Genomic DNA, 112,600 nt, shown 5'->3' with positions numbered 1-112,600 from the left:
CATGTTAATTCAGCATAAAACTGCACTAGAAAGAAAAGCAATAGTTTTCAGCAGTTCATTTTGAATGAGCTTATTTTGTGATTAGAGCTGGCACTAAGGAGGGGGTGGAGAGAGGATGAGATGAGAAGACTGTCATTTGTTAGTACGGGGCAATTGTATTTGATGCAGCTGTATTCTCAAACTATACCCTTAGACTTCAGAGCAAGAGAAACTGATTTGAGGGTGGCAGTCTAATGTTTATTGTTGGAAGTCATTTAGAAAGAGCAAGTCATTCATTTGTTTTTGTTAAGAAACACATCTGTTTTCAGGAATAACAGCCAAACTATGCATAAAAGTACACAATAAACTAACCAAAACCAAACCACATGAAAGAGTCATTAAGCTCATCTCATATAAATGCATGTTCACCAAAATTTTTCCATCTGATGAAGTTGAAGCGCCCTTCTAACTTATGTGGTCAACTAGGTATACAGATCTTCAGCTGCTTGAGTTACTGATAGCAGTCCTTGGGTTTATAGTTCATCTTCCCAAAGAATTTTGGATATTTTTTGTTTGGTTTGAATTGAGCTTGAATGGAGAAAAATAAACAGGTCCCTCAACTCTATTCTTCTTATATAAATGCCATAAGAAATAAACCACAGAATTATACTGTCTCTTTCTTCTTTTAGCCCTGAATCCTTTGCATTCTTGCCTCTATGACAGCCCAGGTTCAGCAAGGAGAGGTGAGGATCTGCAGTATTTCCACAAGCCTAGCCAGCGTGGTATATGGTGGTTAGAATGGTTACTTTGTAGATCCACTTTGAAGTAGTGAGAAGGCTGAGGAGGCGGTAGAGCCCAGATCTGACTTTTCACACTACAGGTGGAGATCACATCGTCAAGCTGCTTAGTAAGAAATCTTAATAAAGAAGTACTGATCAGTGTTTTGGGAAGGAAAAAAAAAAAAGGACACAAGAGCCCACGTTATGGAGGCAATTCCAAGCTCTGCAGTTTGATGACCTGTTTTCTTTATTTCTTTCCTTGCCCTGCTGCCATCTTTTAAAAGTCAGTGCTTTCAAGAGGGCCTGATTTCCCACTTTGCTAAAATTATCTCCAACTTCATTTTGAGGTCTAGCTGGTAGACACCACTGCCCTGTAAGAGGCAGTAACTCAAAAGCAGCTTTTGATTGAGGAGAGAGACAGTATTCCTGAGACTCCCATCAATCGCACTGCTGTCTTGGAAAGGGCCAGACTGTTTCCTGAAGTAGCTACAGTCTTCTCAGAAGGGGTTGCCTCTCACTGACTTAAACTGTGTTCCTGTAGACAAAATTTCTGAAATGGTGCTTTGTCAGTTCCTTCTATGGGGTCAAGGCAGCAAATACCATATAAGTGTAATAGTAGGCATGAGACGGAAGTTTTGGGCACAACCTGCTCAGGGATCCGCATTTTAAGAACACAGAGAAGAAGGAAGTCTCCTCTGAGAAGTCTATAAGCAGTGGTTTGTTAACATGCCAGTTCACTCTTGTATCCCATGATTATTCTTTGACGCTTGCGGCAAGTCACTGAAATGTCTCTGCAGAAAAAGAGACATTACATTTTTCCTTTGTGGGTGTGTATAGTATGAAGAAACAACACTCAATGGCCTGTTATGGCACAAGGACAAGAAAAATTGTCATCTTCTAACATCAGCTCTTACTCTTCTCTGTTTGTAGCATCTCCACTGAGAAATCTACAGGTTTCTAATCTTGTCTCCTTAAAGTGAGAATTTCCTTTGCAAGGTTCGATTTTTTTAAAAAGACTGGTTGATTTTAATTCAGTTGTCCTTTACTGAATGAAAGTACTCACTGATGGTAAGACTCTCAGAAAGTTTGAAAGTCAACTCTAGTTTTGGTCATCAGAGAAAATGGCTTTATATTCAAAAGAGCTTCCTTCCCACTGGTGAACTTGTGAGGACCCAGATATTGAAAAGATCCTAACCTCGGGAGACACAATGCCTTGTTTGGTGCGGTGAAGTTCAAGTGCTTGATTTGATTCAGTTTATTATTGTCATATTAAAATGCCTCATACTAGTATTGCCTGTCTTATGCCAATAACGCAATGTCCTTATATCTGCTCTTTTTTGTGACTTCAGTTTCTTTAAGGTAGTATTTAACTTTGAAGTTATAGAACTAATGACTAAAAATGTAGTCTCATTACTTCTGAGGTAATTTAATTAATCTGTTATAAAGTGTTTTAATCTGTCTGCTTGTCACAGAAAACACAACCACAGCTCCCTGTTGGATAAAGATTATATTTCAGTTTCAGCTTCAGCCAAATACATTTTTCATTTGGCAACGGTGGCAGTGCTGAAGTCTTTGGTAACCTTGTAGTTGATGACTTTGATGTCCTGGTGACTGCAGTTCCAAATCTGTGAATAGTTCGTATGTTTTGGTAAATAATGGCAATTGATTTGAATACCTAAGTGGGATATATACAGGGTAGTGTTGCCCAATGCTTGCTATTTATCTTTTGTTTTGTTTTGTTTAATGAACCCTCTGAACTCTTTAACGCAGGTAAAGGCAGACAGTGTCTCACACCTTTAATATGGCTCAGTTTACACCCCTGGAAATTATGAGATGCACATACAGTATACCCATGTGGTGCAACCTTAGTTCTGTTCTCTGAAGCTGGGAATTGCCATGGGTGTGATTCCACCAGGGTGATGCAGTGGCTGTGAGGCAACCAACAGGTTCTCCAACAGTTCAGACTCTCCAGGACATCTCCAGGATTTTGTCCCATATGACCTTTGTTCTGGTCACCCACAATCTGGCTGCAGGCTTCTGGTGCATCACCTCCTTCACACTCACCAGCTCTGATCTCCTTCTTCATAGCCTTTGTGGCCCATAGGATGGATGGAGAAGGCACAGAGGGTAGAGTTCAGCAGTATTTCTGATCAGTCATGTATCTGCTGAAGGCAGGAAGAGGAAAGAACTGAGAAAAACAGAGTCTTGAGCTGGATGGGGGCATGAGAGAAAGGCTGTCCAGCCAAGGAGATACATCTGTAACAAGTGACCTTCAGAGTGTACTAGTCACCAGGAGACAGTGTTGGGGAGGAGGTGAAGGGGAGACAGTTTCCTTAGCTGGTCTCTTGTCACTTTTTTTTCTCCATTAAATACATTCCTGGAAGAATTTTCCTCTCTCAAAAGGAGCTGATCACAATGGGGAGAGGAGTGAAAAGGCAGAATGGGAGTTTCTGATTCTTACGAGGCATGATTTAGGGCACACTTGAAATCTGTCCTCTGGAGAGATGGGCTTTTACCTTCTTCAAAATGGCTTCTGTCTGCCATTAAGGAAGGCCTGGCATGAGTAACCCTGAACAGGCTAAAATCATGTCATCTTTTCCTCCTTAAATCTTTCACTCTGCTCAGGTCTTACTCTGTGGCTCAATGTCCTCTTCTGATGAACGCTGAGCATCAGCCAAATTTAGGGTGTTGAGGAATATTCAGAGCCAATTAAAGTGCAGAGGCTGAAACAGCTGTCAACTACCAGCCGTCTCCTCTTCCCACTCCATCTTCCCCCACTCTTCTGAGGGTTGCCAGCCCCATGTCAGAGAAGCTGAACAGATGATAAATCAACAGCTGAACAGCTGCAGCTTCCAGCCAGGCATGTTCATACACATGAAAATCTTTTTCTAGCTGCCTACGTAAAATAGCTGGGTGGTAAATGGAGGAAGCATGGGAGGTGGTTCACAAGCCATTCAGTTACATTTGCAGTCAGGGTGGCAGCTTGGGGAAAGAGAGGTTGCATGGACAGCCAGGTGTCATTCTTGCTTCACGCTGCTGGATGTGTGTCAACGCGTCTTGCAGGAACTGTGTGTTGGAGACCTTTTGTCACCGTGTACGTTGTATAGATATGCAGTACTACAGCAGGAGGAAGATAAACATGTCACCTTGATATACCCAGGTTCTGTTTCCATTGATATATTTGGGGCTCTGATCATAGGGATTACTTTCAGAATGCTGCTTTATTATGAATATTTATATCGGCTTATTGCACAACAATTAAATACTTAACACAGCATTTTTAATAGTTTTCTGTGGCATAAAACATCATTATTTAATTGTTCTGTTTCAAGGATGGTATATGCAAATTTTTAAATTGTTCTTGTGTTCTATTTTGTTTCTCTTCCTCAACTAGAGAAAGTTTGGAAGGATACAGATTTTGGAAGGTTTATTTTTTAACTCAGATTAAGAGTTCCTGCCTTTAAGACTTTCTGAAGAGAAAATATGCTGCCAGCTCTAACACCTAATTGAGGAGAATTAAATCTTACGGACTTTCTTTCTTCAAAGGCTTATTTAGACATGGAAATTAAATTGTGATAACAGGCACAGAGAGGGTTTTAAGAACAATTTTAGGTGTAGAAAATAATCTGTGAGAGAGATCATAAACAAGTGAAGTTTATGTTAAATATCTATAAAGCTCTTGAAAATATTTTTCTAAGTGGGATCTGAAGAGTTGTATGAAATCAGGTGCTCTGTCTTCCTGTTCTGGTTAATGCAGAACCCTGCAGAGAGTTGCTTTTGTCAGAAGGATCCCTTGCCTTTGAACGACAGGTTGAAAGAACACATTAAGGAGACTCTCATGAAAGTTCATGGGAATGAACTGGTTAGGATTTCTCCCTTGCTCCTGTTTGCAGTCTAGGAGGTCCCAGGCTCATCTCTAAGTTGCCATTCTCCAGGCTATTGTGTAGAGGATAGCTGAGGGCATACAGGACTTGCTGTGTGAATGCTGGCAAGGGGAAGGGATCCCAGCTCATGGTGTGGTTACACATGCTCTAAAATGGAAGTACATCTGGCTAGACCTTCTGCTAGGAAAAGAATCTGTAAGTAATGCATTGTTCCTCCTAGGAACAGTATTACAATAAAGATACTTTCCTTCAGATCTGTTGAATGTAAGCTTTCTGCTGAGTAGAGCAAGACACTGTTAAAAAAACAGGATAAAAGAAGTGCTAAGACGTATGGGACAAGCTGTGAGAGAGCTGATGTAAAATTTGCTTAGTGAGGATGTGCCCTGGAGCCCTCATCTGCCATGTTAACATGGCACCAGATAGTGTACCAGCTGCTTCTATACTAAACCTGGAAGAATCATTTTTGCATAGCAGAATGACTGTGGGTAGAATTAAAGAAAAGTTAAATCGGGTGTCAGCAAAGACTATCATGGTGAAAGATGTAGCTCACTTTTATTAGCTTCCAAGCTAGATCAAAGCCATATTTGATCTTGTACAGATTTCTAGAAGCTGAATTATCTTGCATGGTCAGCTGCCTAAGTATTTTTCATTGGTTCATCCTGCCCACTGGTCCTCATCTATAGGCAGCATATGCACATACCTATATGCATTTGCTCTTTAAATAGAAACTGCACTCTGTTGCAGTTCCCCTCCCTCTCCTTAAGTATGTCTGTGTCCTGTATCTCCACCTTCAAAGCTATTATTTTAACTGTTCTTGGACCACAACTAAATCACTCGGACATCTCAGGAAGGAGGTTTCCAGAAGAGAAACAGCTTGATGCCAGTATAAAAGTGCTGACCTGAGCCATATTCACATTGGCCCATGGATAAGCGAGCAGCGGAGTACAGAAGATCAAAGGAGAGCAAGATTTTTTGGCAAGGTTTTTAGGTAACATTAATGTACAGCAGCTGTAGGATAGATTAGATAGGGACTGATAGGGAAGAATAATACGGTTTAGCAGGTCCTTTAGAATGAGAATAGAAACAAGGATGGGAAAAGTGTGAGTCCATAAGAGAGCATTTAATCTGGCTGAACATTTCATCTGATGCAGAGAAAGACCTGGACTAGGAATAAGGTGAACAAAGGAGGTAGAGTGGACAGATGCAGGTGTTGGCCAGGGTGGGCAGGAAAACTGGCAGAGCACTGACTCATCTGTCAGCACACACATTTGCCTTTTGCTCTTTGAAGGAGCTAAAGTCAAGGCCAGGGACCAGCAGAATAGTATTCAGACACCTCTCTCCCAGACATTCTATTAGCACTCCAACTTTCTTGCACCAAATCCTCCTGAGCTCGATACTGGAACCACTTTACAACTTCCTCTGCCTCCCTTGAGACATAACAGCCTCACCATCAGTTCTTTCCAGTGCATGGACAGACTGTGGACAGAGATCAGCTAGGACTTCTCCAGGACTTCCTCAGTTTGTCAGTACCATTTCATCTTGGGACCTTACGCATATGCAGTGGAACAAACATGCCTTTGGGATCCTGAAAACTGTAGATGAACAGGGCATACCTGAATGTCCCAAAGCCCCCTTGTGATGGCAGTGCCTGTATCTCCTGTCTGTGGGTATTGGCAGTGAGCATGATAGTTACGTGCAATGGCGGTCTCCACTCCGCAGCCATGTGAACTGAGTTAAGGACTCTGTTCGTGATATTAGTGTCCAGCCTCAGCAAGCATCAACTCCGCAGTACGTCTGTGCCCCTGAGCTCCTGGACCAATGAGCACTCTATGGACATGTAGGTAACATTGAAGAAACAGCATTCATGTACTGTGGTGAGAGCAGAAAAGGCATGAGGAAGGAGGAGTGAAATGTCAGTGTTGAGATAGATCAGGATTTCTGGTTGTCTATGGTGACTGTGCTTAGGTTGAACTAGGAGAACAGCTGTTGCCCCTCCAGGCAGGTCATGGGCTGGAGCAAGGAGAGGCTGCCATTTCTGCTGCCACGTGCCAAGGTGAAGTACCCATCTAACTTCGTAAAGGGGCAGATTCATTTTTTTCCCATGCCTTAAAAACGCCATTGGCTCAAAGCATCCAGATGGCTGGAAACAGCTCCAGGTTCCTCCAGCAAGGCCACAGGGAGGCCTCACAGGCCAGTGATCCTCTCTGCCGAGTCCTGGTGTCCAGACAGTTCACTGATGATTCTTGTGCTTCCCAGCTGAGTGATAGGTCTGCACTGCAGCCAGGAGCCCGCCTTTGAACAGCCCGTCCTCCAGTACTACAACTCTAACTAGAAGCTGGGTTTTTGTTTGTCATAGTTGCTGTCGGATGAAGCTTGCAATGGGATACTCTTTTCTTGCATAGTCTCTGGCAGAGCTCATGGTGTGGCTTTCCCTGATGCCATGGAGCAAGTAGATGCAGCACTCGTTCTGCTCACAGAAACACAAAACTTGCTCAGCCATGTTTTTCTTTTGGTGTGGTGGCAAGAATGCATGGACCTCTTTCTCCTTGGAAACAAGTTAATTTGGACAAGACAGATGTGCTTGTGGCTCTAAGATTGCCTTGTGGGACCTGGAGAACCTCTTTTCATCACCAGGCCGTAGCTGTTTTCTCATTCAGAGTTGCCTGGTGATATCTATGAAGTTTATCCCAGTTGGTTTCTCATGAGGTGGTGACAGACATGGTTCATGAGACCTAATTTTGTTGGATGGAAATAATCTCTTGAGCATGTATTGAGAAGGTGACAGACATTAACATGATGTAAACCTCAGGCTTTTTAGGACTGTGCAAAATTCTCAGAACCTGGCTAAGCCACGTGGCTACCAGTGCGGAGAGTTAAGATCCGTGCTGCCAGTGAGTCTGGCATGGTGGGAGAAAACTGTAGAACAAAATTGAATGAATAACTCTTGTACAGTCTCTGCCTCTTACTTGCTCAGTTCTTCTACCATGAGTTAGGAGGAATTCAATCGGACTGGCCATGAAGACAACTCCACAGAAGTGATTCTGAGCATAAAGTCATGCTACTGCCTTTTCCAACTGCACACATATATCACTTATTGGTTGAAAAGTGCTTCTCTGACAACTTTGTTGCCATTTTTTTAAATGCTTCTGTTGATTCCTTCCCTTCTTGACGGTCTAGGTCATGCTAGAGGAGATCCTTTCTGACAGTAGTGTTCTCATGGGATGCTGTGTCAGGGACTCAGCCAGTTCCTACATGATACAGTCATCTGCCTCTAGCTCATTTTTTATGTAGATTGACCAGTCCCTCTGCACCTCTAGTGAGGACTTTCTCTTGATCGTTCTCATCCTTAACTGACCTATGAGAACAATACATAGTACTAGTCTATACCCCATCTATCCACTGAGATGCTTCAAGAGTGCCATTGCATAAATCTATGGCTGACTCTTGGCTGTGAAGTGCAGACCACTTCAGTCTTCCCTTGGACTGTATCTGTTAGGAGTGGAGAGCATCCTATGCTCTGTGAGGATCTGTCTACAACCGCTGCCCTGAGGGTGTGGAAGCTGCCTCTTTCACCTTTTGCCCTGTATTTATTCCTGCTGTTTTCTACTTTTCTGCATCCTTGTGACAGGGAAAATCCCACCCTTGCCCTGAGTGTAATATGTTTCTTGTTGAGGACAGGTTACGGTGCATAATGTCCTACTTAGCCTGGCTGTAAGGATCCTATTGCCTGGTGCTGGCCTGGAAACAATCTGTCGTTACTAGCAATGGCTCTGGCACAGGGCTAGGAGACAGGGTGGAAGTGGTTTGACCTTGATTGTGCCATTTATGGGATAGACAGCTCTGCCTCAGCTTTATGCACAGCTGCTAAGAACAATTTCTTGACATTTGTATTGCATGGTGTAATTCTTTGCTGGGCCTGATTCAAACTCTCTTTCATTTTGAACTCTCTTATGTGGAACCCAGAATTATGAACAAAATGTTTTGGTCTCACAGAAATTACATCTGCAGTTACCCACAAGGAAGAAGAAATGGTCTGTGATGTCTCAGGGCAGATCTCATCAATCACCCAGGAAAGTTTCAAATCAGATCTGCTAGAACAAAATATTTGCAGTATACATTAGGAAAGAGAAAACCTTTTCTAGATCAAGTAGAGCTCTGGATGAGTGCCCAGCCTTGCTGCCAAACAGCTGGCCTTGCTGTTGGAGCAGAAAGTAGAAAAAGGAAGTACATTTCTTTGGAGGGACCTATACAGAGGTTAATAGAGGTAAGAGACCTTGTTCTCGCAGACCAAAATTACCTGGAAACTTCACTAATACCCATTCCAAATGCTTGTTGGAGAGCCTTTAAGAAAACTGATTTACTTAAAATGAAAGCCCATTCAAAGGCTGCCATTCAAAATACCCATGGAGGCGTACTTCATTAGGCTGAAAAATATGGTGTTACGGAAAACAACCTCTATAAACAATAGAACTGTGGTTTGTATTTTCCCCCCTACGTCTTATACTACACTCATGTACTTTAGAACATATTTAAGTTGCAAATCACTAATAAATGTAGGACCAAATTCTACTTCTGATCAGTACCAGAATTTCCCTTTCTGCTCCTCCTGTAAACAGTGCTTTGCCTAAAATTCACCACCACAAACACAAACTATTCTATGTTAGAGTCTTCATATATTTTTTTTAAAAATCCAACAAAGTTGTAAAACTTTGCTTTAGTAAGCAATCTTTTCATATATATGTATATATGTGTTGTAGATGGGAATTTGTATGTGTGCCTACTGGGAATACATGCTCAGCCTCGCTACTGGTTGGACCTGGGGCATGGAGCTGCGGGACCCTTGCTTCTCTCAGGCTGCTGGATTTGGCAGCCCCTAACACCTAGAAGTTACAAGTCTGTTATGCTTACACTACATCATACATCTGTGGACATTTAGGAAGAAACTGAATCCCTTATATTTGTAACATTTATGTCACAACAGCTACAGCAGCATGTCTGAAGCTTAACACTCAGGGTAGTTTCTAGAATTACCAGCTACTGGGGGAAATAAGTTTGCACATGCTTTATTCTTGTTAGTTTCTTGTTCTTTGCTCCATCTGATACACTGTTGTTATTTTCATCTGCTGCAGAAGACAAAAGTCTCTCTCCTTCCAAATTCTGACCAGGAAAACTCAATCTTCCTCTACTCTGCTAAGTCTTCAACACTGAAAAGCAATCCCTGATCAGCAAGCCACATCAAACCCTATTGTCTCAAAACTTAGCGCTTTTAGAGCTCCAACTGTGTGTATACCATACAATGTTTGGACAGATTCCTGGTTTCCTACCTATCTCATGGGCCTTCATGCCTGTTCGCCTGGATGCCTTTCTAACACCAAACACAAGTTCTGCTCCCAGCACCTCTGTCCCCTGCACAGTACAGCAAAAAATGAAGTCCTCTCTGGGTAGGACGGCTCACTCCCCCTGCCCTTCCCCTGCCCCTCCAAAAACAAAAACCTGACCAAAACAACCACCAAAAATCTTCCAAACACAAACAAAAATCATAAGCCTCTGAAAGGCTGAATTTAAAAATTCTCTATATGGGTTTCCATCTTTCTTGACCTGCCTGGCTGAGTACCATGATACCAGGTGAGGGTCTATGCCCTAGGTGCTGGCAAGGAACTGGTCTAGTTACCCGTAAGTTCATAGAGACTGGTGCTCCTTACTAAGGGCTACCATACTGGGGGCTGGAGGAGAAGGAGGATCATGAGCAGGAAGGTTAACATCCCTTGTTGTGCAACATAGACACAGATGACTGGTGAAGGCCTATGCTGATGACATTTGGGTGCTTGTTTGGGGGTGTATTCTTGTCTGCTTCCATGGTCCTCATCTGGGAGAAGCATAACCCTGAACTAGAGGAGGGGACTGTCCTTGAAATTGCTACTGTGACTAGTGATTTCTGCTCTAGGCAGTGCTTACTAGGGACTGGAAGCTATGATGCAACAGGTACCAAGTAAGCCCACATCTGTGCAGTGCCACAAGAAGACAATTGAGAACAGTGTTTGACTGGATTTTATATGTAACACAATAAGTTAGATAATCAGTTAATGTTTCTAGTTAGCCTAGTGTTAATGCAGACACCAAGTGCTAGAAGACGATATTATTTCTTGATAAAAAATAAGGCATGGTTTGTTATCTGCAGTGTTACTTGTAATTTAACTTTTCTGATCTGCATCAGAAATGGGAATATTCAAGAAAAATCTCTGATATTTAGCCACAGTAGCAGATGGGGTTATATTAGCAAAAGAAGTTGCCTGTTTTGTCTACTTTGAATTGAAATTAAAGGCTGTTGTGATGGCAATTTATCTAATATGAAGAATTAGGAAACAAAGTACAATTACTTCACTTTTAAGGACTTTTGCTAGTAACCCTTTTAAAAGTAGTAATTATAGAGTATTATCCATTGAGGTTTGAAATATCTACCTTCCAAAACATTGCATGACAGTTTCAGTATAAGAAGACTATTTAATGCAATTGACAAAAGACATGTGCTATGTGATTGTTTTATTTTGCAATTTTAGAAAATAAAACTGTATTGGGTTTGCATGGCAAGGTTTTGGTAGCAGGGGGATTACAGGGGTGACTTCTGTGAGAAGCTTCCCCCATGTCCAACAGAGCCAATGCCACCCGGCTCCAAGACGGACCCGCTGCTGGCCAAGGCTGAGCCCATCAGCGATGGTGGTAGCGCCTCTAGGGTAACAGAGTTAAGAAGGGGGGGAGGCAGGGGAAATGCAGTGAAATAACAGCAGCAGCCAGAGAGAGGAATGAGAATATGTGAGAGGAACAACTCTGCAGACACCAAGGTCAGTGAAGAAGGAGGGGGAGAAGGAGCTCCGGGTGCCAGAGCAGAGATTCCCCTGCAACAGCCCATGGAGAAGACCATGGTGAGGCAGGCTGTCCTCCTGCAGCCCATGAAGGTCCACGGTGGAGCAAATATCCACCTGTAGCCCATGGAGGACCCCACACCAGACCAGGTGGCTGCCCAAAGGAGGCTGTGACCCCATGGGAAGCCCACGCTGGAGCAGGCTTCTGGCAGGACCTGTGGCCCCATGCAGAGAGAAGACCACACAGGAGCAGGTTTGCTGGCAGGACTTGTGACCCTGTGGGGGACCCATGCTGAAGCAGTCTGTTCCTGAAGGTCTGCACCCCATGGAAGGGACCCACGCTGGAGCAGGTGAAGTGCATGAGGAGTCCTCCCCCTGAGGAGGAAGGAGCTGCAGAGACGACATGTGATGAACTGACCACAACCCCCATTCCCCGTCCCCCTGTGTTGCTGGGGGGGGGGAGGTAGAGAAACCAGGAGTAAAGTTGAGCCCAGGAAGAAGGGAGGGGTGCGGAGAAGGTGTTTTAAGATTTGTTCTTATTTCTCATTACCCTATGCTGACTTTTGATTGACAATAAATTAAATTAATTTCCCCAAGTCAAGTCTGTTTTGCCCATGACAGTAATTGGTGAGTGATCTCTCCCTGTCCTTATCTGGACCCATGAGCGCTTCATCATTTTTTTTTCCCTGCCCAGTTAAGAAGAAAAGCAATAGAGCAGCTTGGTGGGCATCTGGCATCCAGGCAAGGTCAATCCACCACAAACTTGCATAAACATTTGCCTAATCAGGAGCAAATGATGATCCGTGAGAAAATTTTATAGCAACAGGAATGATGTGTTTTATAGAAATTTTATATATTAGAGGAAGTTACAGCATAATAGAGACTGTACAGGGTAAAGGGAAAAATAGATACTTATAGCCAAGATTTTAAAGGACAGCAAGTCAACAAAGCAGGGAGTTGCAGGGACTAATTTACAGAGGAGAGAAATCAGAGGAAGAAACTCCAGTAACAGCCCCATGGTGTCTAATGAGGACACCAGACCTCAGTGAGCAAAGGAAGTAACAAGTTGAGATCTGAAAGAATCACATACCACGGGTACAGCAATTTTGAATGAAACTTGACTTTTTTACACCTAGTTTTATTAAAAAGTGATCATTTAAAAAACAAAACAAAAAAAGGTTAACTTATAAAATGAATGAGTTAAAACCAAAATAATATACACACAAATCTACCTCAGTGGACTTGCCTAGTTAAAGAGATAAATTCCAGTTTCACAAGCATGCTATTATTTTTGTCTGGTGAGATTTGGGGGGTGAGAAGGTGTGCTGTGTCCCAGGTGCTTGCATCCTGATCACTCCAGCAGTACAAATGGACCCCTTCAGAGCTGTGTTAGAGGTCTTCCACCTCAGCAGGCCAAATGGCATCCCTTCTCAGAAACAGCTCCAGGAGATTTAAGTGTATCTTCTTGGAGACATTGCTGGGAACACGATAGAAAGCAATGAGAAAGCTGTGCTCAATTCAACAAGCATGCCTCGGATAAGAAGGGCTGCTGTCACATGCTCCATGGCACCCTCCTTCTTACCACTCTAAGCCATGGATCTAAAAATGATGTCCAGGAACAATGCTACAGGAATACTTCTTAGGGAACACTTGGTGGGAATTAAACTATTAAGGCAGGAAAACCTTACCTAATTTATCTGCACCTAGAGACCATGTTTCAAGGAGGGTTTTGAGTGCCTTCAGCTGGGAACCTCTGGGTGAACACAGGTTCAATGCATAGCAACAGATTTTTCCTTTACTATTTTAATGACTAATATGAAATTATCACAGTCTAAGTAATCAAATACATTATCTTATCTCAATTTAAAATTAATGAAAATTATATCATGTTCATCAACAAACTAGCTCTCTTTTTGCTCATGACAATATACCAGCTCAATTTTGTCTCGGAGCTGGTATTTCTTGGTCATTTAGCTTTCAGTTCATAAGACTAAGCTGCTGTCTGCTGTCTGCATAGATATTCATATTTTCTAAACTACTTTTCCTAGTATTACTTTATTCCATCAGTAATGATCATACACTGTATTGTTTTATGCTTAATATTACACTTAATCTACAAGCCTTCAGTGTGAGGCCTAGTGAAATTTGCGAGGATTATTTGAAGAATCCTAAAGAATATTTTTATCTTTGGTTACTGATATATTAATATATATTATATATTAATGACTCTGCTCTAATGTTTGAACACTTTCAAAATACTATTGGGGACTTTCAAGTCAGTTCTCTTGTTTCAATACAGCCACCATTTTTCAAAGAGGCAGGCAGATAATGAAAGAGGAAACATTTGCCTTTGCAAAACATTAAAATACTGCAAATCTGTATTAGTGTTTTGGGCTTCCTTCTCACGGGGTTTCCTCCCAGAGCCACTTGCATATTAGCAAAATCCTGGCTCTGCACAGCATCTGGTTCTTGGTCTCCCACAGCCAACACAACACTTGGGGCGGGGGGGCGTAGCTGGAAGCCTCTCGGAGTGTTCACCGATGCGCTGTTATGGATCAAAAAAGTTGGATCCCAAGACAATACAGCAGCTAGTACGACACAGTAGTAGCAGGTACCTGGGGTAGTTTTCTCTAGCTCACATTGGACAGGCCTTTATTTAGTCTTGACAGTGTTGCTCAACATATGAACCCCATTTCATGGGTATGATCACACAGCTCCCTCTTTCCTGGTTGAAGTTTATATCTAAGTTTGCACTGTTTTTCCCTTTCAATAGCCCAAAAATGAAATGGAGCGCTCCCTCCCAGAGCAGCTGGAACACATGGCTTTGCTAAGTTCTTGCTCTTCAGATCCAGCTACCTGTGTCCCCTCAGAAACTGGGGGGTAGACAGGCATTTCCAAAAAAAAAAAAAAAAAAAAAAAGAGGCTGCAACTCCTAGGGAGCAGGGACAAACATCATCACTGCAAGGGTCCTGTGAGCACCACTGGTAATGCATCATCTCTGGAGAGGCATTACACCAAATGTTGTACCAGTCATTATATATTCTTTCATCTTTGAACAAATAACCTATTGCTTCCACCATCCACTTGTACACAACAAAACGTAATGTATTTGTTTTGCTTTCAAAGCAAACATGGTAAATCAAGCAAAGGATCTACAAGACTATTTTTTTTATTAAAAAAAAAAAGCTCAACAGCAAGTTGCAGTTGTGCAACTCTCATACGCAAACCTTATTTTAGGCTTATCCCTTCAGTTGTCTTGCAACGGGAATTTCCACAATTGCTTGTTCACATGCATGTTTGCGTGGGCACATAGGTGCCAACAGATACATTGCACCACTACAGAAATTAGTGCAATTTTACCTAGAGACCTGTTTTCCTTAAAAAACTGACTGATGTAGGTGTGAAAGGCTGCCCAGAGAAGTGCAACTATTACTGGTAAAACTTAGTAGCATAGAACAGGCTGGGACATTCTCCTACTGAAGTTATTCATTTATTTAAATTTATTTATTTAAATGTGTGTTACAGGTGTTTTTCCCAAACAGGCTGTAAAAACTCTGTGGTACTCTCTCAGGATTTCTTGCCTGCTGAAAGAATACAAGTTTATATGACAACTCATTTGTACACTATCTTCATTCCTCAAAAAGACAATATGCTGCTGAACCACAATTAAAATAGTTGAAATGGCAGGTGCTACAGTTGTTCCAAATGAAAAGTTCACCATGACCTAGCAGCAGAAGAGGAACCCAAATGAGTAGTCTCTGCTTCTGTTAATCTTTGCTCTAACTGCAAGTGTAGAACATCTCAGCTACATACTTTGTTTTACATAGTTAAGATTGTATCACAAGACAAATTCTTGTGACTTTGAATAATTTCTTTTTTTGAGTGTATCATGAAGTTCACATATGCATTTAGGTTATTCTAATGCAACCTTACTATTACAGTCCTGAAGACCTCATTTAGGATAATGAAATCACTGGTACAAAAGCCTTGGTCAACCTCCACGAGTTATAGCAAGGATTACTAACAGAAAAAAAGGATTCAAGCAAGACACTGCAAACAATGTTTTATTAGTAGGGGATTTTTGGGAAAAAATGTAGGCAGTCTGAATACAAGTGTCTCTTAAAAATTGCTACAGATATTATACCCAATTGCAAGTACACGTTTTCTCCTTCTGGAATGGACAGAGTTCATTTTCACACAACATATTTTCAAGAAAAAACTCAGTATCAGATATTTTCTAACAGAAAAATTTTGTCAAAGCTGCTGAAAGGGGAAGGGAACATGAGTGAAGTATGACAAATAAATGGCATATTATTTAAACAAAAGACAGTTCTAGCATTTGTCCAAGTTGTCATATACTTTTCACCAATGCACCTAGGTCTTGAAATGCAAGAATCCTAGAATGATGTAGGTTGGAAAAGACCATTGAGTCCAATTGTTAACCTAACACTGCCAAGTCCACCACTAAACCATGTCCCCAAGCACCACATCTACACTCCTTTCAAATACCTCCAGGGATGGTGACTCAACCACTTCCCTGGGCAGCCTGTTCCAATGCTTGACAACCCTCCTGGTGAAGAAATTTTTCCTAATACCCAATCTAAACCTGACCTGGTGCAACTTGAGGCCATTTCCTCCTGTCCTATTGCTTGTTACTTGGGAGAAGAGACCAACACCCACCTGCCTACAGCCTCCTTTCAGGTAGTTACAGAGAGCGATAAGGTCTCCCCTCAGCCTCCTTTTCTTCAGGCTAAACAACCCCAGTTCCCTCAGCTGCTCCTCATAAGACTTGTGCTCTGATGAACTGCCTCAAATTCTGTACTTAAGGAAGGTTCCAACAGTACAATGAGAATATAAAAATATAAACACACAAAGAACAAAACCTTCTTCCATTTTTTTTCCTTTTCTTATAATCCAATTAACTAGAATTTCTACATGCACTGACATTCATATCCCACAGACCTTATCTTTTCCTCTTCTGTAACAATAGAACACACACAGATAAGCTGTCAGAGCATTGCGTCTCAGATCCCCATCCTGCTACAGGTAAACCATAAATTAACATTATGTGAGCAAACCAGCTGAACTTTTAGTCAAGATAAATATTTAGCAACATAGCACCAGAGCAACACTGAGACATCAGTACAAATTTTCTGTAAACTATGATACAGATTGCTGACTAGAGAGCTACAGCTCTTGAATATAAGGAGATCTACTGAACACTGAACAGTTTCTCCCACTATTTACTATTAAAAGAATCTTTGCCTTTTCATAAAAGACCAAAAAAAAAAAAAAAGAGATGGTAGATTAGAGACTAAAGTGCTGCAGCCAGATCTTTTTTACTGGTTGGTTGTCCCAATTAGTGATTTTTTTTTAATCAAATATCCCTAAAGATACAAGATTAATTCACCATAAACTATGCAAGTATTTTAACACCTAGAGTAGATAGTGCTCTTTGAATCCTGTATTTTTTCCCTCTAAACCACGTTTTGATAGCTGGATGATTTTGATACCAAGATTTTAAAAACTGCCACAGGGATATGTTAGGGTTTAAAAATATTTCTATATATAAAGACTAGGTTTCTAAAATTCTCTTCAGAATATGCTTTAAGTGATCCTATTGAAATTTTATTGTCCACTAATTCCACTTTAGCATTGAGGAGTAAATCATCCTCCCCACCATCCTTTCCCCAGGGAACTTCATGACTGTCGATCAAAGAGCTAGGATCAAATGCAAAATTATAGTGTGATAACAAAAACAAGAGGAGAAGCCTCAAACTTCCTGTAAAACAGTAAGGAAAAATGTAAACACTGAAGAAATGATTAAATAATTTCAGAATCAAGTAATGACACTGGCAAAAGAATGAGTATTCCTATGTTCTCCCAAAGCTGGACTTTTTGGTTATTGGCAGACAGCAGGATTGGTCATCCCAGTCTACATTATGAGGAGCAACTGGCAGCCCAAGGGCTTAGCTGCAGGTCAGTCATCATCACCACAGGACTGCCAGTTTCCCTCCCCTCCTTCCTTTGACTATTGCAGTCAATAACGATAGAATTTTTTGTTACACTTATTTACACCACTGAATAAATCCTTAATAATAGCCAAGACTGCAGTGCAGTAAGTACTGTATAAACATGGCAGGAAGGAGAGGAAGAAGAAACAATTGTTAAGCAGAAGCTTGGGTCCAAGTCCTGTTTTCACTGCCTATTTACGAAATGTACTTTTTTAAACTAGTATCTAAAATTTTAAAGGTAAAGTTCATCAGATATGTTACTTTGATTACTACAGCAGTGTAACTCAACAGCAAAGACAGAATTTTGAGCTTTAGATAAAGCTTACCACAATACCATACTGGAAAACTCAGCATCTAGTAAAATTATGTTACCAATTTGTTTTGAAGAACATAACATATATAGTGTAAACAGATCAGAAGACACTTGGCAAAAGTTTGATTTCCATTGATTTCCAAAGTATGTTAGCAGAAGAGTGAGTTTTGTGGGGGATTTGTTTGGGGTTTTTTTTGGGGGGAGGGTGTTTATTATTATTTGAATGTTGGTTTGGGGGTTTTTGTTTGTGTTTGTTGGTTGCTTTTTTTTTTTACATTTTCTGTAGAATTTCTTAATTTTTTTCAGCAATTCTAAAAAGTTCTTTAATATCACAAGCATGCAAAGGACACAGATGTGCCTGAAACTTGAAAATCAGTATGCGTGGGATCCCATCATGTTTTTGAAACCCTTCTGGAGTCCTTTGGGAGAAAAACATGGGGGTATGAGAACTGACATTAATAAAAGAAGCAGCACTAAAAAAATTCCAGATTTTTGGAATATAAAATCATCTAAACTTATCAACAGGAGAAGGAAGACACTTGATTTTTTTTAAACATCACAGAAAATTTTGTAAAATCTTAAGGGGTTTTTTTTATAAAGTTAGAAAACATTATACAATTGTTAACAGGGCTAGACTGGCCTAAGTATCCCAAATAAAGAATGCCTTCTAAAAATAGCGTTGAGTAAGAAAATACATATTGAATAGAGATAGTTATCAAATTTGAGAAAAGGTAGCACTAGAGCTGTTTATGCAAATGGCATTAAGTATTATCTATACAGTGCCCATACCTGTGTACAAATGCAAAGAGGAGGAAGAACACTGTCTCTCACCTAACAGCAACTATATTCATCTAATGTCCTTGGTCTGCATCATCAGTTCTCCTGGAAATGCAGGTGGGGGAAGAAAGGATTAGGAAGGCAAGAAAGAAAAAAATCAACCCCATTTGTGTATGCAGGCAAATAACAGGCAGAACACACCATCCAGATTGCAGCGACAGTGACTGGGCTCACGGCACAGTCCTCAGGACAGCATGGCTAGATCAAGTGGAAACGGCAGAAGCTTGGATAGGCAGAAAAGGAAACACCAGAACTCCTGTAACAGTACTTTCCATGATGCCTAATCAGATGCGTTGCCTTATTGTATTTATGATGGTGCTCCACTGTTGGAAAAGCATTTCTGTTCCAATTCACCATGTCCATCGCTTTCTGGGTTTTCATTAAGAGGAAAAGCAGTAACTAATAGCAGCACTGATGCAAAGGCTTTGTCACAGTGATGATCAGAGTATGTTGTTAACCTGCTAACACCTGTAAGGCATTAGCTGTTACAAAAAGCATCCATTTCAGAAAGCATTAAAAGCACAGCTCAGTAGAGAAATGGGATCACAATTTTTCTGCACTTTGGATAGTCTTCAAATTTCTCAAGGTACCATCTGAAAAACAAAGACACAAATCTGATGAATATTGAGTCTTCAAAATGCTGTCGAGGAAATTAATTGTACAATGTGTCCAATTTAATCCATATATTTTCTGGCCATAGACCAGAAAAATGCCTTTAGAACCCACTCTGGATAGAAAACTGCCATTTACCACGCTCATCCTGATGACATCACCGACTACAATGAAACAAAGTTACTGCTGCCAGCAATGGGAAATCAAACCAAAGATGTGGTGAGAGCAGCCAGGGAAGGAACAGCCTGTTGTTGCAAGGTGTATGTTGTTACACATCCTGGGCATTTGCATTTTAGAATTAGGGGAGAAAAAAAACCGAACCAAAAACATTCAAGGAGATAACATATCAAATTGTATAATGACTTCATGTGGAAGCAAGGGATACTTCACATACTGGAACAATAGTCTGGATAGACTGGATAGCTCTAGATAGAAACATCTTCAGTTCCAGTCAGGATTTGGATAATCAATCTGAATGTGACAAACACTACACTACCCTTACTGCCAATTCCCCTCAAAGACCATCACTATTTTCAAATCCAGACAATTTTAAAAGAACGCATAGCACTACCAAATATTATTTGTCTGGTTACCTTATATAACAGACACATTTACTTTCATTTTCAAATATTTATTTTTCTGCTTCTCAATTAGCTTCCTCTGGGCTCCTCAAAGGTGCAGGTGTTCACATTATCACTAGCTAACTGCAAGATCAAAGCTGGAATAAGCAGAGAACAAAACATGCAATGCATGATAACCTGCAGCTGTGGAATACCAGCATTACACTATTTACCCTTTTCAGTCATTTTCTTTAAGTTTTTCAAACTTAACAGACTACACCAAAATATTTCTTTGCTTACATGGATTTGCAATTTTTAGTTGTTCTTATTTTCTGTTCCACTCTTCCATTTTTATGCACTTTTCCTTTAGTGCAAATTAGTTCCTCTAATAACATTTAGCTTTTCATAGTGCTCTAAATCAAGAGATCTGAAAGAGTTGTATCAAGGCTCAAGATAGACAGAAACCAACCATGGAATTTGAGCCTGAAGAACATAATATACAAGGAGAGGCTGAGGAACCTGGCACTGCTTAGTCTGGCAAGGAAGAGACTAAGGGGTCCTGTCATTGCTGCTTACAGGTACTGGGAATTATTTAAGACAACGGAGCAAAACTATGAATGAAATGCAAACACTTGCAGGTGGAATGCAATGGCCCCATGCAAAAGTGCAGGCCAGAGACTGGCTGGGTAGCAGCCCTGCACAAAAGGACATGGACATCCTGATGGACAAGTTGAACATGAATCAGTAATGGATCCCTGCAATGATGAAAGCTAACTGCATACTGGTCTGCTTCAACAAGTATAGAGCCACCAAGTCAAGGGAAGTGCTTATTCTCCACTATTCAGCAGTTAAGAGCCTGCATCTGCATTACTGCCTCCAGTTTTCAGCTTCCTGTGCAACAGAGATGTCCACAAACTGGAGAAGAATCCAGCAGATGGTCATTAAGACGACTGCATAGCTGGAACATATAAGAGGAGATGTTGAGGGAACTAGGCTTGTTCAACCTGGAAACGAAGTTAAGAGGCAAATCTAATTTCAGTCGTCCACTACCTACAGCAATATTAGAGAGAAGGCACAGCCATATCGGTCCTGGCAGCGCACAGCCAGTGGACAAGTGGCAGGGGATAAAGGTTACAAAATGGAAAATTCCAACTGGACTTAAGGAAAAAAAACCCTCTTCCCCACGAGAACGAGAAAAATCCTGTTCCAGTGCTTTGCCAGAGATGTGCTGAAGCCTCCACCCTTGGAGACACTCAGAACTCGAACTTCATGAGGCCTTGGGCAACCAGGTGCAGCCTAGCAGTTAGCCCTGCTTGGAGCAGGTCACAACAGATGACTGGACAACCTTCAGATGCTCCTCCCAGCCTAAGATATTCTGCAACTCTGCTCAGTAATAGCAGGTGGTAAACCAGAGATGGTCACAGGTGAAAGGCTTGGAAGGTTCAGGTTGGATAGTAGGAAAAACTTGTTCACTTGGAGGGTAAAACAGACCTGGAATACACTACAAACAAGGTGCAGGACAACCTTCGTTTCTGGAGGTTTTCAAGACTTGCCCTGACAGACTTTGCAATGCCATTTTTTTTTTCAACCTATTGCCTACCTATATTAATTTTTATTTCCTCTTATGCCATTAAGTTTCAGCATGAGAACCAAAGCAGGAAGCTGAAAATAACCAAAATAAGATTAAGGTGTTCAAATTCTTTTAAACATGCTATTCCTTAAAGAGAATCCTTTCAAGAAACAAGTCTTCCCAAACTACAATCCTTCTGTTAGCAGGAAAGCCGCATTATGAGTACAGTACATTGTCAGACTGTGTAATTACAGAGCAGAGACTTTATTAAACATCATCTACCAGAACTGTTTTCACATTGACTATACACTTGATTATAGACAATGATACAGACTTGACTAAAAAGTGTGCCTGTTACAGAAGACTTTAGAGTGATTTTCAAAATTTTAATATTATAGAAACATTTGAGCCACAGGGGAAAGTATAGTATATGATCAATTAAAACAATTTTCTCAAACTTGTCTATAATCTTTGCAGATCCAGGATGAACTATGTTCATTTAAACGTTATTTTGACCACCTCATACATTGTGCGTGTTTATGCTCAGTACTATCCCATTGAAATTCGGCAGTGCTTAATACTACTCAGAGTATTCTCCACTGCAGTAACAGAGTCTTTCACAAGACTTGCTCTGCAACATCCCTATGGGATGAGGCATAATTTGTGAAATGGAAAGGAAGTGTGGCATAGAGACAACAGAAATTATAAGAGACAAACACTTACTGATGGTGTTGTTTTGCCCTTGAGCCCAAGATGAAAAGCGTACACAACGCAAATGCAAGGCTTTCAATGGTGCAGCAGGCAAGGGCAAACCCAAACCATTCCAGGATCTCTCCAAAAAAGTTGGCTCCACTGACATACTCAAACATTCCTCCTGAAAGCAGCACAGAGTTATTTTAAAAGCACCTAAATCAAGGATATCTCCAATGCTATCTTTTACTGTAAGTCAAGTAAGAGTTATATCACCAATGTATCTATATAATTTTTAAAGGCAGTGTTTTTCAGTTCAAGCTGTACTATGAAGAATCACTGCAGACCTCATTCTAAGACAGACCTTCTCCAGCTCCATTTTTTCTCTTTAAGTCATGAAAGAAAAGCAGATTTACCAGTATCTGAAGCAAGTTCATGACTCTGTAAATAATTACTTAACAGTGATATCGAACTGGCTCTCTGATCATAAACTAAACATTTTTTGAAATATGTAAAAATAGAAAATATTCTACCCTTTGAGTCACAGAAAACTCATGGGGCTAGTTAGCATACAATGCTTAATTTAAGTACTTCAGAAATTAAGTTAATTATGAACAATATTATTATTATGAATTAAAGTTCCAAATTTATCCTCTAGCTTAAAATATGTTGCCCTTTTGTTCCCGTCCCCCATCAGGTCTACGGCTTCAGCCCTTACACTCAGTGAAAGAAGTAATTGGCAGTCTGCATTTAGTGTGTTTTACGGCCAATTATGCATAAACAATCAGTACTCACCTGCTGGGAACTTTGTAAAATAAAAACTTTCACCCTAATTCCAAAGTTAGTGTACAAATTGATAACATCTCAGGATGTGCTTTACCAGTGGGACTAAACAAACAAGTATTTGCCAAGTGTAATAAAGGACACATTTTGACCTTGCTTTAATTACTTCACTTTTGTGACAAGAGAAGTGGAATTCTAGTACTTAAACTGGATAAGCAATATCGAAGACCAACTCCTACTGATCTTGCCACAAATAACATCTTATCTCCTTCACAACTTTTTTGTACACCTAACAAAGTACAGTATGTTCATATTAACTTTTCACATGGCACTTGGGATTTACATCTATTAAAATTATGAAGTTACCTTCGTGGAGAAAAATGACAGTCTACTGCTTAATATATATAGTTCTTCCAGTTTTACAAAAAATCTCACTAAAACCGAGAGAGAGTAATAACTAAAGGAAAAATTTAGAGAAACAGCAGAATTCAGAAGTAACTATTACTTTTCTGCTCTCATTGAATGTAATACACCTGGAAGAGTCTAATGTTTCCAAAAGTGTCAATAAACCTTAACACTTCAATAGGCTCCATAAGAACTCCTTTCATATTCTCCATTTTATTTTCCCCATGAAGGCCAGAATTTATAATGCCTATCTTCCTTTGGATTTCTGTCCTCTTTCCCCTGTATCTCCCGTACTGCAGTAGTTGATGCTCTCCGATTACCCAAGCTCCCTCCCTCTTCAGACGTGGGACAACGTAAGGTGGGCCAGCCACACACAGCGGCCAGGTACTTTCTGCCTTCCCCTCCTGTCCCCACACTAGAATAATAATTTAGGTCTTTCTCCACCCACCTGCTGATTCTCACAGAAGTTGTGAAATGCTATGTTACATTTTTACCACTTTTTAAAAATACAACCAAAGTTGGTTAAGAAATTTGAAGTCTCACATAAGCCACATGATATCATGAAACGGATCCCTTAGAATACTTGGCTTAAGAGGAAAAAAAATAAAAATGTTTCCCACACTGAAATAACTTCTTGAGGTAGACAAACTGCTATTTCCAGTTTCCTCTTATATCATAAGTGACTACCTCCCCTAAAATATACCAAGCTTTAGAAGGTCATCTTTACACAGAACCATTTTAGGTTGAAAGGGACCTCTTAGATGGAGACTCCATAACCTCTCTGAGCAACCTGTTCCAGTGTTTGACCACCCTTACAGCAACGAACGTGTTCAGATGTAATTTCATGTGTTTGAATTTTGTGCCCAGTGCCTCTGGTCCTGTCACTGGACACCACTAAATGCCTGACTTCCTCTTCTTCCTTCCCTCCCACTAAAAATTTATACACATCGATAAGATCCCTCTGAGCCTTCTCTTCTCTAGTCTGACCAGCCCCAGCTCTCTCTGCCTCTCCTCATATAAGATGTTTCTTTTGCTATATAAATTTCTGTAATGGTTTTACTTACCTCTTGGTATCTTGTAACCGGTTTCCCCTGGTTTTCTCAGATTTCTGAGAATATGATCGGAATGAATATTGATTGCCATGCCAATCAACCATCCTATAAAACCTGAAGAGAAATATTTAAAATACTATCTTTAATATACTGAGCCAAAGTGCTTGTTCAGAAAACAAACTACAGTCATATATCACATATTAGGCATATTATCTCAAGGCAGTAGTAATGTAAGTAGTATAAGCAATTCTGGTGACATCCTGCACAATCACAGTCCTACACTGAGCTCTTCAGTCAGAGCTCACAGTAATCAACAGGTCTCTAGATAGGAATAGTACTTTAAGTATAAAGTTTATTCTTATGTTGCTAGACTTATATAAGTGCATGCATGTGCATATATACAGATGTAACGTGTATTTCCCCAACTTCCACATAGAATAACAAACACTAAAATTGTAAACACTGAAAGAAACAGCCTTTCTTATTCCTGCCAGAGGGACACATCTCAGTCCCCCTCTTTTTTTTTTTTTTTTTTACTGACAATATACCAGAATTTCCACAACAGACTTCTGTGCAATAAAAAGAATAATGAAATTGTGAAGGAATTCATGTACCATTTACTTGTATCATTCAGCAAAATGGTTTAACCATTTATACCAGGCTTTCATAGAAACTGAGATTATTGTCACATTCTGAATCCGTATGTACTGTTGCCATAATTGCATAGGATAAATCACAAGGAATATAGGACTGAAATTCAGTATTTCCACCCTTCCATTTTGAGTCTTTGGCTACGTTACCCACGTTAACTTCCTATGAGGGCAGCATTCCTTGTTACTAGCAGCAGGCAAGATTTGGGTTGTGAGGGTAGATCCATTGTATTGTTTTGAATCCACCTCCAAAGTTATTGCTTTTTATTTACATTACCAAGAAAATGCCAGTGATGCGCTTCTAGAGCAAAGTCACCTCAGAGGCCAGATAAAGCTTTGCCTTTTTGGACCCATAACTCGAGTCTTTCAGACGGTTCTCTTTCAATACAGAGAAATCCAGTAGTACGACCATCTCAGCTGAGACACTACGTGGATATCCAGATGCATAAGGCCAGATGTTGCACGACTAGTATGTTGTCAGAGCATACTTTATCAAGACTTTAGCTACATTTCAAAGTGAAGCTACAGGTGTAAGTGGACCTTGCCTCTCAAACAAGTTGATAGGCAGCTTTCATCTCTCAATCCCTTGTGGGCTGCGTTTACCTAAAGGACCTAGCTGTCTGCTTCCACACGGATTAGGAGGAAATGACTTGCTCTGCAGAGAAACTGAGGTTTCTGCATGAAAGCTCTCTCCATATTTACCTATATAAATAAAAAATGTTGTTTGATTACCTTGCTACAATCTGCTTACATTACAAAACTAGTAGCAGAATTTAGTCCTGTGAACAAGCATGTTTCTTAACATTTTGTTCATACAGCACAATGCAGTAAGTTTCCATTAGCAATCAAGGTGCGCAGATGCCATATGTAAAGTGTCTTTTGTAGCAAAACTTTACGGTAATCCTTTCAACTATACATTCTATGTAATTATATCATCATGAGATAGATTAGATCAACGTAATGAGGAATTTACAGACCAATTCATATAATGACAACATTCAAGACTGCAAGGTGAATAATTCAAATGCTGTTGAATTCTACTTTTAGGTAAACAGATAATTTTAACTTTTTTCCTTCAAAACAGATCTCTATCCAGAGAATATAGAATCCTCACTGCATCCAGCAACAAAACCAGTTTGCTTATTTTAGCGTTAGTAATCATGCATCAATTTCCTAATTTCCAGAGAAGATTGAGACTACCTTGGAATACAAGGGATGGGGATGTTATTCATACAACTAAATAAGCAAGTCATTATCTCTACCCATGCAATAACTTGAAAGGAAATTTCTTAACAAGCACACAGATTAATTCTACTTAAATGTAAACAATATTTCTACTAGTTTACTTGAGTATTAGCATGAGGGAAAATCTATACTGAAAGTTAGTATCAGCTCTAGAAAGAATATGAAATTTTTAAGAGAGGAAATTAGAGACTCTGATTTCTCTGAAATGCCACTGTAATTTTGCTGTTTGCAAATTAGTATATGAACTACTAAGAACTTTTCAGATAATGCAAAGACTGGAACTTGCTTTAAGAGTGCCCAATTATTATAGAAGATCAGTTTGATTCAGTGCGTTTTTACCCTCCCTGCTTGACAACTATGACATGTCAGAAGGAAACAATCAAATCTCTCTTCATGGACAACAAGCCAATGAACATAGGCTATTTTCACAGCAGCCCTCTTCAATTTGAAGATTCGCCTTCCTCTGAAGTGCCGCATAACCACGTTCCCTGCGCCTATACTCTGTGGGCATTGTATTTCACTGTCCTCGTCCTCAGATTCTCACCACGCGGCCATGAGCCCTAGGACTGCACTCTACAAAGGCAAGAGCTGGTTACGCACCATGATCTGCATGACTTGGCTTCCACCCGTGGCAAACAGATATGTAAGCAGAAAGGGAGCTACGGCGTACTCCAGTAGATTCTCAGGACCACGGGAATGGCCATGCAACATAGATGACCTCACAAGACTATTAAACTCGAGAGGTTTTTTTCCTTCATCAGGATAAATCTGGAGATTAAGGCCTGGGTTCACACAGGGAGGACACTTGCATAAGGAAGACAGTAACTAGGTCTGTATTACCAAATGACCTAGTGCAACAGAAGAGTATGCGTGTGTTGTTGCACCAGTGCCCTCTTCACCCTCGCCCATGTAGAATCTCACGCAAAAGGACCTGCTCCTGCTCCGCCGGCTATTTCAGAGTGGCAGTACATTAACTGCTGCCTGGCTCAGCTCCCCAGTCCGGGTTTCAAGAACAGGCAGTGCAAGATGCTGCATAGAAACAGTAGGACGCCAGTTTCTACAGCTGCACTGAAAGTGCCTGGCACACACTTCAGGTGAACCAGTGCCTCATCGCAGATTGTGTGGTTAGTCTTCATAAGAAGGCACAAGATCATCCGGAGCATCCAGATGCCTACAGATATTAGGGGAGACACTGACTAATCCACATCCCTCGGTCACAAGACCCCACCCAGATACGGACAATGGCCACGCTCTCTTCGTGTCTGTTCTGTGTAGAGAGCTGAGGTGGCACGTGTGCTTGGTTGCCTGACCGCCAGATAAAGCGCCTCACACGACAGACTAGGGGCTGACGCTCTGTCACCTGCACCTTCTGAGTTATAGGTACTGCTGTGTTTCACAGAGCTGCTGCAAAGAAAAGTGTTTCGATGCACAGAAGGGTTAACCATCAACATTAGATGGAAGTAGTTGAATGGGGATTGAAAGGAGTAAGAAAAGACGTATGGCATACTGCAAAGGGTTTGATGAAGCTAAAGCAAGCAAAGGAAGGAAGGAGTTTCCAACTAGAAATGCAGACAGATTAGGAAAGAGCACAAGGCTGAAACATTCACCACTTCAGGGTACCATGGGTACTATTGGTAAGTTCACATGCTTTTTATTGGCACAACTGTGTAAGGTACAGACTGAAAGATTATCACCTTGTTCCCACATTGGCTTCCAAGCTCATGGTTTTATCAAGTGTTGTACTGCATTTGAAGTAGAACATTTCTATTTCCTCTGAGAGCAGATGAGTTCACCGCTCTGAACTAAACAACACAGTCCAGAGAAATCATGAGGGAACCACATCAAAACTGTGCTGCTGCTCCAAATCAACCACTGGTATAGATACAAGCTATTGCTTTCCCCAAATTAACTCCTAAACATCTGAAAACAATTAATCCATATACTAAGGCTCCACAGACAGAACACATCAGTTGCTTGAAACCTCCCACCATGATGGTTAATCAGCCTCACTTCTCCAAATTTCTGTCTTCATTGCAAGGTTATCTCATTTCAGCTTCCAACTACTGAACCTTGTTTGGCTGCTACTTGTAGACGCTCTCCCATTTCTCTTCCATATGTAACTTCATATAGACTGAATATCTTATTAGGACTCAGTAAATATGCTTTCTTCCTATTGTTATTTTCTAATCTTCTACTCTTTTTTTTAGTTATTTTAAACAGAGGCTTAAAGACACTGCCAGATGTTTTTTAAGAACTAGAACATAATAGTCCAGTTGTTCAGGGAGTATCCAGTGTACAATATAGCACTTCTGCATTTCAGTTAACTAAAGCTACGAGAATAAACTGCAGATATTTAGAGGTATCTAGCTGGGATGAATACCAAATAGCAATTATAAGTGTCCACTAAGTTCCAATTATGTTGCTGTGCACTACAAAAAAAAAAAGCACAAAAGATACTCTAGTTACAGGAATAAAAGAAACAAGTAGTCTTAGGTTTGGCTGTTTCATAGCCATATCAAGCTTCATCTAAAGATTTATTGTACTAACAGTCTCAAAAAAGCCAGCAAGTGACACTATTAAAATGGTTGCTATATATACCAGGATTCTTCACTTTCTTAGTTTTCAGGATAACTTTTTTAAGCAATATTTTGACTTAAAATAGTCATGAATCAACACTTTGCTTATGATTAGCAGTAATGGAAATAAATATATATAAGCATATATTCCAAACTGGTATTATTCAAAAAAAAATGCCAAACTAATTAATACAGAGAAGTATTCACAGCTGAAGGCAGATGAACCTAAATATTATCATTTATACATCTTTCAGAAATCCTTGAAATTAAAAAAAAAACCCACAAAAAACAACCCAAGGAAACCTGAGCAACAGTCTTGTTACCTTAGGGTTTTTTAACTTCTTTCAGTAAGGGGGAATTGATTTATGGCTCCTGACTCATGATTTGTTTACAGCACTGTATTGAGATATCTTTTAAGGTACTAAACTAGGACACCGGAAACAAAGTCTGTTGCATCAGAGTCTTCAACAGTTTTGATCAACACATCTTTTAATCATTTTTTTGTTGGATCCAAGTTTAAGGAGACTGGAATTTCAAAAGTACCAAGAGAATTTAAAGTATATCCAAGTGCCTAGCACCCACTGAAGTCATTCCCTTGTACCTCAGTTTCTCCATTTTTAGAGCACAAGCAGAACTGCCTCCTAATCTTGGCAAGATAAACTATTTCGATTTAAATTCTTCAATCTTATAGTCATGACAGCATTTAGCACAGTAATCCTCTATTGTTGTCCACAATAACACTGCAATAAAAATAAAACCTTTTTATTCTTGCTGTAAAATGCTTGAGAAATCTGAGAAACACTAACTAGCTCTGGCCCCAGAACAACAAGAACAGTAGTACTGGATCAGATCAAGGATCCACACAGCCCCAATATTCTGTCTTTGACTGACAAGGCAAAATACTCTGGTTTATTGTCAGATCAAAAAGATCTTTCTGTAAAGAAATGGAAAATGATATTATGTTTTTGACAGTAGGCAAAAGTAGATGCCTCCGAAACAAAAAATAGGACAAAGACAATACTTTGGCACTGAACATCTTAGCTGTTTAATCACGTGCAAGGCTTCAGGTATAAATGTAACCTCACTTCCTGATAGGAGTGAAGGACCAAAGCCCCCGCTCCTCCTTGTAGGCCACTTTTGTTCTTTGACAAAGCCCACGCCTATTACGAGGGTGGGTAGGTTGGTGCACACGTAAATATCCTAACACTAAGGACTTTTGGCATTAGAAGTAGTATCTTGGTATTTAGCAACTACCCTTACTGGATTTTTACTCCATGAATTCGTTCACTTCTGTTTAACCACATACAAACCTCTAGTACCTACAAGGTACTAAACAAGGGATTTCAGTTTAATCTACATGTTATGTGGGAAATCTGCTTTGTTCTAAACCTGTATGCTGCTGGTTCCATTTAAGGCCTCAAGTTCCTATATTGAAAAAATACACAACCCGTATTTACTTTAGTGTTAAAGAATAAAGATGACAGTCAGCTCATCTAGCATTGACATTGTGGGAAGAAGTGTTAATTCACAGCTGAAAACTAAAAAAGGTTAAAAGGCTTCCAGCTACAGCTAACAAGAGAATTAACTATGAGAAAATTTATGAAAGGGGATTGAAGATATTATAAAATTATAATAAACAATGAAAAGCTGTGAAGACAAAGGAAAACTACACCTAATGTTCTCATAACATGTTTTAACTCACCTGTAATGAAACACGGATCTTTTAACCAGCCTGAAGGGTATTTTGCATAGTTACTTAAGCTTCGGCCTTGCAAGTATCCATTGTAAACACAGAAGAGAAGCGCTAGCACAAAAGTGAAAAATGGTGTTGGTTTTCCTTCCCGGATCAGAAGAGGAAATATGAGTGCCCTACAGTGAACAAGGAAAGAAAAAATATTGCATTAACAAACAGAAAAAAGTATTTTTGATGTCCAAAACTGTAACCCATAGTCCATATTATCCTGCTTTTCAAATTCTCAGCAGAGCCTTTGATCCCAGTTCATAAGGATAGTTATGCTTGCTTTAATACCTAAATATTAATTTTGTTGCCCAATTGGAATTACAAGATTTAGTCCCCCCCTCCCCTTCTGACAGAAATTTTGAACTTTGTATCCAAGGCAATTACTTTGACCAGAGCAGTAAAGGCAACCATTACTACGCACAGCGTATTTTTGCACTCCTTTGTTCCTAAATCCTCAGTGGTATCACCAAATTTTCTGAAACAAGCCAGGTCTCACAATCCCTACACCAAATCCACCAGCACTTCTGGGGGAGGGGGAGTCAATCCCCTTGAAATTAACCTAATTAAGCTCAGTTTCCTCCTTGGAAAGTCACTTAAAAACATTAATTGCTTTGCCTTGACAGTCTTAGTCTGCCCTATGACACCTCTTAAAGACATGACAAATCCACAACTGCCATCCCATTTGGGAAAGGAATCTTGATTGCTTTTCCCAGTGGATTACCCGAGTAAACAAACAAGCTCCAAACAAGAAAATCAGGTGAATGTTTTTGTGCTCTACCTCCTGTAACTAGCCAACTCCCAATCGCTTATCAATTTAATTACAATCTATGATGATATATGAGCCTGAGCATTCTTCACATGTTTTCCAGCTACCCAAGGACTACTGCTTCAATGGGGCACTTCCAGAGAAAGCAAAGCCCATAATGGCTCTCAAGAAAGCATAACAAATTCATTAATATGGTTATTTAAAGCCTGCTACATTACAACATATAAATGGATAACAGAGGTCTCTTCCAGTCTACGTTCACCTACAGAACAGTCCCTCAGTCCAGCGATAGCAATAAGCAACTAGAAAAAAGACACCGCGGTACAGCTCAGCTTTCTGTACAAACCTTCGCCTTGCGTTTCTAGCTTTTCCCAGATACCGAGGATGAGTTAAGATCCCATGCCAAAGCTTCTCTCTTTACTCTTAAGAATGGAAAAAGAGGGAGGAAGGACACACTCCTGGGTTTGCAAAGCCAGTCAGCCACCAGGCCAATAGTACGTTGCATCCCTCTCAGCCATGAGGATGTGGAATACTTTCAGTCAAAAGCAACAGCCTCTCGTAATGAGCACTGGAAAACGTCTGCGTATCAGCCACATGCTCGGCTTAAAGTTAGCCTGACAAATTTATCTCGGCTGCATTAGTACACTGGCAAAATGACCTGTGGAGTGTTACCAGTATCTACTGTCAATGACTTGAAGGGAACAGCAGGATCTTATCTGAGCTCTAGCTAAGTTGCCTTCTCCCAGGCAGTTCAACAAAATGCCCAAATGCCATCGACTGCATTAGCAACAGGGGGCTCTCGGCCTCAGCTTTGCCAGTATTTTAATGAACCATTGAATATCCTGAGCTGGAAGGAATCCATAAGGATCATTGAGCCCAACTCCTGAAATAAGCGTTATGTTGAAAGACATAATCGGAACACAGGTACTGTTTCACAATATTAAAATTACATTATATCAGCATCCGGAGCTGAACTTCCCTTGTGGGAACACTGTGTCCTTAAGACTACCTGGTCAAGTCATTGCTTAAACAGGGGTCGTCACAAGTGCTACAGCATCCAGACGATATGGCACACTGACAGAGCACCACACGCTCCATTTTTATGCCATTTCTGAAAAGCGCCGCAGCATTCCACACCACACAGCAGCAAAACACCAAGCAAAGCAGCAAGCACTGCACCGCACCGCCACAACTACTTGCTGAGCTCATATAAAAACACAGAATATCTTAACGCAAAGAAGCAGAAAAACCCTTGATTAGTACATTAAATAATAAACACGAATCAGCAGCAGCACTGGAATCCCTGCAGTCGGAAAACAGTAGTCAGCCGTTTCTCTCAAGCCTGACCCTGAACCGCCACAGAACCGCGCTTCTCTCCTGCCACCGGCCACCCCCCTCCACCCCCCCGCCGCCTTCTGGCAACCCGGAGCGGGAGCACCCGCAGGCCGGCACCCCGCCGAGCGCTCCAGCGCCGCAGCCCCGCCGAGCGCCCGCTGACACCGCCCGCCCCCCTCCCCGACCGAAGGGCCGCACCTGTGCGCGTAGTGCACGACGAAGCAGCCCAGCAGCAGGCGGTTGGGCCAGGCGGCGGTGGCCGCCCCGCCGCAGGCGGCGAGCCCGAGCGGGACGAGGAGGGAGGGCAGCTCCTGCAGCGCCCAGGCGGGGCGGGCGGGCAGCAGCCAGCCGAAGCGCCGGGAGGAGTACCGGCCGTAGGGCATGGGGATGAAGCAGAGCAGCAGGGCGGAGGCGGCGCCCAGCGCCACCAGCCCGTAGGCGAGGAGCTCCAGCAGCCGCTGCTCCTCCGGGCCCGAGGCCCGCCGCCAGAACCCGCACGCGCCGCCGACCCCCATCCCGCGCCACAGCCACACGCGCGCGCGCCCCCGGCGCCTCCATTCATCGGCGAGCCGCCGGCACGCCCACCGCCGCAGCGGACCAATCGGTACCGGGGGCGTGGCGTGACCCGACCCGCCCCCTCCGTCCGCCGGTTGGTGGGGACGCTGCAGGCGGGACACGTGCTTGGGAACGGAAGTTCCGCCGGGGCGGCGGCGGCGCGGTGACGTGCCGCCGCCTGAAAAGAGCGCCGGGGGAGGGCTCGCGCATGCGCGTAGCGGCGCGAGCACGCGGCGCTGCAGCAGCAGCAGCAGCAGCAGCAGCAGCAGCAGCAGCAGCAGCAGCAGCAGCAGCAGCAGCAGCAGCAGCAGCAGCAGCAGCCGTTTGGCCTGGCGGTCCCTCTGGCCGGCAGGGACGGGAGCGGCCGCCCCGACGGCGGGACGCGCCGTGGGGCTCGGCCGGCGCCTGGCCGCCATGGGCCGCCGCGCGCGCGACCGCAGGCGGCAGCAGCAGCAGCAGCGGCAGGAGCGGGACAGCGGCGGGGACCAAGCGGTGAGAGCTGGGCCGGGCCGGGGCGGGGAAGCAACAGGGTCGCCGGACTGACGGTGGCGGCGTGTTTCAGGGCTGGGCCGGTGGCTACCCCGAGATCGTGAAGGAGAACGAGCTGTTCGAGCGGTACTACCGGGAGCTGGGCATCGTGCCCGCCGGCGAGTGGCCCGCCTTCATGGCCGCGCTGAGGGAGCCGCTGCCCGCCACGCTGCGCATCACCGGCTACCGGAGGTAAGGGTCGCGGGCAGGGCGGGGGGACCCGGCACGGCCCCCTCCCCCGGGCGCCCCGGGCCGGCACGTCCCCGCCGCTTTTAGCGCGGAGGGGGTCTGGCGTGCGGAGAAGGTGTGTCTCGATCCGGTCTTCTTCTGCGGGTGTCCCTCCCTTGCAGTCACGCCAAAGAGATTCTACACTGCTTGAAGGAAAAGTACTTCAAAGAGCTGCAGGACCTGGAGGTAGACGGCCAAAAAGTCGAAATGCCACAGTCGCTGAGCTGGTAAGTGAGCTGGAAGTGAAATGAAGTGCTCCGCGTAAATAATCCCGACTGACAGATTGGTTTATTTCCTTTCCCCCTGCCTTTTTTCTGTCTCTTTCCCCCTAGGTATCCAGACGAGTTAGCCTGGCACACTAACTTGAGTAGAAAAATCTTACGCAAGTCGCCACAACTGGAAAAGTTTCATCAGTTTCTGGTTAGCGAGACAGAATGTGTAAGTTTTGGAAAGATCTTGATTTTTTTTTTCTTTCGTATCCTGACCAGTGTTTTATTTAAAAGCATCGTGAGCAATTGAAACTGTACCTTTTCTTTCAGAAATTGAGGAGCGCAGAAGAATCTAGATTTTACGTTGCTGTTGGCAGTGATTGATCCCATGACTCTGACACATAACTACAGTTACAAATATTTCTCCTAAACTAATTGCAGGACAGAACGTGAAAATGAGTCCCCGTAAAATAGTTAGTTGCTGATAGAGAGCAGATGTTTGAGTCTGGTAAAAAGTGCACATGTGTGTACATATCAAGATTTACCTTTAGTGATGGATGTTTCTCACTTGGTTGAAGCCAGTTTCTCATCTCTTGAGCAGAAACTACATCAGTAGAATGAATAAAATTGGAGTAAACATGCAATTATCAGAAATTTCAGTTGGGTGAAATGCTGTGATTTTGTTTGTTAAATGCTAAGAAAACTTAATCCTAAGTTTATAATAGTGCGTTTTTAATTGCTTTATCATTTTACTACATAGAGATTTAAAAACCAATATTGTAAAAGAAACGCGTTCTTTTGGAATGGAATAAAAAGGAGTTTGTTTTGGTTTTGTTTTTTTCCTTTCAAGGGAAATATCAGTCGTCAGGAGGCTGTCAGTATGATCCCACCTCTGCTGCTTGATGTCAACCCTCATCATAAGGTAACTCTAGCATATACTGTGTACTAGAGTTTTTTCCTGAAAGATAGTTTGATTAAACTACAACAGCTGATACACAATTCTATTTTGTGTTGGTATGGTTTATGTTTTCTGTATGAAAACCACAGCAATCAAATAGTGTTCAGATCACAAATAGACTGTCAGGGGAACATCTGCATTTTCAACTTTATGTTTTTGTATTAACATTACTTAGCATACATAACTTTTCAGTTTATTTTCTCTTACTCTCACCCCAACCCAATGTATGACACGTGGCTGATGGCTATGTTACGTGAGGCAAGGTCTTCTGACCTCCCTTAAATGAATAATAAATTGAGTGATAGATTCAGTCCTCGTGTAACAGGTGCATTTTGAGTTTTGTCTGGAGTTGAACAGGTAGTGAATGTGTTTGAGTTAATGTAAAGCGCAAATTGTGACAATATTTTTACACACAACTTACATTGCATATACTAAGATAGCAGTATAAGTTTTTTGCATTGAATATTTAACTTCAGTGACTATATTTCAACGAGCGCTTTCCAGAAATGCCTGTAAGATTTCACAGATTTGCTCATAAATCAGGCTCAGAATAGGTTCTTTATTCTCTCTTGTGACAAGACAGCAAATAGCTGCTGTAATGGTGCCTTGGCTGTTGTCATTTAGGACCTTTATGGTTCTTAGTGCCTTATTTTCTGAGCTGCTTGTTATGGCCAGAATTGCAGGTTACTTTTCATGCTTAACCAATGTGTTCTGTACATCATGTCTTACATGCTGATTCCTGTCTTACACAGGGATCAGCTTGATGACTGTCAGACCTCTTTGTAGTTGTGTTAATTTTTAATCTGCTTTTCACAATTCGGTTTTCCCTCACCATTAATTTGCTGGATGATTTTAGAGCATGTTTAGGCTTGCTTATTCTTCATTAGCTTTTGCATTATCTACAAAAGTCAGTAGAAACCAGTAGCATCACGACTGTTACTTTAAGCAGCAGATATGATGCTCTCTTACTGAGTATGCCTCATGCTGCATTAACACTGGTGCATGGCAGTGCTTATGACATGCTCTCTGGAACTGTCCGTAAACGCTCTTTGCATTTCTTTGGGGTCTGTCTTTCAGTTTAGTCTTGTTCAGGTTTGCATAAGGATGTGAGCAGATCCATCCCCATCTTTTATCGTGTTGCACTATTTCGGCTAACACTTATTGGAGCTAAAGGTCCAGAAGATAGATAGTCATAATGTTTCCGAAAATCTGTAACTAGGCAAGAGGAAAGACTAAGCTTCCTTATTTAAGAAAACAGTGTTAGCTGTCAGATGGCTTGCTGTGAAAGTGACTCTATGAATGACTCTATGAAGATGAACCAGAAGAGAGGAATATGCTAGACATCAGGTGTTAGTGTCTGTGCTGTTCTGTTCTGCTGCCCTATGACGGTTTGAATACTTCCCAAGTACTTCTTCCAGGATAGAGAAACAGGCAGTTTATGCTACCCTGATTTTTTGCACTAAAATGCAAATGTCTGAGGAGGGATAGCCATTCATGTTTATAAAATCTATATGATCAACTGTGTTGGATAGTCTCTAATTAATTTACTGATATTTAAAAGTACAGCTTGCTCTTGAATGTAACTTTTCCCTTAATGTTTGTGTGTATATGTAAAGTTTCAGTTAACTTCAGTTGGAATTGCTTGTAAGCTGATAAAAGGACCGTATCCCCATATCTATATTCAGATTTCTCTTTCAGATTTTTTTCAGCTGATATATTTTTTCACTACAAACCAAAGTCCTTGTTATATTTTAGACCTTCAGAGATAAATCTGCATTCCATGATGCATACAAAGAACAGAACTTTACTTTGTGCTTTTTTGCAAATTGGTGTTCAGAACAATCATAATTCTGCAATTGTATGCAAAAATATTTAATTTGAACAAGAACACATAGTAAATTTTTCAAGTACTTAAAAAATACAAAGTAGGACTGTTTTAACTTTCTGGTGTTTGTAGATTCTAGATATGTGTGCTGCACCTGGATCTAAGACTGCACAACTCATCGAAATGTTACATGCAGACATGGATGTTCCTTTTCCCAGTAAGTCTGGAAAAATTACCAAAAACTTTTGTGACTTTGAATTTCCTCTTTTTGTTGTAGAAGATTACTTTTAGTATCACATATAAGTAACTGCATTTAACAACAGAATGAATTCCCAAAGCAATTGAGCTACATGAGATGGGAAGTATCCCACCTTTTCCTTAAAACTTTGTGGACTTCCTTGGCTTGAAGGAGAGAGATGGATTATAAGTCTTCACAGTTCAGAATACAGTAGATGTGATGAGAGTTTAATTTTAGATGGTGGCCCGTGAGCCCTTGTGTTTTAGTGGTATCCTGCAAACACTGGATTAAGCTGCTTTTGCCTTAAAATGGTCATGATATTTATCTTTTTTTAAGCTTCAGAATCTTTACTTTCAGTTAGATGCTCACAGAAAATATTGTCCATAAAACTCGTCAAGTTGGGGGGAGTGGATTCTTTCTGTGTTCTGCTGAAAATATGCTGATATGTAGAGATTGTCTTTGGTAGCAGTGGAGCTTTTATCTGTTACAAGAGTTTTACTTTGCGAGTGAAAAGTTGAAGGGCCCTTCGTTGTGTCTTATTTCCGCTGCATGCAAGCTAGAACTCTTGAGACTTTAACACAGCAGTTAAACTTCGACATACTTTGTTATTTTATGTTCAACAAGGGGTCTTCTATTCATAAGTAATCTTATAAGTAAAAATCTCTAGTGAAAGGTTTACACAACTCTGAAGATAAGGCAGTAAATTCTGTAGAACTGTTTAACTGTTGGACAGTAAAGCATCTTCCCACTATTTTATATTCCCAGAGGGTTTTGTAATTGCGAATGATGTCGACAACAAGCGCTGCTATTTGCTGGTTCATCAGGCTAAGAGATTAAACAGTCCATGCATCATGGTGGTAAATCACGATGCTTCTAGCATTCCTAATCTACAAATAGATGTTGATGGAAGAAAAGAGGTCCTCTTCTATGACAGGATTTTGTGTGACGTCCCCTGCAGGTATTTTGCATATAATCTTCAACACACAGATTTTATTGCAATAAATGCAGTGCTAGAATTTTTGTGTTAGTGAATTGCGCTTTTTGAGTTGCTTAGTGAGTTATGATTTATAGTAACTTCCAAAATGGGTGAATGCCTTAAACTGTCTTAGATGAGGGGATACCAACTCAAGGTGAACTTTTTTCATTCCAAGTGGTACTTAAATTTCGTCAGCTGAAGGGCTTCAAATTTTGAACTTAGACTCAAGATACTGAAATACAGAGATAGCGTAGAAACAAACAGTACAGCATAGGAGAGCTAGTTAAAATGGGAGAGGGACTGTTAATTTTTTGCTGCTATATGTGACTTGGATATGAAATGAGTTTTACCCACAAATAATACAAATCTGTTCAATCTCTGTTACAGTGGAGATGGAACCATGAGGAAAAACATTGATGTATGGAAGAAGTGGACAACACAAAACAGTTTGCAGCTCCATGGGTAAAAATGCTTATTACACATCTGCACTGCTTTCATTTCTCTCCCCTCCTTTTCCCATATCTTTAACATCTGCATGCATTCACATGTTAATATATGACAAAGCAGAGACCAAGAAGAGTCGCTTTTCTCTCAAATCAAGCGCTTATGTGCTATTCAGAGGAAGTGTACTATTTCAAATGTGAAGTCAACCTCCAGTGGAGTGTGTGAATATAAATTTCTTATATTCTTATGAGTATCTGACATACTGAATATTCATTTAATTGATTGAGACAAGGTAGCTAATAAAACAGGGAACAAATAATTTTGTTGTGATTCCTAGCATTTAGGCAGGTAAAATACTGTTGGAAAATACAGAAACTTATAAAATTTAATAGTAATGTTTTAACGTCTTTAGAATGTTAGAAACCATACATAAATGGTTTCAGTTACCTGAGAATGATTTATGTTAACTGATGGTGAGTACTTAGCCTAGTGCAGGTGCATGGTAAAAAGCAGTAATATAAACACAGATGAAAATGCTTAGAACCTTTTACTGTGCATTTGCAACAAGCTGGGAATGCAGTCAGGTACTGCGATTCAGCTGATCTATGGTGACTTGCTGCTTGGTAACTCATTCATAATTACAGGTTTTATTTTAGTTGTAAATATGCAGGTAGGGTATAAGCTGGTGATCCAGCTCGGTGATACTTCTCTCAGAAGACCAATGCTAGCTAAGCTGTGTTGGCCATAATATTTGTAATAGTCACATTGCTCCTCATTTTAACTCTGTATTTCAGAGAAGAAGAGTAAGGTTTTGGGGGGTTATTTTTCTAGTATTGAGTACTTTATTATAAACTGGATGGGGCACTAGAAAGAACAAAATACGGATTGTTATGTTAAAAGTTACCATGCAGTAGTGTTAATGTTTGACCTAATTGCTGTTTTAATAGGTGTAATTGTGAGTGTGTCTGCAGTGTAGACTGCACTAAACTGACTTAGTTTAAAACTGAATTTAATTTGTGTACTGGTGACAGCTGTGGAACTCAGTATGTGCTGACTTAGGCAATGGCGAGTTATGTGTCTGCAATACAGCTTCACCTGTAAGAAATTTGATGGCAAATCTTTCTGGTTCGTGAATGATACCTGGCTAGACCAAAAGTGTTCTGTTAGATTGCAGTTAAGAATTGCAACTCGTGGTGTTGAACAACTGGCAGAAGGCGGGAGAATGGTATATTCTACGTGTTCATTGAATCCTATTGAAAATGAGGCTGTGATTGCATCTCTGCTGGAAAAGAGTCAAGGTGAGAACGCAAGCTTGGACCGAGTGGGGGAATCTTTTTTTTTTTTTTTTCTCTGCCCAAAAAAGAATATATGTATGATAGTGCTGGTAATAAGCTTAGTGTAGGTAATGTGCTCCTAATATGCAAAACTGCATCAATTTTTTGGTAGGGTTTCGTTGGTATTGATATGAGCAGTCTTCTTAAATGGGCCTAAATCAGGTGCAAATATAAAACCTGAAGAAGTTCTGTTAATGATACCCAAAAGACTTCTACAGATCAATGTCTGTGTTATCTGGCTTCCGCTAACCAATTCCACTGGTTGGAGTCCCTGTCTGACATTCCTGTTTCCTTTGGAAAAGGAAAGCGTGGGACATTACTGCTGCACACCATAGGGGTAATAAAAAGCCCAGAGTGTACTTAAGCAGTTAGAGGAGTGTTATTATGCACCAGTGGATGGGAGTCACCCATACCTTTGGCATCCTTGGACTGACATTGATGACATGCTTGGAATTTTAATGTCTTTAAGCTGATGGGTTTTTTCACACTTTTGACTTGCATATGAAGGCTTGCATAAGTTGCTGTTAAGTCTCCATCATCTGAAGTAACAAGAGGTGGAAAAATTGAGAAAAGCTGGGAAACTCCACTGCATCAGTTTACGATAGTAGGGCTTAGTAGCCTGAATTTATAGTCTTGAGCTGATGGACACTGGTTTTTTTATGAGTCAGTAACCTGAAGTTTGGAGACATCTAATTGGATTTTGCATGAAAAGTTCCACAGAGTTTGTTAAGTTGAGCCTTGTACAGAGCAGAAGCAGCTGTATTACTCCTGGATCTGAGCTGGTTCTGGAAGTAGAATAGCCTGTTGTGTGTAATGTTTTCTTTGTGCCAGTCACTATTCTGGCCCCAAATTATGCATGAAATTTCATTGTCTCCCAAAGAGCAGTTTAGCTAAAATGCCTGCAGATAATTAGGAATTGACTATTTAATTTCCACTCAAAGGACATTTTTCTTTAGAGGTGGTTTTTTTTATGGCAGACTGAGTGAAAAAACAACGTAGACATGTTTCCAGTAAATTATAATATGCTTGGCTTATTGAAGGCTGTAGTGCACCAGAGTTAAGTTTAATGATGACAAGATTGGAAAGCAGTAAGGACTAGTTTGGATAAGAGGATGAAGCAGGACAGATGTTGACGGAGGCCAACAATTGCAGTATTTGGGTCAAAGTAAGTACTCAGAAGTAAGGATCTTGGCTGCAGTATTGGGCTGTGGCATTTGGATATTGTCTCTGCCCAGTGCAGGTATTTTGAGGCTTACTTGGAGGCTATGATGTGTCCCAGCAAGCAAACGTTATCCTTGGGGCTTGAACATAGGTGTAGCAAAAGAAGGGCGAGGTAGTGGAGTGGTCTGCAAGGGGCATTAGACCTCAAGGATTTGCTCAGGCCAGTCCAGAAGGTTTGTTGGTTCTTCGGTCTTAATTTAGTTCCTAGCATTGTGGTACACTGCTACTTGTGGAACAGATCAGAGATTACTTTTCCCTTGGGGTTGAAGGAGTAAGGAAAAGGCACTTCTATACCATATTTCTCTGCTGAGCATTGTTGTACTTCTGATGGACCATTTAATGGCTGATCGGTCTGATGTAGCCTTGAGGCATCAGTTGAAGTCATGCTGTAGGTAGGCAGGAATATTTGAAGGATGGACGCAAACATCAAGTTTAATCAGATTTGAAATGCCATTTTGGAATTTGTCTGTGAATTCATGTATCACTTTTTCATTTTTTTTAAAAGACTTGCTTAAACTGCCACTGCAAGAGTAAATGGTTAGTCATGCAGAACAGGTTGATAAATTGTGTACAACATGAGCAAAAGCCTACCTAATTGTCAAGTATTCAGAATCACAGAAAATAAATTTTTAAGGTTATTCTTCTCTAGAGAGATCACCTATTTAAACAGCAAGTTTTTATATAATTCTTTCTGGACTTGATGCAGTTTAAAGTTTTTATTCAGCAGATTAAATTATACTCTTCTGATGTTTCTTGTAGTAGTCTGACATATTTTAGGTACATAGCCTTTTGACCTGTTAGGTTGATAGTACATCCCGTCCTGTTAAACGGTTTGGAATTTTCCTCTCCATTTAAAAAAACAATAAATTCTTTTTCCTCTCACACTGGAATATATTAAGATGGTAAGTCTATCACAATATATCAAGCATTTTAAAAGCCTTAGTCATCCCAAAAGAGTACTTCTCTGAAAAATATTTAATCAGTGCAGTAAATCCAAATACTAAGTGAGAATAAAAACTTCTATGACTGCATTGCCCAGAACACTGATGTGTAATGATGCAGGTTGTAAAGTATTACTCTATGCAGCTGCTACAAAAAATATCTAACCATTATATTTTGGTTAATTTATAGGTTGTAAACTTCTGTGGTTATTATGAACAGTTCTTACCATCTTTCTTGTTAATTCACACAGTAGTAATTGTATAACATTTTGTTCCTTGAAAGGTTCAAAAAGCAATAGTCTTAAAATGGTCTTAAAACTTGAAGGAAAACTATTTTTATAAAAGTTAATTAGAAGCACAGCACTCAAATTCTGTTTTCAAGAATGTTTATATTCTTGGGGTTTCAGGTGCCTTAGAACTTGCTGATGTCTCTTCTGAGTTGCCAGGTTTGAAGAGGATGCCAGGAATCACAAAATGGAAGGTATTTACCTGATATTTCTGTCAAGCTGTTAGTCTACTATAGAGTGTTAAATTAGGGAGATTTTGAAGTGTAAAATTTCAAAACATTAGATTGAGCTGAAGTAATGGTAGTGATTTGCTGTTTAGACTTATAGACAATATAGCATCGTAGAGGAGAGGGCTAAAAATCTTTCTGATGGTAAGTTCTTGTTTCCTCATCTGCTGTCCCATTTTTCCTCTAGCTTTCTTTGCTCTATCTCCTATACTTTCTTGATAAATTCCCTTGATAAATGCAGCATGTGGCCTGTAGATGGCAACATAATTTCAGCCACTTTTTAAGTTATGCTGCCTCCTCCGCCTTTATAGTCTGTGAATGTTAGATTCTATGGTTCTTTAGCTGGTCCATTTGAATCATTTGGAAGTAAAAGCTGCTAAACCCTTTCTGGAAATAAGCTATAAAAACTGCAGTTATGTGAGTAATCCTAGAATATTAATAGAATCCTGTATTTTGTTCCAGGCCTTATGTGATTTCAATTCTGGAAACAGACTGGTAGGGAGGGACAAAAAACCCCAAAGCTTCTTCAGCTTCCTGTTAAGAGCATAATCAAGAAGAGTAGAAGGCCATCCTGGTACTAGGGAAAGAAGCTCTGATTAAATTTTAATTATGAGCATGTGCCTTTACGACGGCTTTGGTTGTTCTCTCTTCTCTCACTGTTTCACTAGTCTCTTGCAGTGGTGCAGTCTGCAGGTTTGTGCCTGTGTGTAGGCTAATGAACAAGATGCAAGGAATAAAGATTTGCTTGTGTTCTGTCATTGGAAATCCAGCTTAGAAACTAATCAATTTCTTTCTTCTTATAATTCCAGAAGTTCAAATTGTTTGCTTGTACCTGAAGGATAAGCATAAAACGCATGATCGCACCTCTATAATCTTAATTTTACTTTTTTTTGTTCTGCTAAGGCTACAAAATATATACATAAAGATCACTAAGAGTATATTGTATTCCCTGTAACATTTGTTTGCAGTTGAAATATAAATCTCTCTAATGGGTATTTTAAGAAGTAGGCTAATTAAAATCTGTTGAAAATTTGCAAGATTTTCTTCAGCCCTTATTTGCTGATACTGTGTTTTTTTCAAGCCTCATTGGCTAGCTTGTCATTGAATGTATTTGCTTGCTTTGGTACTTTTTTTTACTTGGGGTCGTCTTTTGTTTGCTGGTGAAATGTCTGTTCAATGGGAGCTCTGTGGCTTAGTGATTACATTGAATATTCCTGAGCATCAGTTGACTGTAACTCTCTGGAAACAGCAAAATAAAAACCAGGTTTTGTTCAAGGGACACTTAGGTGCTTGGAAATAGTGTTCAGTGCTCTCTCCTTAAGCCAGACGATGAGTGAACGCAAATGAGTTATTTCAGAATCTTGAAGGAAGAGACCTTTTTAACTTCAGAAATGTTACTTTACTTCTGCAACACTTCCAGTCTTCATTCTACCCTAATAAAAGGCTGGCAAAATGTGCAGTAGAGAAGACTTCAGCATGTTCTTTGATGCTTTGTCATTCCAGCAGTTACATTGTGTGGTTAGACTGGTAAACTGAAACTGAACAGAGTGGGGCTGTTAGGCAGTTGTTCCAGTACATCCAGAATAATTCTAGACTTGTTTGTATTTCCAGTTATTTATCAGTCCCGTTGTTCAGCTCTGAAGCTGAACTCATGACTCTGAAAGAAAAGGAGTTCGGAATCGCAGTCTATCTTGTCTCCATCTACCAATATGACATGTAGCATATTTGGACTTGAAATACTAATTCTGGAAGTACAGTCATTTCTATTTCAGGAACATGCAAAGGCACAATATTTTAGGTGTGATCTGATCAGTGGCTGAGAAATGCTAGACTTCATGATGCTGAAATCTGTGTTCTAACATTCTTAGCGAAATTGTAATCTAGATAAATCTTACATTTCAGTTTCCAGTAGAACACTTAATTAAACTGCAAGACAATCACAGCGAGGTGTATGAAGACGTTTCATGATGCTTGCCAGTCCTGAAGGTGCCATTGCTGTGACTTCTGTGTTTTGTTGCCCTAACAACAAAACCAGGCCTTAAATTTCAGTCGTTAATTTTATGCATTTGCCCCACACATTCCTGGATGTGACCTTTGTTACAGCCCTAGCCCACTTTAAAGAACTTAATTTACTATACCAGAAAATAACTTCTCTTTTTAGCATGTGAACCTTGGTTTGAAAGTATTTTAATTAAAACTTGTAAAATGTTAACCCATATTCTTCACAGTATTTATATTTACTCCTTCAAAGGTAATGCTGAAAGATGGACAGTGGTTTGAAGAGTGGAAAGATGTGCCTTCAAATAGACAAACACAAATACGTCCCACTATGTTTCCAGTGAAAGATGAAGAGAAGCTAAAGGCAATGAATCTAGAGCGTTGGTAAGTTTTCCTGGAGTAGATTTTATGAGGATTAGATGGTTACCTTGAATGGTGGTGGGCAAATTATAATTAGGAGGTCAGATTAGGAATGTTTTGCAGTAAAGACCTATGTTTGTATAGGTCTGAGTATATTTTGATTGCTTCGTATGTAATGGCAGTACACAATATTTAAATTCCAGTGAACTGAAAGAAATTATTGAGTTACTTACAAGGAATAAGTACTCACAAAAACACGTCAAATTCTTTGCATCCAATAGAAATACATAGCCAAAATTACTGGAAAAGTATGGAAAACTTTAACATTTTAACAGTGTGACTTATTTTCTGTGAAAGATTTTCCATAGCTATACTAAAAATAGTGTTTAGAAATGAGTCATTAAAGCTCAGATGTGAATGGTGAAATGAATGCGTTGCACTGATGCAAGTTATTTTGCCAGAATGCTCTATTTTAGATCCCGTTTCTAGCTTGATAAATTAAATCTGTGCAATCCTACTAGGAATACTTAGTTTATCCTGAAAGTAAATATAAATGTGACACTTCTAGTACTTTGTGAGAGCCTGAATGCTGATGATGAATACACTGCGACATTTTTTTTTTCTCCCCCCTAGTCTTAGGATATTACCACATCACCAGAACACAGGAGGTTTCTTTGTTGCTGTGTTAATAAAAAAATCTCCAATGCCGTGGAATAAACGCCAGCCTAAGGTAACTTATTTTAAGAGCTAAAATGTTAAATTTTAATGTTTCTGGAATCTTTTTGAAAGCTTACATGATACAAAACATACTATAACTGTTTTGTATCTGCCGTTCAGTTATAGTTCAGTGTGTCAATTAAAAATAAATTCCTAAATCCCTTAAGAACTTAAAAAACTTCTTTCAAAATGGAAAAAAAAGAGGGGGATTTTGAAATGATGTTAAAATAGTAAGATAATACTTGAACCTAAAATTAAGGCTTTGAAAGAATTACAGAAGCAGATTAGATTGAGTAGCTAAAGCTGTCACATCCTTCAGCTGTGTGTGGTCCCTCTGCTGAAGGCTTTTTTCTGTTGTGTTTTAAGCTAATTCTGATTTCAGTTTATTTTACTCTGTGGCTGGTTGCTCAGGAGTGATTCACTAGCAGATTAGTCTAGCAGATCAGCAGCAGAGGCAATGGATGTAAAACTGTTAGGAGCAACAGCAGCTTCGGCCATCTGACTTTAATCCATTTGTTGTCAATTGTCTTTAAAATCCTGTCAATAGGATTTTAAGTTGACATGGTTTATTTGATCTCTTAGATTGCTCATAGCTTTGAGAGAAACTTCTTGGGTGAATCCCTTTTAGCTGTTTCTATTTATTTGATTTGCTCCATTAGAACACCTTATGGGTAAAATGTATGTGGCAGTAAGGAAAAAAGCATTTATTCAGAAGCAAGCATCATCCAAGTAGTTTATGCTGTTCCTAGTTTAATGTTGTAGCACTTTTACAGAAAGTGTGCAGCAGCAGGATGTGTGTGTCACTTTGAGTGCTAGGAGGAAAGCAGCAGATCCTGACTTACAAATAGTTTTCTCTGTGAGTGCGTGAACATGGTTTTGTAAATGGTACAAAAATAGCTTTCTTGGACAGTTGGTAAGAAATTGTCCAGAGCAGTACTAGAGGTAAATACTAAGTCAAGATATCATTGTAAGTTGTAATCAGATTAACTCCCTAAATGGATCTGTTCAAGCACTTACATACAAATTGATAAGAATTAAGCACATGTAAAGAGAGAACATAGGTACCTTTTGTTAGATACTACTTTTGCTTTGTTGAAAATACTATAATTTGAAATAGGTTCATCAGAAATTACCACAAAGAACAGGAGATACTGAAGTGACAGCAGCTAATTCAAATAATGGTTCTGAATGTATTACTGAAGAACCAACACTTGCTGAAAATGAAGAGTCTAAGAAAATGCAAGAATTGCAGAATTCAGACACTGAGCAAAGCAAAAAGGAAGGAGTATGTGGGTAAGACACCATGTCTAAGTATTTGTCTTGTGACAGCTTCATAATTGCTGATTATTCTATAGTTCTTTTGTTATTGAACTCATTTAGAAGTCAATCAAGAAGATTTAATGAATTTGCTCAGTTGTCCTACATTTCCATGTTTTCTGTCTTGTATTTTAGCAAGTTAGGAAAATAACCACTTTTATTATTAGCAGTTGCGAAGTCTGTTAGTCCTTTCTTCTCTGTTAAGGAAAAAACTACTTTCAGAAGTTAACCTTTGGAAGATCTTTACTGACTTCACAATTACTCCCTCAAATCTCTGTTTACTTGTTTTTGTGGTTTCTGTTTTCAAGCACTACTTTCACTTCCTTATTTTAAGAAGTTAAATTGTGGGTAGTGTTGTCTTAGTGAAGCACAGGAAAATGTCAGTATTTTGTTTGGCATGCTACCATTACCATGAGGCAAGTGTTGACTAAATGAACTAAATTATACTGATTTTAAACCAAGTACTTTTACTAAAATTGACAATGCAATGATATTTTCTTTTTAGACCACCACCATCTAAAAAAATGAAGCTGTTTGGTTTCAAAGAAGACCCTTTTGTGTTTCTTCCTGAAGATGATCCATTATTCCTTCCTATCCAGTAAGAAAAAAATGTTTCTATTTTGGCAGTAAGATTTCTAGTAGTTCAGGAATATTAGTAGTTCAGTTCATCACAAAAGATGGGTCTAGTTGGTTGTACATAAAACTTTTTCCCTAACTTTGCACCAAGTTCCCCTCTCCTCAACACCTAAGCTCTTCTTAAAGGAAAATAGCCAACTGTAGTTTGCACTGGGAGATTTTTAGTGTATCTTAGTGTCTATGACAACTTGTCTTTTCTGATGTCATGCATCTTGGTCTAATCAGTGTGTTCTGGAGCCAAAGTGTTAAGCATTTGCAGAGATAACTCGAGGAAATGGGCATTTTGAGTATGTAATTTCATTGTTCATTTAATCAAAACAAGTATTATGGTCACAGGAAGTTTTATGCATTGGACCCATCGTTTCCCAAGATGAATTTACTCACTCGAACACAGGAAGGAAAGAAGAGACAGCTGTACATGGTTTCTAAGGAGCTAAGGAACGTGCTTGTGAACAACAGTGAGAAGATGAAGGTATGGTTCATCTCTTCAGGTTTCACAATGAAGATCATAAGCATCAGTGGATGTCTCCTTGAACTTTATTGCCAAGCTTATTGTTTATATAGAGGATTAGCCCTCTGATAGGCTTTTTCTTTTTTTAGGCTGAGTGAATGTTTTTCTCTCTATCCCTCCTCTGTTAAAAAGATTAAGAGTCCTCTCTGAGAGGTGAATAACAGTCTCCAAGATTAAAATTGGTATGTTTTTTGGCAGATGAAAGGGAACTTGAAAGTAGAGGAAGAGAATATATAACTGTGGTGTGTGTACCAGCATTGTTATGAGGTCTTCAGATACCGTCACAAATTTACATCAACCCTGTTGTATTTGTGAGCTCCTTAATTATAAAAGTACTGAGAGCTCTGAAAGCCTACCAAAAAGAACTGATAACTTCAGCTGAATTATTAGCTGGCTGTGTTACATGGGGACATTGTTTCAAAGTAATTTCAACAACTGAATATTTTGAAAAGTTTTTTAAGCTGAATGATAATGGGATAACAAGTAGTTTTTGTGAATTGGAGGGAAAAAAGATCATTTGTTTTATATGACTCCCCGTGGAAAATGCCTTGTAAATGCTAAAGATTTTTCTTAAAAGTTGTTGAATAATTTAAGTTAGAATGAGGTCATCTAGTTCAGCTTCCTTCCTGCACCAAGCAGGACTAACTTCAAAGCTAGATCAGATATGGTTCAGGGCCTCATCCAGTCAAATCATGAAAATTTCCAAGGATTTTCATTACATCTTTGCAACAGATCTTTGAGATGGATAAATAATTATCCTTTTATCCCACATGCAGGAAAAGGCAAAATTTCAAGAAACTGGTGCATTATATTAGGCAGTAAGACTTAGAGTACCACAAAGGATACCGTGTCCTAATATTAAGCACTCGTGCATTTTTAAAATCCCGTCCTTGATTGACTTTCCCAGAATCACCCAGAAAATTCTTACCCAAACTAACATTAAAATTAGATCTTAGTAGTTCATTGTCCTCATTTTAAAACTGACACTTCCTCACAGTGTTCAATTTTCAACATGGAATTGTGTTTGTTGAGAGAGAACTATGTTTTGATAATGGGAATTCCTTTTTCCCTTGAATGAATTTTCACATGAATGTAATTCAGTGTCCAGCACAAACGAACAAGCATTACAGCAGAATTGTCCTTTTTTTTTTCCTCCTTTTAGTCAAACAGCTGTGGAAAGACATAGTTTAGTATTGATAATTTAGAATTTATACTCCTTAATGATGCTTATTGGCTTTGCCATTGCAGGTTATTAACACAGGGATAAAAGTTTGGTCTCGCAACAGTGATGGTGAACAGTTTGGATGTGCATTCAGATTAGCACAAGAGGTAATTACATAGCATTATATTTTCAAAGGAGATACTTCAGTTTCCTCTAGAGCCTATAGCACAGCTGGCATTAACATTGTCAGATTAATGGCAATTTGCATTATCAGTATGGTTTAAAATGTGTGAAACTTGTTTTCTCATATTAGTTAAAGGACATACTGTTTTTAACATTTTTTCCATCAGAAAGTTGAGATTGCATTTTGAAATAATTATATTTATTTATGAAACAGGGAATTTATACTCTATACCCATTCATTCATGCAAGGATTATCAATGTCTGCATAGAAGATGTTAAAATTCTGCTAACCCAGGAAAATCCATTCTTAAGTAAATTTAGCAGTGAAACACAGAAGAAAGTCAAAGACATGGGTAAGCCTTCTAATTTGTCCTATGACAAAATGATTATTATACAGTACACAGAAGACTATGAAAATCCTGTTGCATAAACTGTGTTTGCTAAAAATTTTGACTAAATTAATCTTAAATATACTTGTTAATTAGGTAAGTAAGCATTACCCAATGTGCTACTAGAAGCTGTAGTCCTTTCTGATCACAGCCTTTAAGGTTTATGAACTCCAGAGAACAGAAGAGTCGCCAAACTTGTGACTTCTATGAAGCAATGCTCTGAGGCAGCATTTAAAATATCTGATGAACAAAGATTTTATGTTTGATACTGATCTTTATGCCTGTTAGTGCTCCAGCTGAAACTGTCTGTCATCTGCAATTGTTTGGCATGATTTTGTGTATCAAATATAGTTATTCAGATTTGATTTTCTTAAATATGGGGAACAATGTCTACTCATATTAAATTTTCGTTTCCTCTACACTGGATGCTTGAAGCAATGAAGACTGATTTTTCAGTCTTTTGTTTATGGTATATTATTTCCAAGTCATAGCTGGTCCTTGTACTTCAGTGTTTGATGGGACAAAATGGGAAGAACAATTTTTCTAAAGTTTGGGCTGGCGTACTTGTATGTTCATTTTACTTAAGTAAAAGTTTCGTGCTAGATTCACTGAGTAAATTAATCCACTATGTGGTTTTGTATTTTAATTTGTTTGTTTGGAGGTTGGGAAGGGGCAGGGGTGGCAATTGCTTTTCTAACTATATAAATACTTTGGTCTGGAAAAAAAAAAGGAAGAAAAACTGATATTGTCTGTAGTTTACTGTACTGATGTAGATAACTGCTAACGTGCTCATGCTGTGTGGCTGTCTAAAATCTTGTTTTCTTGAACATTTTCAAATTACACTCATTTTAACACTGTACTAACACATCTCTCTTGTTTTTGTTCCCCTCACCTCCGTTCCCTGTAGCAATGGGAAGTATAGTTCTGAAGTACAACCCAGACCCTGAGTAAGTAGATGTGTTGCTTTCCATTTATGCAGTTTTAAAACTTGGACAATAATTTATTTTCACTCGACAGAAACAGAAGCAGAGGCATAGAGATGCAGTAAGGTCAACAGCAAAGCCAGGCAGCATACAAAGAATATAACAGGGAAAGAAGCTACCTTGCTTGTGTATTCTTAAAACAATTGTAGGATTTAGCTTTATAAATGAGAGCTAGTAGTTCTGCCAGAGGTGCACAGTATCCCTGCATGTTTGTTTGTTTATTTCCCTATGAAGTCCAGCATTTGGAATAGGAAAAGTTAAACTTTTTCTTTGATCATTTTTGTTGACAAAGTAGTATCAGAAGCTCTTGAGAACTTTTTGAATGTAAAATTTCATCTTGCTATTGCTTATATTAGATTTGAAACCAGAGCCAGAAAATGATTTTGTCTGTTGCAGAAATTTAATAGCATTGAGCTTTTGGGATTTTTCCTTTCTTGCTTGTAGACAAGCAGGTACCTGTTTAGATCTTATCAGGGTATGGCTGTAAAATTAAGTTTCTCATAGTTGACCTCACATAACTGCTTGTTTGTAGAAAACCTGATGATCTTCAGTGTCCTATAGTGCTGTGTGGTTGGCAAGGAAAGACATCGCTCCGTGCCTTTGTGCCCAAGAATGAGAGACTTCATTACCTGAGGATGATGGGAGTTGAAGTGTTTAAAGCAAAGAGGAAAGAGGAAGAATCAGAAGGTAAAACAGAGGAAGAAGTTCAACGTGGGCTGGCACAAACAGAGGAAGGAATGGATGTGGAAGATAAAGAACATGATTTAGTCACAAAAATGGAAGCAGAAATAGGTGAAGAATCTTCCCGTAGTCCTGTGGAAAGCAGTGCTATGGAAGTAGAAAATAAAATTGACAATTTAGATCAATCTAGTAAAAATGACAACAGTCATGTAAGCCAGGAAAGCAAAGACACGGATACGAGTGATGTGAAAGATTAAGTTTCTTTCTCTATTACTTGGCAGCTTCCATGAGGCTCACATCCAGACTTTTGCTTTTAGCATGGAAGTATATTTTAAAATTTCAATTGGAATGGGATGTTCCTCTTTTAGAGTTTCGCCTATTTTATTTTTTAAATGAAAACTATAAAGATATTTCTCTTCAAGTGTGTCGTCTTTTTACCATTTTAAGCTCCATATTACTGGTGGGTTTATGTGTCTGTTGCTGGCAATGGACCATGCACTAGAAAAATCTAAAGTCTGTATTTGAAATGGAATAATGGTATGTACAAATGAACTGCCTGTGTAACTGGTCAAGAATTCCTTCAGAAGAAAAAAGTGGGGTTTCATTCAAAGCACACAAATTCTAGAAAAACATTTTTTTTTCTGTTAAGATTGCTTACCCCATCTACCACCCAGTCTGATTACTACTTAGACAGGTTCTTTAATGGATAAGGGAATCAGTGTGAGTATGCATACAAATGCATGTATAGGGTATCTAGCTAACAACCTGGTTAACATTCACAATAAAACCATGCACAGCATCCTGGGGAAAAAAAAAAAAGCAGAATACATATTGCCAGAGACTGATGTCTGAGATTCTTCTTCAGAGAGGTGAATTGCTTGACAGGCACAGCTAATAACAGTCCTTAACTACATCTTTAGGTATGCTGAGCATGCTTCAAACTCCTATCTTGAAATGTTCCTGTTTAAGAGTCTGTGACCATCCCTGAAATGTACTGCGGTCATCTGTTTTTCTGTCATTTCTTCCAGTGGGAGTCATCTCTAAATTTCGCAAGATACTTGTTCATAGCTGAAATAATAGTTAAAAAAAGAAAGTATGGTGGTATATATATTGTTGTGTAGTAGATGTTTAAAAGAGGTTATTTAGGTCCAAAAGGGTAATTTACTTAATCCGACTTAAAAAAAAAAAAATTTAGTTGCCTACCTCAGAAACTTACAATATAAATTCCATCCTGTGTGGCTTAGTTTCAGCAATACTTTTTGTACTTATATCAAGTTGATCTGAAAGGAAGGTGACCAATGGTACAAGGTTTTGTCCTCCACAAGGACCATGGTGATGCAAATATCTGTGTTGCTAGTCAAACTAAATTTTGCCATGTGTATTCTTACTGATGAAGTCCTAATGTGGCTTGGATCCATTTGCTGTACCTTGCTACAACAGACTTTCTGATGCCTGCCCTTGAACTACTTCATTAATGGGAGTATTCTTGAGGGAGAGACGTAAAAGTGAAATAATGCCATGTCCTCTGATATTAGTCTCATGCAGCGAAGACCATTGACAGGACTCATTTTCCTCTTGAGAGTCCAAAAAATAGGCCAATAAAAAATCAGTTCTTGCTCTTGTATTTTGCAGAGGTTTGAGTTTGTTCTTTGAATCAAGAGCTGCGATTGGACAGGTTCTTTTTTGGCAGCTCCTTGGGCTGAAGAGCAGCATAGTAGAATTTTCTTTTGAATGGAGATGTATGCAAAGTATAATGTTTAATTCTTAAAAGTATATGAGGAAAAAAATTATAGCAACTTGAAATTTTAAGCATGAAATGGAACATTGGTTTTCATATCTTTCCATTCTGACATATTGGGCATTTGAAATGGAAGAAGGATGGAAGACCAGTGTCATTTCTAAGTCCTCATCACCATCACCCTCTGCAGTACTCAGCCCTGAGTGTGACTCATTTTAATCTGTCTAATCTTTTTATGCTAACATTGTCAGAAGGTCAAGTGTTAAAACTTAAATGAAGAAACCAGAATTTGTTTTGAATTATGCCTGTTTTTACTATATCTACTGCTGTCCCTGAGCAGCAGTTTAAGCTTCCTTTCAGTCAGTTGGTAAGAATACTTGTTGATACAGACAGTCCAGACAATTAAATTAGAAAAAAGCTAACTATAGAAAATGAACAGTCCTGATTTTTTTTTTCTGAGCTAACCACTAGCAGAATAAAGAGAATAGAAAGCTTTTATCTGCAAGCTAAAGAAAAGTAGGTTTTTGGATCATAAACTGACTGAAATTGGGTATAACTTAGACTTGCAATGGAGTAAGAGCCCACATCTGCATCATTTTAAATCCTTTGAGTAGTCCCATTTTCCTGCATTATCTGTGAAATTTTGCTTTGCTCTTGGCTTCTTGGAGGTTGGGCTTTTTTTCTTTTTTCCTGTCAAGTGCAAATGGAAGATTTCAGCCAAGAAACCGGGAATCTAATTTTCTTGTGCTGATCAGCACTTTTACTCCATATCTCAAAAAAAAAAAAAAACCCCAGAGACTGCAGGTTTCTTTATTTACTTATTTTTTAATACTGCAAGTTTGCTTATACCAGTTGCTGTGTCCCAGTTACTCTGGCCTTGAATGCCAGAAAGGAAGATGCCCAGAACTCCAGGTAGTGGCTGAAAATGCTGTCCTAGCTTCCCAGGCTGGGAGCCTGGTGAAATGGGGTGCGCTTTGTTCATCTGTCTGTGCTGAGCAATGTGCTACTGCGGCGCTGATGGTCGGGTGGCTGAACCTCTGCTTGGCGGGTTTTGAATGTGGGTTGCTGTAAATAATTCAAAAAGAAGATGAAAGAGAAGTGATACGCATTCGTTTCAAGTTTGAAAATATGAAAGTCTTAAAAATCACTAGGTTTGAAGTTCATTAATGTTTAAGTCCATCCTTGTAAGTAGTCCCTATTAAATGTGAGATTTCTCTCATTGACATCGCTGTGTTTTAGAAATACAGGACTGTAGGTGTTTGCACTGATGGCAGGGGGGTTTATATGTGATAGAGGGGAAACAAAAAAATTTCCTGCTTTTAAATGAATAGTTTGTTTATTTTCTGCTTCGAGATGCCCTTAGAAGCTGCTGGAGCCTTCAGAAAGCAATCTGTTGACTGAAAAACCTAGAAAGAAAAGGAGGGAAAACACCATGTGGGATACTCCTTTGTAGCTTTTTCTTCAGTATTTACCTAATGTTAGTCACTGGTTTGGAAGTTTGTGGGAATTTTCATACTTTAGTTCGCTGCAAAATTAGTATACCATAATCTGGTGCCACCAGGGTGATTTTTTTTTTTTTCCTTAAATGTCTGAATCCTATTAAAAGTCAATGGGACTTCTTAAAGTATACAGACCCCTTGAAAAATTCCTGCCTACAAACTTCAAATTTAGTCTTAGCAGTAAAAGAAAGCATTTTAGCTTCTGTAACAATCCCTATCTGAGGCTGTAGCAAAGGGAAATCGGAGCGTTTCTTCCTGCGGGGAAAACTCCAGCCTGGAAAACAGGCAGCAGTGTGCTTGTGCCGCGTTGCTGCCGGAGCTGCACTGGGCATGCCGACTTGCCCTGCCATCTCTCCAGGACAAATCTTGTAAACAACCCCCAGCGAAGCGGCGCGGATACAACAGCAGTTCTGTTATTCCCAACAAACGCCCCGATAAAGTCGGCCGGCACGCTCATGCCACCGCATGTTTTTGCCGCTCTGCTTTGCAGCTGGTGTTCAGGAAAGTGCGCGGCACAGGGAGACCCGCAGCCTGCACAGGGGTGCGAGGCATCGAGGGCCCATTTTGGAGGGACTGTGCGTACCCTGAAGGCACAGTGTTGCTTGCAGGGTGTCCCCCACCTTTGTCACTCCAGGTGGATTTTCCACACCTACCATTGATCCTTGTATCAAATACATGGTTGTATTTAATTACCATTTAATTTGTTGCTCTGTGTTTCTTAAACAAACCTGAGTATTGTTTTTTGACTAAAATCTGGTTCACTTACGGTGTGGCTGCTTGTGTTACAAGTTTAAATTAAGTTTCTTCTGTACTTGGTATTCCATTTCAGTTACATTTAAGGAGGTTGTTGGCTACATAGGTATTTGCCTATAATGCTGCTTTTTTTCTTTAAATGAGTTACCTATGCATGGCTTTGGCTGGATGGGTAGGTCCAGGCACTCTGTCACCGAACCATCCTTCAGGAATGTGCCCATACACTTCTGCCTCACCTGTGTACCTCTGTATTTCTGACGCTTTGCGTCTTCCACTCCTGTTTGCCATTTGTTGTCCCTTGAAATTACTGACTCCTCCCCAGTTTTTGTGTACCTCAAAGGCCTTCGGGTCTGTTAGCAATGGACTTTTGCCTGTTCCTAAAGGGAAAAGCAGTATGAGCAGTGGCTGAAACAATTCTTACAATTTATATAAGAACAGGGCAAATATACAATGATCCTTGCCCGGAATATTCTCCCAGACTCCAGGGGTTTCTTGGACCAGAGATGTTGTCTTTGGGTTTAATGGTCCTTTGTATATTTCTCTGCCGTTAATTTGCCAGTTGCTGTCCCTTTTAGCACTCAACATCCTGTGTCAAGGACTCCCAAGACCCTACCTGTTGTGTGAAGTATTGCCTCCTTTTGGTTATTTTGGCTCCTAATAGTTTTGTTCAATTATCCCCACCTTTTGTACTGGAAGAGACAACAAGCAATGCTGACTAGTTTCTTGAGGACTCTTGTCATTTTATTATCTTCTTGTCATACTCCTTATCAGTCATCTTTTTTCCAAGCTGAAGAGTCCTAGCTGACTTGTTTGCTCCCTCTGTATGGAGACTGCTCCAAACCCTTCATCATCTTTATCAAACATTTTTGAACTTTTCTCAGTTTTCATATCCTATTCCAGGTGGCGGAAGCAGAACTGCGCAGGATGTGGCATTTGCATGTGCACTGTGTGTTCTGTCCTCCAGTCATCCGGTCATCATTTTTTAATGCTACTAAATACCAAGCTGATGTTTCAGTGGAATTGCCTATCAAAACCTCATTATCATGTTCTGAGCAGCAACTGAGAACCTGTTGTCTTAAGTCTGATGTTAGTGTTGTTTTTCCCCACATAAATTGCTTTCATCTGTATTGAGTTTCATTTGCTGTTTTATCACCCAGTTGCTCGGTCTTGTAAGGTTCCTCTGCAATTCTTTGTAGCTGGACCTAAACCAATATCTACTGATTGAATCGTATCCTGCCCAGAATAGCTTTCTGGAAGACTGCAAGTCCTTGGCAGCTCTGAAGGGATCCTGAGCTAGTTGTTTCATTACAACAAGATCATAGGAGAGGAATTTCATGTCAAAATGCTGATGAGCAGGATGACCAAGCACCAAAAAGAGTATAGTATTTTCTTTCTAAATTTTTTTTTAAAAAATAAGTATCTGTCCACAAAATACTCTCATAGAATGCTTTTCTTCTGGAAAATACCGGCTTATTGGAGGGAAAAAAGTGTCCTTAGGAACACAGCAGTCACACCTTCTGGCAGCTTCCCCTGAATCTTTTCCAGGGCTCCTCAACCTAGAAATCTATCTGGGAGGCTCTTGAGAGCCGTTTCCTGTGGCTTCTCAGGCTTCAAATTCATCAACTAACTTCTTGTGCAACAAGGTGATACCCTGAATATTGTGTTACCAGGATTTCTTGCCCTTGTAGGTCTGAATGTCTCCCTGGCCAGCTGTCAGTCTGGTATGCTGTCCAGCTGTCTGCTCATAGCTTCAGCTGACACTCTAGGGCAGTGAAGAGGGAGTTGGGGAAATGGCCTGAAATACTAAAAATGTCTGTTTCAGATGTTCCAAGTGGATTTTAAAAGCCATTTTACCCTGTAGAAAACTTTGCATTTTCAACTCTTGATTCTCCATCATCTGAATTTTTACAAATGCAAAATCTCCTGGGTAATGAAATTCCAGGTCCTGCATGGTAGCATACAGCATCATGAACCTAACACTAGGTTATAACATTGGATTATATATGATGGCATCTCCCAATAAGAAATAGGAATGTAATGACAACCGGCATAATTAATGCTTCCTAAAATTTTTTTGAAACCCACTTGCTAATGTATCAGCATTTGATTAGTTTCGTCACCCAAAGAAAAAGGCAGAAGTAAGGGGGAGAAGGGAGGGCAGAACAGAAACTGTTCAGTAACACCCGTGGAGCTGGATGTAGATATGTAGGATGTAAAGCCAGGTGGCGAGTAACTTAGATGATTCAAGGTGAGCTAGCTGAAGGATAGTTTTCAGCTGCTACTTGTGAAATGTTACAAGAATTGTATGTTCAGTTAGGCAGCCTTGTAGGTTCCACATACTTGCCATGGAGAGGTGAGCTAGTCTGAGTTTGCAGATGACGACCTGCTACAGACAGCAGCTGAGGACTGAGCATCAGGAGCCAGTCAATCACTCAAGAGTTTTTTCTGATTTTAAACTCACAGAAACACAGAAGCATTTAGGTTGGAAGGGACCTCTGGAGGTCACCTCATCCAAACCCCTGCTCAAAGCAGGCCTAACTTCAAGGTTGGGCTAGTTTGCTTCAAGCCACTTGCACCACCTCTCTGGACAAGCTCTTCTAATCCTTAACCATTCTGATGGGAAAGAAGTTTTTCTGTATGTCCAGCTGGAGTTTTCCCTGCTGCAACTTCTGCCTGTTGCCTCTTGTCCTATCGCTATGCACCCTTGAGAAAAGTTTGGCTCCATCTTCTCTGCAGCCGCATCTTGGGTTGTTGAAGAGAGCAGCTGAAGCCCCATTAACAGTCTTTTCTCTAGGCTAAGCAAACCCAGCTCTCTCCTCCTCATTCATCATACACTGTAGCTTCCTTACCATCTTGGTGGGCCTTTACTGGTGGGCCTCTCCAGTTTGTTGGCAAATCTTCTCCTGGAGGACCTAGGCTGGACACAGTACTGCAGATACAGCCTCACAAGCAACAAGTAGAGGGGAATAATCACTACCCTCAAACCCCTGGCTGCTTCATGACTGCTTTAAATTTCAAGGATTTTATGCTGCTGCATTTATTCTAGAATCGTCTTGGTGGGTTTCCGTTCCTCATAACTTTATTTTCATATTCTAAGTTTTCAAATTGCTTTTCTCTTGATGACAGAAAAAATCCATGCAGCTGTGCAAAATGTGCCAATTTACTGAACAACAAGAAGATATAACTAGCTTTGTTCAAAGTTCTCTTGAATACAAAAAGAAAATAAAATGAAATGCAAAGATTTTTCCAGTAATCATTGCCTAAGGGCTTTTTATGTAGTGACACACTCATGATGATAAATAATGTAAATTATTTTGAATGAGGATTTTAAAAAATGTAATATTTAATGTGTGGATCATCTTTAATGCAAAGATACATACCTTCTTGTCTAACTCAAAATACGTACCTCAATGCAGAAAGGGGCTGGAACTCATGGGAATGCCTCAGTGGATCAATGAATTGTTCTAGAAATCTGGGCTATCGAAGCCAAAAACACATTTCTCAGCTCTGCCTGCAGTACAGAATGAAGCCAAAGGGCACGACTACATCAGGGTAAAAAAAGGAACAGCCAGAAGCTCCCAGCTTTGTCCACTGCCTACACACATATGTCCTACAGGCAAAGAGCGTTTGAGTGCTTTGAGTCTTGCTGTCTGGGTCGATGTATAATGGATCTATTCCTGGAGACAATCTGAAAGTACTAGTGAAACAGCAGCGCAAACTGCTGCTCATCCCCTTGTCTGAGGTCCTGTCTGGATTTCTGAGGGGGGCTCTGCCTGAGCTTGAAATCCTCTTAAGCCTGCAGGTCAGGGTTTTAGATAACAGAGTTTCTGATCCCAAGGAGGGCTGAATCCAACCAACTTCTTCCCTCTTCTAGAAAGAAAAAATAATTAACTGAAATGATAACTATGATAGAAGGATGGATAGAAGATAATGTGTTTTCTTAGGTTTGGTCTGGTGCTAAGGTGCCTCTAGATAGCCAGGGTGGCAGAGCACGTGCACCATTTGGTGTAAGGCCCTCACAATCATATGAGGTCTCTGCTTGCAGCAGGTTACCTAGCACACTGATGAAAAAACTCTCTTAGCTGCGGAGATAGATATCTTACTTCTTTGAGCTTTCACCTTCTCCCACAGATAATAGGTGGAGCTGGGTGTTAGTGGCCCGTAATCAGATATCCTATCTTTTCTGAAGAAACCTCCCTCTGTCTCCTGTAATGTAATTTCTTAGTGCCTATAGGGTTTTAAGCATGAATCCACAGAAACGATGAGTCAGCAGCTTCTTCCCGAATGGCCATTTACAAGGACAAAAAGAAAACAATCCCCCGCTTTCCAAAATGGTTGAACATTGCTACTTCTCTTGTGCAACTGTAATTGCTCCTACTGATATTTTAACACCACCTCGAGTTTTGTGGTCTAGGTCAGTCTATTCTCTGTTTTTAAATGTGTCATTTGCATAGGCACAGGCCTTATGATGTTTATAGTAAACTTATTTATATATATATTTCTATATTCTATCATTTTCCTAGCTTTGAATCCTTTTTTCTTTTTTTTTAAAGTGTAGTGGGATAAGTGCACTCAGCTGGTCTGAAGTGGTCTACACCTTAGAAATATGTGTTCTTTTCCACTTTAGTAACATATTTTCACGGAGGGAGAGGGACAGTTTAAATTGATTGCTGCAAAATCAGCTTAGGTTACCTGGATTTAAATTTTTTATTGTTATGGTAAAAATCATTTAGAGCTTGTGAAAGGTGACAGATTGACAGCCTTGAAGTTAAGCTGATTGTTCCATTATTTCCCAGCTCCTCTCTTTCAGCCTTTCAAAGACATCTGCTCTTTTCTAATCTCCCATAACTCAGTTTTTCAGATGACTGCTAAGGCTTCTGAGACAGTGAGAACCACTTCTCTAGGTATCCTTAGATGATGCTTATCAGGCTTGTCTAATTTGAAGATGTCTAATTTATTTCATTAAGTCTAACTTATTTCATTATTCTCTATCTTGTTCTTTCTCTGGTCCCTGAGACATTTCATCAATATTACGTGCATGAACAGCCTCATCTTTTAAAGGGCTAGTTCATCTTTTTAGATACATTAATTACTATTTAGAAAGGACAGATTCAAAAGAAGTAATAGGCAATCCAGCTTGAAATCATCTGCTGATTCCTTTCTCTTGAATATATTTATCAGTGTTTTCTTTGGGCCACTCAACAAGGTAAGAAAAAAACACAGAGAATCATTTCTTGTTATCCTGTAATTCTCTTCCTAAATTGAACCTCATTTTGCACATATTTTTTCCTTATATGCATGTGTTCTTTTACATTCACCTTAGCAAACAGAAAAAGTTTCCACTCTTTTTCTGAGTCCTTTTTCTGCTTGAAAGTCCACCAGTGAAAGACCACCGACATGGTTAGGAGGCTGGAGCCCATGCCCTGTTAGGAGGGGCTAGGAGAAATGGATTTTTTAAGCCTGGGGAGGAAATGGTAGGTGAGATCTAATTGCTATCTTCCAATAAATAACAGGTGGCTATAGAAAAGACAAAGTCACTTCTCAGTGCAAAGTGACAGGACTCGTAGCAAAGGACAGAAGATGCAGCAAAGGAGACTCCAACTGGACATAAGGAAAAATCATTCCCCACAGGAAGAGTCAAGCACTCGGGCAGGTTGCCCAGAGAGGTGGTGGATCTCCATCCTTGGAGATCTTCAAAACTTGGCTGAGTGAGGCCCTGAGCAAGCTGATCTAGCCAAGAAGCTATTCCTGCTTTGAGGCGGGGATTGGACCAGCTAACCTCCAGAGCTGATTCAAACCTTAGTGTTTCTCTGATTCTAGGATCTCTCCCCGGGTGAATGCCTTCAGCCACGTACAGATGATCACAGCCCTCTGAGACTCTTCTGCTCAATATACCTTCAGACACCCTCTGCCTATTCAGACATCGAAGTATTGCATGTAAGCGATTAGGGAAGCATGTGCACATGTTTAACTCAAGTTAAACGAGAGTGCAATGATTTAGCCACGCAGTTGCTGGATCCCCTACTGACTATGTACAGTAGTTTACTATTGCTAGTGCTTTTCATTTACAGTAATTCAAGTTAATTCAGTGGGATCTGCCAAAATGCAGTAGGAATAACTTTATTGTTAATTCAACTATATCCTAAATCAGAGGATAAAAGACTGAGTTGAAATTGTTGATGAAATTCTTAATGTTCGATTGCTATGGTAGAAACGAGTGTCCACCTTGGTTTTTTGTATCACCACACCATACCATTACGTCAGTAATGCTGCAGAAAGTACAAGGCTGGTGAATTGTGTCCTATGTTTCAAAATGCTGCATTCCTAGCTGAAGGAAGCTGCGGTACATGAGTAATGTGAGGCATCTACAGATCTGAATTGTTCCTGTTTTTATTAAGTCATATGTTCAGCTGTAAATGTTACATTGTCTCTAGAGGCAAAGGATGAGTTGTACATAATGACTAAATTTCAGATAGAAAGGGCAGATCTGAGCAATTTTAGGACATTTTCATTTCCTGCAAAAAAACCCCAAAAACCACCCAACCTGAAATGAGGGCAGGATTATCTGTTTACTAGACAGCACAGGAAAGCCCATGCTCACTTTGACTAAGAGGTGGCCATCCGTCCAAAGAAGCGCCACCCCAGCACTGTGCCCAGGCCTGAGCGTTGACCAGAGGGGATATAAGACATTGCCAATTGGCACGTGGTAAAATCAGGGGGCGCAGGAGATTCAATTTCTGAAGTATCTCATTTTAGAAAGGAAGTCTCAGCACTAAGGGAGTAACAGCCCGTGAGGCACTAATCCTGGTGGGACTACAGTATGTTTCAAGGAGGTTCGGAAGTTCCTCTCTAGGAAAAAAATACTGGAGGAAGGTATTGATAGCAAGTGTTTGCTTTGCTCTAGATGGCTCGTGAGACCATCTCAAAAACAAATGGTCTGAGGAGAAAAGTAATACATCGTGTGCTGATGGGCCTGCAGGAAGTTCCATGTGATGTCAGCCCATCCCATGGAGATGTTTCCAGTGCTGTAGAACATCTTAAAGACAATCAGAGATGACGTTAAGGCAACTGAATCTTACTTCTCTGTGAGTGGGACTTCAGTGTTTGGCTAATAGCAAAAGCAATTCAGATAATCTGGGTTTTCTTTCTGAAAAAATATTTGGTTTTGAGTGGGGTTTTTTAGCAAGACCTTTTGAAGCAACACTGGCATGCCTCGCAGTGGAAAAAAGGTGAGCTAAAGAAAAACCTAGAAAAAGTCTGTCAGATAACAAAAGCAGTCATCACAACTGCCAAACAATGTATTTGCTTCCTATGGAGAATCAGGTTATTCTGCTTTTCACATCCAAATAGGATTTGAATCCATATCCAGTGTTCAGGAAAACTCACATAATACCTCACTCAAACCCCTCAAATAAGAACTAACTCTTTAATGTTTCCTTTGACAAATTGAAACAGGTCATGTAAGTGACATGCTTTATTAAGAACTGATGCCATACAAAAGGGTTTGCAGGGTTAAAAAAATATGAAATCTCTGACCATGCTATTACAGAGACTGTGCTGTTCCCTCTGAGAAGAAATAGGAGGGATAATGTAACACTAATGGTGAAAACAGTATTTTTCTGAGGAGTCTGAGCACGGACATTAACATTTTGTACTCCAGTCTGTCTTGGTACAGTGCTGTAATAACAAGGTAATGCTGTTGACCTCTGTGAACTACATTGGAAGAAGAGCCGAACTCAGCCCAATCCTTTCCTGAAGTTCATAGAAAAGGACATTAAATCAGATTTGATCTGAAAAGGTAAACATCATGAAACAGGGTATTTTCCCTGATATATTCTTTGTAGTATGCCAACTGCCTATGAAAAACTGACGTAATATTCCATCTCTTCAGATTAATTTCCGGACTATGAGGCAAAGAAGGCTGTGTTTCAAATCGACTCTGTCCACTAAACCGAGAACACGGGAGGATGGAAACAGTAGGACAAGTTGGGTTGGAAGGGAGTTGGGGAAGGCACGCAGTGCAGCCCCCTGCACCACCAGCTTCACGGCTGGAGCTGGTTGCTCAGGGTCCAGGTGGCTCTTGGGAATATGTCCCAGGGTGGAGGGTCCACCGCCTCTCTGGGCAACTGCTCCAGTGCTTACCCACTCCTGCAGGGAAGGCATTCAGCAAAACGTAGCTAAACAAAAGTCAGCTGGCCCTTTACACACCTGTACTGAGATACTGTATTTTCCTGAAACAGTATACATGTTTAACACCAAAAAAAAAAAAAAAAGGAGAAAAAGACAGTACGGGGGAGGACAGAGAGGTCTCAGTAGGAAATGAGTGATTACCCACAACTTACCGTTGATTTACGCAGAGAAAGTACAGAGATTTATACAAATGATACTTTTTGTCGGGCTAACTGCTAAAACTGCCAGTGGAGGGACCTTACCGTGCAAAAATGAACAGCAGATGCTGATCATAAAAAGAAGTTAAAAGCCTCAAACAGCTGGTAAGGACAACAATTGAATTTATGGCTGGTAGCACCAAGCAAAACTGTCAACTGTTGTTTCCAAGCAAGGTCTGGGGACAGTAATCCAACAAATGCACCATGATTACTGGAAATCCACTGTATTTGCCTCCAGACCCCCGGCTGAGCTTGAAGGTCACAGATAGAAAGACTGACTCTAGCTCTAGAGCTGCTCGCCCCCTCAAGTGTGGCAGCTGTGTGCTAGCAGCAGCAAATCGCTCTCGCGTATGGCACACGTAAGAAACAACCTGCCAAAAGAAGCCGAAGCATACGCAGCCCACGAGATCTCATTATGTAAACGTTCGGGGGACACACACACACCTTGTTCAACAAACTGTTTGAAAACACTGTCTCCCTGCACGCCCGAGGATGTAGGATGGGCCCGCAGGAGCCCAGGATGCCGAAGCAGCACTGCAGGGCGGAGCAGCGTGCGGGAGCGACGCTTCCTCAGAGGTGGGCGAGTAGCACCATTGCAGACACCGAATAAAAGCCGCTTCCTCCGATAGGTGCCCCTGCAGCGCTTTCCTGGCTTAGGGGAAAAACTTGTTTGGCCTGACTGTGAATATGCTCTGAAATGCTGTGCCTGCCGCTTCTCATGCGGATGCATCCATGCACAAACCGCTCTGCGCTTCCTCGCGGGAAAGTGAAATGGGCTGTCAGTCCCCGGGGATGCTGCAAGGGAGAGAGAGCTTCCAGGAGAAGAGATGAACTGGATGGGAAGTGGGAGGGAGAAAGATAAGCACTAGGAGAAGCTTGGGAAGCTGGGGAAGATTGCTGGGAGAAACAGGAATCCTGCAACATTTGGAATAATAAGCAAATGAAGAAATTGCAGCTGTCTGTGGATTAGAGGAATATTACAAGGATTCTCAAGATCAAATATCCAACATTAAAAGGAAAAGGTGCACCTGGGGCATGGTGTGTATGCATAGTGCTAACCCAGTGGCTTTCCGGGAGTGAACACCACATTTAAGCACTGATGCGCTTACTGGTTCCAGCTCCTGAGGGAAACGTGTCTGCGCAAGACCTGATCTCTTGGGTGCTTAAAGGGAGCAATTAAGGGCATTGCTAGCAAGATAGTTAATTTCCTAATGGCAACTGCCTCTGCAGACAGTGTTGAAGACAGGCCAGTTCTGGGCTTGGCAGTGATGATGAAGTCTTAGGAGGATGAGAAGTACCAGAACAAACTGGTGAACAAAGTAGTAGGTACCAAATCAAAACGGCACATAAAAGAGTAGCCTGTTCCAATAGGCCCAGTTGGTATGTGTTCAAGAGCTTGGAAAGGGCATAAGCCTGACACTGAAGAGCTGCAAATAAAATTATGTTATAGTATGTAAAACATTGTAAATATTAATGCATACTCTATATTAAATGTTTATTAAATGTATATACTAAAATTAATTTTATAGATTTAAATTATGTTAAATGCTTGTTTCATTTACACTTTAAATCTATTCTTTTAAAATTTTACTTATTTATAAACTATGTATTATATACACTATATAGTCTATATGTATATTATATATTTATATAACTCATAGCATATAATATATGCATGTTAATATAATTATCTATTACTAGATTATATATGATTAAATTACCTAATAACATAATATCACACATAATTTAATATTATTATATTTTATATATTATATAATATAATGTAAACAGTTTTCCTGGACACATTTACATATATTGCATTATATATTCTATCTATATAAATATGTATTACAGAATGTATAAAATAATACATATTACATATTAAAAAAAAATAATTTCTCACTGAAACCTGATTTTGTGCTAGAGGGTTAAAGATACACAAAATGCTGAGTGTCTGTTTTCTTCTGGGGTTTTTTCAGATTAAAAAAAAAGCTTTCTGGGTGATCCAGAGAATCAAGAGCCAGTAAACCTTGTGCCTGTAGCTGGCAAATAGGTTTAATTGATCATTTGGAAAAAAACCCCAAACAAACAAAAAAACAGATAAAGGACAACATAATGTAATTAATTGTTCAAAAACCTTTGATGAAGTCCTTTTTTAGCAGCTATAAAAATGCAGCATCTTCTTATGGCTACAAATCTGGCCATGATATAGAAAACAGAGTAGGACTGGGTAATCAATTTTCAGGATGGGAAAAGATTAGAAACGTCAAAATGTTTAAAAACATTAAGCTTTAACAATCGATCTACATAACATATTAAATACTTGGAAATTTCAGAAGAGGATGTAAACAGTGAATTAGCAAAATCTGCAGAGGCCACGTGGCTATTTGTTTTAGTTAAAACCTGAGAATACGACAAGGCAAGTTGAACGAAGAAGAACCTAATGAAAGACAAGTAAATGGAGGATACTGTCACAAACGGCCTTCCATAGTGAATACAAAGGAAACAGCACTGAAGGGAAAAGATAAAACTCTTCAAACACTTTTTTGGATTTTAGATGGAGAATATCAACATGGTGGTGAGATCTGGGCGCCGCCGTGCACAGCTCAGGGGAGACCTCTGCTTGATGGGTCATTCCAGGCGGATAAAACACCAAGATGTCACGCTGAGACACAAACCGGGAAAATGTAACAATTATTTTCTCTCCTTTTGAACTGGTTTTATTAGCTTCTCCCAAATGCAGGCTCCTCTCAGAAGTGCTCATGAAAGAAGACAAGGGCCAGCAGCCACAGTACCAGTCGGACGGGAGGAAAAGGTGAATCTCTCAGAGGGTGACTAACCACTGGAACAGGCTGCCCAGAGAGGTGGTGGGATGTCCACCTTGTGAGACCTTGTGGGACTCGGGCAGAAAATGTCCTACGCAACCTGATCTAACCCCAAAGTTGGCCTTTTCTGGAGCAAGGGGTTGAACGAGATCATCTCGATTCCAGCCTGAATCATTCTGATCCCCACGACAAGAGTCTGACACTCCTCTCTGAGCCATCAGGATATAGAGTTAGATGACTGTCTCATCCAGCTGGACAATTCATTTGTACTGATCTCAATGTTTCTATATTATATAAAAAAACCAAACCAGATGCCTGTTTCAAATCTTGCCAAGCACGAGATAAACCAGTTGTTTTTATTGCACGTCATGTACACAGAATGGAATTTGCAAGTAATATTGAAAGATTATGAGATATAATATATAAATATTGTCAGACATTCTTTAGGAAAAGCCTGTATGTTTGTACAGCATGTTCAGAGTCTTCAAATGCCCTGGCAATAAAGTTACTGACTAGCTAAAAGCTGCCGCACACATAACAATACAAAAAACAAGATTCCTTTTTGATCAGCTTTGAGCATGTTGAAGTTTCCAATGGGATCAGGTGCAGTAATAGACAAAATCAGAGCTCACTGCAAACTGTGAAGATTTGGTGGATGAAAAGCTGGACCTGACCCAGCAGCGTGCACTTGCAGCCCAGAAAGCCAACCGTGTCCTGGGCTGCATCAAAAGAGGTGTGACCAGCAGGTCGAGGGAGGTGATCCTGCCCCTCTACTCCGCTCTTGTGAGACCCCACCTGGAGTACTGCGTCCAGCTCTGGGGGCCCCAGTACAGGAGAGACATGGAGCTGTTGGAGCGAGTCCAGAGGAGGGCCACGAAGCTGATCAGAGGGCTGGAGCACCTCTCCTATGAGGACAGGCTGAGAGATTTGGGGTTGTTCAGCCTGGAGAAGAGAAGGCTCTGGGGAGACTTTAGAGCAGCCTTTCAATACTTAAAAGGGGCTTATAAGAAAGATGGGGACAAACTTTTTAGGATCGCCTGTTGTGATAGGACAAGGGGTAATGGTTTTAAACTAAAAGATTTAGACTAGATATAAGGAAGACATTTTTTATGATGAGGGTGATAAAACACTGGAACAGGTTGCCCAGAGAGGTGGTAGATGCCCCATCCCTGGAAGTGTTCAAGGCCAGGTTGGATGGGGCTCTGACCAACCTGATCTAGTTGAAGATGTCCCTGCTCACTGCAGGGGGGTTGGACTAGATTATCTTTAAAGGTCCCTTCCAACCCAAACCGTTCTATGATTCTATGGTTACCAGCCTTTACAGTTGTTCCCTGAGGGTATGCACAGCTCTGAGGCAGGGCAAGCGCCTTCTGGCATCCTTCAGTGCTGTGCAATCCCACACCCGGTGCTGTGGCATTCACAGCAATCTTCGTATCCTCCAAATGATACATTGAAGTCCACAATTAACTCTTAGTGATTTCCATAAGGCCACTTTCCACTTTCTGAAATAATTGAGTCTCTTTAAGTAAAAGGTAATTTTTATTTGAGTAAAAAGCATGCTTCTGACTAGTGCTGATAAAATGGATTATTTTTTAAATTACTTTTGTCTCTGAAAATGGATGATAAGGTGAAACTTTATTTGAAGTAATTTCTCAGGGTCAGTCCAAAGTGTTACATTGCTCAAGAAGGAAGAGACTGATGTATGAAGGGAGGGCGAGGTATTTCCTATGAGCCGAAATTTAACTGTGTGAGTGCCTTTTATGGATTTTTGCCTTACTGATAGAAAGTGGCAATCAATGGGAGTACAGAAGGAGTGGCATGAAGGTGGTTGTCTGTCTCAGCTTAGTTTTTTCTTGTCAGCTGATCTTCTGAATTTACTCCCTTCGGTTAGATGAGTAACACCTTTGCTGGTCGCTCGGTGATAACTTTGCTTTCCTTTCCTCTCCCCTTACCCTGCCCTGCTCTCCTCCCTCCATTTCTAGCCCACCACAAGGAAGCCAGTAGGTTTATCCATTAAGCAGCAGCAGATGATTCAGTTGGGGAAGTCAAGGAAAAAACTGGGAACAAAAAAATCAATCTTTTCAATATGCAGCCCGTAGACAAAGAGAGCTCTCTGGTCAAGGAGCTGTGAAATAAAGGGCAGTCTCCCATTGCTTATTTCCTCCTGAGGTCAAGATGGTAAGACTTCAAATTTTCTTACAAGTGGGTGGATTCCATCAAAGATACCTAAATGCTTCTCTTCCAGATTGAAAGAATTTAATGTAATTGAAATAATGCCTACAAAGGATTACATTTTGACTAGTTGCTTGAATCAAAGAGGATAATCTCTTACGTTACTGATGTTGACTAAACTTTGCCAGTGTTGTCATCTGCTGAGGGATGGTATTCTTGGTTTGGCTGAGTCTATCAGGGAACCAGGAGCAGGACAGGTTTGTGGGAGCCGGAGCAATGCACAGTGGCAGGGGGTTCTGTTTAAAAAAGACTGCCCTTAGTGTAAGCCAAGCCTCCATAAGAAGTTAAGGACATTCCTAAGGATCCTTTGAAGACATTTTTCAATTGGAAACATGGAGGTACTATTCTTTTACTATTTTTTTCTAATATAGAGAAAAATCTGGCTAAACATTTAAAAAACCTTTGCTGCTTTGCCCTGTTCAGCGGAAGCTGGATATGCCAGCTGTTTAACTTCACGAGTTAATGACCATACTTAAGCTTTCATCAGTTGTTTTACAGCATCAGTATTAGAGGACAAAGGGATGTAGGCATTTGGAAACAAAATGCTGCTTCAATTTCTCTGTTACATTAGAGCTACTGATACATGTCATGTGACAAAATCTCAGATCACTTGAAAAAGTGTTACGAGATAGCGTTTATTGACATTAATTTCAATGATAGAGATGGCATGACCATGTTATAAACCACGGCTGTCTACTCTTGGATTCATACACCAGCCCTAACAGGAGATAGCTGTCACTATTGCCCTGATCCAGCAGATTGTAACTTTAAACCACACAAAAGCAGCAGCAATGTTTATTTATGCTCATTAAGTTAAGTGCACACTTCAATTTACTTGTTACACCAGCAGCCTCCCACTTTCTTTCCAGCTGGTAGGTTTCACAAAACTTACCTAAAACCATATCAAATCAGGTATAGTTCTGCAAAATAGATGTGAGTCATGCAAGTTACAGATGCCTGCTAGCTGAGAAGAGAGGGAATACACAAACATTCCTGAGTGCTTTCCCACCTACTAGCACTCGGACCTTTCCATTTAAGACGAGTCTACACTGGCCTATGATGGTGTCAGTGACAAGGCCCCTTGGGTATGATGCAGGTGTACTCCAAATCTCTTGGGAAAACACTGGGAGGGTGAAAAGGTCTATTTAACCGAATGGCTGCTCCAAACAGGTGAAGTAATATAGGAGAAAAAGGTACAAAGAATTTCCTAGTAGTCTTTCAGATTTCTAGGCACTCCCTGACTAGTCATCCTTCCCAGTCTGGCTTTCTTTACCAACAGGAATTTATGTTCTTCTCTTTCAATAGAAGCTTTCAAGAGAAATCAACAGCATAAACTGAAGCTGCTTCTTCAGAAGGCTACAATAACTTCTGCTGCTTTTCCTTCCAATGAACTTGCAAGTTCCTCCAGGAACATGGTTACCTACAATAATTTATGGTCACCAGGTGTACTGGTGGAGGCTGTTTCTGACTCCTCCTTTGCCACCTTCACCATGGTGGATCCTCATCAGTCATACCCCAGTTCGCCTAGTTACATTTATGCTTTTTCCATAAAGAATTTACCATGGGTCGTACGGGCAGTGTTCAGCTGTCTTTTTCTGAGAACTGGTGCATGAATTGTAGATAGCCCCAGCTAGCAAGCGGATCATGTCATCTGTCAGTGAAATTCATGTCAAGAAATACATTCTCTCTTCCGGTCACTTCCAATGGGCAGAAACCTTTGAATTTAGTACTGCCTGTACAGAAAGAAGAGCAGAAATAGCCTTTATTAAGTTGTCATTTATACCCCAAGTGCTGCAGAGGATGTATACGTAGTTATGCTCCAGGTTTGAAAGCCTTATGGGTGTTATGGTGGAAAGAATAACTGAATAATCTGTTTCAGCTTTGGTCTTGATTAGGGTCCAAGTTTTCCCTGAATATATATTATATATACATATATATGTAAATACAAAATATAGAAATACATATAAAAATATTTAAAAAACCATCAGGAATAACTGAGTGCCTGTAGAGTAGCTGTTTAGAAGATAAGGCCGAGAGTCAGATTTTTTTTCTGTTTGGCGACGGAGGAGAGGTGACAGGCAACTCAACACATGTACACTTTGTTTGCCAGAGACCCCGTAAAAAGGCTGGGCATCACTTGCGCTCACTGAAAGCAGCAAAACTGCTCTTGCGATGCTTGACATCATTGAAATCAACTGCACTTCCAGTATTACTCCACTTTGCGCCGCGCAGAGGATAAACGAGCTGAATCGCACCCCTATTCACTGTCGCAGTGTTAACAGCTGTGCTCTGGGGCTAGTCACTTCGAATACATTAGTCCTTTGTTCCATCCCTTTGTTTTTCCAAGTGCTCTGACTGTGCTTGTGAGGGAGGGGTACTTGACAACACAACTTTCTCTCAGAAATGGGGTCAAAATAAGTGCAGTCACAGAAAGCTTTCCTAGCCGGGAACAGCGATGCAAAGCATCCCAGGGAGCAGGGAAGGAAAGACGAATCCAGGTCCTTACAGTGGCCGTCTTTGACTCTACAAGACGGACAGGGGAACTAGGTGTATCGACCACACTGGGATCTGTTGTGCAGCAGAATGGGGACATCAAACACAAGCAGATGAGCTGTACAGTGACGATATTCCAGGTGAAAGTCCCTGTCAGAAATGCCACCAAAATCCTTTCTGCCTCAGGCATTAATCTGCAGAAAGTTTAGAGGGTGCAGATAAAACCAGGGTGAGTTTGAGAACAGGGGCTTTGGCCCTAGGAATTCAAGAATAGCTCACCTTAACAAATCATGAAAGCCTTGCAATGAGAGACAACTTCAATCACAGTAACTTGCTTTCCAGAATTTAGAGAATTTTCCTGCAGAAGATCCCAACTGTAAGCTCCAGGCTCGTTTTACGTGGTTTCCTTCCTATTCTCTCTACTGAGAGAAGTATTTTTCAGTTGTGCATTGCAGGAAAACAGACAACATAAAAAACCTGTTAAGCTTAAAGTTCTTCAGGGAAGACAGAATTAAAAGTTCTCTCAAAACACCTACTTACATGGAAAATATTTATAACAGTGGACTGGTAGCTGGTGTATGTGTGCAAAAATTTTAGTGTGGATATGCTAATTAGTGACACCCTCAATAGGTGTTGGCACTTTATACATATACATCCATGCAGTTAAATTAGAGCATAAGGTGCTTGGGCTTCGAAGAGGGTACTTTACGCTATGTACGAAGTCATGGTCAGCTGGCCCTTCCTGGAGGTTAGCAGCTTTATGGAAATTTTTGGCCATGAAATTTGTTTCCCCCATACCTCTGAATAGTAAAATTTATAAAATAAACAATATAATAGCATAATAAAAACATTTTGTTTGAAAGAGACCTATGGAGATCTCTAGTCCAAACTTCAAAGCTGGATCAGGTTACTCAGAGCATTATCAAGTTAAGTCCCAAAAATCACCCACGATGGAGATTCCATTATTTCTGGGCAACTTACTCTAGTGCTTGCCTGCTCATGTGATAAAGAGGTTCTTCACTCCATCCACCTGGGACCTTTGCTTGCTGCAACTTGTGTCTGCTGCCTCTTGCTCTTTGGCTCTTCATCTCAGAGAAGAGTATGGCTCCATCTTCTCTGTAATCCCTTTCTAGGTAGTGAAAGACTGCACTCAGCCCCCTCTCACCCTTCTCTTTCCAGGCTGAGCAGAACCTGCTCTCTCAGCCTCTTCCTGCACATCACAGGCTCCAGACCCCTAACCATCTTGGTACCCCTCCACTGGATTTCCTCCAATTTGTCAAAAAGTTCTGGGGGGCCAGTACTCCAGATGTCAACTCACAAGTGATGAGGAAAAGAATCACTTTCATTGACCAGTTGACTATGCTTTTGCCAGTGCTGCCCAGTATGTGGCTAGTCTTCACTGAGACAAGGGCACACTGTTGATCCCTTGTAAATCTGCTGTCCACTCGGGCCTCCAAGCCCTTTCCTGCAGAGCTGCAAGCTAGCCAGATAGCCTCCAGCCTGCACTGATGAACTGGGTGGCTCCATTCAAAGTACAGGGCTTAGCACCTGCCATTGCCAAACTTCATGAAGTTCCGGTTGGCCCATTCCCTCGTCTTGTCCAGGTCCCTCTGAATGCGAGCCCTGCCTTCCAGGGCATCGATCACTCCTCCCAATTTGGTGGGATTATAATAAATTCTATGAATACATTATAAAATTATATTTATGTAATAATTAAATAATAAGAACAATCTCATCCAGTATAAGGCATTACCTGTGTTTGTGGTGTTATCACACATACTCAAACTAAATGATGCTGGCATAAATGAAGAAATGGTTTAAATTTCTCTTAAGGATGGTCTGCTTTCACTCCCAAGATGCAAGCCAATCCATGTCAGCATGGATTTTGTGCTGAATTTGAAGTCTTGATTTTGTTGAGGAACTTCAGAAGGGGAATCTTTAGTAAAAGCCTATGGATCTTGTTAATTCAAATGGCATATGAAGAACTCCTCTAAATCACACAGACAATTAGATTTGGGTCAGTTACATTTCACTGATTTTGCCAAGAGGACCTGGAACATACTTCAAATATTTCTGTTAGTAAACCACAAATAATTTAAAACACATGAGGTCACTGAATAAGAAAACACAAGAATATTTGACAGCAAAAGAAAATGAATGCTAAGTGTTGTGGCAAGCACTAAGTATAAAATGCTAAGTTTTCAGAGTGTGAGGAGTTATCTCTGAATTTGCATTTGGTGAAACACAACTGCAATGAATATTTATTGCCACCTTATTTAGCAGCATGAACAAAAGGAATTGTTATAAATAAACAACACTATGACAGTTTCACTGCTGTTAGCTTGACGTTCTGGTCTGGTCAATCAAACTGAAAGACAAAGCAATCAGGGAAAAGACTAAGTGAAACATCCAAATCACACAGTTTCTATTTTTGTGTTAAATACCGTCATCACTGATTTGTCCAAGACTTACTAGTGTGAGGAAGCTGTTGGTGAAATTTGACAGGTGTCAGCATAGCATTTGCATGCTTCTAGATAGAAATGCAGGCTTTAAATGTAAATTTACATGACTTGTTTTAAGGTTTCCTTAGCATATCAGTAAAACTTTGAAGTGATAGAAAGGGAGGTAAAATTTACAAAGCAGAGCAATGTACATTCAAGAGGATGCAATTAAGTAGTCAATAATATGGGGGGAGGGCAACAGAGAGGCAAACTGTCTCTATAACTTCTTGCAATGTCCTACTGTCTGCCTTTGCTGCAGTACCTCACCTCTACCCTTTGATGTACAAATGAAACCATGTCTCCAGTGCAGCTGTGCTGATAATAGTGATAATAGCAGGTGACTCACTTTCAAACTATTTGTCCTCAGACCTAGTTTGACAGCCACTTTATTCTTCAGAGCGAGCAAAGCAAAACTTTAAATGTGTCACTAACTTACACGAAAACCTCCAGTGCATATTTAGTAACCCATCTGCTCTGCAAATCTGAACTCAGGTCAGAGATGTACTGAACCCTTTGACTCAATCCAAGTAATATACATGTTTGTGAAGTATTTGCAAGATGGGCATGTGAATACAAGACGGGATGCCTGTTGCCTAGGTAAGCTCAGAGGCTTGTTGCCCCCAGCTTCCCACAGCTGGCACTTTGCAGGGGAGTGCACACTCTTAGTGCGTGTGCACAGCCCTCATGGTCTCGTTATCGGGGCTGCATCCCCAATTAACTATTTAATTGCTTCCCCTTGAATGCACTGGAAAGGCTGGAGGACATACATACCCAGTTTTTCTTCAGCATCTCTACCAACTGTCAACTTCTGAAATGTGATGTCTGTAGCAGACTACTTAATACAGGTCGGTGCTTGCCAGGGAGGGGATACGTAACTGGAAAATTATATTGTACCAGCAGGTTGGCCTGCTTAATTCTGTTTGTAAAGTTCATAGTACAGTTTGAGAGGAGCCTTCTTCACCAGAAGTTACCTTCTTCATGGAAAAGACAAACCTTCCACACCGACTCTATGCAAATGCTTCCCCACGTAATTTCAGCTAAGCTTTCAGATGCCTAAGCATGCATCACATCTGCCCATGTAACACTAAAAAGAAAATCCTCGGAACATCAGCCCAGCTCCACACCCAGGCATTCAGCTGGAAGACAGTTCTCCTCTAAAAACTTCATCAACAAGAAGTGTGTTCATAATCGACCGCCTCGTTGGAATCATGTCAATAACCACGCTGGCCGCAATGCTAGTGTAAAACGAAGACACTACGGATCCATGTCTGTGCCTGAAAATCTCGGGGGGGTGTGGGGAGAAAGAATAAAATGTGGCAAAGAAAACTCTGAGATTTAAATCCCAAATGCCAGTTAGTTCTACAGTATTTTCCCTGTAAAGCCAGCCTATCAAGAATAGATTTCTCTCTATTGCAAGTTCTTGTGGAATGGCAAGTACATACACATCACAGCACTGGCCATCAAAGTGATCACTGTTTGGCAGCTGTGACTTGAATGTCTTTCTAAATGAGTTTTCTAAAAGAGTATATATTACACAGTCATATCACATGCATTTGTTATACTAGAAGGGCTTTGTCCCAACCCTGCTATTTATACAAGAAGCTCCGTTCTTATGAACCACTTTGGACAAGGAGAATAAAGTGAGTATATAACACACCGTCATAGCACTAAATAAACAGACCATAAGTATTATTTTTCTTTGGACTTGGAACTGGAGTTTAGACTGGAATGAAGGAGACACGCTGCCTTTGGGAGAGAAAACAAGGCAAATTCAAGAGGTCTTTGACTGCTGAGTTTTAGATTGTTGAACTTTTAGGACTAATTTCTAATGACACAGAAATAGAAATCATCAGCTCTGTTCTTTGTAGAGATCTTTCAGTGTTTAGGTATACAGACACAGCTTTCTTCCAGTATCATTAGCTTTCTGCATTCAATGCTACTCAGTCGAGTAGCTTTTTCAGACTCAAAAGTCCTCCAAATGGACATAACCTAAAAAAGCCAGGAAGTGACTTCCTAATACGATTTCACACATCCCCAGATGCTAGTTTCCAATTAATCATCTGTTCTGGAGACAGCAGATGGAAAATAATATTCCTGATAAAATGGGTCTAATGAAAGCTGGAGGACCTTTACAAGAAGTCCTACGGAGATTTTTGACTGGATAAAGAGGGAATATTGATGCTTACTGTCTGCAAAAAGAAAAAAATCCTCCCACTTCTTTGATATTGAGGAATTTTGACAAAGCAGATGACTGGCCAATCTATTTTGATTTTTGGCCTCCTTAAGATCTGGGAATGACACCTGTTTTTATTTCTCAGTCACGGAAGTGAGGCAACGGCCTGATTTGAGTTCCACACCACAGCTCCAAATCCTAACATCCTTCTCTGCTGCCAGAAAGAGGACAGAACAAGGAGGAAGTATGTATCGCTTTCTAGGATACAAACAAAAAGGACATTATAGGATCTTTTTCACTGAAGCTCCCTCAACAGAAAGGCACCTGGAGCAGCTCTGCAACCAGCTCCTGCAGTAGGTCCTATCTAAACTGCTGTCCTTCAGCCCTCCTTGTTGCTTTTTCTGGTACTGTGCTGCGCTGTTCTCCTTTGATCCCTTGTTTTATACCCTTCCATCATCAGGCTTTTTTTATCCTGTGTTTTAGCTGCCCAATTATACCCTCCCCAGCCCATACCTCTCTTTCTCAGGTCTTGCTCTCTTCCTTCCTCTCACACACCTTTCCTTTCCCAATTTTCTCATTCGCCTTTTTTTAGTCTTGTCTGTTGCAGAGAAAGCAGAACCTGTCCAGCCTACAGCTAGACAAAAAACATGAACTAATTTTCCCTCAAATAGATCAACCCTCTTTCTAAATCTCTTAATTAACTACATTCCTAGCCATCTCCCTTCCTCCCTGGTCAGAAGCACAATGCTTCCGTGCTCCCTGCTGTCCCCTTTTTCCTGCATCTCCCCCAGCACAGGCTGCTCCTGCTATAAGCCGTCTCTTCAATGGGAACAGACTTATTTTTGGTGCGGCAGGAACTTCATCCTGCCCTAGTTCATGCAGTGTACTTTTCCTTCTTTCTTGCTCGCGCGATTTGTTGCTGTGGCTTATCACACACGCTCTGCTCCCCTTCTGCCACAGCTTCAAAGCACTCCAGATTTTTTGATTTACCTCTCCTACTGCTCCAAGACTCTGAGTGATACAGAGAACCTCCTACAGCTAGAAAGTAACTGTGATTTTTAGCGATGATGTTTGCTATAACTATTTAAAGCACACTTAAGAAGACACATAATAAGTAGGTTTGAGGGAAGTGGTAGCAATCCACCCACTACGTTCCTTATAGCTAACCCTTTAATTAAATATTAAAGATATGGTTCTCAGGAAGATTTAAAATAACCCACTGACAGAAAAAAGAGGCAGGTTAAAAAACAGCAGAGAAAGAAATAATCCCCCCAAGACTTACCACACCTTCACACTGCTTTTAACATAATTTTACTGTGCTGATGAGGGAAGAGCTTTTCCAAAGGGAAATAACAAACCTTATGCTTTCCAGTGCTAGATCCCTCTGTATGTTCTCAGGGAGTCCCACTAGGGATTGCAAATTATTTTATGCCTAACTAAACATACTAGTTTCCTCTTTCATAAAGGATAGCAAGAAAATATTTATAAAACTGTGTAAATAAGTTACTTGACATGTTATTCCTCGCTCAAAAGACACATTCTGCTGCAGGATGCACAAAACTGATACACAGTTTGAGGGGAAAAGTATATATACATTGATCATAGCATCAGCTCCAAGTACAAAGCAGGGTGAGATAAATCACAGCAAGATCGGTGCAGATTTGTGGTATGAAGCATTTCCATTTATAACTGAGATAAGGCACACCAGGTGGGTACCACAAATGGTTAGAGGAGAAAGAGAATAGGCAGCTGGTAGAGATGAGAAGTGTAAGAAACCAGCCGCATCCACAAAACCGAGTGGCTCTGACCTGTACAACCATTTTGGTGAAGGCTTTAATTATTTTTCTCCCTGTCTAGCTGACAAACAGCCACACTGGCAAAGCATTTATAGATAAACTGAGCAGTGTTTTTGCACAAATATCTGCTGTGCTGCTTCCCTGCTTGTGTTCAAACTCCTTTGTCCTTCATTACTTTTTTGTTCTTCTCCACTGTTTGTAGTTTTAAATCGAACTCCAAACCCCAAAACTCTCTGTACAGTGTCCAAACAGAAACTGGTCAACCATTTCGATTTGGTCTTGTGTTAGTTGTAGAATGGGAAGTGTTTTCACACAGAGACCTTCCCCCCCCCCCTCCAAATTAGTCTTACAATCGATACTGTTCTGCTTTCAATTAAAATATCGCCACAACAGATATAACTATAAGGTACCTAGAATTTCACAGTAGAAAACCTATTACATTGAATACAAAGGTTGGTCAAAATGATTGAATTCCTGAGGCAACAGAAACGATACTGGTGATTTTATTCAGCATGTGTCCAATACGATTTTCCATTCGGAATCCACATTGTTTAATGCTTTTCTTATACCATTCTAAACATTACCTTCAGCTTTTATGGAGTCCCTTAGAAAGTTTTTTTCAAATCGTTTACCAGAAAACTTAAATCTTAATGATTAAATAATAGGACATTTATATACATCAGTGGGTTTTCTCAGATACTGGGCTCTAAGTACATACAATGTCTATTGAGTGAAAATAAAAAAGAAAATTCCAGTCATGCAAATCATCTTACAAACCATGTTCCATTCGCCTTGAAAATTTTTACTCTGTTACTGGCATATCATTTTAAAATTAAGCAGATAATTTTTTAAGGTTGCTTTGTCCATTTCCATCCGTTTGTTTTGCCATTTTGAAGAACTGACAGGCCACATGCTACTGCAGAAGGTACCGGCAGGATAATAGTGGTTCTGCTACCACCCACCACTCCAAGCCCTGGCGTGGATGTGTTTAAAAAAACCACCTAACCTTCAGCTAACTGCACTGGTTTATTTCTGAACAGCACATCACAATATCAGCATAGAGAGCACATTGTAATCGGTTGGGTGATTCCACTTTTCAACACTAGGACCTTTCAGCATTTTAATTCTGGTTTCATTTATGAATTAAAGGTCATATATAGAGCACAAATGAGGTCTAAATTCAGTCACAGCAGACCACAGTTCCACATAAAGACAAATTTTCAAGTTATGTTGACCTGCTAGGAGACAAAGATAAACAGCACAGCAAACATGTACCTGCAATGCACTGCTTCCCTATTAAATATTAACTGTTTCATTTACATTTAAATGAACTGAGCAGTAATGGATAGACTTTCCAGTACTGCTGTTTGGTGCTGCTGTCATGGAAAGAAGCTGAAGACAATGTGGGCTGTATGGGGGCAAATGACGCAATCTCAGCATCCGCTCAAGTGACTTCAATGATGACCATTCTCCAGTCTTGAAATATAATCCTACACAGCATTTTTTTTTTTCTTCTCTCCCTCTGTAAACACATCTGTTCATAAATAACTTAGATGTCTCCTTGACATTCATGGTATGTAACTGAAGCTGAAGTAGAAAAGGATGGGCGGTGTACAGCACTGAGGAGATGTCACAGTACTTTTGTTCAGCATTTTTGTCAAGTGCAGGTTGCTAACATCAGCCATCAGAGACGGGTGGGGTGACCCACCCATATTTTTCATGGGTCTTCACCAAACTCTTAAATGTTGCTTCAGCTTCCTTTCGACTGAATGACTTTTTTGATTTGCCAGCTTTTCTGCAGATACGGCCCTGCACCAAACAAAAAAGAAAACCTTCATTAAACACGTGAACAGGCAGCTGGAAACCACAGCCTAACTTTTCAATGCGTCAGGCCAAGAGGCATTCACTTACAGATACCAGAAAGCGAAGTTCTCAAACTGGAGCAGACAAATGCATTATTAGAGATGATTAAAAATGATATGCAGTGAAGTTAAAAAAAAAAAAAAAAAAAAAAAAAAAGACATCTGCCGGGCTCTTTCTTCCCAGCGAGCCCCTGTGCTGGCACGCTGCCCTGCATGCAGCAACCAGCGGCCGCTGCTGCGGCCGTGCCGCGCGGCTCGCCTCCCTCTCTGCTGCACGGGGAGCCCTGCAAATCGACGAAGGGAACTCTAACATACAGCATGTGGCGTGCAAACTCTACCATACAGTATTTATTTGGCGTGCAGCCCCTCGTGCCCGCCCTGTACGGTCAGGGGTAAGCAGACAGGGACCGCAAGGAGCACACCGACGCGCCGCAGAAAGGGCACCTCGGCATGGCGGGGCGCCGATTCCCACCGCCTCCTGGGAGCAGGTGGGTTTTGGGAGCGTGCCGCAGCCCTGTTCAGCCACAGGAGAGGAAGGGGTTCCCCAGCCCCCCCCAGGCCCCTCTGGTCCCCCATGGCCAGCGGCTGCGTGTGGAAGAGGCTGTTGCAGCCGGTGCTGAGGTACCAGCTCGGGGCTGGGGAGATGGAAAGAGGTTTCAAACTAATTTTCATGCCACGCTCATAATGTAGTCCAAGGTGTGACTGTCACGGAGTCGATGACTCTGGAGAACCATCACAAAAGCAGAGAGTTTCTGTGTGCTACATCTCAGGGCTGCCCGTATCTCAGCCCCCACACCCCGCTGCAAACGCAGAGCGTCACTAAAAACTACATCCATCCCACAAAACACACTCCATTTTTCTTCTTCTAATCTGACCTGTGAGAAACTAATAGGTCTGGCATTTCTTAAAGGCAGGAGCACTTTAAACCAACTTGTGTCCAACCTACATAAAAAAAATCTGATTTGTTTATTACCCTTTCATGACAAGTTTGATAATAAATGAAAATATATACATTTAAACATACTGCATCTTTATTACTTTGCAATTAAATATTACCTATAAATGCACAACAATATATAATTTCAAATCCTTGTTTGGCAAGAGAGAAATTTACTGAATTATTAATAGATTACCTTATTTTTCACATTGGTCCATGTGAATGACCAACTAACAGACACAAGAAAGAAATATAGCTGCAGATTTATTCTGGCAATAATACCCTTTAAAGTATTTACGCCTATTGGATTTGTCACAAAATAGAAGTTTACTAAAGTCCCAAGTCTAATCACTTTAATAACTGTTTGATAGCCTGCACTGAAAGCCTTTTTTAGAATAAATTGTATTTAATGAGCAGATATACCACATTATGGTGTTACAATTATTAAAAATTAAGTTAGTATGTTCTCATTTTTTGCATTCTTTTGCTCAAAATGATGCATCAGGCAGCATCTTTTGCCTCCCATATTTTACTGTCAATTTGGAATTTAAACCAAAAATTGTCATTTGTAATTGCATGCAACAAATAATACTGAGAAAATAATCAGGTACATGGAGGGAGAAAAAGGAAAAAGAAAAAGAAAACAAACTCTGTCCCTGGAGTATCAAAGTTACTTTTACAATCTAAAATGAGAAAGATTACTCTGCAGTGTGGACAAATCATTTTGTTCTAGAAGGCTGTCGCAATATTGCACAGATACACTTTGTGCTCAGGGCCACTCTTAGTATTACAAAGCTATGGACACAAGATAAAGAAGCTGTTTCCTACTTCTGTTTTAATGTCATTCTTCTGTGCGGTTTGACTTATCTTTCAGAGCCAACCTTAACTAAAGATTAGGAACAGCCTCAAATTCCCACCTCCATTTATTCATAGCCAATTTATACCCATTTGGTTTTCACAAAAATAGCTATTTTACCTTTAAATGCTTTTCCTTGCCTTTCTCCCTAGTCACCATTTACAGACTAGCAACGTATTTCATCTTTAAATATCCCTTGATAGACTAAACAGCAAGACACATTCCCCCTCCCCATACTAATTTGGCAATTAATATTTCCCAAATAAGGATGATCTGAATGGTACTTGATTTAACCCTGCTAATAAATTTCCTTAGAAAATGTTCCTTTTTAGTTTTCACAAAATAAATAATTAACTAAAACTGGGTAACATTTTAAAAATTTCACTGAGTAATTATCTTACATATCCTGCAGGAGTATTTTTGTTGTTACAAAACATGTTTTGTATTCTCTTCCTAATCTGCGCTCTTGTTGGAAGCACACTTAAAGAAACGTAGGAAAAGATAAAGCACAGGAAATGTGGTCCTCAAAATCTCATCAATGAGATACTTTTGAAAGCAAATATAAACTTACTCTACTCCTGGATTAGGAGTCCATTTGCCATCTCTTGTCTTATAAATATGATTTTTTATCATTTAAGTCTTTGATACCTTTCTGAATTGCGTGCACAGCACCTAGCACAGTATGATGCATGTCTTCCCCAGCTTTATCAATGTATTAATACCAATCTGTACCTAGAAATAGTATCTTTGCATTGAGAACAGCTGTCACTCATGTTCAGTGTCAGCTACTTACTGCTTTCAAACGAGGAAAGTAAGAATTCTTTGGTGTTGCAATAACACAGTGAGTATCATCACATCATCTAAAACGTTACTGGAGCCACAGCAGATGAAATAAGCATCGTTCCTTGAGTTTATTCTCATACTTCTTTGTCATTAATGTAAAGGATCATTAAAGCCACTTCCGAAACGTATGCTGGTACCATGTGCAGGTTGTATGTAACCTGCGTCATCAAACCCCAGCTAATTCTACCCCACTGTAGTCCATGTATTTCTGTGTTTATACAGAAACTACGGGTGGCATGGTTAGCACTGTCTCTTATTAACCGATATCCTGCCAGGTGTTTATAATTTGGATAAAATTTAACCTCATGGACCAGAAAGTTTCCCTTTTTGGTGCCTCAAGTAAGCCTGAGGTAAAAAGAAAGAAGAGTGGAATTTCAGTCAACGCAGTTAAGACGCTTTTGAAACTATACTCGAGTGGTATCTACTGTCTTAATAATTTTTAGCTTTTTGCCATTCCCACAAAACTCTTCCCAAGTTTAACTAAAAAATGGCATTTTGCATGCAATTACAAAAGAAAGTGTGAAACATTTCAGCAGGCACTGTTACCAGCTCTGACTACAGTGTATTTTCAGACTGCTACTTAAACATGCAGTCACTTTAACTCTAGTCAGGAGCCTATGAGCTACTGCATTCTGTAAATATGATAAATATGGCAAATACAGTATGCAAATACAGCGCTGGCCATAGCTCAACTGCGCACAACTGCATTGTGACCAATCTCTAAACCAGGCACGTCGCTACTGCCATGGTAAGGAATACAGATCATTTGCACAGCCCATGTTTTGTTGTGTCCAGCACCAAATCAAGAAAAGATATCAAACCGATATCTGAACAAGATCAAAACATTCCACAATAGATTAAAAACAACAGAGAAAACCCAATAAAGTCTTTCATAAAGATATTAATGTCGACTTTAGCTCTGAGAAGTTGCACCAGGAGCTTATTTAAATACTTCCAATACTTTCAGACACTCACAGAGTGCTTTTCATAAAGGGATAACTGAAAACCTAATTAAAATAAAGAGTTGCAGGGAACATTTCAGATTTCGCCATCTGCTGTGACTTCATGTACTTAGCAAGATATAATTTTAACAAGCTAGAAACATATGAAAGGTGAAAGTAATGCCACAGCATCCAACTGGTTTACACAGCCATGCTGAAATGCAGGGGAACATGTGCTGCACTCAAGACTCCTCACTCACTTGTGCTCCTACTGCGCCTAGTTTGTGTGGCACAGTGAGCAACTGCATGCCACTCATCTACTCTTTGCTCAAAATAATGAGTTTGAACAAACAGCTGATAAGGATCCAGTCTGTAACCCTGATAACTGCTAGGAGAAAGACCTCCTGTAGCACAGTCTGCTGCGGGTAGGTTTCTCAGGACCCTGGCCATACCTAAGGACCACTCCCTCCCGCCATACACAGCAAAACACCCGAGGTAAATCTCACGTGTGATTTCACACCCACATTTACAGACCATCGTGGGCAAATCTGGGAGCTTTTCTACTTCTCAGTGATGATGCAGTAGCCTCCATGTTTTTCCACAATCGTGAACGCATCAGTACGTCCTCCCCTTGAGAATGCTATGTGACACTGAAGCGCACGCTCAAAAATATTCAACTCAACATCTAGTAGCTCTTTAAAGTCCTTCAGCATCATTATCAGCAATGTGCAACATCTTTTCTTCCCCAACAACACCACGTCACAGAGTCACCCGAAGACAGTTAAGTCCTGTAGAGAGATACCAAATATGAAGCCTGAAGCTCTTCAGCCCTGTAATCCCACTACAAACACGTATCTGCCCACGTCTGGCCTGTGTGTCATGAAAAACAGTTCTGACATTTCTTCTGGTATTTCCAGAATCAGGATGGCCTCAAGGGGGTTTCTTTGGCAGTGACGAAGGGACTTATCCCTCTCATCAAACCAACTATAGCAGGTCCCAGACCAAAACCCAACAGTTGTGGCAGAGCACACAGCGCCAGATGTGCTTCCATGTCGTATCACTTCTGGCATTACCTGGAAGGACAGGACTACGTAACAGTGGCCAGCCTTTCACAGGATCACACAATCACCAGAGTGCTGGCTGGAAGGGACCTGTGGAGGTCTCTAAGTCCAATTTAGATACCTGGAGCTGAACTGCCAACGCAGGTCAGCTGTGACACTGCGAAGCCAGGTCCTGAATCCTTCAACGTTGTGCTCAGTCCTCTCCTGATGCAAGTCCCTGTGTTACTAGGTCCTAAATTTTCAGAGATTTATTGTACGCAGTCATCAGCCCAAACCGGACTGAGGTTATTCTGGAAACAGCGTACGCCCCTGTGCTACCCACCTCTGAGATGACACAGCAAATCCTTCAGGCACATCCAGACTTTTTTTCCTGGACTGGTTAACAAAAAGTTGTATTCATTGCAAGCGGTACACTGCTAATTGACTCAGAAGCAGGCAAGCCTTCATGCGGTTAGCGCTGGTCTTAACACAAACTCCTCAGCCCTGCATTCCTTTCATTAATCCTGGATATGCAAATAACTCAAGGTTGGTCTTCCAAGGGCAAATCATACGGGCCTTCTGCACATGGGGCTAAATGTGGCCCATCATTTAAGCCAGCATAAAGGGGTGCATGAATACAATTTAATTTTCTCCTTTCATCTCTTAAGAGATGTCTACAGCAGGCTCTAGTTACCCACTTCTAGATAAACGTCAGGAGAGAGAAAAAAGCAAAGGTTTAGGGAGGTACACAAAAGACTGTAGGAAATCACTGTGCCACACACTGTATCTGTGGTGATCCCTCCAAGGACAGGGAGGAGACCCACAAGGATACACCCATTTTCCAAGTCTGTTGTCCCAGGCTTCTCCATGGATGATGCAAAACCTGTGGATTTTCTAAAAGCTGGAGCACACTATGAGTCTCCAGTACATAACGTGTTCCATGAATGTGCCAGTGACTAATGGCTTTGGGCCTCAATTGTTCAAAGCTGCACCCTACGCAAACATACTCAAGTCTTTTCTGATAACTAACAGAGGAATACAGTGCTTAAGCCTGAACTGGTCTTATTCTATAATATTTAAACAACTTTTCAGAGAAAAATAATTCCACTTGCTTTAGAGAAGCATTCAAAAGTAGAGCAATGCTGAAGTGAGCTACTGTCATGCTCAGTGCAATGATTGCAATGTGTCACATCATTGCTAGAGTGCAATACACACAGTCTCTCCTCCCAATTACATGGTTTACAATTTTTTTCCTTTAGGTACTGATGAGGCACAGTTAATCCTGTCTCAAAAACCGCACATATTTTATATTGCACTATGTATAATTATTACCTATAGCTAAAACAAAGCAGTATAGAAAATGATGCAGACAAATACTGTTAATGTTGCAGCACAAGTGACCTAAACATTGAATGTTTTCCTGCAAATGTGTAATTTCCAAAGCAGTATTTTCACACCTTTTTGGTCTCCTTTTTAAGAATAATCCATACAAAGAAGTGAAAACTCAGCAAGTTCCGGCTTTAAAGCATCCTATAAATTGCTCCTTCTGGGAGTGTAACTGTTCTTTGTCCAGGAAAAAGAAATCTGAGTTCCAGCTGAGTAATTAACACTCTGTGTGCAGCCTGGTGCAAGTAGCTCCTAATCGATATGGACACTTACAGCCCCGATCCCTGTTTGACAGCTACAGAGCACTGCCCTGCTCTTTGTCGCCTTTCCCTAAAGCCGGCACAGAGTCAGCGGCATGATTTCAGTACAGATGAGAGTTAAGAAACTCCCTTCCTGCATTTTACGGGTGGGATGAACTCTGTGTTGGCAAAAGAAAAAGAAAATTTTGACAGCTGACCGTATTCTTGGAAGGTGCCTCCAGCACCTCCAGGGGCGAAGGTGCCATCTTACAACACAGCGGGCTTCCGTCAAAAGAGATAGTCCCTGTCCCCTGGTGTCAAATGGGAGCCTCCTAGTCTAGATGATGAAAGGTCGTTTTCTCTGTCAGTCTTCTGCCGAGCTCCCTGAACTGCCTCTCTGTGGAATCAGGTACGAGCAGAGTTACTAAGGGCAAGTCCAGATGAAAAGGCCCCCTGCTCCTCTTTGCATCAGCCCACAGGTTCTCCCCACCAGGAACCTGAAGTTACCCAAGTTAAACACAGCCACGGGTGTAAACCCAGCCAAAGCAAAGCAAACCAAACCATCCTTTATGACAGGTTCTAAAGATGAAGGAGCTACAGCCCAAACAATGTCTATCTCCACATTTCCCAAAGTTTCACCATGCTAAAAAAAAAAACAAAACCAAACCCAAAAACAGGAAGAAAAAGCACACTACTCCTGGGGACATTTAATTGAGTTAAGACCAAATTTGGTAAGATTACAGTCAGAAGCCGATGCGCTTTTCCCCCTGCTATTTATGCAAATGCGTCAATCTCTTCACTACGGTATGTTTCATACAGATGCACGTGGACATCTACTCATAGAGCTCTCACTTCTGAGTGCTTTCAGTAAGTATCCTCAAATGACCTTTGGAAAGAGGATATCTGTACTTTACAGGTGGGAAAGAGGAATATAGTGAAGGTATATGACTTGCCCATGACCACACCTGAAGTCACTGGCAAAACCTGAAAGCTAAACTTGGATCACTTCTTCTCAGCCTAAGTGCTCTAACTGTGAAGTATCCTTTCCCCCCCAATAATTATAGAACACTTCAATACTAGGCATATTTTATTAGAAATAATCTTGTCAAATTTATAGAAAATGTGATATTTATAGAAATTAATAAAAAATTTGAAAAATTAGTATCATCAATTTCCTCTGCTTTGTGATGCTTTACATTTTTTTATGGGCATGTATTACAGAAATAAGTCCTACACTTCTTCTAGCAGCTGGGGGTTTGTTACCATTTGTAACACAAACCTAGAAACAGGAGAAATATCTAGTCGTTCCACAGCTCATAAAGCCTGGCTATGAGAAGCATCTGAGCTCCAGGCCATTTCATAACACAGGCTTATTCTTCCTTCCTCAGGTTTATTTTCACTCATCTTCGAGTGCAGATTTGGGATTGCGACCGATTTGTAACTCGACCAAGGAGTCACTGCAGAAGTTCCAGGGGTTCTGGAGAGCCTGCGCAGAGAAGGATTAAATGAATGAGGATCATCAATTTTAACAACACCCACAAAATTGTGACGCAGGTAAAAAGATGTTTTCCAAGGACAGACTCTGCATGTGCGCAAGGCAGGCATGTATCTGCCACGTGTGGCTGAGGACAGGCGCACTTGACGTACCACTCCTCAGTTTGACTTTTAGCTGTAATGGTGCAAATCAGACTGGCATCTTGATCCTGTTTCAGAAGAGGAATCACCTGAATGTCTTAAGCCCACTAACCTGTTTCATGCAGACCAATAAGGACTGCAAACTCATTTTCAACAAAGCACACCTATGTTTCTCCCCAGCTTACGCTTTTCCAATTCCCAGTGCAGTGCTGGTTTGTTTCACTGTCAGCCGGGTTAGGTAACAGTACCATCACCTTCCCATGCAGCTTGTCCTGCAACTTCCAGGATCTACTCAATTGCCGCCGTTTCCAGCCAGAGTTAAAGACCGATGCTGTGGAGTGCTCAGTACCCTCTAGAAATGACACTGTGGAGCAGGACTGAAGCCCCAAGCCACACGCTTTCAAAAAATACAATGATATTCAACAGAAACCTGGTATTCCATTTACAAGTGAGACAACCGGATCCTGTGCACATTAAATTTAACATATATTCTGAGCCATTCAGACAGCATAATCACCATAGCCCCTGAAGTTCTCCCTGTTTAACCGCAGAGTAATTGCACCTGGCAATCCTTCCATCTTCCCATCTCCCTTTGTGCCTAATGTCAGCGTTACCTTTTTTGACAGTTACAGGAGAAATAATTTGTGAACTGGAAACTGCATGTGAAGGACTGAATACGTCAAGGAAGAACGGAGATCTTCACTGTCTCTCATCAGCCCAGAGGAGCTTAGATGGGAAAAAGAAATGCAGCTAATATCACGTTACTTAACCAACGTCCCACGTTGCGACAGCAGATGCTCACTCGGGGGCCATGCCTCGGATCACGCCTGGCAATAAGACTCCTGCAATGTGAGGACCAGAATTACTGTGGAGTTACAAATCTTCAATCTGGAAGTCTCTGGTCATGCATGGAAATCCTTGGGCATTGCGTAGATGCCAGGAAATCTGCATATTTTCGAGGCTAGCCTGTGTAAGGAAGAGTAAATCTTCCTCACAACGGAAAGTGGGTTATTCAGGTTACTCCTCCAGGAGAACCCTTGGGACTGGGCTTTCTGCATTCGAAAAAGTATAATTCTTCAACAAAGTATCTGACAAAACACCCAAATGCTACACAGTTCTCTCTATCTGAACACTTTCACTGAAGAAAATGAGGACTTCTTTTACACATCAGGGAAGAAGAATCTTGCTCTTTTGAGCGAATTCCATTTTCTTATGATCCAAAGCGGCAATTCTTTAAATTCTTATTTAGGAGATCAGCCAAGTATTGCCAGGAAGAATTAGTACTACCTGCCATAAAACTATGTTTTAAAATAAGCAGTTTGTTTCAGCTTAGTGATTTAACTTATTTGATGACTATTTTAACACTAAGGATGATAGTTGAAAGTATTTTAAAATTTTCCTTTTTATGCTTTGAAGGGGTAAAATGGAGATTATGTTCCCCCTGCTTTTTAAAAGAATTAAAACAGCCTCCTACTTCATTGAGTTGGAATCCCTGTGTCTTCATTCCTCTCAGTAGAATATATTTGCATAATAATAGTGGATAGTCAGAACAGCAATATATCAGAGTACACATGAAGAATGTTTTTTTCAGCCCATTCATCAGTCCCAGCATCTCAACATAGCAAATATATATGCCTCCACTTAAACTTCAGCTTGAAAATCCTAGCTTTCCCAATTGCAATAAAAAAGAAATCTTACACGGCAAATATATCTGATTTTCCTCTGTAGCTAAACAATACTCTTTGTTACCTCTTTGGCCCAGCATTTATACCTTTTCATGGGGAACAAGCCCCGTAATACATTCTTTGTCTCCTCTGTAATTTTAGTATAGGAGTTGATGTGTTTTTCAACTGCGCACCTAAAGCAACATTTCTTCCCTTGATGATAATTGGCATCATTTGCTCAGGCAACTAATTGAAAGCAAAAAGCAAGCTGGTGTTATTTTTTTAAAGCCCTAATATGATACAATGGCTCCAAATAATTCAGAGACCACTGTGTTCTCTATACACTTCTGCAGCTTTTGAGATTAGCCGATTTATTCATGGCTACAGTCCTCAAATCCAGCATCTGGAGTATGAAAACGCATGGATTTGCAATTAATTTCTGCTATACATATTTGAAAGACCCGGAGTCTGCTGACCTCCTGGACACCATGCAAGTCCCATCTGCTATCTGCTCACTCATACTTTTGTTTGAAAGGATGAAGAGGGAGTCATTTAGACTATGATTAACTGCTACCTTGTGTATCTGTTTTTCATAAAATAAGCCCATTTCTCCTGTTTCAATCTGGTAGAAGTCAGCTGGGATACTCGTATTTTTAAAATGGAAAGATAAATCAGTCCAATGCTCATACAAGGCACCTATCTCTTGAAGCAAACTAACGGGACTCCACTGAGGTATTTCTAATACTACAATATGAGAGATGAAAGTACTAGATACCGACAACTTTTATTTGAATTCAGGAAATTTTCCTATAGTAAATGAAATCTTAATTACAAATTATATTTTGATTTTGATTTAAATCATTATACAGAAGCCCACCACAGCAAGAGTAACTAGGGGTTCCCCATTCCTATTTTAGCATGTCTTGACAAAATTTTTATGCTCCTTCTATTCACTGGAAGAATAAGGGAGTATATTTTCCTCGAAACAAAGAACTTTTTCCATGACATAATCTGCAGAGTCGACAGTTACCTGAGAGCTGCCTTTGGCTGGCAGTCCTGTCCCCAGCCTCCACAGAGAAAACAAGGGACTCATAAAAAGGAGGACAAGGCGGCTACGGGTCAACACTACTGCAAGCTTAAGCCCAAAGTCCTCAAGGCATCAAGTACAGCTATGCTAGTCATTCTCAAAAATAAATAATTCCTGATGCATTATTTGGACATTGGCATACATAGCTTTGACTTCTCTTAAACTTCCACCGGTACAGCATCAAATCACTACCCTCCAGTGAGAAACATGTCTAGTAGAGGACACAAAGTCTTCTTCCACTGTTGGACAAAGTCTGCTCCTTTTCATTTGGGACCATATCATCCGCCATGTTTTCAAAGGAGAGCCACGACGAACCTCCTACTGTGTCATCACTCTCCTACGACCCGCACTGTTCCCCCTTTCCTCCTTCCTTCAGTTATTAGTATTATTGTGACAATGGCACTGTCGTCAGGAAGCAGAGAGCAACAGGCACATTTTTGAATCTCTCAAATTCTCAATAAACCGTTTTAAAGGGTGCTGCTAGGAAGGCGTAACGCTCAGCAGGCCACTTCCACAGCCTGGATAGACAGACAGACATGGGAGGCTCTGCCTAGACATGCACATTGAACAGTTGCCTCCAGGACAACAAACAACTGGTATTTAAATTATTTTCTCAGCATCACCCCACCTCCTTGGCTGACACCCCAGCTCCGCGGCAGCTCACGGCTACCATTTTGCTGGTTCGGCAGGACCAAGTTTCCACCCATGACGACGAGAGCCAGCAAGCAGCTGACAGTGCAGGAAGCAAGTACAAAGTTACTCCTTTAAAACCAAGGCTACAGTTGAGTTAAGGACAATACCAAGTTTTTAAAAATAAGATTCTGGATCCCAGACAGATAAACAGTCTTAGGTCTTTGATGTACTGAGAATTCCCCTCAAGATACTGACTGGAGCTGTGTGAATAATTGATTTTCTCAGCTGAATAGCTGAAGCAACCAACTAAACAAACCCCAACTTGTTTGTTAATTAACTTTTTTTTCCCAGGAAAACTGGGGGATGGGGGGTGGGGGGTGGGGGAAAAAGCGTAGTTTGGGACTATCGAACTGTTTCATTCAAACAGAAATTGTCTCTCTTCCATTTTGAACATTTTTTTTCCAGACAAAAAATATCTAAAAATGCAATACTAGATTCAGGAAGCAAGGGTATGCATCCCATAAAGTAGGACATCTCTCAAGCAAGGTCACCTGAGGCACATGGCTCCTGTTTGGTGAAATCTGGAGAAGCAGCTACCCTGCCTTAAAATCCAGCCCCTAGGAGACATGCTCAGGTTTGGGGACCTGGCCCCAGGTATCCCTGCATACAAGGGCAATGCTGGAAAGAGATGGAAATGTGCTACCTGGTAATTTCTGTGCTGCACACCTCATGGTCTCCTCATGGACGTAACTCCTGAGTCACATGTGTCACCTGTGAGATGTCAGAAAGACTTCTCAATTTTTCTTTTACTCTGCTAAAAGGTCTGTGAATCCATTAAAAAAATCTGAATTTGTCAAGAACCTTGACTGCCCCAAAATGTATTTGCAATGTTAGTTTTGTCTGCTTTTTGATCACTTCATCAAAAAGAGAAGGTTATATATGTTCATAGGTTACTATTAGCTCTGACAAAACAACAGACCAAGAAGTGCTGCGTTTCTCTTCGAAGAACTGGCAGAGAACAGCAGCGTTACAGTTAGCACGGCAAAATGGGACTGATGAGAAACGTTGAATGAAATAAGCCACCTCGGTTTTATCACTCAAATTACCAAAAGGAGGAACGTACGCTGGCGGGAAGTTCAGTCCTGCCTACTCACACCGGCGCCCGTGACGACGAGGCGCGCTTTCGGATGCGTCACAGGCTCGAGCATTCACTATGATTCCATGCTAAATCATGGCGCTGCGAACCAGTGACATTTCTCTGGAAGGCCCCGTTTACCCACTGGCGCCGGCAGCACCCCATCTCCCGCTCGGCCTCATGGCTGCCGCCATTTGCTCGTGCGGGGTCGTTTTGAGGCGGTGGAGAACGGACCTTGCCCTTCCAGCCTTTCTGCTTAATAGCAAGCGTGCTGAATATTTCACACCATTGCAGGGTGCAGGCCGCTTACAGAAATTACACAATTAACCTGGTGCAAGCCATCGCTACTTGTTCAGGAAGGCTCCCCGCAGGCACCGAGCCTACCCACAGCACAGCAAGAGTTACCCCAAACCAGCCCCGCAGCTCAGGGAAATGCAGCGCTTTGGCTCTCAATGCTTCGGTGGCTCTATTTTCATTAAAAAAACCCCCACAAAAAAACCCAGTCAAAAGTAGATTACCTGTAAAATGAAAAATGAAATGGTGATGGGAGGCGCCTGTCGTATTTTGAGCCCTATTATGCAATGGAGTCGAGATTACATAACGAGGGGAGTGCGATTACAGAAACGTGGCTCCCATGACGCGGAGCCTGGCTGTGATGACAGGTTGGTAACCCATCACAGGCTACACCTCTGTAACCCAGAAATTAAATTTATTGTCAGTATTACCTATTAATATTTCACTTGGAAGGCATGTCCCAAGACTTTGAAACATGCATGTTACACCCATTTAACTACTAAGTTACTGGCAGCAGTTTACTTCAGCCTTTTATTTTGTCCCACACACATTCTCTTTTTTTTGTAATTAACTTCGTAAACTTCTGGAAGAACATTACTGAAACTCTCGCACTTTAAATGCATTTATTAATGATGCATGCATAAACATCCTCTGTTATCGGAAATTACTACTACTTTCTGGAAATCTCTTCAGTGGTTTATGGAAGAAAATTATCAGATTATATAGTTTAATATTTATTACTAATAAAACAATTTAGTACTTTTCTGCACTGAGCCATTTTATGATCCCAGTAAACCTTAATTTAACCAGTTAACATTCAATGTTCAATACTGCAGAAAGATGCTGAATTGTTAAAAAATGTGAGAATTGAGTGTTGTCCTTCTAAACCCTTTTTTAAAAGAATAAGAAATATGATCACTATAAAAACAGATGGGTTACCAAATAGTGAGATGTGGTAAGAGTAGCTACACAACTTCAACATACCCCAGGCTCAATGTAAATTAAGGCTCTTTTTTTTCTGGTAGATGTTTTTTTATATCCCAAGGTGACCTAGGAAACTTGACCTCTTCAAATGAAGTGCAGAGAAAAATACTATCTGGTTAAAAGGAGCAGTAGGCCCAAATCAAACAGGGAAAAAGGAGAAAAAGCCACTTACAAAAGAGTCTGCTAAATAATCAAAATTAATTTTCTGTCTTAAGAGAAACCAAGCCTTACTTCTGCTCATGCCAGCAGTTCCGTAGAGGCGAACAGGAGTTACCTCATTTTTAAGCAAATAAAAAATATGTTATTATTTAGTCTTTCCCCCTCTCCTTGCCAAGATATGAATTTAACAAGTTTCTTAGCATCGTTTACTGATAGATGTGGAGCTGTGCATGTCCCCTGGGTTCAAGGGCATTCATGAAGTGAACAGGAAAATCACCCTGCCACAACCATGTGTATATTGCCCACTACAATAACCATAAAGAAGGTCTGGCTATGAGTTTCACCAGCAGTATTTACCCATTTATTAAAAGTGCCTTATGAAATACTTCTCTTCCTAGCATTTTCTGCAGGAGCGTAAGAAGAAAAAAGCATACAACACATTGATTCAGCTCAGGCGAGATCCTCTGCCGGGGGAACCTGGCACCTCCTCCGGAGAGGAGAGCTGGCAGGAACCATCTAGCTGCTGTAACTGCAGTACATACCCGAAATTACTTGTTCCTTTCAGGCAGGGAGATTTTAAACTGGCACAACTTTGCTGGCAGCTCAGGCAGCAATTCCTGGTGTGATCCCATGCCACACCTCTGCCCTGTGCTCCAAGCCCCAAACCCGGGAGCACCGGGGTTTCCTCTTCTCCCCCAAGGGATGCTATATGCAGGACAGCACCAGACAAAGACGTGAGGGCAGCAGCTCCAGCGTCGTGCCCTATGCCAGAGGCAGCACTTCACGCAGGAGACCAGCAAGCATGGCCGACTAGATGGTGAAGGGCAGGAGGCGGAGGACTTGAATCCCAAACCCCACTGGAGCCTGAAGAGCCCCTTTTGCTTTGGGGTGAGGGAGGTGACCCTCGGGGGCAACAGGCATGACATCTCGGTGCCACATGCAGCATAGCCAAGCACAGGGACAAAAGACATGCAGGAGGACGTGACGGATGCATCTGCTCCTTGCCCCTCCAAGCTGCCCCATACCTCCGCTGCACCTGCCTCAGAAGGGACCCCAGAGCAAAACACACGTGTCCCTGTCTCCTTCCTGCCAGTGATGCCAGGTCCTGAGGGGAGACCTCTTACCCACACCTGGCCAAGGTCAGCCACAGGCAGGGCTTGATCTGCTGCCCTTTGGGGTTCCCATCCAAACAGGTGTGTGCACACACACACACGCACCCTGCCACACGCACACCCACGGACCCCCTACCTGCCCCTTGACCAAGCTGGCTGCAAACTGCCTCATGACGGCCTCCACAGTGTAGGCACTGGACCAGCCGCGGGGGGTGAGCAGCTCCATGCAGATGGCTCCGCCGTCGAGGACATAGCCGTTCTCCAGGCGGGGGCTGAGCACCCTCATGAAGGGCGGCGAGAAGGGGAAGTTGTCGGGGAAGGTGAGGTTGAGCAGGATGTACTCCGTGTTGGTCTCCTTCATGTCCTGCCACAGCACCGAGTCCTTGTCCACCTGATGCAGCTTCACGTTCCAGTCGAAGAGGCTCTCGTCCACCAGCTCCACCGAGATGAAGCGGTCGCTGAGCCGCGCGATGTCCTGGAGCTCCTTCATCAGCCGCCGGGTCCGCACCTGCGTGCAGTGCTGCTGCCGGCCCGCGGGCGCCAGCGGCCCCGACCCCGAAGGCAGCGGCAACAGCGGCGCCGGCCCCGACCCGCACCCAGAGCCGGAGCCGGGACCGGGGCCGGGCCGCTGCGCCGCCTCCTTACCGGCGCCGGGCTCCCTGGTCGCTTCCCGCGGCTTCTCCCTGCCGCCGCCCGAGCGCGGCTGCGGGGGCTGCTTGGCGATCTCCGGCGCCTTCTTGTTCTTGTGGCCCCCGGGGCTGCTCTCGCTGCTGCTGCTGCTGCAGCCGCCGCCGCCCCCGGGGGGGCCCTGCGGCTGCGGCTTGTTGCTGCTGTTCTTCTGGTTGCCCCTGCCCCTGAGCGAGGAGCCCTGCTGGCTGCTGCTGCTGCGGTGGTGGTGGTGGTGCTTGGGGTCCTCCGTGTCCCGGTTGTGCAGCCGGATCAGCCCGATTTTCCGCAGCAGAGTGGCCATGTTGTGCGCGGCTCTGCTCTCCCTCTCGCCTTTATGGGGTTGGTGGGGTTTTATTATTATTATTAGTTTAAAGCCCGGCTCGGCGGATTTGCTGTTCGCGGGCAGAGGGGACGGCGCTGGGCGGGCGGCGAGGCCCCTCTCCCGCCGGTCTGGGCGCACGGGGCGCGGGCGGCGGGGAGAGAAAGGCGGCGGCGCTGCCGCGGGGAGGATGTGCGGCCACCGGCCGCCGCTCAAACGCCTCCCCTCGCTAGGGCTGCTGCAGGCAGCATTGCAGCAGTGGGGCTGCTCCCGGGGACATCACGGCCCCGCTGCCATGGCCATGATCCCGTGAAAAGGAAAAAAAAAGGGAGGAAGAAAAAAAAAAACCCAAACCACCCGCAAGGGAGAGCCCCCCTCCCCCCCACGCACAGCGGGCGAAATCGCCTGCGCTGCAGATGGCTTCTCCCAGCACCTTCGGCTCGCACCCGGCCGAGCCAATCCCCGGCGGCTCCCCGGCGGGCCGGTCCCCGCGCTGCGCCTGGCACCTCCCCCCGGGGAGGGGGGGGAGAGGCCGCCGGCGGCGGCGGCCCCTGCCTCCGCGCCCTCCCGCAGCGGCGGAGCGCGCTCCGGCCCTTTGTTGGTGCTGCCCGGGGACGCGGGCCGCGCGGATCCGGCGGGGGGAAAGGGGCCGCTGGGGGTACCCCTGCCGCAGGTCCTGCCGCCCGCGCCGCCGCGCCGCGCACCCCGCGCTGCCTACGCGCCTGGCGGCACCGCCGCTGCGGGCCTCGGCGGGGCGGGGGCGGGGCGGCGGCCGGCAGGCGGCGGGGGCCCGTCCCGCAGCGCCGCCGCCCGGCCGCGCCGTCCCGCTCCGCCCCGCGCTGCGGCAGCGCGGGCAGCCCTGGCAGCGCGGGCGCGGCCCTGCCGGCGAGGCGGGCCGGGGCGGTGACAGCGGGAAGGGGCGGCCGCGCCTCGCCTCGCCGCTGGTGACGGGATGGGGCGCTGGGAGCCACCACCCCGGAAAAGACCCACGGGTGCGTGGGCAGGTAGTAGGTACTGCACACGTACATGTATGTATGCGTGTGTCATCAGTCACACGGCTAGAAAATTAAATGCCATCAGAATTTAGTGCACATGTATGGTCATGTATAAGGACATAATTGCATTTAAATGCATCTGTGTATGTGTATTTACTGTGCATACATCTACCCACCTAAACAGACACACATATAAAGCATATACCTACAAAACCTGATGTGTAAACATGATTGAAAAATAGGTATAAATATATATGTGTGCATACATTTATATGTGTATTTATTTTTTGTGTTGGTAATGACGTGACAGTCTTTGTTCCTTCAGCACAGCAGATAGGCATATCCCATCCCTCTTACCCCTGCTCCCCTCTAGACCAGGTAGGTCCATCCTCCTGGGACTCTGTAGCACAGGAAGGAAAAGCCAATTCTCAAAAGTTCCATTCCCACAGCCCTCTTTACCTTCAGAGACTGGAAGAGAAAAATAATAAAAAAAAAAAGCAACAAATGCCTTGAATTGGGGAGTAGCGAAGGCAAGGCGCAAAGTGTGATTCCATCTGTTGTGCAGAGGATGTAAAGCACTGGGCTGTATGTGCATATAACAGCATTATATTCCATAAAACCTTTCCCAAGCAAACACCCCCTTCACCAGGAGTGCCCTAAACCACTGTCTTCCATGGTTTTGAAAAGTGGCCTAGGCTGGAAAAAGACTGCTGCGCTTCTGTAAAGAGCTCCTGAGAAAACCGGCTGGGTTTCTTGAAAGCTATCTGCAGGGCGCACTATGTTTTCATCAAAAACTGAGTAACTGACTCCCTCCAAAAAAAATATTGGGGTCAGTTCACTTTGGGGGTCTTTTTTCCCCCCTTTCTTCTTCCTGTTACTTAAACCACTTAATCTTACGAACAAGTCCATATTCAGCAAGTGACCATTCACCAGTGACCATTATGTCAGACTTGCTAACAAACCCACGTGTGACAGATACCTGGTGCATCTCTCGTTAGCCTGCTTTGAACAGAACGAAGATGAAGAGCTGCGAGCGAACTGTAAATGATGGCCCAGGAAGCACAGATGCCACCATGCTGTCCTTGTTTGCTCCTACCCTCCATGCTGTTGACTTGCCCAGTCCAAAAGCCTGTCAGAGTGATAACCCTCGGGGCTGCTTTGATCCTTCCCTGCGCGCAGATACCTGGGGTCTGTTGCAGGAGGTGTTTGCTACATTTCCTTCCCTGAGAAGATCTGCACGTGAAATACTGTTGACAGAGTGTTTCCCAGGAGGTCAGAAGTCCTGGGGATGTGAGGTGGATGGGCTGAAGGGGCTGAGAATGTTCTGTCCATCTCATGTTCCTCTCCTGCCTTCCCTCTCTCTACAGCCCACCCTGCCAGAGCGAATGAGGAACTTTCAGTTCATAAGATAGTGGAAAGTGTGTCCAAGCCTTCCCCTAGGAACCTTCTGGAGTGTCAGGCACGCTGCATCCCCGGAGCTACTGATGGCCCACCCATGGAGCTGGGAAATTTCTGGAGTGCAGTCAAACTGCACGCAGACATTTCCTGGTGCGTGATGCTTCCAGGTAACAATCTGTCCTTTGATGGGCATACGACTCGAGCAGGACTTGCAGGGGGAGAAGCGAAGGCACAGAAGGAAATTGCTGTTCCTCTTGTTAGCAGTTGGAGCAGGGCACAGAGAAATGTGATGGGACAGGTCATGAGGCTGCTCCTGCTCTGGTGCAAAAGCCTGAAGTCACAGAAACTTCACTTGCAGTTTCAGTCCTGGTGGGTGGTCATGCAGAACAAGGTGTTCAGTGGTTGCCCCTTGTTGAATATCTAGCGCAAGACAGGATGGTTGGGCACATACGCTGAACTGAAGCAGACTGCCAATTAGCAACTCGAGCCTTTGTGTTGGCTACATTAATGTTTTAAAATGAAAGGTCTCTGCATGGTGTTCCTGTGACAGTTGGCAGCAGGAGCCACTATCATAAATTTAACATGATGAAAGTTATTTACCTGTCTCATATAACTGCTGAGGTATCTGCCTAGCAGTGACGTCACAAAAAAGAGCAAGGGCTCTGCAAAGGGAGACCAGAGCCAAGAAGCCCCTCCATGGCCTTGTGCCATTGTTTTGTAAAACGGTACGAGATTAATGATGGAAGCGATGAGAAAGCCGTCTCAGCAGTGTGGAAGGTGTACTAGGTGTGCCTGGCCAAACGGCGTTCTGCTGTGACAGGGCACAGCTCTGATCGTGCTGGTAGTAGTGAAATCTGGTACAATCTGTGTCCATACTGTCTGCAGGGTAAACAAGCTGTAGTGATGTAGCGAACTCCTGTTTTTCATTACCCAGGCTTCCTCAGCAGGAGAATTAGTTGGTTAGTCCAGGATGGACTGTGGGTGGCTGCAAGTCTAGGGCCTTGAAGCAAAACAGGGAATAAAACAGCTTGCAAGGGAGACTCCTCCTGCATCATCTAAACTCTCCTTATCCACGTATTTATTGACTGACAAAAAAGTCTGAACAAATTTAGTCCGTGATCTCTCTGTACGGATTCCTCATCAATTCTTCCTCCATAGTATCTTACATAGTAGAAACATACCTATTAACTCTATTCATTATTATACATTCTCACCAGTTTGCCAGGTGCAGGAGTCAAACTGAACTAGTCTGCAGTCTCCCAGATGCGGCCCTCCTATCCTTGCCTTGGAGCAGGACTGGCTGATCCACTTAATGGTAGTAAAGACATCCGAGAGTGATGCAATGACTTCAGAATCAGGGAGGTAAAAGGGCATCTGGGTATGAGAAACAGACTGACCTCTGGCAGATATTTCTCCTGCATATTTAGCTGGAGAGCTGCTTTCAGGCTCAGCCGCTGTACACCGATTAGTGAAACAGGACAGCGTTCAAAGCTGAGGTCCAGCAGCAGCCCTCAGCTTCAGGCGCAGCAGGCTGCAGCTGATGAAGGGCATCTCAGACTCTTCTTGCAGTAGAGAGGCACGTGTCAGTAGCTGGAGATTCAGAGCTCTGACCTCCTATTGCAATACCAATTTGGTGTTGTTTGGGGCTACCGGCAAGGTGGTTTTCTTTTTAGCAGGATAATATTGGCCAGTGATTTTCTCATTTTTACTGAGTTTGCAGAAAGGGAGTTACCTGGGGCTCAGCAAAAAAAGCTCAGATGCATATTGTTTGCTTCCATTTAAATGCAGTATAATTTAGAGGCCTGAGTGTGTTAGATAATGTTACTTTAATTGAACATGTGCAAAGCAGCAGTTCTAGGATGATTAGGGGAACAAAATACACATCATCTTAGGAGAATGAGAAGATCTTGTCTTGTTTAGCATAGACCAGCAAAGACTGAACAGGAGTGTGATAACATTTCATAAATATATTTGAGAAGTAAATTTCAGAGAGGGATATTGACTTCATCACATGATCAAATGGCTGTACAGTGAGTAATCTTGAATACATTTGGACTGCAAATCCAAAGGCTTCCAGCTATCTGATGAATGAAGGGCTCGAATACTCTCCTGAGCACTGGAAGCAGTAGCTTTCAGTCTTGTAGGATGGAGCCTGAGAAGCTTATGGACATAATTGTATAACACAATAGAATAGGAAAATGCCTGAAGATAGAAAATTAAGCTTATATTATAAGTCCCTGGGCATCTGATGTGTCAGTATCCCCAAATGTGTGAGAAAATAGATTAGATCACTGTCAATTTACATTATACTTATAATAATTCCATGCCTCAGGGCTTCCACTGGAGTTGGGAAAGATTTTATTTTATTCCTCTTGATGCATAATTTGTCCTCTATTCATCTTTTTTGCCTTCCTCTGCAGGTCTGCAGATAGATTGTTATAGGTGACGTTAAAATCTTAGTGTTTATGTGTCCTGCTCATATACTCAGGATTAGGCCAGCCTCTAGACCTGGAAATCTAACAAGGTTATTTACCTAAATCAGTTTGGTAGGCACCATTGATTTCTTTTGTAGCATGGGACACAGCCTGCTTCCTAGAATCGAATGGAGTTTTATTTAGCGAATTCTTTGTAAACCTGCAAACAGGCACTTTTTCAACAAGCAAGCTATTTATCCATTTCTCCCTCCTTTGCTTGACTGAGTTATCCCAATGCTTACTAGTACCTCACTGGGCACCTTTGATTATTCATTATTGGCCTCCCTCCTTTCATCCTCCAAAGTGACAACATCACTTATTTTCAAAACGATATCTGGAGGAAAGGCATTTCCAGCAACAAACAGCAAGAATGGAGAAAGACACAAAAAATGTTCACTCCTGGAATGTAAAAGCCTATTAGAGGTGCACGTGCAGTCCATACGTTACTGTTGACACATCCTCCAAAATTACCTTCCTCTCAGTGTTGTAAGTCCATCTGGCATTTCTAATCTCTTTCACTGAGTTAGATAAACAAAATACTTGAGGCAACCTCCACTCCATGGACATGATAAGTCCAGGTAAATGCAAAGGATACCTGGGTAAATGAATAAATGAGGTAAATGAATAGCCGTTATATCACAGCAACAGCTTTTGAGAATGAGCAAGGTAAACGATATCACAGGAGAATACGATTGTCTGTCTGCTTTTTAAGTCTGAACAGCATTGGAAATTTTCAGGAGAGGCTTTTTATGTTCATGGCGTACACCTTCATGTATTGCTACTTACTGACTAAAAGATATTTGCGGCTAGGTATTCTGACTCACGGAACTTTGTGCCAGAGGCAGCTCTCTCATATACACACAGGTATTTTTAAATTATTGCACTTATACACAAGATATGGTCAGTAATCCTGAGAAAAGTCTTACTGTAAAGCATAGAAATCATTGATAATTCTTTCCCAAAATAACAGTACAATGTATCCTTTACTTTGTCCATCTTCAGCCTTGACATCTTCTGGCCACATTTTCATCTTACAATATCACCTTTACAGTCATTCTGTAGCTGCTCAGTGAGGAAGTTGTATCTCGTGGAATGGTTGGAGGAATAGCGATGATCTGATGGTCATTCTAGTCTGGATGCAAAAATTCTTGTTTGTCATTGCAGACAGTGACTTTCTAGATTTTCTGGCTAGAATTTCTAAAGCTCTGAGACCATGAACTTTTCTGGGCTTCTGCATATAACCAGAGAACCAGGGCCATCACGGAGGCCTTGCAGCTCTCCTGCTTTTAACTGGGGGCAAGCAATACACATCTGAGCCCCAGGTAGCTCCTTTTTTTGCAGAGTCTCCAGCTAATGACAGATGGCTCTTTACTCCAAAATGAGTCTGAGAGATGTCCAGCACCAGTCTGCTCCGCACGATGTCTGGCTGCTGCCAGACCTGTTTCACTAGTCAGTGCACAGCGGCTGAGCCTGAAAGCAGTGCTCCAGCACTCCAGCACCAGAGCACAGCACCAAAGGGACACACAAATGTAGCTTATCACCAGCTACACAAAGGCACTAAGACTCTAGGTCACCTAAGTAACGGATGGATGCCAGTGTGAACTACACAAAGTTAACACAGAGAGACAGTCAAACCCATTGAGTTCAACTTTAAAGGCAGAGTGCTGGAATTTCAGTAATTTAGTCTAAAATATTGTGGTGGGTTGACCCTGGCTGGAGGCCAGGTGCCCACCAGAGCCGCTCTCTCACTCCCCTCATTCACTGAACAGGGGAGAAAAGGCATAACGAAACGCTTGTGGGTTGAGATAAGGACAGGGAGAGATCACTCACTAATTGTCATCACGAGCAAAACAGACTGAACTTAGAGAGGGAATTCATCTAATTTATTACTAGGCAAAACAGAGTAGAGGAATGAGAAAATAAAATCAACTCTTAAAACACTTCCCCCCACCCCTCCCATCTTCCCGGGCTCAACTTCACTCCCAGCTTCAACCTTCCCCCTCTCAGCGGCACAGGGGGACGGGGAATGGGGGTTACGGTCAGTTCATCACATGTTGTTTCTGCCGCTCCTTCATCCTCAGGGGGAGGACTCCTCTCATCGTTCCCCTGCTCCAGCATGGAGTCCCTCTCACGGGGTGCAGACCTTCAGGAGCAAACTGCTCCAGCGTGGGGTCCCCCACGAGGTCACAAGTCCTGCCAGCAAACCTGCCCTGGCGTGGGCTCCCCTCTTCACGGGTCCACCGGTCCGGCCTGGAACTTGCTCCAGCGTGGGCTTCCCATGGGCCACAGCCTCCTTCAGGTGCCTCCACCTGCTCCGGCGTGGGGTCCTCCATGGGCTGCAGGTGGAATCTCTACACCCCCTCATCCTTCCTCCATGGGCTGCAGGGGGACAGCCTGCCTCACCATGGTCTTCACCACTGGCTGCAGGGGGATCTCTGCTCCGGCGCCTGGAGCACCTTCTCCCCTTCCTTCTTCACTGACCTTGGTGTCTGCAGAGTTTCTTACATCTTCTCACTCCTCTCTCCGGCTGCAAAAGCTCTCTCTCTAAGTGTTTTTCTTCTTCTTAAATATGTTATCACAGAGGCACTGATTGGCTTGGCCTTGGCCAGCGGCGGGCCCGTCTTAGAGCCGGCTGGCATTGGCTCTGTCAGACACAGGGGGAGCTTCTAGCAGCTTCTCACAGAAGCCACCCCCGTAGCACCCCCGCTACCAAAACCTTGCCACGCAAACCCAACACAAATATTTTATGGTGCCATCAAATAATTTTTGGCTCCTGAAGTTTTAAGACTGCATCACAGACCTCTTGCTCACCTGAATTGACAGAAACAGGATAAAGTTCAGTAGTAGAAAGTACAAAGTCATGTGCTGAGGAGCCAACAATAAGGAATTTTTACATAAATCTGGAGGAGCCTACAAAGAAAGATGAGATAAAGAGGAGTGTGTTGGTAGCAGGATAAAAAGGATGTGCTGCCAAGGTGAAGTAGATTTGAAAAAAAAGACTGATGTGACTGATGATGGCACTCAGTGAGGTACTTTTAGTAAAGAGGGGGAAGTATTAGTATCTTTGTGTAAGATGTTCATAAAATCACTTTTGAATCCCAGAACAACACGCTCTCATCTTTGATGCCTGCTAAACACTTGTGCTTTGACTCCGGTCAATCCTTTACCTTCATGTTCCCTTAAATCTCACCATATTGTCTCATTTTCCTCTTTACTGCACACAGCTGTAAGAAAGGTCAATTGCAATGTATTTATGGGTAATGAACTCTTCCTCCTTTTTCTTAAGATCTTAACATCAGCATTGTCATCACATGCTTTAGCTTTGTGTTTCTCAATGCCAATTCTAAATCCCAAGCTACAATGGAAAAAGTTCAAAGGGGGTGACAAAGGATTAGAAAAGGTAAATTCTTTAAAAAATAGTTAGATTAGTTGCCAGATTACTGGCAACGGCTCGGTTCCTTAAAAGGGATAAGCGTTTACATACACTGTCATACACTGCCGCCAGGAACTGTGATCAAGTCCTCACACCCTCATCTTGGAGAAACTGCTGCTGCCACCAGCTGGTTCCTGGCTGGAGAGATGAATACATAGCTTACTCAAAGAAGGTAGGCCCTGAAGGAGGTCACATCTACAGAAAGTTACAGAAACATTGCTCCTGCCAAAGCACATTTTGGAATTTGACAGTAGACAAGACCCATATTACATTAACAGGAGCAACTAATGACAGCATTCACAGTCAGCAGAGTTGTCCATGGGCATGGTTAGAACAACAAGCATACTAAATTCATAGCATCAGACAAACAACACTGGTCCTTTTTACATTTAGATGACAGTCATTTGCTTCACCACTAGCCTCCAGAAATACATTTTGGGGTGGCAGCTCCTTTGTATTCATAGATTCATAGAATCACAGAATGGTTTGGGTTGGAAGGGACCTCAAAGATCATCTAGTTCCAACCCCCCTGACAGGGGCAGGGACACCCTCCACTAGACCACATTGCCCAAAGCCCCATCCGACCTGGCCTTAAACACTTCCAGGGATGGGGCATCCACAACCTCTCTGGGCAACCTGTTCCAGTGCCTGACCACCCTCACAGTAAGGAACTTCTTTCTAATATCTAATCTAAATTGACCCTCCTTCAGCTTAAACTCATTACGCCTTGTCCTGTCACTACACTCCCTGATAAACAGTCCCTCTCCATCTTTCCTGTAGGCCCCTTCAGGTACTGGAAGGCCGCAATTAGATCTCCCCGAAGCCTTCTCTTCTCCAGGCTGAACAATCCCAACTCTCTCAGCCTGTATTCTGGAAGTAGAAATGGCAGTTCCTTGCATGCTTCACTGCTCCTTCCACAGGGCCAGTGTAAGAAGGAACCTAGTGACGACTGTCATGTACCATGCAAAGAACAAATGGTTTGGTGGCCTGATGAATGTTCTGCTGTCACTCTGTGGCCACAGTCATAGATGTTGTAAGAGAAGGGCTTTTGTCCTACCTATGGGATCAGTGCAGGTCAGCAGTTCTTTCCTGCCCTCTCTGTACACATGAAGATGCCCACAGAGATCCTGGATTATCAGAAGCTGTTGTAGATCAGCTAATGGGTTTGTCGTTAGCAAGCCAAAAGATGGAGGCTTCTCTCTCTTAGGTTTAGCAACAACATGAACTTTCTCCTGCAACACCTCCTACAAGAAGACAGTAGGAGCTTGAGTCCTGGAAGCACCAGGAGGTGCCACAGTCACTGGGCTGCTGTATACTTCAGAAGATGTTCGCCAGGATTGGGACAGCTGTACTGCAGAGCAAATCTCAGCTGGCTGTTTCGTACCTGGTTGTTCCTGTGAAAGTCAATATGTTGCAATCAACTATATTAGAAGACATCAGTAACTTCTTTGTTTTCTAAAGAATACTGCTTTATCTGGATGTCCGAGACAGAATGGGTGACCCTGTGCATCCTTGTTTCCAGACTAAGACATGGGAAATAGAAACAGAAAATCTGGGGTTCAAGACATGCCTTCATAGCAGATTATATTAGGGCTGTTGTAGACCTAAACCACAAATACAACAGTGGTGATGAATAGTGCTTGTTGTAAACACAAACACTGAGTCATAGCTGGCTATCACAGCAGAATCACATGCAACACTACAGCCTTCACAGCTTGCCTGATTTATGATGCTTCAATCTTTCTTTTCCAGTGAGGCCAAGCTCTCTTTCTTACCCATTGACATCAGCATCTGACATTCATGACCTCTGAGTCATGTACCAAGTGTTGCTTACCTGCTCCAGCCATTTTTCAGACGTAAACTGATCTCTGAACATCTGCAGTCTCTGTGGCATATTCATTTGCCCAGCCATTCGTGAAGTGGTGACGTCCAGCAAGCCTCCAATGTGTGCTTTATATTCCCATTGCACCTTATGCAAAAATGCTGGTTGGCCATTTCAAGGGGGTTTTTTTGTTGCAAGGCATGCTTCTGCCGCTTGTAATACCAAGCCTGGTGCTATCATTGCTAGGGTTTGCCAGATCTAGAGAGGCCACATGAGCACATCTGATGCCAAACCAATGCTCAGCAGCATAGGAGCAATAATCCATCATAAGATTTGCCTCCTTTCCCTTTTCTCTTCTCTTAGACTCTGTCTCCATAGCTCTGTGACACCAATGACATACAAGGTGCACGATTCTCCATGAACCCTTGTAAAACCAGTACCGTTCCTAAGACAGAGTCTATTGAAAACTGTCACTATAATTTCTGGCTTTTACCTGCTTTCCCTCGGCCCAGACAACTTTTTGGCTCAGCTTCCCATGCCAGCCTCTGAGAGGTTTCTGCCCGTGACCCACACAGCGGGATCTGGGAGCTAATGCCTAGTGTGGGGCTTGGCTCACAAGGAGGTCCAGGCTGGGAGGGACATGGCAGGCTCAGCACTGTTGTGGCTGCATGGGTGAGCTGGATGCTCAAAGGTCATTCTCAGTGTGACCACAGGATATCAGGAGAATGAGAAGACAGGGGCGCCACCCTGAAGTTAACTTCTTTCCTTTTCCAAGGCTGGGCCACTCTACCAGCTTGGTCTCCTCTCACCCATTGGCAGACAGGGACAGACATTTTCTAGTGGGGAGGAGGACTGCCAAGTGCAGCGTGTTTACCTTACCTTCATGGTGTACAAAGCCAGATAGTGGTGTAAACTGGGTCTTTATCTACCTGCACCCATCCTTACAAATCTTGCCACAAGAATCACACATATTCTTGGACCCTGAGCCAGTGGTGGCATTTGTATATGAAATGCAAAAGCAGAAAAATATGTGAAAACTGAAAAAGAGGATCTATCCAGACTTCTAGGTGAGGTATGTTTATTTTTAAAAGTGTCTCATAAGGCTTGGCCAAGGCCTCATTGCTATGCCTGTGGTAAATGTCCAAGGAGGCTGTAAGCAAATCTGCCACTGTAGTTCTGGTGGCAGAGGGAAGACAGAGAGTGGAAGGGTTAATGTCAACCCAGGAGCACCAGGGGCTTGAGCAGGCAGGGGACCAAACAATTCCTGAATCAGTTTATCTTATTTGATTTACTCCTGTTCTGAGAACAGATGGTCCCTTCATCTTCCATCAGCTTCTCTCTGGCACCAGGGCAGGGTGTTCCCTACCTTCTTCAGTCTTCTCTGTCATGGCCCCTAGGACACTCAGTGTCTTCTGTTTCTCCATCCTCTGGTGAACAGTACATGCCCATGTCCTGGTTTTGGCTGGAATAGAGTTAATTTTCTTCCTAGTAGCAGGTAAAGTGCTGTGTTTTGGATTTAGGATGAAAATAATGTTGATAACACACTGATATTTTGTTGTTGCTAGGCAATATTTACACTAAGTCAAAGACTTTTCAGCTTCTCATGCTGCTCCTCCTGGGAGGGGACAAAGTCAGGACAGCTGACCCAAACCAGCCAAAGGGATATTCCATACCATATGACATCATGCTCAGTATATAAACTGGGGAGAAGCCACAGCTCGTGAACTAGCTGGGCGTCAGTGGTCTGTGGGTGATGAGCAATTGTGCTGTGCATCACTTGTTTTGTATATTCTATTATTAGTAGTATTAGTATTATCTTCCCTTTCTGTCATATTAAACTATCCTTATCTCAACCCATGAGTTTTACCTTTTTTTTCTTTTTTGATTCTCTCCTCCATCCCACTGGGGGTGGGGGGAGCGAGTGAATGGCTGCGTGGTTGCTTTAGCTGCTGGCTGGCTTAAACCACAACAGCCCGCTCAGGTGAGATCAGACAGAGCTTGCAGCTCCTTTTCAGAAGTGTCTGTGGAGGGACGAGAATCAAGGAAGAAACACTGGTCCCCTGCGTTGACACATGACAATGAACTGTTGCTCATATTGATTTTCTCTGCTGACACCTCCATCTCTAGGCCACATTTTTTCAGAGGTATTTTGCCTGAACTTACTGAAACCACATCGCAGAAGAACTGCCGAGGCAAGAGGGCCATCAGGCATTCCCCAGAGGGGTGGCCATGGCAGTGCTCTGAGGTTTTGTCTAAAGACCTGTGCTGGGGAGCAGAAGGGAAGCAGTAGGTGCAGAGAAGAGCAAAGCTATATGGTCTTTGAGATAGAAGGTCATCACAAGAGAGGGCTTTTCCTGCTCTATCTTTTCAGCCTTCATAGTACAGAAAGCAATCTGAGAGCCTGTGCTACTACAGCTGTCCTCCTGGAAAGTGAGGGACACTGAATTCCCCTGAAAAAGGTGCTTTTGTAATAAGATGACAAGGATGTATGTGGTATGGCCTGAGGCAGGGCTTGTGGAGACATGCAGGGACATGAGACCTGTTGGGATAGGGTTGGACTAGTAGGCTGAGCAAGGCAAATCTGGCACAACCTCATCCACACGGTTTGTAAAAAGAGGACCATGGAGCAATCCCTTATGCCAGGCTTCACCTGGAATTTGTCTCACATCAGGCTGGTCCAATCACTCTGAAATCACTTTTGGGAGCAGTATAGCAGACCAGGTAATCCACTCCTGGGGCCGGTACCGAGAAGGATTTTGTTTGGCAATATTGCCAGCAAAGTTCCCTGAGGGACTGCTACTGGCATAATTTAATAGTTTTGTTGATGATCTGGAGGTAAATATAAAATTGCACATAAAAGAAAGAGCGTACAGAAAGGCCAGTGGATTGCTAAATAGGGTGAAGGCAGACTAAATTGAATAGTTGTGCTTGTAAAATAAATACATTTAAAAAAAAAAAAATTGTAAAGTCATCTTACCAGGAGCAGATAGTGCAAATTCATATAACTGGGGACTATATTGCCTATAGCAGCAAACTTTAAAGGAAATTAGGGGTTGTAATGTACTGGGTCAGCACAAGCTTCCTGTGGAATCTTGTGGCAAGAGGAGTTTTGCAGTCCTGCGATGTACCAGCAGGAAAGGAGTGAGCAGTGGGAGGCGTGGGAGAACAGGGACCATGTAGTGGGTTGACCCTGGCTAGAGGCCAGGTGCCCACCAGAGCCGCTCTCTCACTCCCCTTATTCACTGAACAGGGGAGAAAAGGCATAACGAAACGCTTGTAGGTCGAGATAAGGACAGGGAGAGATCACTCACTAATTATCGTCACGAGCAAAACAGACCAAACTTTTAGATGGAATTCATCTAATTTATTACTAGGCAAAACAGAGTAGAGGAATGAGAAAATAAAATCAACTCTTAAAACACCTCCCCCCACCCCTCCCATCTTCCCGGGCTCAACTTCACTCCCGGCTTCAACCTTCCCCCTCTCAGCGGCACAGGGGGACGGGGAATGGGGGTTACGGTCAGTTCATCTCACGGTGTTTCTGCCACCTCTTCATCCTCAGGGGGAGGACTCCTCTCATCGTTCCCCTGCTCCAGCATGGAGTCCCTCTCACAGGGTGCAGACCTTCAGGAGCAAACTGCTCCAGCGTGGGGTCCCCCACGGGGTCACAAGTCCTGCCAGCAAACCTGCCCTGGCGTGGGCTCCCCTCTTCACGGGTCCACCGGTCCGGCCTGGAACTTGCTCCAGCGTGGGCTTCCCATGGGCCACAGCCTCCTTCAGGTGCCTCCACCTGCTCCGGCGTGGGGTCCTCCACGGGCTGCAGGTGGAATCTCTACACCCCCTCATCCTTCCTCCATGGGCTGCAGGGGGACAGCCTGCTTCACCATGGTCTTCACCACAGGCTGCAGGGGGATCTCTGCTCCGGCGCCTGGAGCACCTCCTGCCCCTTCCTTCTGCACTGACCTTGGTGTCTGCAGAGTTTCTTACATCTTCTCACTCCTCTCTCCGGCTGCAAAAGCTCTCTCTCTCTAAGTGTTTTTCTACTTCTTAAATATGTTATCACAGAGGCGCTGATTGGCTTGGCCTTGGCCAGCGGCGGGCCCGTCTTGGAGCCGGCTGGCATTGGCTCTATCAGACACAGGGGGAGCTTCTAGCAGCTTCTCACAGAAGCCACCCCTGTAGCCCCCCCGCTACCAAAACCCTGCCACGCAAACCCAACACAGACCAATACCAAATTTCGATGTGCATGTCATCTTCCCTTTTCTGATGATATTGAAAAAAATAGAAACACTGAAAAAGCTGAAAGTCATTAAAGAAAATGTTGTAGAGAGTTCATTGTGTTTAATTTATCATATAGAAGTCTGAGAGATGATTCAATTATTTGATTAAAGCACAGAATAGATACCGCAGAACAAAACTAGCTGGACAATAAAGCATTTCTTCAGCAGGTAGACAGAGGCGTGGAAAGAATCAATAGCTATAAATTTGAGTCTTCCTCAGGCAACTTCTGTAAGTAAAACCTATTTAAAGACTGCATGCTGGACACAAACAGTAAAGTATCTTTCCCAGCGATGCAGGCAGATTGTAAAGAGGGTGGGATACGAACACACGAGAGTGTGAAGAATGAGTTTAAAATTGAAGAGTTACTTGAATCCCCCCAAAAGAATAGTAGAGAGTCTTAAGCTCAATGCCTGCCTGTCTCATAGTGCCTTTCAGGAAGGAACGCCGACCTACGTGGTACAGTATACTGGCTACAGTAGTGCCCGGAGTGTCCACACGACGCGATAGACTAAAGGAGCGACACATTCAAGCCTTTTGCCCCACTGTCTCCTGAAGTCCCCCAAAGCTACAGCTGCCTGCGCGCTCACACGCTGCGTCATGGGTTTGAATCTGAGCAGTTCAGAAGTAGCCTGGAAGACCCGGCAGTCCCAGTTTGAACTGGAGGCAGATTGCAGGCAGTTCTGGTGAACGTGAGACCTTTCATGTCGATCAGGCTGACCCCTGTAGTGGTCACTGATTCCAGCCTCTCCTGCACGACATCCATGCAAGCTCCAGGACTACTCTCAGCCCCAAGGCAGCAGTGCCGATAGCTCCATGCCGGCTGTAACCATGGCTCTGCACAACGTGGTGGTTTAAACGCTTTTCACCACAGGGTATACTTGTGAGGGCTAAGTAATTTTTCTGACTTTCTGGTTTGTTCTGTTTTGAACCCATGTGAACATTACTTCCTTTTTCTTGTGCATCAGGAATGATAGGTCTACCTTAGAAAAACTCTAAGTGCCAGGGAATGGCACAAGCACATGAACACAGGCATCCATGCTGTTTATCTGTTACGAAGGTACCCAGCCAGCTTTTTCATCTGGACCACCAACATTCTTCCAGAATTGCTTTCAGACATATTTCAGGAGTTGGAATACAAATAAGGGCTGCTCCATTCCAGTTGGACTCAGTGCTGGAGAATGGTCCCAGGACCATTTCATTTGCTAGCACACATGTGGTCTGGGAGTCTTAGTAAATCTGATGGCCTGGGATATTCCTATGCCTTCTTTCCTGCATCTCTGGTAACAAAAAAAAATATCAGTTTTAAATACAGTGCACTAGTTATTCCAAGTTACAGAAAACAAAAAAAAACACTAGGCAAATCAGCTTTACTTGTTGGTATTATATAATGAAAATAATATTTTTGTAAGAGCTTTTTATATATATATGTATTTCTCACACCTGTGGAAAAAAAATTCACATGAAGCTACTTGATAAATATTGAAAGCAACTCTGCATTTCAGAAGAATAAATCTTAATTTTGCTTTAAATGACATATGGTAGGATTATGGATGCAATAAAAACTGTGTTACGCAAGTTTCTTCACCCTAGGTTTCCCACAGCGGTGTTTCAGGCTCTAAGTCCCATGGGATAATTTATTTGGGTGGTACAGCAGTCGTAACAGCTCGAGCTAGGTGCCTCCGCAGAGGGACCCCGAACAAAGAAATCCCGTGGCAATTATACCCCTAAAATCAAAGTTCCCCTCCCCTCACGCGATATTTCGGACCAATAGTAATATTAGGGTCTGGGGTCTTCACATTCTTCATTGGGCCCTTTCCTTGTCTCTAGGCGGGCCATTTCTTACCTCTAAGGCTGCAGCTTCTGCTGGCGGTCGTAGCTTCCTCACCTTCTGGCTTGGACCAGCTCTGGGGCCTTCTTCTACTTAACTTAGCAAGAGTTCAACAAAAGTTCAACATATCTATGTGAAAGTTCACAGCTTGTGGCCTAAGGCTTCCGCAAATTTAGCCACTTATGCTAAGCTAGTTATGCCGATCGGCAAATGGTGATTCCAGCTGAGCTCGACAACTAATATTTTCCCAACAACTGAGTCTGATGAATAAGATTAATACTCTAGGGGAAAAAACCAAATAATTCTATTGATTTCTCAGCATATTTTTTATAAACAAAATTAAGAATTAATTCTTTATGGGATATTAAGGGTCTTATGAAATCAAAGTTTTCAGTATTGCAGATCTAGATGAATTGTCACTACACTATGGAAATAATATTTCTGTCGTGAGACATATATAAAGTCCTCTGCTGTGTCTGGCTGACCTCCTTGGAGCCAGAGTTGTGAGAACAGAGTCTGTCATCCAATATCCTTTACCATCAATAGAAAGAGTCTCACAGGGCTCAGTTATCTTTGGATCAGGTCTCAGAACATCTCAAGGTCTGCGGGACTTGGAAA

At 42.0% G+C, this 112,600-nt stretch overlaps 3 protein-coding genes across 4 annotated transcripts; 1 reads left to right on the top strand and 2 right to left on the bottom strand.

Moving 5' to 3' along the window:
• Positions 1–15,068: 15,068 nt before the first annotated feature.
• Positions 15,069–33,227, bottom strand: SRD5A1 (steroid 5 alpha-reductase 1). The gene is made up of 6 exons (XM_054817186.1): positions 32,850–33,227; positions 30,512–30,678; positions 24,351–24,452; positions 22,132–22,282; positions 18,619–19,259; positions 15,069–18,248 (listed from the first exon to the last, which is right to left on the bottom strand). The coding sequence occupies exons 1-5, from the start codon at positions 33,164–33,166 to the stop codon at positions 19,193–19,195; spliced, it is 804 nt and encodes a 267-aa protein (XP_054673161.1). The 5' UTR covers positions 33,167–33,227; the 3' UTR covers positions 15,069–18,248; positions 18,619–19,192.
• A 187-nt stretch (positions 33,228–33,414) lies between these two features.
• Positions 33,415–51,980, top strand: NSUN2 (NOP2/Sun RNA methyltransferase 2). The gene is made up of 19 exons (XM_054817177.1): positions 33,415–33,698; positions 33,769–33,926; positions 34,085–34,189; positions 34,295–34,400; positions 35,022–35,093; positions 37,087–37,171; positions 37,958–38,150; positions 38,556–38,630; positions 39,780–39,910; positions 42,516–42,589; positions 44,874–45,004; positions 45,614–45,710; positions 46,815–46,990; positions 47,520–47,612; positions 47,987–48,122; positions 49,410–49,490; positions 49,721–49,859; positions 50,803–50,842; positions 51,411–51,980. The coding sequence occupies exons 1-19, from the start codon at positions 33,621–33,623 to the stop codon at positions 51,814–51,816; spliced, it is 2,376 nt and encodes a 791-aa protein (XP_054673152.1). The 5' UTR covers positions 33,415–33,620; the 3' UTR covers positions 51,817–51,980.
• Positions 51,981–78,443: 26,463 nt separating this feature from the next.
• On the bottom strand, positions 78,444–96,572 carry UBE2QL1 (ubiquitin conjugating enzyme E2 Q family like 1). 2 transcript variants are annotated; one of them, XM_054817184.1, is made up of 2 exons: positions 94,900–96,572; positions 78,444–79,765 (listed from the first exon to the last, which is right to left on the bottom strand). In XM_054817184.1, the coding sequence occupies exons 1-2, from the start codon at positions 95,731–95,733 to the stop codon at positions 79,634–79,636; spliced, it is 966 nt and encodes a 321-aa protein (XP_054673159.1). In that variant the 5' UTR covers positions 95,734–96,572; the 3' UTR covers positions 78,444–79,633. The 2 variants fall into 2 exon arrangements, with proteins under 2 accessions (XP_054673159.1, XP_054673160.1); XM_054817185.1 differs by lacking the exon at positions 78,444–79,765 and adding an exon at positions 87,218–87,546.
• Positions 96,573–112,600: the final 16,028 nt, after the last annotated feature.

Source organism: Grus americana, chromosome 2 (genome assembly GCF_028858705.1).
Source record: "Grus americana isolate bGruAme1 chromosome 2, bGruAme1.mat, whole genome shotgun sequence".
Classification (NCBI taxonomy): domain Eukaryota; kingdom Metazoa; phylum Chordata; class Aves; order Gruiformes; family Gruidae; genus Grus; species Grus americana.
The sequence above is the reverse complement of the archived record's forward strand: the minus strand, read 5'-3'. Positions and strand labels throughout refer to the sequence as shown.

Excerpts from the sequence above, each read along its gene's own strand:
- SRD5A1 (XM_054817186.1), bottom strand. The coding sequence starts at position 33,166 with ATGGGGGTCGGCGGCGCGTGCGGGTTCTGGCGGCGGGCCTCGGGCCCG. Across the intron at positions 30,679-32,849 it reads GTCGTGCACTACGCGCACAG|GGCACTCATATTTCCTCTTC; the intron begins GTGCGGCCCTTC and ends TGTTCACTGTAG. Across the intron at positions 22,283-24,350 it reads CGGTTACAAGATACCAAGAG|GAGGAATGTTTGAGTATGTC; the intron begins GTAAGTAAAACC and ends TGCTGCTTTCAG.
- NSUN2 (XM_054817177.1), top strand. The coding sequence starts at position 33,621 with ATGGGCCGCCGCGCGCGCGACCGCAGGCGGCAGCAGCAGCAGCAGCGG. Across the intron at positions 39,911-42,515 it reads TCTGCTGGAAAAGAGTCAAG|GTGCCTTAGAACTTGCTGAT; the intron begins GTGAGAACGCAA and ends TTGGGGTTTCAG. Across the intron at positions 50,843-51,410 it reads AAGTACAACCCAGACCCTGA|AAAACCTGATGATCTTCAGT; the intron begins GTAAGTAGATGT and ends GCTTGTTTGTAG.
- UBE2QL1 (XM_054817184.1), bottom strand. The coding sequence starts at position 95,733 with ATGGCCACTCTGCTGCGGAAAATCGGGCTGATCCGGCTGCACAACCGG. Across the intron at positions 79,766-94,899 it reads CCAGCTTGGTCAAGGGGCAG|GGCCGTATCTGCAGAAAAGC; the intron begins GTAGGGGGTCCG and ends TGTTTGGTGCAG.